The sequence below is a fragment of the Nicotiana tabacum genome, chromosome 24, assembly GCF_000715075.1.
Source record: "Nicotiana tabacum cultivar K326 chromosome 24, ASM71507v2, whole genome shotgun sequence".
Lineage (NCBI taxonomy): Eukaryota > Viridiplantae > Streptophyta > Magnoliopsida > Solanales > Solanaceae > Nicotiana > Nicotiana tabacum.
The window spans coordinates 95,231,918-95,376,096 of NC_134103.1; the positions used below are offsets into that span (position 1 = coordinate 95,231,918).

The window sequence follows — 144,179 nt, forward strand, 5'->3', positions numbered from 1 at the left end:
TACGTGTCATAAACTCTCTCTAACTTAAGTTCTTGGGACAAACTTTATAAAAATAATGCACCAATATTTGATATAAAACGATAAGAAATTTTATCATTTCATGACCTTTGTTATTTTAAATAACAATCAAGTGAAATATAACCCACAATATAAACTTTTAAAGCATTTACATCAATCCAAGATTTTGGATAAAATTAGATACTTATTATATCTACAATTAGATATCCTAATTACATCAAAATATGACCTAAGATATTGATCAACATCCATATATGCCTCCTAAGTTGGCTACAAGCCTCCAACAACTCAAATCTCCAAATAGTTTTACATGCTAGACCATTCAACTTCATTCTTATGTTTTAATACCCATTCAAAGTCATTAATGATACTATATTAATTGTCCATTGCCACCAAGCTACTATTCGTCGTCTTCCATAATCAACACTTGCAAAATATACAATTCGGGTGATTACTTAGTTGATCACTTCTATCTTTTGCTACCAAATAATTCCATAGGTTCATCGCCAAGATTACTATTTATCTTCTCTCTTATTTTCTCAAAAGTACTATTCATGCCATGAACTAGAGTTTTATAATCCAATTCTTCAACCATTAAAACTTGTAACAAATGCTTCAAATACTTCTAACTACTCATAATAAACGAGTTTGAAGCATTGAAATTACCTCTAGTAGCTCAACCTTGAAAAATCACAACTTTGGTAATTTTAGTGTTCTTGAGGATTTGATGATGAAATCTAGCATTTGGATGCAAGAATGATGTTAGAACTCATGTATATTGAGTAAGAATCAACCCAAAACAACATTAACAACTTACCTTGGTTGATTGGACTTGATTTGAGCTTAAAATTGCCCCTTCACCTCAACAACCCTAACCCTCAATACTCAAAATACTCTCTCCCCCGACTTGGTATTTATAGACCCAGATTTATGGGTTTCGGACGCGGCCCCGGATGCTTCGCATTCGCAGACTCCTCTGCCAACCTTAGGTAATTTGGTCATAACCTCTTGTAGGAATGTCAAAATAACAAATGGTTTAAAGCTTTAAAAACTAGATTCAAAGATCTTTCATTTGATAGGTTTTCCAATCATATAACGCCTTATATATATGTAGATATGCTCGTCCAAAATTTGGTCTTGTGCGTACTCATTTGGAACTTTAGTCTATCATGTAATTTCTGAAGAAATACAACATGAAGTTGAACCCGGAGAAATGCGCATTCGGAGTCGGGTCCGGAAATTCCTTGGATTCATGGTGTCCAACCGGGGGATCGAGATCAAGGTCATAGAAGACATCACCGTGATGGACAATGTCAAGGTCATCCAAAGTCAAATCGGGTGCATAGCCGCCCTGGGTCAGTTCATTTCAAAGTCCTCCGATACGAACCATCGATTCTTCTCGTTATTGAAGAAGAAGAATAACTTCTCGTGGACCCTAGAGTGCTAGCAAGCTTTGGAAGAACTCAAACAGTACCTTTCGAGTCCACCTTTGCTTCATAGCGGTATCCGAGATAGCAATAAGTGGAGTCCTAGTCCGGGAAGAAGAAGGTACATAATTTCCTACATATTATGTTAGTAGGACTCTAGGCTAGGCCGAAACGAGGTATCCTCACCTAGAGAAATTGGCTCTCGCTTTGCTAAGCACCTCCAGGAAGTGAAGGATTTATTTTCAATGCCACCCCATATGTGTTGAGGAACATAATGCACAAACCTGAGCTTTCGGGATGATTGGCCAAATGGGCCGTGAAAATTAGTGGGTACGATATTGAATATCAACCTCGAACCGCTGTCAAATCTCAAATTTTGGCAGACTTTGAGGCCGACTTCACGCCGGCCTTAATACCCGAAGTCGAAAAGGAATTGTTGTTAACCTCAGGGACCTCCTTGAGGATCTGGACCTTGTTTACGGATGGTGCCTCGAACGCAAAGGGGTCTAGACTCGACATCGTATTGAAATCGCCCACGGGTAACGTAGTTAGGCAATCTATTAGAACTGTGAAATTGACTAACAATGAAGCCGAGAATGAGGCCATGATTGCAGGTCTCGAATTGGCTAAAAGTCTGGGGGCCGAAGTGATCAAAGCTAAATGTGATTACCTCCTTGAGGTGGATCAAGTCAATAGGACATTCAAAGTGAAAGAGGGAAGAATGCGAAGATACTTGGATAAACGACAGGTAACACTACATCGATTCAAGGAATGGACCATACAACACGTGCCCCGGGATCAAAATAGCGAAGCCGATGCTCTGGCTAACTTGGGGTCATCGGTTGATGATGATGAATTCAGCTCGGGAACGGTCATACAACTCATGAAATCGGTAGTGGAAGAAGGTCTCGCCAAGATAAACTCGACAATCTTAACCTGGGACTCGAGAAACAAGTATATAGATTACTTGAAGACCGGGAAGCTACCCTCGGATACTAAAGAATCAAGAGCTCTGCGCACGAAGGCGGCCAGGTTCAGCATGTTCGAAGATAACGCCATGTTCAGAAGAACATTCGATGCCCCACTCATCATATATATGGGACCGGGAGACACCAATTATGTTTTGAGGGAAGTTCACAAAGTTACGCGTGGAAACCATTCAGGGGCCGAATCATTGGTTCGTAAGATAATCAGAGCCGTCTATTACTGGATCGACATGGAGAAAGATGTGAAGGAGTTCGTGCAAAAATGCGATGAATGCCAGAGGAACGCACCAATGATCCATCAGCCCGGGGTTCGATCTTGTCACCTTGGTCATTCATGACATGGGAAATGGACATCGTCGGTCCCCTGCAATGGGCATCCGGTAAGGCACAATTTTTATTATTCATGACTGACTATTTTTTTGAATGGGTTGAAGCTCACACATTTGAGAAAATCAGAGAAAAAGAAGTTATTTATTTTATTTGGGACCACATAATATGTCGGTTCGGGATACCGACCGAGATCGTGTGTGACAACAGGAAGCAGTTCACTGGCAGAAAGGTAAGAAAAATTTTCGAAGACAATAAAATCAAAAGGATCTTGTCAACACCCTATCACCCTAGTGGGAACTGGCAGACGGAGTCTACAAACAAGACAATACTCCAAAACCTTAAGAAAAGGTTGACTGATGCCAAGGAAAATGGAAGGAAATTTTGCCCGAAGTCCTGTGGGTATATCGTACGATCGCAAAGTCTAGTATCGGGGCCACCCCATTTTTGTTGGTCTACGATGCTGAGGCATTAATACTAGTTGAGGTAGGAGAACCAAGATTCAGGTTCCGATATATGACTGAAGAGTCGAACGGTGAGGCGATAAGCACGAGCCTGTAACTATTGGATGAGATCCGCGAGGCCGCCCTCGTCCGGTTGACCGCCCAAAAATAGTAGATCGTGCTAGATTAGAATCGAAGACTGGTTTTGAATCGGAGTTGATGGTCACATCAATAGTATTCGAGCCCTCTTGACGATCGACCTCAAATATTGGGGGTCATCACCCTCGGGTCATGATTTCTAGCAAGAAAGGAAACTCTGTGCTCGATCAGTCTAGGCTTCATTGTAAGGACCAAACGGTCAAATGAACCATACTCGTGTAGGTCACACCGGCCATAATACGAGATTTTATACAATCTTGTACGTTACGCACATAAATGAAAGAAAGTTTCTACCTTGCTAACAAACATTTTTTGCTTCTTAAAACTATCGAGCCTAAGGGCCACCCCTATCCGAGCCCAAAGGGCTACCCCCACTCGGGGACTGTCGTTCTTGATAAGTTCGGAGGGCTCAGGTTATCGAAACCCAGAGGCGCAAGACCTATTAGGCAGTGCCCAAACCTAAAAGGCTACGACCACCCTAAAAGTAGCTTGGAGACGTCCGGAGCACGTAATCAAAACATAAGGCCTTCAAAATTCCAAACCGGTTCAAAGGTTACCCTCGAAAAAATTATAGTCTAAAAACATAAAAGCTTCTGGTCATTCCAAGACCCCAAAAGTGTAAGTCCCCATAAAATTTCACCTAATACCTAGGGATTCATGGGTTGAACAATACATTGGGGAGTTGAAGAAAATTTTTGGCAGAGTAGGGCATTTCTACGGTCCATTCTGCTATCGCAGAATTGATCTGCAGACTGCAGATCCGCCGCAGAGTGAAGCAGTGAATTAGGCAAATTTTGGATGATATTTTGTGATCAATTATGCGGCCGCACATTCGTCGTAGATCAAGCATTAGAAATTTTGGAAGGAGGTTCTGCGTTCCCTTCTGCAACCGCAGAATTAGTCTACGGACTACAGACATGTCACATACCGGCACGAAATGCTCAGTTCTGGAGAGACATTATGCGGTCCATTTTGCGGACCGCAAAAGTGTTATGTGGTTACATATGCGACCGCAGATCTGCATCAGGGCTTTATTAGTTGCTAATTTTGTAACTCAACCCTATTACGATATATAGTCATTGGAGACCATTTGTAAGGTAAATTTCCATACCCTAGTCTTCAATTTTGAGTTTGGGGTAGAAGATGGATAATAGGGAGTGTGATTCTTAGGTATGGGGTGTTATCTATGCATGCATGTGCCAACAAAGTTGTAGGAAGGTTGTTGAGCTAAAAGGGATAGATATTGGGTTGGGGAATGAAGGAATCCACCATAGGAGGACCTTGAAACGTTAATACACACCTAGTGTTTGATAAAATACTCAAATGAGCTGGAACCATGAACTCCTTCCTAATTTGCGTTCAATTTTGCTATATTTCTAAATAGATCGAAGTGGCTAAGATTTTCAGAACATTGTAGTAATTTAAGGAGCTCGAGGCAAGGTATGTTGGCTAAACTCCTCTTTTAGAATCGAACCCCACAATGTCCTTGTAAGTCCCGAGTAGTTCATTATAAAATTGGCTATTCCGAATAAATTTATGTTGAAAAATATATGTTCAATATGTATCCCAAATGCTTTTATCATGTTTTGTTATCATTTGAGAATGTGTTCAAAGTTTGGGTTGTGCATTAAAAATGTTTCGACTTCAAGTCAAGTTCAAACGAAGGCTATTATGCCAAATTTTGTGAAAAATCCCTATGTGCCTAAGACTCTTAATTGCTCAGATATGTACTAAAAACCTTGATTTGAAACTCCTTGTTGTTGATAATGATGATGATCATTGAAAGTGAAAAATGTGAGCATGAAATACTAAATACTGTTGACGTGCCAAGAATGATTTTATAATTGTGGCCACTAGTGCCAATGAAATGAAAAGATGTGAAAGAAGTATAAAATGAGATGATTGGAATAAAAGGATGATGTCGATCCACACATCATTGTAGTGAGACGATCTAGCCGATCGGGTCATGATCGGACACCATGTTGCACACATGGTGGTGATTGTGCTGGAAATTATAATTGAAATTATGATTGTGGTTTATGTCTCGGATGAGACAGCCTAGCCGATCGGGTCGTGATCGGATTCCGTGCTAAAAGTATGGTGGTATCGTGAACGGTGGCATATTGGTACTAAAGATCTCCCAACTTAAAATATGAAAATTTATTTGAACACTGTCTTGGTCCTAACTTGAGGTTTGATGTTGTTTGAGGCTCCAACTGATATTATGATTGTTCTTGCTTGTATTATTAATTGTTCTATTGATGGGATGTTTTGTAATTAATATTAGTTGTATTCCATATGTAATAATGTCCCTTTTGCCTGGGGCGCTGCATCTTCAATGGATGGAGGTGGTTCCACAGCAGGAGACAATGATCAGTGATAGCGGTACACCCTCTTCCCAGCTGACTTGGTGAGCCTCACTTCATTTCAGGCTCTTGTATCTTTTGTTCCTTGTGTATTGTGTTTGAGATATAGCCGGGACCTTGTTGCCTGCACTATCATAGTACTCGTTTGTATCTATTAGAGGCTCCGTAGACATAGTGTGGGTTGTATATTACTGTTGGGGAAGTCAAACAAGTTATGTTGTGTTTGAATTACTTGTTTCATTTTAGACCATGAAAATGTGTGTAATTTGAGACTTTAAAATGAAGTAACTAATGGTAATAAATTGGTGTTATTCATATGATCCTCCTCATTGTCTACTTAATGAAATAGATCTTCTCTTTATTAATGAGCGAGCTTGGGTAGAAGGTATTGTACATGCTTGCTCGGCCGGGTTATCTCGGTTGAGCGCCGGTCGAGCTCCCAGAGGTTGGGGCGTGACAAACTTGGTATCATAGCCTAAGGTTTTAAAGTGTCCTAGGATGTCTCGGAGCCATGTCTAGTAGAGTCCTTCTTATCGGTGTGTTGTCGACCATATCTATAATTAGGAGGCTACTTGGGCATTTAGGAATAATACCCTTCTTTGATGTTCTAGATCGTGTGATAGAGCTGATTGTAAGATTGTTCCTCCTCTAACTCATGCATTGCTCTAATTTTAAGTACATGGTGCCTAGGAAGAAAGCAAGAACTAGTCAAGGAGCCAATGCCACCCCAGGAGTGGCAGTTGATTCTTTACTTGATGATGCGGGTGAGCACTCGAGGGGTGAGAATATTCCCCCGACTACTACACTGCCTGATTATACTACTCCTGATCAGACTGCGCCAGTTCCTGCACCTACTAAGAGTGCAACGATCACTCTGACTGATATTCCAGTTCCACCTCCATCCCCAACTTCCGGTCCCGATGTTTCTGAGGGGGATCTTAGGGGAGCCATATAGATGGTGGCTTAGATAGTGGATTCTCAGTCTCAGAGATCAAACGTTGCGCCTACTTCTTCCAGTCAGCCAGGGAAATCTGCTAGTTCCAAGGTGAACACGTTTCTTCAGATAGAGCCTCCAGTGTTCACGGGTACTAATCCCGAGGAGGACCCCCCAAGACTTTATTGATGAGATACACAAGACCCTTCGGGTTATGCGTGCTACTGAGACGGAAGCAGTGGAGTTGGCTTTCTACCACCTGAAAGATGTGGCATATTCTTAGTTTGAATTATGGGAGGACTCCATTGAGGAGGGGAGCCCTCCGGCGAGGTGGAGTAAGTTCGATGATGCCTTCATTGATCATTTCTTGCCTGTCGAGACTAATGCAGCCCGTGCCGCTGAGTTTGAGAGCTTAAGGCAAGATAGCCTGAGTGTGTGGGAGTACCATATGAGATTTGCGCACCTCTACAAGTATGTTATATACATGTTGCCCACTATGGAGACTAGAGTGCGCCGATTTATACAGAGCCTTCGCCTCTTGGTTATCAATGTTGCCGCTACAACTGCCTTAAATTATGATATGAACTATGGGGAAGATGGTGGCATTTGCTTAAGCTACAAAGAACTGAAAGTTGAAGAATAGAATGGAGCAAGTTGGTAGCAGTAAGGCCCGGTCCGCGGGCAACTCTGGTGATTCATTTGGTGGTGGTGGTGGTGGTGGTAGGTCGGCATTCAGGGGAGGGTCATCAGGGACATCCTAGTCTTTTGCTCAGTCTTCAGTAAGTGCACCGCCATCAGGGCCCAGTCAGCAACAGTGGAGTCGTTTTAGGTCCGGTCAGGGCAACAAGGGATCCTACCAGCAGGGTCGGCCTGGTGGGAGATTCCAGCAGCAGCGGAGGCCCCCATGCCCTAGGTATGGAAAGATGCACTTGGGAATCTACTACATGGACCTACCCATATGCTAAGGGTATAGATTGAGGGGTCACATTCAGAGGGATTGTCGTTCACCCCGCCAGGGTGTGGAACGGCACAGCCAGCCAGTATTGCAGCTACTGCATCCACAACACCTCCTCTAGCACCCGCAGGGCGTGGTGCAGCAAGGGGTAGTACACAGAGTTTGAGAGGACCCAGCCGTTTCTATGCTATGAAGGGTCTCCAGAGTTCAGAGGTTTCTCCAGATGTTGTCACAGGTAAATTGATTGTCCAATATCATGATATGTATTCTCTTATTGATCCTAGTTCTGCTTTGTCCTATGTCACTCCTTATGTTGCTATGGAATTTAGGATAGAACCAGAACGGCTTCATGAGATGTTCTCTGTATCTACTCCGGTTGGTAAGTCTATTATGGCCGCGCTAGTTTATAGGGATTATGTTATCACAGTGCGTGGTCGGGACACCATGGCCGTTCTCATTGAATTGGGGATGGTTGATTTTGATGTAATAATGGGAATTGACTGGCTTTATTCATGTTTCGCTAAGCTTGATTATCGAACCAGAACCGTTATGTTTGAATTTCCAAAAGATTCAATGATTGAATGGAAGAGGGATGATGTGGTGCCGAAGGGTAGGTTTATTTCTTACCTTAAGGCCACAAAGATGATCAGCAAGGGGTGCATTTACCATTTATTTCGGGTTACGACACCAATGTTGAGGCACTTACACTTGAGTTCGTTCTAGTTGCGAATGAATTTCCGGAGGTCTTTCCTGATGAGCTCCTTGGGATTCCACCAGATAGGGAGATTGATTTTGGGATTGATGTGATGCCGGCACGCAACCTATACTTATTCCATCCTACAGAATGGCACTGGCATAATTGAATGAGCTAAAGGAACAATTGAAGGATTTGCTATAGAAGGGTTTCATCCGACCGAGTGTGTCACCTTGGGGCACACCAGTTCTCTTTGTAAGAAAGAAAGATGGGTAACTAAGGATGTGTATTGACTATCGGCAGCTCAACAAGGTCACAATAAAAAATAAGTAACCACTACCAAGGATAAACGACTTGTTTGACCAATTGCAGGGTGCTAAGTACTTCTCCAAGATTGATTTAAGATCCGGGTATCGCCAATTGAAGATCAAGGAGCAGGATATTTTGAAAGTAGCTTTGAGGACCCGGTATGGGCACTTTGAATTCCTGGTTATGTCTTTTGGGCTAACAAATGCCCCGTTAGCTTTCATGGATCTTATGAATCGAGTCTTCAAGCCTTTTCTTGACTCCTTCGTGATAGTGTTTATTGATGATATCCTTGTATATTCACGAAGTCGAGAGAACCATGTCGATCATCTCAAGGCAGTTCTACAGACTCTATATCAGCACAAGTTGTATGCGAAGTTTTTGAAATATGAATTTTGGCTTGAATTTGTCACGTTCTTGGGTCATGTTGTCTCCAGAGAAGGAATTAAGGTTGATCCTCAAAAGGTTGCAACTGTGAAGAATTGTCCTAGACCTATAACTCCAACAGAGATTCACAGTTTTTTGGGCTTAGTCGGGGTATTACAGGAAATTTGTGGAGGGGTTCTCTACTCTTGCCTCCCCGTTGACTAAATTGACGCAGAAGGCGGTTAAGTTCCAATGGTCAGATTCTTATGAAAGGAGCTTCCAAGAGTTGAAATCGAGAATGACTACGTCACCGGTGTTGACCCTATCAGAAGGCACTGATGGGTTTATGGTATATTATGATGCTTCAAGGATCAGACTTGGGTGTGTATTAATGCAACATGGTAAGGTAATAGCTTATGCTTCTAGGCAACTGAAGAATCATGAAAAGAACTATTCAACACATAACTTAGAACTTGCAGCGGTGGTATCTGCATTGAAGCTTTGGTGTTATTACTTGTATGGGGTCCATGTGGATATATTCACGGACCATAAGAGACTTCAATACAGTTTCAAATAGAAGGAATTGAATCTGAGGTAGGGAAGATGGCTTGAGTTACTCAAAGATTATGACATCGATATTCTATATCATTCGGGGAAGGCTAATATTGTGGCCGATGCTCTTAGGCGGAAATATATGGGCAGTTTGGATCACTTAGAGGCATATCAAAGGCAGTTGGCCAAGGAGGTTCATCAGTTGGCTAGTTTGCGAGTTCGTCTTACAGACTCTAGTGAACAAGGAGTGATTATGCAGAATAGGGCTGAATCATCGTTTGTGGTGGAGGTCAAGGGGAAGAAATAGAACGATCCATTGTGGGTAAAATTGAAGGAGGGGATTCATAAACATAATACCATGTCCATTTCTCTTGGCATAGATGATGGTACACTAAGGTACCAAGGGCGACTGTGTGTTCTAAATGTAGATGGTCTCCGGGAAAGAATCATGATCGAAGCTCACACTTCTAGGTATTCCATGCACCCAGGCTCTACAGATATGTACCATGACCTTAAGGAAATCTACCGGTGGAATGATATGAAACGGGATGTAGCGGAATCATGGCAAGATGTCAAAATTATCAACAAGTAAAGGCCGAACACCAAAGGCCCGATGGGTTGGCACAAAACATAGATATTCCAATGTGGGAGTGGGAGATGATCAATATGGACTTTGTGGTAGAACTACCTCATACGCCTTGCAAGTTCGACTCAATTTGGGTGATTGTGGATCGACTCATGAAATCATCTCACTTCTTACCTATTAAGGCTACCGACACTTCAGAATAATATGCTCAGTTGTATATTAAGGAAATAGTCAGGTTGCATGGCACTCCAATTTCTATTATCTCAAATTAAGGGTCACAGTTCACTGCTAATGTTTGGAAGAAATTTCAGCAAGGTTTGGGTACTCAGGTGAATCTTAATACAACCTTTCATCCGCAGACTAACGGGCAGGCAGAGCAGACTATTCAGACGCTTGAGGATATGTTGTGCGCTTGTGTTATAGTCTTCAAGGGTAGCTGGGATGATCATTTTCCATTCGTAGAATTTTCTTACAACAATAGTTATCATGCTAGCATTCAAATGACACCGTTCGAGACTTTATACGGTAGGAGATGTAGATCCCCTATTTGATGGTTCGATATTGGGGAAGCAAATTTGATAGGGCCAGACCTCATGCATCAAGCTATGGAGAAGGTTAAGATTATTACAGAACGGTTGAAAATCGCTCAGAGTCATCATAAGTCTTATTCAGATGTGCGTCGCAGGGATTTGGAGTTCAAGGAGGATGATTGGGTATTCTTGAAGGTTTCTCCATGAAGGGTATAATGTGGTTTGGTAAGAAAGGGAAATTAAGTCCGAGGTATGTCGGACCGTACATAATTATTCAAAGGATTGGTCAGGTGGCTTACAGGCTAGAACTACCTCCAAAGTTGTCCTTAGTGCACCCGGTGTTTCACGTATCCATTTTGAAGAAGGTGGTTGGAGATCCGTCGCTTGTTGTTCTAGTTGAGACTATTGAGGTTAATGAGGAATTGACTTATGAATAAATTCCAGTTGCCATTGTTGATAGACAAGTTCGAAAGTTGAGAAATAGATAAATTGCCTCCGTGAAAGTACTATGGCAAAACCAACAGGTTAAAGAGGTCACCTAGGAGGCCGAGGAAGAAATGAAGAAGAAATACCCTCATTTGTTTGAATAACTATGTAATCGATTCTATAAAATTGTTCTCTATGAATTATGTATCATTTGTACAGTTTATGCTAAGGGTGTTCCTTTCTGATAATATATTACTCATGAGGTCATGGTTGGTGCTAATTTCATGTCATGTTGTGTCGTTGGGTTATGTATATATTGTTAAGATTAGTTTCTAGGATTCTCTTACAGGTGGATAGGCCCAATTACAGGGGGAACTCTAGCGAATCTTTGGAAATTTAGGGAGTTAGTAAAAAAAATTAGAATTGCTAGTGTGTGAAATAGCAGATGAGTCACGTTAGATGCTAATGGTGGACTTTGACCCTCATTCGAGGACGAATGATCTTAAGTGGGGTAGGATGTAAGGTCCCATAAAATTTCACCTAATACCCGGGGATTCGTGGGTTAAAATATGTGTTAGGGAGTTGAAGAAAACTTTTGGCAGAGCAGGGCGTTACTGCGGTCCGTTCTGCGATCGTAGAACTGATCTGCGGACCGCAGATCTGCCGCAGAGTGAAGTAGAGAATTAGGCAAATTTTGGATGATATTTTGCGATCAATTATGTGGTCGCACATTTGTCGCAGATCAAGCATGAGAAATTTCGGAAGGAGGTTCTGCGGTCCCCTCTGCAATCGCAGAATTGGTCTGCGAATCGTAGACATGTCGCATACCGGCACAGAAATGCCCAGTTCCGGAGGGCCATTATGCGGTCCATTTTGCAGACCGCAGAAGTGTTATGCGGTCACATATGCGACCACAGATCTACATCACAGCTTTTTTTTTCTAATTTTGTAACCCGACCATATTTCGATATATAACCATTGAAGATCATTTGTAAGGTAAAATTCGGATACTTTGAGAGTGGGGAAGTGCTCCAGAGTAAGAGGGGGTTCTTAAACTAATTGTTTACCAATATTTGCTCAAGTCTTGAAGAATTCACAAGAAAAGGTCACAAGGTCTTCATCCAAGAGGTAAGGTTTCGTACCCTAATCTTCAATTTTGAGTTTGGGGTAGAAGATGGATAATGGGGAGTGTGATTATTAGGTATGGGGTGTTATCTATGCATGCATGTACCAACAAAGTTGTAGGAAGGTTTTTGAGCTAAAAAGGGTAGATATTTGGTTGGGGAATGAAGGAATCCACCATAGGAGGACCTTGAAACCTTAATGCACACCTAATGTTTGATAAAATGCTCAAATGAGCTAGAACCATGAACTCCTTCCTAATTTGTGTTCAATTTTGCTATATTTTTAAATAGATCAAAGTGGCTAAGATTTTGGGAACATTGTAGTAATTTAAGGAGCTCGAGGCAAGGTATGTTGGCTAAACTCCTCTTTTTGAATCGAATCCCATAACGTTCTTGTAAGTCCCGAGTGGTTCATTATAAAATTGGCTATTCTAAATAAGTTTGTGTTGAAAGATATATGTTCAATATGTATCCCAAATTATTTTATCATGTTATGTTATCATTTGAGAATGTGTTCAAAGTTTGGGTTGTGCATTAAAAAAATTTCGACTTCAAGTCAAGTTCAAACGAAGGCTATTATGCCAAATTTTGTGAAAAATCTCTATGTGCCTAAGACTCTTAATTGCTCACATGTGTACTAAAAACCTTGATTTGAAACTCCTTGTTGTTGATGATGATGATGATTGAAAGTGAAAAATGTGAGCATGAAATATTTTATACGGTCGATGTGCCAAGAATGATTTTATAATTATGGCCACTAGTGCCAATGAAATGAAAAGATGTGAAGGAAGTATGAAACGAGATGAATGGTAGAAAAGGATGATGTCGATCCACACATCATTATGGTGAGACGGCCTAGCCGATCGGGTCGTGATCGGACACCATGCCGCACACATGGTGGTGATTGTGCTGGAAATTATAATTGAAATTGTGATTGTGGTTGATGTATCGGATGAGACGACCTAGCCGATCGGGTCATGATCGGACTCCATGCTAAAAGTACGGTGGTATTGTGAACGGTGGCATATTGGTACTAAATATGAAAATTTATTTGAACATTGTCTTGGTCCTAACTTGAGGTTTGATGTTGTTTGAGGCTTCCACTAATATTACGTTTGTTCTTGCTTGCATTATTAATCGTTCTATTGAGAGGGTGTTTTGTCATCCATACTAGTACTATTCCATATGTACTAACATCCCTTTTGCCGGAGGCGCTGCATCTTTAATGGATACAGGTGGTTCCAAAGAAGGAGACATTGATCAGTGATAGCGGTACACCCTCTTCCCAACTGACTTGGTGAGCCTCACTTCATTTCGGGGCCATGTATCTTTTGTTCCTTGTGTATTGTGTTTGAGGTATAGTCGGGGCCTTATTGCCGGCACTATCATAATACTCTTTTATATCTTTTAGAGGCTCCGTAGACATGTGTGGGTTGTATATTAGTGTTGAGGAAGTCAAACAAGTTATGTTGTATTTGAATTACTTGTTCCACTTCAGACCATGAATGTGTGTAATTTGAAACTTTAAAATAAAGTAACTAATGGTAATGAATTGGTATTGTATACATGATATCCTTATTGTCTAATTAACAAAAATAAGTATTCTCTTTATTCATAAGTGAGTTTGGATATAAACTGTCTAACATGCTTGCTTGACCAGTCGCGCTCCCCGAGTTCGGGGCGTGACAAAGTTTCAAACATAACTTACATCGAGAACAAGTCTTGTTTTATTTCATGCTAAGGCATTTGAAATCTTTGCAATTATAAAAAGGATGTTGAAGGTAATAGACTTGAAAATTGCCAAAAGGGAAAAAACCTTATATATACATTCTAAATGTCTTTACAAAGGCCAATGAAAAGGGCCTCAACAAAATAAACGTACGAAAAGCAAAAACAAAGAGAAACATTCCTAAGGCACCTATGCATGATCTCCACCAGAACCCGCCTCGTCACCAGAGCCGTCGGGGTCTTCTCCATCTTCGAGTTCATCGGAGCTCTCGGAGCCTTCTTCAACCTCGGGTTCAGCAAGCTTCTTGGCCTCGACCTCGAGCCTTTTGGCCTCTTCGACCTCGGCTGACAGGTCGAAACCTCGGGCATGGACCTCTTCGAGAATCTCCCTTCGAGACAACCGCTTCACGTATTCAATAGTGACTTTTAGGTGGGCCTCGGCTACCTCATTATCAGCCCTATACTGGGCCACCATCTCTTCAGCATCAGCCCTAGTTGCTTCCGACTCGGACCTCATTATTCCGAGCTCCTTGCCAAGGGCATCCCGTTCAGCAATGGCCAAGACCAATTAAGTTTGGAGGTCCTCGTTTTCGTCGAGCCTATGCATCGGCTTTCTCTTTTGCCACTCGGAGTTGAACCTCTACCGATGCCATCTGCTCCCGGGCGGTCTCCTTCTTTGAAGCCAGCTGGTCCATATTTCCTTCTCCTTCTGAGCCGTATCCAACTCGTCCCGGAGACTCTTGACGACACCTTTGTGTTGCTTGCTGGGAAGCTTATACATCTCTCTCTCTTCTCGGCGAGCTCCCTGGTCTCAGCCTCGAGCTGGTTAACCTCAGCCCGGTACCGAAGAAAGCTTTCGTGATGGAGTACTGAGGCTTCCAAAAAGATGAAGGAAATAAGACATGAGAAATATCAAGAACTCTCCTTTGGCTTACGGGCCAATATTCTCTTTGGTTTCTTCTTCTCCGAGCCCGGGGAGTCTGGAGCCTTCCTTTTCTTCTTTTCTCCTGCTGCATCCCCGAAGCGGAGGGGTCAAAGAACAGATCCTCGTCCCCTACTGCAGGCCTAAGCTCAATGGTTTTAAGCAAACCCGCAAAAGGAAAAATGAAGAAAAGAGGGTAAATACAATGCGAATGGGAGAGCCATGTGTTACTTATTAGAAGAAGGGTCTTACTGTGAGAACGGGCCTCCCGGCGGCCCCTCGAGAGTTTGCGCCATAAGCGTTCGGAATAAGGCATCTGTGAACAAATTCCCTTGATCCTCTCCTTGAGTCGAGGGATCGCATTTGGGACTCGAGCGGTGGTTTCACCACCACAAATACCAGTGAGAAAATAGGAGATGAAACTAAAATGGTGTTCAAGGGGGAACTATACTTACGAGATGTGTTTCACTTCTCAAGGAACGACATAAGTTCAGGGGGAACCAAGTCTTTGGTCTTCACCCGAACAAAATGCCCCTTCTAGCCCTGGTCCTGGTCCTCATCAATACTCGAGAATAAGGCTTTGCTAGCCCGACGTGTGAGCTTTATTAGTCCCCTTCGGAAGATTCGGGGACTATATAGGCGGAGAAGGTGATCGATGGTGAACTGGCGGGACTCGATCTTGTTCACGAAATAACGAAAGAGGATCACGATCCTCCACAGTGACAGGTGGATTTGATCGAGGCATACTTCATACCTCTTGCAGAAATCCAAGATAACCGGCTCCACCGGGCCCAACGTGAAGGGATACGTGTAAACACTTAGATAACCCTCCACGTGGGTAGTGATAGCGTCTGCATGCCTGGGGACTACTACGTCATTACCCGCCCAGTTGCAGTCCTCTCAGACCGCGGGGAGGACGTCTTCGGTAATGGAGCATAAATATCTTGATACTACTTCACACCGGCCATGCACCGACGAGGGCTTATCAACCTTAAAGTCATCGGAAACCGAACAACCCCCGGGAATGAACATTTTCAAGGGAGGCTTGGCGGCCGGTTCATCGGTAGCCGCGTCAGGAGCGGACCTCTCGAGGATGACCATATCGGTAGTGGTCTCATCGATTTCAATGGTTGGTTGTGAAGAAGAAGAAGCGACCTTTTGGGGAACAGAGTTGGAAGTTTTAGCCATTGTTATCTGGAAAAAGTTTAAAAAATATGAAGAGAGGTTGAAAGGTGAAAGGTCAAGTGCGCTGATTTGGGTAGAAAATAAGTAAAAACATTCAACTTACTAAGAAGTTTTGAAGAACGGAGGTGAAAATATTAGAGTGTGAAGAAGGGTAGTGATATCCTGAAAACTCGAAGGTAGAAGCTTTATCAAAAGGTAAAAAATGAACGAAGCAGGAAAGTATTTATAGGGATGACTTGTCGATGGCTGACGCGTGTTAGAAGTCATAATGACACGAATGACGGAACGTTTCAGATTCTTTGTCCTTTCTGTCACGGCGTATTGAAGAAGGAATCGAAGTGCATATGTCGTTTCTCGTCGTTTTCGTAAACTTACTCTATGATAAACGAGGAGACTATTTGTATATGGGTGAAATCGAGCCCTTTGGATGCCTTGGTTCCCGATGAAGTAAATGGAGCGGAGATGTTACTGTAATGAACAGGAATCGAGGCAAGGATCTCCACGAGTCGGGGTCCGGGCAAAAACACCTGCCCTCGGAAGAATCGGGGCCACGTCCCCCAAGTCCGATTCGAACCCCAAAACTTCGGAGAGTATTACCAGATAATCGAGCACGATAAACAAAGGGTCGTGATATCCGTGCCCAGCTGGATGTTACGGCGTGAATCTTGACACGTATCGGCAAGAAATCAGTGATTAGTAAAACAGAAGATTTTTACCTCTTTTGGAATTGTGCTTAAGGTAAAACTCTCCTACTATATAAAGGGGAGTCTAACTATTCATTATGCATCATTGTAACACGCATATCAAGGCAATATACTCTTATTTTCTCTGTTATTCAAAGTTCTTACTTTTGTTCATCAGTTCTTCATTACCGTGAGCCCAGGATCGAAGGCATGCATTTCATTAAAGTTGTTATCGAGTCCGAGATCACTCCCCTTGGATTGACAATTTATTACGTCCTTTATTTGTTTAATCTAACGCAATTTATCATTTGTATTGATTTAATCCGCATATCCTTATAATCACATATAAATTTAATTGTTATCCGGTAAACTATATATATGTGCGCGCACAATTGTTATCCGGTAAACTATATATATGTGCGCGCACGCGCACGGATAATTGTCTAATTATAACTTCAATGATTCTTTCGTAACAATAAGTAGAGGGAATAAATAAAGAGAGTAGACTGTGTGAAATTGTGTCGAACAAATTTTCTTTGTTCATTTCTGTTTGAAAAGAGCTTAATGTTTTCACGTAAATGTTAAAAGAGATCGACCTTCCTTCCCTTTTCCTGCTAGTATCATTTTTGTTTTACATACACTAGAAGATCTCAATCAGGAGGAAAAGATTCTAAATTAAAGCAAGACCTTGTTATATTTATCAAAAAATGAATTAGTATATAATATCATCATACTATATTACAAGCGGGAACACCTCTAAGTAAGAAGTCAAAATACAAAAATGTCCTTATAAGTTTGTTCGACACTATTGTCCTTCTATTAAACATTACTATTATACTATTTTTGGACAAGAATGTAAAAATATTTTCTAATAAATGACAATAACTACAATAATCTTACTAATAACGTGAATTTTGAAGGAAGTGAAGAGCCTGCTGTTCAATTTCATCATTTATGTAGGTCCACTGAATCAAAAGCTGTGAAACATCATTGTTGTTGGTTCATTAAATTAGGAGCAATATGAAGAGTCAGAATTTTCTCTACCACACATATATTTCACCAAGAAGCTGCGATCAGTCTATCCGGTTCCCTCGGAGAATTGAGAAACTTCATACAAATAATTTGCTTACAAGTTCATATATAATATTGGGATTAAAGGGTACATGGCAAACAAGACTTTTCATTTATCTAAGGTGATTTGTAGGGAGAAACAATGGAATTGCTATGCTGCAGTTGCAGACCCAGCTTCCTGGTGGTGAACCGAACGTGTGCCGCTCCTCTTTACTAACACTCAGCTTGTGGCAAATGTCAAACCGGCACTCTACCACAAGAATGGCAATGCGGTTGGACTCATAAAGACAATTTAGGATTAGTTGTGTATCACTTCTTGGTTGGATTTTTGTCTATAAGTTATGAACTTGAACTTTCTCTGTGACTCAATCGGACAAGCATTGAGACAAAATATCTTGATGTATATTGTCATTCTAAAGTATCACTAATATATCATGTTTATATGTTATTTGTTCATCGAGGTGCCAGAGTGGACAACCGTTAGGTTTGAGGGTGTTTTTGCCTACTTTGGTAACGGGTGGGAGGGGTTTGGACGAAAAGTATAACGGAGGATAAATATAAACTATTTACAATAGTACAGGGATAAATCCGACTCTTTCCCCATCTTTTTATTAGGAGGACGACCGAGATTCCAAAATTAGATCTCTGAGTGCGAACTTTATTTTTTTCTTAAATAAGTAACTTATTTGTCTTTTGATTTATCCCTCTAGACTCTAGAGTATTCACATCTACTAAGGCACAGAAGCATGCTGAGAAGAAGCTAGCTTCGTAGAGTCGGCTCAGGAGAAGAAGAGAGTTAGATGTAGCCAAGAAGTCCTAATGGGTGGAAGAAACTTAAGGAATTACTTTAGGATTTATCTACGTCTGATTAAATTATTTTAAAGAAGTTTGGAGTAAAAAAGTTTAATTGATTGGAAAAGTCTTGATCAATGAAGATATCTATTTTAGCAACTACTTAGAGGCCTTCATGTAGGAATACTATTGTTTAGAGCTGAAGACTTCAAATGCTTGCATTTCAAATTGATTATATCTTTCTTATACCATGGAAAATGTTTTTCTCAAGGTATTTACCTACGTTTTTAACTATATATGATTTGTATTCACATTAGTGCACAAGAATTTCTTTTTAAAATAATTTTATATTTGGGAAAAAATTCATCGATATGTACACAAGGAATGTGGAAGATGGAAGTATGTTTGTCAAACGTTATATTTGAATAATTGAATTGTATATGATTCCGTTAAAACAAGGAGAATCGTAAACGGTTTACCAAAAACAACTGATTCATGTCGCAACTGTCATTAATCGACAATATATTTATCTTTTTTCTGAATATATTCCTGATTATATTTAATGTCTTCTCCTTAAATATCACTGCAAGAAATTAGGGCATTTGTAATGACTTTTAGTAGCGACCACTTCAGGTGCTACAAAAGGTACATTTTTAGGAGCGACCAAAAAATGACGCCACAAAAAGTGGAAGCTTTAGTGGCGACCCATATAGTCGTTACAAAAAGTAAGATATTAGTGGAGACTTTGAATAGGTCGCCCGTAATGTATGATAAGTTTTTATTTTTGTAAGTTATGGCTGTATCAAAATTTAATTGTTAGTTAACTTACTGTTTTTTCGCCATCTTGCATTGATTGAGGGGAGTTTTTTGGTCGTCAAACAGTGGAACGTCACACCCAATGCATCGCTGAAGTGGTAAAATCTCTACCTTTTTTTATTTTCAACAGACTTCCGTTGTATGAATAACGTCCTGTTTAATTTTAAAATTTTACATGAGCAGTGCAATTTCTGACCTTAATTTTCTATTTTCACAAGTTAATTTATCAGTACGTGTAGTCCATCTCGAGTTAAGTTTTTATAATTATTTTGTAACTTGGCTTTTCATTTTCTTCCGAACACTTGATCTTCATATGAGTAATAAAATTATCACGTTCGATAATTTTTATTATCGTATAGTCCGTGTCCCAACTATTGATTCGGAGAAAGATTGATTTTATTTTATTTTTCAGCATATATATCATCAAAAAGATCCTAACATATATATGCTATAGCTGGTGAGAAGCTCATAAGATACACCATATAGGAGAACACGATAGATTTATATGCCTGAATATGGGGGTTCACTTTGTACTCTTCATCAAGTAGTTTCACCTTGAAATTACTATACTATAGTTGGTAAAGCACCTATTAGAAGAAGAAACAGAGAGAACATAGTGCAAATTGGGAATTTGGGATAGACTTGGACTAGGAAACATGAATCAATTTATACCAGCAACTCGGGAACTATTTCAAATGCTAATATTGCCAAACTAGACTTCCATCAGAGTGCACTATGATATGGCATTTATGAGGTTTGTTCTTTTCAGAAAATATGATTAGTGAATAAATAGTAAAGAAAGTTCTAATTTGTTATATGTAGCTTGGGCACTACATATGAAAGAAAGTAATTTAGTTATCATCGTTAACGTGATTTTTTTGAAACATATTGACATGATTATATCATTTCATTTTTATGGTATCTAAATGTGCCTACTAACAGATCTCCTTGAATTTCTTTTGTATGTAGCAACCAATTTGTCTAATGTGTACGTAAAAGATAATAATGTGCCTTCTTATGGAATAATACAAAAGAGCGGCACTTGGAAACGACCAATTTTATTCTCTTTTGATTTTGTATAGGATTATTTTCGCTCCCTCCTTTGGCTGCATTCTAGGACATGAGAGTTTCTTGCTGCATTCTGAGGACATATAATTTTCTAGAGGAAATGATGCTAGCCAAGAGGAGCTCGAATACATTTTATTTTTGCTCCTTTTTTTTTTGGGACATTTCATGTATATGCATAGATTCTATGTTTTGAATTTTTAATAAGTTCCTTTATCATTTTATTTGAGAAATGCTCTGAATGGTGTCTCTTATGATACGTTTCTGTAATATTAATAGAAATATTGTTGCAGCTTAATTGTTTTTAGAAAAATAAAATCTGTTGAAAAAATAAGTTTTAGTAGCGACCAAACTTTGTAACAAAATCTATTAGTTTTTGTAGCGACAATTCTCGCTACTAAATCACATACTATAGTGGCGATAAGAGCTGCCACTGAAGGTATATTAGTTGTTGTGGCGACTATAGTCGCTACTACAAGTCTTATTCAGTGGCGACCTAATACACAACTATCTTGTGGTTGCAGAATCTTTTACCTATTGTGGCGACTGAACTCGCCGCGAATGAGTGTTTTTTGTGGCGACCTTCAGCCGTCGTCACAAATAACATTTAGTAAAAGGTTGTACATGAAGCAACCCAAAAGTCGCTATTAATTGGTTTTAGCCGCTATCAAGGGACCTGCTGTTAGCTAGCTTTGATGATAGAAGCTGATATGCTATTCGCGAGAAAGGCTACATTATCAAAGGTCAATCTTGCAAAGTAGTTGAAATTTCTACCTCAAACGCTAACGAACATGGTCATGTTAAATATTACTTTGTTGGCATTGACATTTTATACAAGAGTGGGTTGCTCTGATGAGCATCTTCCACTTCCAACCAAGAGGTTTCGAGTCACCCCAAGAACAAGGTGGGGAGTTCTTGGAGGGAGGGAGCCGAGGGTCTATCGGAAACAGCCTCTTTACCCTAGGGTAGGGGTAAGGTCTGCGCACACACTACCCTCCCCAAACCCCACTAGTGAGATTATACTTGGTTGTTGTTGTTGTTGATGTTGTTGGCATTGACATTTTCACTGCATAAAGCTAATTAAAGAAGTTATTCCATGTTTTCATAATTGTGGCGTTCCTCATGTTAAAGATATTTTTTCATCTTCTTAAAACTTGCAAGCTTGCAACACTCAAACTTGCCTCTTCAAGTTATATCATTAAAGAAGTGTAAATTCGATCGAACAAAGTAAATACAAGTCAACACATTGTGCTATTTTGTCTGGATTTCTAAACAGATCCATGTATCGAAATTACCATAAGGCATCGGAAAACTTATGTGGAACAATTACTTCCTTTATTGAATTAGCTTAATATGACCAATATTCATTATTTTTAAGAACTTCGTACACTTCTTTGTTGATTTTTATTATATAACTTGAAGTAACTTTTTTAAACTCATTGATAAAGGTACATGTGCAATGCGCGTGTCCAGAAACTAGTGATAACAAAAAATGAATGCATGTACTAATCAAATGCTATCAATTACAATGTGTATAAACTATAAACAATAATTATACATGCTAGATGGGATCTTAGACATACTAACTAAAACCCAACACCCTTTTGTGTTTATTGTTTACCCCACCGAAGCAACTTTATCCATTTTCTTTGTTTGCTCTCCTTCATTTGAGAAAATCATGATTTATAGGATAAAGAAATTAAGAACATGTGTAGAGGAAGCAAGACAAAAAATAACATACTACTGTCAGCAAGCACTGATCTTGGTAGATTGTAATAAGTATGACCAAGATTTTACATCATCAACTGTCTTACCAAACGAAAGATTAATTTTTCTTTTGATCTTATTTTAATTATTATTCTAAATCATTATTCTTGTTGTCTTGTCAAGGTTGTTGTTCTTGTAAATTATTGAAGTGGTTGTTATTTCTCTCTTATTCTTATTCTCCTTCTTAATAGAATATAAACTCAACTTGGAAATGTTAATGTGTATGATGAATTAACCTACAAAAATAACGATCGAGTAAGAATCAAGAAGAAATTGAAGCAATTAACAGGAGCAAAAATATTATGTCATCGCTAGCTTAATTAGAGGGGGGAAATCATTAAAGAGGGAAACAATTTTCAAAAGTTCATGTATATATATAGTGAAAGAAATGTAAAAGAGTGCAGAAAAATGATTATATTTGAGTTCGAACTCGTTTTAAAATTCACTTGTGAATGTCTCTGTCTTTGTCTGAAAATAAAAAAGAACGTTCTTCCATACAATGTTATAGAAGCACAATTTTATAGTATTCAACTTTATAACAGGACATGGTGCTACTTTTCCTCCTCTTCTTCTTTTTTGACGTTTTTGGAGTAAAAAATTTGCAAGATTTTATTCACGCTCATATTCACACCGATCACATTAACTGATCATAGTTAAGTGATTAATAGAGATAAGAGTATGCATTAACTAATCATAATTAACTAAGAGATGTATGTCAAATCTACTTATTATAAATCTTTAGGGTTAGTATAAAGTGTAAATACTAGGTGTTTATTATTATTATTATTTTCCCCTTAAAATATCCTCAACTTTCAAAAATCATGAAAGAGATTAATAAATGCAGTCACGAGTATAACTATCTTCTACAAGATTCAGTCATGTGGTGTCTTTTCTTTCTTTTTTGGCTTGCTTTTCTAGCTTCCTTTCTTGTACCAATTTTCACTACAAGCATCTTGCTAGAGAACTTTCTCACATTTCAATGTTAACTAAGTCAAAATAACAATTTAAACAAAACCGAAGTTTATAGCTAAAAGGTGGTAACGTTATCCATTATATCTTTGCCCACTTTTTATGGAGAGATCCGTTTGAAACACATGTTTCATACTTTAGTTTTCTTGAGAGAATAGCAAGGCAACTATACTATTAGACTTATTTATGCCTTTTATTCTACCATCGAATCTACCTTTTCCATTAAACCAAAAAGCAATAAAAAAAACAAAAATATCAAAATTAAGGGAAACAAGTTTTAAAAGGAAGTAATATTTGTGTGTGTAAGAGAGAGACTACAATAAACTCGAGTGTGGAGAAATTATGAGAATTGAGATATTAGTCCTAATATTGGGTTGACAAAAAAGGAGTACTCCTTAATACAAGTGAGTTTGAAGTTTAATCAATGAACCTTAGACCCCGTTTGACTTAGCTAATTAAGAATAGCCGATACGCATAAAAAAGACTAATACTGCAAGTAAAAGGTGAAAAAATAGCGAGTATTTATCTATAAAGAATGAATGTGAGTCATACACATTGGCAATAAAATAATCCTTAACTATATTATTAGTGTAGTTAACTAGTCGTGATATATACGCGGACAAAATTATCCCGAGATTATACCTGGAATTATAATTTCTGGACTAATTTATAGGTGAGATAAGTTAGAAAATGACATATGTATAGCCGCTGTAAAAATAATAGTCGAAAAAATGTATAAAATTTGTATATTATATATATATATATATATATATATATATATATATATATATATATATATTGTATGTTATATACAAAAATTATACAAGTTTTATATACTTTTTTGACTATTATATGTAAATAATTTTTGACGCGGGCTAAAAGTAATAATACTTTCAAATTTGATGGAATAAGAAAGAATATCCTTCATTAATTCTGAGTTTAAATTTATATTAGTATTTAGTTGACGACATAAATTTATTCCATCCAAACGCAATATTAATTTAATCTCGTATCTTTCCCCACATTACTCCACTTTATCCCTGAGTACCGACCCTTGAAAATTCACAGAGTTAGTTGATTTCATGTTTGCCAGATGTGAGGATATTACTATGTTAGAACTGAAAAACCACATTAAATTGCCCAATGTTTTTGTCCAAGCTGGTTATCAACTGCCATGCCCTGTCCTGTCTTATCCTCCCCATAGTAATAATATTATCCTCTAATCAGAAATCACTACAAAACAACACAAAAATATGGGACCACTTTGGTGCATTCGAGTAAAAAGAAAATAGAGCAAAAGGCATCTTTACGCAGTAAATTTTTACCGTTGTAGCCAATACGTGTCTTCTAACAACAAAATCCTGTCTTTTTCTATCCTTTGGATTCTCTACTTCATTCACACCCCTTCTCTCTGTTCTTCCGCCCCTTCTCTGCTCACTATTTTCTAAGGCTGAAAAATATCTTACCCTCTTTGTAACTTCACAAAATTCTTGTAAAAGATTGTTCTTTTGCTCTTAAAAATCTCAGCTTTGTATAATTTGAGCTTCATTCTTTAATGGGTTTTGCTAAAATCTAGCATTAAAGTCAACTCATGCAGAATTTTCCAGAAACATTCTTATAAACTTCATCTTGTTGTTCTCCCCTTAATCCTCACTCTGGTCTGTCAGTTTTCTACTTTCTTACATTGTCACTATTTCTTAGGCCAAAACAATATCCCCCTTCTTTGTAACTTCACAGAATTTTCTCTTAAAAACCTCAGCTTTGTACAATTTGACCTTCATCCTTTAATGGGTGTTGCTAAATTCTAGCAATGAAGTCAATTCCTGCATATAGCAACATTCTTGTATGGTTCATACTATTCTTCTGTTTTTGCAGTAGTAATAAGTCAGCATTTGCTATCACTGAGTTTGACTTTGGAACATTAACACTGAGTAATTTGAAGCTTCTTGGAGATGCACATTTGGGTGACAACAACAGTGTTCAGTTAACACGTGATCTTGCCGTGCCAAATTCCGGCGCCGGAAAAGCTTTATATTCAAAACCAGTAAGACTCCGGCAGCCGGGGCTTGATTTTCCGGCGAGTTTCTCTACATTCTTTTCATTTTCAGTGACTAATTTGAACCCATCTTCTATTGGTGGTGGTCTTGCTTTTGTACTCACGCCTAATGATGAGTCAGTAGGTGATGCTGGTGGGTATATGGGAATCTTGGATTCTAAAGGCACACAAAGTGGTACAATTTTAGTTGAATTTGACACCCTTATGGATGTTGAGTTTAAAGATATTAATGGAAATCATGTTGGTTTGGATCTGAATTCAATGGTTTCAACTCAAGTTGGTGATTTAGATTCTATTGGTGTTGATCTCAAGAGTGGTGATATAGTCAATTCTTGGATTGAATATTCTGGTTCTACTGGAGAGTTGAATGTGTTTGTATCATACTCTAATTTAAAGCCAAAAGAACCATTTCTATCTGTTGTTTTGAATATTGCTGAGTATGTAAATGATTTCATGTTTGTTGGGTTTTCTGGTTCAACTCAAGGGAGTACTGAGATTCATAGTATTGAGTGGTGGAGTTTTAGTTCATCATTTGATGCAAGTCCTAAGTCGGCGGCCGCGGCTGTGCCACCTCCGCCAACGGCTAGTTTGATGAATCCCACGGCGGATTCCGTCACGTCGCGGCCGCCTTCTATGGCTCCTTCAGAGTCTAATAGTAGTGCAAGTATAATGCAAGATAAGAGCAGTGGGAAATGTCATAGCAATTTTTGTAAACAAGGTCCTGGAGCTATTGTTGGTGTGGTGACTGCTAGTGCATTTTTTCTTGCATTTGCTACATTGGTACTTATATGGTTATACACCAAAAAGTTCAAGAAAGTGAAAAATTCTGAATTTTTGGCATCTGATGTTATCAAAATGCCTAAGGAGTTTAGCTACAAAGAGCTTAAATTGGCTACAAAAGGCTTTGATTCGATGAGGATTATAGGCCATGGCGCATTTGGGACAGTTTACAAGGGCATTTTATCGGACAATGGTGGCATTGTGGCAGTCAAGAGATGTAGTCATAACGGACAAGGGAAAGCGGAGTTCTTATCTGAATTATCTATAATTGGAACACTTAGGCACAGAAATCTTGTTAAACTTCAAGGATGGTGCCATGAGAAAGGTGAAATTTTATTAGTGTATGATCTTATGCCTAATGGGAGTCTTGATAAGGCATTATTTGAATCAAGAATGATTCTACCTTGGCTACATAGGAGGAAAATTTTGCTAGGTGTTGCTTCAGCCTTGACATATTTACATCAAGAATGTGAAAATCAGGTGATTCATAGGGATATAAAGAGTAGTAACATTATGTTAGATGAAGGGTTCAATGCAAGATTAGGTGATTTTGGATTAGCAAGACAAGTTGAACATGATAAGTCCCCCGATGCAACGGTAGCAGCCGGGACAATGGGCTACTTGGCTCCTGAATACTTGTTAACCGGAAGAGCAACCGAGAAAACTGATGTTTTTAGCTATGGAGCAGTGGTTCTTGAAGTGGCAAGTGGAAGGAGGCCAATTGAGAGGGAAACAACAAGAGTTGAGAAAGTTGGAGTGAATAGTAACTTGGTTGAATGGGTTTGGGGGTTGTATAGAGAAGGGAATTTGCTAATGGCAGCTGATTCAAGACTTTGTGGTGAGTTTGATGAAGCAGAGATGAGAAGGGTTCTAATGGTTGGGTTAGCTTGTTCACATCCTGACCCTATGGTTAGACCAACAATGAGAAGTGTGGTCCAAATGCTAGTTGGTGAAACTGAAGTTCCCATTGTCCCAAGAACTAAGCCTTCTATGAGTTTCAGCACATCACATCTCCTAATGACTTTGCAAGATAGTGTTTCTGATTTGAATGGTATGATCACACTTTCAACTTCATCATCTGAAAACAGTTTCACTGGTGTTGGCAATGGCATGGACTTGGTCTAATTCATGTCAAGAAAGGAGCATCAACTTTTAGTTAAACTTTTTTGTTTTGTTCATAAATTGATCATTAATTTAATTCCTACTATATTTGTACCAAATAAGCTTAAAATATGATGTATCTTTTTCCTTTTGCTTTCATATACTGTAGTCCATTGAGTGTAAGATACAGGAATTTAGTGAAAAAGATAATATGAAGTCCTTTTCTTGGTTTTGGTTGGGTGGATTGTTTTTGTGGTGAGGTGAGAAGTTGCTTTCTTAAGTTATCTTTTAGTCAAAAAGCCTACATGATAAGCTTGAGTAGAGGTTTGGTAAAGCATGAGTGTAGTATAATGACAATCAACAAAAGAAAGGCATATTTATTGGTAGATATTGTACTTCTTTAATACATAAACGGATCTTTAAGTTGTCATCAACGACTAGGTAGACACTTTCACTCAGCCCACTATCTTAAAGTGTTTATCTGATCGTTAAGGATAACTTAAAGAAACCGTTTATGTATTTCGCCATTAAAATTTCCTTATTAAATCTATATTTTTTTCGTGAAGCAGGATTGAATAAAATCTTCACTTATATTAAAGGTGTCTCCATCACTGCTGCTTAGGTAGGTGTGTGCATGGACCATGCTCGCTAGGTTGAGTTTTGTTTCTTTCATTTTCATTAAATGTTCAAAGGGACATTCCATTCCAGCCATCCCTTTCTTGGACATTTCTTCTCATTCTATAATAATGTCTTTTGTGTTTCGCAATTGTTCGTGTGGATTGCATTGAAATGGGCACCACTCACTCGTTCTAAGGAGAGAGAGAAGGAGATCATCCGTATTCTTTTTTCTTACAATGTCTTCATTGCTAACCACATTTCAAAGCCTTGGAGGGATTTGTTACATGCATAATGCATTGTAAGCAGTAGGCTAGCCCATTGAAATTTTTAATTTTTTATCGCTATAAAGGCGGAAACAAGATTTACACTAAGGGATTTAACATATAAAAGACAATTAATTTTAAACGTACGATATAATTTTCCGGCAAATAGTATTCATATGAACATTTTTCTAACCATCTAGCTCCGCTCTTGCCTATGATATGTCACAAAGGATAAAAAAAATGAAGGGGAATGGAGAGAGCATGTAGATTGCCTATGTCCAATAAGGAGAGTTTATTCTTAATTGGACAGTGCCGACGTTTGGTTACACTCAATTGTTGTGAGAGATGTTTGGCTAGGTCTTGTAAAAATAAAATAAAATAAAAACTCAGTTTTTATATTGTTGAGACTTGAGACATACGTCTGACAGAAACCAAAATAGTTAAAAGTATTAGTATTATAAAACATCAACATAATTACGAATTAAAGAACCACACTCTAGTAGAATGAGCATCTAAACATTACAACAACAACAATAGCAAATTAAAATACTTGAGCCTTGGAAATGAACAATACCATTGTGTTAGTGTCTCGTGTTAGTGTCCAACGACAAACCTCGGAGATACAAAGATTAATTAACTTAATGTCAGTATAATTTGTCATTAAAGTCGATACTCGTCTTAACCCAATTTTTTTTTTTTCATTACTGCAAAAATTCCTCTTCACTGATTAAATGCCGACCAAATTAGATGATAAAATCCCACATGCACACAAGTTCCACTGAGAATCTTGCTGGTGAAAAAAAAGAAGTTAGATTCTATTATTCACCAAATGCGACATGAATATGTGAATGGACTCACATGAAAGATGATATTTTTGGAGAGTCATGGGGAAGGTATTAATTTCATTTCGACTTACCAATAAAGGTTGTTGTAGAGTGATAATTAGTATTATTTCATTCTTAATTAGAGGTTTCGGGTTCGAGACTTGAGTATAGAATCGCTTTTGTCAAGGAGCGATTACTCCCAATGTGGATTTTTCGGCGTGAATTCAAATTTAGTTGAACCCCAATACAAATACCAGACACCAGATGAAATCAAATGGATGAAAAAATTTCATTTCGACCTCATTTTACCGGAGAGAGAGAGAGTTATAACTTACTATAACACTACAGGTTCGACCCATTACGATTATAAAAAACATAATTTGACATGATTTAGGACTTATTTGGCTAAACGTTGAAAGTCTACTTATTATGAGCATTTTTTGTCAAAAAACATTTAGAGAAGTATACTCCGAAAGAATAGTAGTTTATATTTAAGTAATTCATTTGGACATCGCTTAATTTTGTCAATATAAGAAAAACAGTTTAAGATTTTTTTAGTGTCAACTTACAAAAAAACTGACAGTAACGACTTTATCAAGGAGAAGTAGTAGGCCGAAGAAGTATTGTGAAGATGTGATTAGACATGACATGACCTTTGATAAAAAGGTAAAGAGGTTGATGATTAGGATAGTAGGTTAGTGAGTAGTCAATCATATTTCTCTTTCAAATATGTATATCTCTTTCTTACCTATAGTACTAGTGTTATTCTTGTATTTTTTAGTCTTAGATCTCTATTATTGCTTGTTGTTCATTTGCTTTGATTGTTTTATTTTTCTACTTGGTGTTACTGCTTCTCTCTTCGTAGTTCTTTGTCACTACTGTTGATTATACTTTTCTTGAGCCGATTATCTATTAGAAACATCATCTCTATCTTCACAGGGTAAGGGTAAGATGTGCATACACACTAATCCGAGAGAGTATGCAAGTCAAGACTGAATCAAAAGTGTGTAAGTCAAAACGAAAATAAAAAAAACTTTTGGGGCCAATCAAAGGAAAAACAGAAAAAGCGATGACCTTTTAGCAAAACAATTCACCTACTGCAATTTTAACAGTAAGAATTCTGTTTTGCTACCTTGTCGAACTCTCTAGAAGCCATGGATTACGAAGGAGATCCTCCTCCGTCTTTTGATCCCATGGTACGCTCTTCTATTTCACTCCTTATGTTTCTCAATTCATCCCCCCCCCCCTTTTTAATATATTTCTTCGATAAGAAATGATCTTTTTCTGTGTTTTAGTGGGAGAAGGGTTTATAGATTGATTATTACATTTTTACGGGGATTTTGAGATGATTATCAGAATTTGGTGTCTTTTTTTGTTCACAAGATGTGTTATGAACGCAAATTGCGAATTCAGCTAGTAGCCCAGTACTAGGAAAATGGAAGGTTTTGGAATACAAAATGCAGAGAATGATATCATAGATTTGAGTTTGGCCTAGCTAGTGTTCTGCTACTTTTTTTCGTCTGGTAAATTGCAGGTGCTGGAACAAAAATCTGTGTGATTTTTTCCCATATACCTAAACCAAACCTGTAGATAGTTAGCCAGGATTTGAAGTTTATGGGTTCTGAATTTAACTTGGAACTCATAGCTTATCTTTTGTTACTGGGTTCACAATTGAATATTTAGACTTATTTAATAAATTTCTAATATAAATACAGTGTCTAAGCAAAGGTTACTGGGTTTAACCGAACCTGCACCTAATAGGCTCACTCAAAGGCGCATTCAAGATTTAAACTTTATGGATTTAGATTCGCAATTCTACGACATCTCATCTAATTTAATGGGTTCAAAATTTATTATTTATACATATTTAATAATTTTTTTAAACAAAAATACAGGGTATGATCAAAAGCTAAGGGTTCAGTTGAACCCATAGCTTCTACCCTAGATACGCCTCCGATCGCTCCTCCCTGTGTACGGGTAGGAAAAAGTTAGGTGATTTAGTTTGCCCCTGAATCTGCAACACTTGCTCACCCACCATGGAACTTTAAAAGCTAATTTCTGTTTAGTCTAAAACCTGTCCCGCTGCACTCTTGTTCTTCCTTATCCATGCAGAAGACCGAAGCGCTCGACTTTCCATTTGTTTTTCAACAATTTTCATAATTATGTTCAATCAGTAATGTTCATCGTTTAGCCTAGACGTTGTTCTCCACCATTCTGGGCATAGTAGAACTTTTTTCCCCTTTTAATGATATGAAAGGAAGCCTTGACGTAACTAATAAAGTTGCTGCCATGTGACCAGGAGGTCACCGGTTCGAGCCGTAAAAACAGCCTCTTGCAGAAATGCAGGTAAGGCTGCGTATAATAAACTCTTGTGGTTCGGCCCTTCCCCAGACCCCGCGCATAGCGGTAGCTTAGTGCACCGGGCTGCCTTTTTTCCCTTTTAATGATATGTACCCATTACTTTGCACTGAATTTTTCAGTGGGAGTTCAACATATATCGTTACTTGCTATCTGTCATACATATTTTTGCTTAGTAGAACCTTTTTTCCCTTCAGTGTACTCTGTATTTTGCACTGAACTATGAAGTGTGAGTTTGACACGAATTAACACTTGTTAATCTATGTATTCTGCAGAAAAATATGACCAAAGATGTTGAAGTTCAAGGATTCAACCCAGGATTGATGGTCTTAATTGTTGTTGGCGGGCTCTTACTGGCGTTCCTTGTTGGGAACTATTTACTTTACATGTATGCACAGAAAACACTTCCTCCAAAGAAAAAGAAGCCAGTTTCCAAGAAGAAACTAAAGAGGGAGAGACTGAAGCAAGGTGTTTCAGCACCTGGTGAATAGATATCTTGGACACACCTGTATTCCCCTTGTTCCTTTTGATAGAAGATGTTCCTAGTCAGTAGATGGTTGTACTTTATAGTTTTACCAATTTCCCACCATCATAGATAGAACTTAACCAAAAGATTCTGCTATTTTTATAGTGACTACCCATTTCCCTAATCTCTTCTAGAGAGAACTATTGCTCTTCTTACCTTGCTGTTATGTCCAAATTTCTGGCTAGGTTAATGCTTAGCGTTGCTTTCATGGTTTTGTGAAATTCCTTTAGCCCTTGAAAGATAACAGTTGCATTGAAATAAATGCTCACTGCTTAAAAGAAAATTCTGCCTCTCTGCCCTTCCAGAGTAGGGGTAAGGCTGACTACATATTACCCTCCCAAGACCTTACTTGTTGGAATTTACTGTATTTGTTATTGTTGTAGCTTAAAAGAAAATTCTGTTGCTGGACTAAAACAAAAAAGACATTTCCTTATTCAAACAGCCTAAAAGAAGCAAACAACAATAGCTTATGGAGATGGTGTCCGAAGCATTTGCATACTGTTCCCATTTTGTATTTCTTTTAAGTATAAGATGGTGTTATAAGATGGTGTCCGAGCTAACTTGCTTGCATCCATTTCAAATCATTTCTACAATACAAGAACAGATTCATCAACAACAATTTCTTGTATGATTAATCCTATAATTTCATACAAATTGCAAATCCATCTCTTTTATGTGTATACAATACATTGTATAATATCACCTACATAGTCTCAAGTTTTACATGTCAACTTTCCATCAATTAAGTAAAAATGCTCCAGTACAATATCAGAGAACACTGAAACAGCTAAAACCAAATAGGAAATTGTATGGAGTCAATGGCACAGTAGTTGCTATCAGCGACCCATGCTCTGCTCCCCAGGGGGAAGCATAACGAGGACTGGTTTGGTATTGAACCCAGGATGAGGGAGCCTACGACGAAGTTCACGACCTTCCTGGCAAAGAGCACAAGGGTGGCAGAAGATATGAGTTGCAAAGTCACAAGTTGACTCACATTGTTCGCGTCGTTCCTCATCCTCAACAAAGCCCCCATAGCACCCACATGATCTGGTGACTGCCTCACAGTTACCCTGCAAAGGAAATAAATCTCAGAACGTGTTTTCAAGCATATTTTGTAGACCAACAAACGACAACAATATCCTACTACTACTATTGCCACCACTATAAGGTAATTGAAAGAAGAGCAAGAGCGCTCCTCTGGTACCACCTGTTAAAAATGAAATGATACACATCTTGCCTAGCCTAAAGTTTAGATGATCTTAAATGGAGTGGCATGGTCAGTCAGGACTCAGGAGTCATATAGTCCAACCTCACTTGCTTGGGATTGAGGCGTAGTAGTAGTTGTTGCACTGGAGCTTAAGGCATGAAGTTAATCATGACAAGGGCATTAAAGTGAAAATTTTACAAGCTTTTATCCAAACCTACTAGTAGGGGTGGCAAACGGGCGGGTCGGGTCGGATATGGGACGGGTCGAAAACGGATATATTATCTGACCCGACCCATATTTAATACGGATAAAAAACAGGTTAACCGGCGGATAATACGGGTAACCATATTATCCATGGCTTCATGGATATGATCACTTTTGGGAGAATTTCTAGTCTCCCAAACTTGAGGAACCCCCAATTTGAGGTTTTACAATGGAAGATCTAGAGTCTTTCGTTGATGTTTTAGGATCCTTGTAATTAGGTTAAGGCTTAATTCACTTCTATTCCACCTTTTGTAACTATGGATGATTGCACTACCTTTGGTGCAGTTAATATATATACAACAAATGTTACCTTCTCAAAAAAAAAAAAAAATTAAGCCCATTAGTTATCCATTGGTTATTCATTTTCTAAATGGATAATATGATTCTTATCCATATTTGACCCGTTTTTAAAAAGTTCATTATCCAACCCATTTTTTAGGCGATAATATGGGTGGTTAACTGTTTTCTTTTAATCATTTTGCCACCCCTACCTACTAGTGTCAAATGGGGCCCAAGACAAAGCAAATTAACACCTAGTTGCTTGACAAAGATGAAACAATAACATATTGCCTTGTAGTGTAGATTAGAACATCTAATCCCAGAAACAAATAAGTCACAGTAAATAAGAATAAAAAGAGCACTAGCAGAATAGTTCTTTTTCAAACATCTATCTTCATGTGAAGAATGTAGAAAGGTAAGTTCACCATCCCAAGCCTCATAGAGAGGAGAGAGACATCCTTATAAACTCTTTGAAACATACAGAACCAACTGCCAATTCTTAGGTCACATCTCCAAGAACTTGACACGAATGACATAGATAAAGTATGTGGAAAGATTGTGAACCACCTAAACCTTTAAATTCAACCACAAAAATCCCAATCATCAACAACTTTCAGTAAGCACTAAATAATGTATGAAAAGGCACACACAAATGACCAGAACTTGATGTTTGCAGGGGTTTAACAGGGAAAGAAAAACTATGTAAACTAGCATAAGACAAGGGGCTTGAACAAGAAATAAAGAGCAAATTTGACATGCTTGGACGAGATTATGACAAATCAGTTAACATCGTCAGAATCGAAATTAGAAGAAGAGTGAAATATAAAGTAAAGCTGCTACACCCAAATTAATCAACAAATCCTTCATTTATATGAACCAAAGTGCTGCTATATAAAACAAGCACTGATGAAGCACTTTATAGGAAGAAAAAGAAAAGCTAAGAGACAGCCAACCTCCAGATTAAACTTCTGCCGGAGAGCAGTACGGCTGGGATATGAAAACCAGGGTGCCATGCAGTTCCAGCCGAAAAAAGACTGTCCAATCAGGTATAGACCAGTGTAAGGCAAGCAGTGATTGGAAAAACTTCCAGGAGCAGACCCAATTCTCTCGGCATTGCTCCCATAGAGCACACATGGTGCCAGAGTTCCTAACAGACCTGTGCAGTGCCACGGTTGGCATTGTTAGTACAACAAAGAGATGACAAGAAAGCAAGGAGAAGAAACTCATAACATTTTTTAACTCTTTTTGGAAGTAGGAGAGGGTAAGGTCTGAAGTATCAACACAGAAATCCGTACGCGATATACCACTAAGAGGGAAGAACTTGAACCATAGTACTTGATTCAGTCAAGCACAGGGAAAATACACAAGAAAGGGATGTGAACTAATTCCATAGGAACGAGCAATATTTCAAGAATAATTTATGAACATCAACTCTCTGACGTAGTAGTTTGACTCTGTTATCGACACATATAACCATTCCCATAAGTTTGCACAACTGATGTAGAACTTGCAGTTGTAGCAAATTAATATAACATTTTGAGTTCTATTAGACTAATTGGAAACACAAATTAAAAGACTTGAGTGCCTGATACTGCCTCCTTAACATTGTCATCCTTTCATTCAATTGAGTCATCAGAAGAAGCAACAAAACCTTTAGACTAGGAAGTGTGTATGATTAAATTCTAAGTCTTTCAATATATAAAGAAAATATAACTTCCCTCCCACAATCATCACCTCTATCAATTACATTTCTCTAGCTATTCCTTTCACTGGAAAACTTGGAAGAGTATCCTTTCAAATTTACTTGACAAGATCTTTTAGTAAAAACCCTTCTTAGTCATCAATAAGTTAATTTCAGAGAAACTCTGCACCTTCCATTGGTTGCAATTAAAAACCATTGAATATGTAATGCTTAATCAAATCTTCTCACTCAGTTCAGTCAGCTCACAAATAATAATATATGAATTGTTATGTGGTAAATAAAAGATAAAAAATAATAATATAGAAATTGTTTTGCGATGAATAATAACACATGAATGCTATGCACGGATTACCTACTTAAGGATATTTTTGTCTTAGGATTCTTACCCATGATTGACTGATTGCCAATACACATTGTTGTTCCGCACTATATCATGCATAAAATATTATAAACCGCCAATCTGTTGATTTATTGGTTACAAGGATATTCTTTTTTTTCCCTTATGTGGTCAACCAAACACCGCATTAATTATGCGGGGATTAATTTGAGTTTTCCTAACACCAGATTAAAACAAATATTTATTGGTATTTACAATTTACTATCAAACAAAATCAGTTCAAGTTCACTTTGGTTTTCCATTTTTTCTAGGTTTGATTAATTTGAATTTTCATTCTTCTTAAACACCCTAAACATAACAAAATCAATCCTTTCATATAAAGAGACATCAAAGCAACAAACTTTTACAAATTTCATAAGGGAAAGAAAACTAATACAGAATGAAAACTCACAAACTTCAAGATCGCTGCTGACGAATTCATCATTCTTCCCAAAACAAGAACAAAGACCGGATTCCCATTGGGCCCTACGCATAATGGGCTCCCCCACCACCGCCCCGTGGCCCATAGGTAACCCATTAGCCGTCCATCCCATCGGAACAGCAGCTGAAACCGTCGGTTTAACCGGCTCCGCCGCAACCGGAGGAGCTGGGGTTGAAGAATTGAGCTTGGTCGACTTCAATTCATTGTTTGTCATCTCAGATTTTTGCCTGGGTAAAAATGGGCTTGATTCTTCCATATTATTGGCCATTGGAACAGAAAATATTCAGAAAAAAATGAATACTCAGAATTGATTTGAATATTGCAATGTTCAAGAATTGGCAAGAGGGACGAATGAAGTAGAGGGATCTAAGAGATGTCAACCTCAAAGATCTCTCCACTGTATGTGTGTTTTACGGATTACAGAAACCGTGTGGAATGCGTAAATAGGAACATTACTTTTCTCTCTCTCTCTCTCTCTCTCTCTCTCTCTCTCTCTCTCTCTCTCTCTCTCTCTCTCTCTCTCTCTCTCTCTCTTCTTTTTTTTTTTTATCTTTCTTTTTCTTCTTTTTTTTTTTATCTTTCTTTTTCTTCTTTTTTTAGGCGAGGATGACCGTAAATAGTGGAGGAAAGTGAGAAGAGTAAAAGGGTCGTTATGTTACTAATTAGGGAAACTTGCGCTTTTAATCCTTGAATTTTGACAGATTCTGATTTAGTCCTTGTAATATTTGAATATTTAACTTTCAATTATTTGAAATCTGCGCTTTTAATCTTCCTTCTTGTGAATCTTCATAAATTTGACGAACCATTAATCTTTGCATTATTTGATTAACTTACGAGTCATTTTCTTTCTTATGAACTCCTTGAGTTAGAGTGTCCATTTGGAAATAGTCAGCAATCATTTATTGATATGGGTTGATTTTTCTAATACTTGAAGATGTTACACATAATTTTTCTTCGAGTCTTAGAAAAATTAACCCATAGGTTCATGGAATAGGATAGTCCAAAATAAATGCTGAATGACAAAGATTTTATTGAATAATAATGAATATAATTGCACTAAACAAAGTCCCACAATGATCACTTATACAATTTTCATAGATATATTATAAGGTTAAAAAAATCCCAAGCTAATGCATTTGATATTTAGTTAAATTCCTCTCCAGATGCTGGACAACATTTTCTCTAAGTATCTCATAAAAGCAAAATAATTACTATTTTTTATACGTTCCTTTGCTTCATCCAAATTCCAAACTAAAGAATCACCTCTTCTAGATTGCTCATCCAAATTTCAAAAGAACACCCCAAAATCATCAAATTTCTAAGAAATTCATCAATGAATTTTCTTCCCCTACAAAAAGCCAAATACTAAATCAGAAATTTAATAACAAAGAACAACTACACCTCAATCCCTAATAAATTAGGAGAATTTAAATAAAGAAAAAAAAAAGCACATGAGAACAAGGATAGATCTATATTTAAGACAGTAGGCGCATCTACGTACTATTTTTTACTTGAATTCTACGTGTACATGTTCAAAACAATTTCGAACTATATTTTAGTACCAACTTCAAATTTAGGACGTAGTAATATTAATCATCCTCTTAAAATCATAGATCTGCCTTTACATGAATTTACGATACATTAAATAGTTCATATGTAGGAAGATTTTATGCATAAATTACCTTTTCTCTAGTCTTACTAGCTCTCAAGCCTTTGAATTTGCGATGTTGTAACATGCTTTGATGATTAAAATTATGTTTTCCCCTTGATCCAGTTGGTGGAGGGATGTAAGTATGAGTTTCTGGACCTCTATAATCAATATCATAAATACCCGAATCCATGTTTAATAAATCCATTTTTCCTGTAAAAGGAATACCATTTCCATTAGTAATAAATGGGCAAGGAAATAAGCTCCACAACCTAAACCGGCGAAAAACAAATAGAATTTGCTATAAAAGCTGGCTAACAGGACTATTCCTGCGTATGAAAAGTTGAAAACATAGTAATGGAAATAGCCATAATAGGATTCATTTTGGCTACCACAATTAGTAAATAAAAATAATAATTATATCATTAAACAATAGATTGAAATTTCTTTGGAAGACAAACCTGAAGAAGAACAAGGTGCAACCAGAAGGAGGAAGAGGAAGAAAATGGCAGTTAAGCTAGTGATCTTCAGCTCCATTGCAAAGAGGATATCAAGAATATATGAACTAATAAATGTCCTTTTTAATGATAAAAGAGTGAATTTATTTTGTGCTAAGGATCAAGAAACTAGGGAATTATAACAAGCATGGAGTAGAGGGGAGTGGGAATACATAGTTAAGGAATTTCACAATGTTTGGCAATTGAAAATGTCGCCATCCAACACAGCAATTAGTTACAAGGTCCTGATGTAGATGTGTTGGGTTGAAATATTTATGTAGTGAAAAGGAAAAAAACCATAATATTCATTTTTCTTTCATTTTAGGTTTTTTACTTACTTTAATTAGTTTAATCATGTAAATATAATATACGACGAGTTTAACCCATATCCACAAACAGCTTAAAAAATTTCTACACCAGGCTATCTAACAGGAATTGCGAGGATTGGAGAGCCCTCCACCCCCTCCCAACAAAAAAGATCCCTAATAAGACTTATTAATCTAATACTTGAATTCAAGCTCCAACATCGAAGTAAGCCTATTGATTGTTTAGAATTAGCTAAAATGTACCTGTCTATACCTAAATGTATTATACCATTCAACTTGTTATACGCACTCTCCTATGATGAGATTGTAGGAAGCTCTATTAAGAAATGTTATCTCCTTTTCTGTTCTCGCCTGCACTCAACAACGATAACAACAACAACAACAACAACAAGCCCAGGGACAATTTTCTATAAGTGATTTTATATATCTTGATTAAAAGAATTCATTTATACCATATGGTGAATAAAAACTAAACTAGTAGAATAACCAATTTAAATATTTTATTTTATCTGAAAGAAAGGTGTGGGAACTGGAGAGGAAGGAATGGACACTGGACAATCCCATGTGTGTATTATTGTTAATGTCATAGAAGGACATCCCATTTAGCAGACCCCTTGGCTGTCACCTTCACAACTGAAAAACACATCCTCCTTGTATTTTTCTTTCTTGCCCCTTGCCTGCTAATTTTCTGTTTTCCCTCTTCGATTTGATAAATTCTGCAATAGGATAAACACTACACATTATGGGGACTTGTGTTGTACGTTTATTATGACAAAAGTTAAATTTTTTATGAATTTGATGTATTTGGACTTCAGTTGAAAAATATGGGGCAGCTTGTCTACTTTCTTTTCTTTAGCAGAGGATTTGGCAATTGGCACCCTTCACTATGCACAATCTTTATAGCATATTGTGGTAGGAAAATGTGGAATTTATAACTTTTACTTTGTCTACTTTAATTATTTAACTTCTAATAGTTCGACTTCATTATGCGACTGTGATATTTTTCAATTGAATTACCACGTTATATTATTCGAACAATTTGTTATTTGTTGGATACTGACTGAGACAAAAGCTCTTTTTCTTTTTTTAAATCGAAAGTTAATATCGATTACCACACCAATTACATCCGTTACTTTTCAATGCATAATTGGACGAATTACACATGTACAATAAAAAGAAAATTGGTTTTTTATCCGTGTGCGATATCGGTATTGGAGCCCGACTATATCCGATTTGCACCGCGTAAGACCTCATTCGGAGAGAAACGCTCCCTATCAAAGATTTTTCCATACCAAGACTCGAATCCGAGAACTCTGGTTAAGGGAAGAGTAACCCCACATCCTTTGATGGTACAATAAAATATGAAAGGTCTTGATTTACTTATGTTATTTGTTTCTCCCAAAAGCCATTTTCTTCACCGCTAAGGCTTGGTACAAAGTGTCAATTAGTAAGAGACACAAGAAGCCATTTTATTCACCTTTATAGCATTAATAATTTTCTCCTCCTCGACAAGTGAGGATCCAACTGAGTAACCTTGTGCGGCCTTGTAGAAAGTAAAAATCAAACCACCGCCAAGGATTAACAAGTTAACGCCCTTGTTCAAAAGGTTATCTATAATGCCAATCTTAGTTGAAAGTTCGAACCGCCAACAATGCCATCAAATGGCTTCTTTGAATTTACTACGACTTGGCAAAGATAGTGAAGTTCCTTTTTCATAAGGAATCCAGCAACTGCTGGTTTCACGTATCGACCAACACCTACTGTGGAAGCGTGTGATCTGTTTGCATTCCCAAAAGCATCATTTACATACAAATCTGCAACAGAGGCTTAGCTTTTTTGCAAAATCGGATTCATTCGACGTCTCTTCTATATGGAATCTCAACTTCTCCAACAACACAATACCTCTAATAGGTTACAACTACCTTGCTTTATATTTTGATAATCTAACAAAATTACTGTCAAGAACCAGATAAGGAACCAGTTACATATCCTCAAGACCTTAAGATCGAAAGGTTCCAGCTTGGAATATGCTTCAACTCTCCAGAGTCAGAGAAACAATAGAGGGAACAGATAACTATCGTTACTCGAAGAAACAGTACAAGTCAACTACCACACCTGTAAAGTTACTGCCTGCACACGCTACAGTGCAGAAACAATACAACAGTCAACTTTATGGGGAGTGTCTTTTACCTACCTTGCTTACATCATCCCAAGTGATGTCACAAGTGCATTATTAACATCAAGGAAGGTAAAACAAAGGAGTTGTTCACTTAGAGAATTCATTCAAGCACTCTTACGGTCATTCATCATCAAGCAATCAATTCTCAAGTGCATCAAGAACAAAGAACAACACCACTACAGACCAATTCCCCACATCAAGTCATTGTATGTCCTTAGTTGAGTTGTAACTTTGAAATAGTTCTTAAATTGTAATTCCTATTTAGCTTGTTTAGAAGCATTGTGTAGGAAATCTTTGTAAACCTTAAACCTTTGTGTTTGAGTCTTGGCTAGAGTTAGTCGAGTTGTAAAGTCTTTATAATAGAGTTATTACAAAGTGGCTTGTAATAGAGTATTACAAGTTAGTGAGGGATTAAGAAGTTAATTCCTAGGTTGCATAGGTTGTATTCTAAAAGTTGCTTAGTAGTGAAGTTGAAATCCTACAATGGTAGGTCGTAGTTTTTAATCCCGTTGAGCTGGAAGTTTTCCACGTAAAATTCCTCTTGTCATCTACTTACTGTTGTATGCGTGTGTTCCAGCGGAACCAATAGAGAACCTGGTTCTCTATGGAGTTTGGTGGACCCTTATATTCTATCAATTGGTATCAAAGCGGGTTCTTTCTATCAGGTTAACACCTAAAAAGGGTCCTCATGGTTGCTCCTCCAAACTTCGAAGAAGGCCAGTCTACTTACAGACCACCTAGGTTCAATAGACAGTATTACGGATGGTGGAAAACTAGGATGTACGACTTCATCATGGCTGAAGATTCTGGCCTATGGGATGTCATATGTGACGGACCCTTTGTCCCTACCAAGAACCTAGGCGACCCAACTGTAGCCATTCACAAGACAAGGAAGGAATTCAATGATGCTGATCGAAAGGCGGTAGAGAAGAATTTTCATGCAAAGAAAATTCTTGTTTGTGGCATTAGTCCTGACGAATACAACAGGACATCAGCATGTCAGTCAGCCAAGGAAATTTGGGAAGCCCTTCAGACTGCTCATGAAGGAACAACACATGTGAAGCAATCCAAGATCGACATGTTCACAACTGAATACGAGCTTTTCAGGATGAAAGACGATGGTTCCATCCAAGATATGCATACTCGGTTCACCTCTATCATCAATGAGTTTCACTCTCTTGGTGAAATTATTTCAAGAAACAAGCTTGTCAGAAAAATCCTTAGTGTGCTACCCAGTTCTTGGGAAAGCAAAGTGAACGTTATTACAGAGGCGAAGGACTTGCAGGAGCGAACCATTGATGAGCTTGTTGGCAATCTGAAAACATATGAAATGAAGAAGAAGAAGAAGAAGAAGAAGAAGAAGAAGAAGAAGAAGAAGAAGAAGAAGAAGAAGAAGAAGAAGAAGAAGAAGAAGAAGAAGAAGAAGAAGAAGAAGAAGAAGAAGAAGAAGGACAATAAGAAGAGAGACTGAGAGGGAGAAGAACCTGGTCCTCAAGACGGACATCAATGTTTCAAGTGGTGAGGATGGTCATATGGCTTACTTGACAAGAAGATTCCAAAAGATGGTTGGCAGGAGTTGAGGCATTCCAAAAAGAGAAAGTTCTAGCAAGCCAAAAACTTATGACCTATGTCATAAATGCGGCAAGCCAGGACACTTCATCAAGGGATTGCCCTCTCCTAAAGCAAGATCAGTACAAAAATAACTTTGACAAAGTAGCCAAGAGGAACCCGGTTCCTGATAAACACTTCAATAGAAAGAATGCCACTGATAATGTTGTAAAACAAGCTCTTGCTGCATGGGAAACACTTCCAGCGAATGTGAAGAATAAAATAATCATGGTGATAGTTCAATGATGGCAATAGAAAGTGAAGCAACTGAGTATGATTCAATCTTTGCCTTGATGGCTCAATCTGACAATGATGATGAAGATGACGACGATGATGAGGTAAATTTTCGGGATGTTCACAAAAATCTGAAATCTTATTCTCCTAAAAAACTCATGTCATTGGCAAATGTCTTAATTGATGCTTATCACAATCTTATAAATGATAAAGATATTTTAGCTGTGGAGTTAGGAGAAGCAGAACATATCAGAGATGACCTTGTAATCGTTGTAGTTGATTTAAAGGAAACAATTGAGAACCTAAAGAAAGAGAAGGATGCCTTAGATAAAAAAATTACAAATATAGAACATGAAAGAGATGATCTAATGGTGATTGTGGTAGACCTAAAAGAAATCATTGAGTGTGTAAAAAGGGGAAAATAAGTCTTATCTGAGAAAGTTACAAACCTTGAGCATGAGAGAGATGACCTATTAGTAGTAATCGTGGATTTGAAGGAAACGGTTGGGGAACTTAAAATGGAGAGTAGGCCTGAAAATTCTAAAAATGGAAAGGAAGTTGCAAGCGAGGCACACATTAAGCTTGAAAGTGAGTTAAATTCAGTGAAGTCTAGCATGTGTGCTGAGCTTGAGAAAAACAAATAATTTCAGGAAGAACTAGGCAAAGTGAAGAGTGATATTGAAAAGTCACTCAATTGGACCTGGTCCTCTGATGCTATCACTGCCATGTACACCAACAATATGGGAAATAGGCAGGGGATTGGGTTTCAAAGGGAAAAGATTCCCTACAACCCTCATAGAAAGTACATTACTGTATCTGACGATTGTCTTTGTACTCACTGCGATAACAATGGGCACTTTAAAGAAAACTGTAAGGCCAGATTTCAGTCACAGTAGAAAAATAAATCTTTTGCTGAAAAAATAACTACTGGTAGAGAACCTGGTCCCTCTTATAAAAAACGCATGATGCTTGCATGGGCCAAAAGATCTCTCATTCATCCATTTCCTCATTATAAGGGACCCAAGCTAGTTTGGGTTCCTAAGTCTAACTCCTGATTTCTTGTGCAAGGAACAGTGAAAGGAAGTAGCCTACAATGGTACATGGATAGCGGCTGCTCAAAGCATATGACTGGAAGTACAAATGATTTTCTTTCACTTAAGGCTCTGCAAGGAGGGAGTGTATCATTTGAAAATGAAAAGAAATGATACATTCTGGGAGTTGGAAGGATTGGGAAGTCTCTCTCGCACTCGATCGAAAATGTGTACTATGTGAAGGATACATTCTAGGAGTTGGAAAGATTTAAAAAAAATTCAGCTACCTTTACTTTTAATTTTTAATTCCAACTTTCTTTTACTTTTCATTTTTTTAAAATTTCCACATTCTTTTACTTTTATTTTTTTAAATTTTCCACTTTCTTTTACTTTTTATTAAACAATTTCCATCTACTTTTACTTTTACTTTTTAATTCTATATTTCTACTTTTCCTTTTTTTTTTATTCCCATCTGAAATTTTAAAAAAGTATATTTAAATTTTTTTTAATTTTTTAATTTATTTTATTTTAAAATAAAGATAAAAATAAAAATAAAAATAATATTAATAGTAATAATTGACCTTTTAAATTATTCTTCTTTTTTACCCTATATATAAAAATGTAGCAAAGATAAAGTGTAACAAAGCTAAAAATATATATTAAATTTCTGAAAATATTTACATAGTAGAAGGTGATAAAAATTCAAATATAGTCAAAAATTAGGTGCTCACAGTTGCAAAAAGATACAAAAATATCTATGTTGCTAATGTTGAGTCTCTGCAGAATGGTGATCTCAGTTGTTTAAGTGTTGTAGATGATGATGCTAAACTATGGCACATGAGGCTGGGTCATGCAAGCTTCTCATTGCTAAATAAATTGGTTAGGAAGGACCTGGTTCGTGGTTTGCCTAAGTCAAGCTTCAAGGATCACAAAGTGTGTGACGCATGAGTAAAAGGCAAGCAAGTCAGATCCTCATTCAAGCCCAAAAAGGAAGTCAGCACCTCAAGGCCACTTGATCTCCTTCACATGGTTCTATATGGACCTATGAGGGTACCAAGCAAAGGAGGAAAGAAGTACATCTTTGTGATAGGTGATGACTATTCCAAATTCACCTGGACTCTATTTCTCAGGACCAAGGATGAAGCCTTTGAAGTGTTCGTTGCTTTTATTAAGAAGATCCAAGTGAAGATGGGTAATAAGGTGGCCAGCATCAGGTCTGATCATGGGACAGAGTTTGACAATGCCAAATTTGATGAGTTCTGTACCGAAAATGGTATCACTCACAATTTGTCAGCACCAAAAACACCTCAATAAAATGGTGTTGTGGAGAGGAAGAATAGAACTCTTGAAGACATGGCAAGAACAATATTGATTGACAGTGGGATTGCAAAGAATTCCTGGGCAGAAGCTGTCAACACTGCCTGCTATTTGGTGAACAGGTGCATGATCAGGTCCCTTCTGAACAAAATTCCATATGAACTGATGAATGGAAGGAAGCCCAAGCTGACACATCTAAGGACTTTTAAGTGTAAATGTTTTGTTCACAACAATGAAAATGAAGCTCTTGGAAAATTCGATTCCAAAAGTGATGAAGGAATTTTTCTGGGATACTCATCGCAAAGCAAAGCTTACAAAGTGTACAAAAAAAAGACTCAATGTGTTGAGGAAAGTATATATGTGATCTTTGATGAATCTTACCTCTCCTGTGAGAAAGACAGACATGTTGATCAAGATGGAGAACCCTTATCCGTCCCTGGTGAAGTCACTGACATGGCAAATGGAAACACTGACATGATGAGTTAGGTCAATGATTCAAATGACAATGGCGCAGATGAATCTCCAGCTGATATAGAGGAACCCGGTTCCTCAATCACAACAACTGAAGCTGAAAATAGAGTTGTTGATGCAGTCCAAGGTACTCCACTTGCTGAAGTAAGAAGCGCCCAAGAACCTCAGCCAGACATACCTGGGCTCTCTACCAATGAGATTCAGGTACCAAATTGGAAGCACAAAATCTCACATCCTCTTGACAACATAATCACCCCTCTAGACTTAGGAGTTCAAACCAGATCAAAAGTAAGAAACTCACTTGCCTTTTCAGCCTTTCTTTCTCAAATAGAGCCCAAAAACATCAAAGAAGCGTTGAAATATGCAGACTGGATCACAGCCATGCAAGAGGAGATGCATCAATTTGAAAGAAACAAGGTATGTCACCTGGTTCCTCGACCTGCAGATCAAACTATCATAGGAACTAGGTGGGTATTCAGGAACAAACTTGATGAGTTCAGAAATACAACAAGAAACAAGGCAAGGCTTGTAGTTCAAGGCTACAATCAGGAAGAAGGGATCGATTATGATGAAACATTTGCTCCAGTTGCTCGAATAGAAGCCATTAGAATTCTTATTTCCTTTGCATCTCATATGGAGTTCACATTGTTCCAAATGGATGTTAAAAGTGCATTTCTAAATGGCTATCTGAAAGAAGAAGTCTATGTCAAGCAACCTCCTGGATTTGAGTGTCATGAGCATCCTGAGCATATGTATAAGCTAGACAAGGCATTATATGGACTAAATCAGGCTCCCCGGGCTTGGTATGAAAGGTTGTCAAAATTCCTTCTAGAAAATGGATTTACAAGAGGGAAAATTGACAACACTCTTTTTCTGAAGAAACGAGGGAGGGACCTGCTCATTGTTCAGGTATACGTTGATGATATCATCTTTGGAGCCACAACTGACTCTCTTTGTGAAGAATTTGCAAAACTCATGGGGAGTGAGTTCGAGATGAGTATGATGGGAGAATTAAATTTCTTCCTAGGACTTCAAGTGAAGCAATCTCAGAAGGGAACATTGATAAGTCAGCAGAAGTACATCAAGGAATTACTGAAAAGGTTTGACATGGAAGCATCAAAAGTCATTGACACCCTTATTGCCACAGCTACCCGTCTAGACATGGATGAACCTGGTTCCTCTGTAAATCAGACCATGTATAGAGGGATCATAGGGTCACTCCTGTATCTTACTGCAAGCAAACCAGACATCGTTTTCAGCGTAGGTCTTTGTGCAAGATTTCAATCAAATCCAAAAGAATCTCATCTGAAGGCTGCCAAGAGAATATTGAGATATCTCAAGGGAACGCAAGACCTGGTTCTCTACTATCCCTCAGGTGACAACTTTGAACTTTTTGGGTATGCTGACATTGATTATGCAGGATATCTGGTGGAGAGGAAAAGCACGTCTGGAATGGCACATTTCCTAGGTTCTTTCCTAATCTCATGGGGTACGCGGAAACAGAACTGAGTGGCACTCTCAACTGCAGAAGCAGAATATGTAGCAGTTGCCTCTTGCTGTGCTCAATTACTATGGATCAAGCAGCAGTTAGAAGACTTTGGAGTGCTCTCAGATTGTGTGCCTCTCTTATGTGATAACACAAGTGCACTCAATATGGCAACAAATCCAGTTCAACATAAGAGGACCAAGCACATTGATGTACGTCATCATTTTCTCAGAGACAAGGTTGAAAAGGGGCTTATATGCATGAAGTTCTGCAGCACTGAAGATCAAATTGCAGATATTTTTACCAAATCCCTGAGCAGAGAACACTTTGAGAAAAATCGCCTAGCACTGGGGTTGATAAAAACTAATGGAGAACCTAGTCCCTCGATGATTGGCTATGAAAGAAATGTTCAAGTAAATTTAGCTAAAAAGTATTTTCTGGCAAAGTCTAACTCACCTCTATACCGTTACAGGTAGACACACATGATGATTACAGAGCAAATAGGCAGTTTATGCAGTACGCGCTAGTAAAAAGGGCAAAGCTTACAGATACAAGATTAGTGAGGGAACCTGGTTCTCCTGACAACAGGCTAGTAGTTTCTCTGTTCTCTCATGCACAATTTTGAACGGTTAAAACAAGTGCCACGTCATCAGTATGTCAGTTATTTTTTCTTTGTGTCATTTGAACCCAAGCGTCTCACCCATTGAGAACCAACCCGACTCCCAAAATTGTCGCTCTTTCTTAACCGGTCCCTCATCCATCATAAATTCATCTATCAATGTCACAACTCCTCCCATCAAATTTCAAAACCCCATTCTTCTGCCTCTCTTTAAACTACCAAATCCCTTCTCTTCTTCTCACCATGGCTGAAAATCAAACAACCTCGAGTGTTCTAGGTGACATCCACATTGAGTCCTCACATATTGGAACACCGATATTAGACTCCTCACCCCACACCACTGCTAACCAAAACCCTAGGACATAGTCACCCCCACATTACGTCTCCTCTCCTACCCACTCGAGTTCTGGTTCTCATAGGAATCGCAAAATCTCGACTCCCAAAAGATTTGTAGCCCAGAGCCCTTCTCCTACTTTGCCAGAAAAAGGGGATGAACAGAGTACTGCTGACAAAAAAGAAAATTAGGAAATTTCAAGCCCGCCTATGAAAAAAGGGTCAAAGGTATGTGAGCACCTAATTTTTGCCCTAATATAAAATTACTCCTAAAAAATCAAAAAAAATAGCTTTAAATTATTTTTCTATATTTTTACTTAGTTTGCTTTGTACGTATTCAAATTTGATGCATTTTTAAGTTGCATTTTAAATCCTAAAGAAAATACAAAAATATTTTAATTTTTACATTTTTTAGATTTTAAATGCATAATCAATTGCATTTGCAAAACACTAAAATACCAAAAAATACATTAGTAACTCTACATGCATTTTTAGGTTAGTTAATTAATTAGGTCATTAGTCAATTAATGAGTGAAATATATAAATAGTTTAGCCACATAAATTAGTTAATTAAAATTTGAGTCCATAGTGGCTAATTTTGCAAAACGTCTAATAAAGAAAGATGAGAAGGAAAGAAAGGGTTGTTGGTGCACATCTTTTAGAATTGGGCCAAGCAAATTCGGTGGCCCAGTTTCTCCACAAGCTTGCCCTAAATTCCCCCTTAATTATCCAATTTTTTCTCATTTTTGGAAAAAAGGGGACAGACAAATGAAAAGAGAAAAGGGACAGAACCCCATCCCCTTAAAAAAAAAAAACTAGCATCCTTCTTCATCTCCTTCTTCACTCAACAGCCGCTAGCCTCATCTCCCTCAAGTCCTCGCCACTCTCTCTAATGGCTATCACAGCCAACTCAGTTTCAAAATTTTGAATCCAAATTTGAAAAAGACACAAAAACAAAACAAAAATCAAAAAAAGAAAACAACGAAAAAGAAGAGTTACATAGGAAATTAAGAAGCTTCTCTTCTCAGATTTCAGTTCATAATCCTGGAATCTCTAAGTTGATTGAGCTATTAGAGCTGTTTTGGAGCCGTGGACTGCTGTCGTTGCTATTGTTGTTTTACTGAGCTTTAGCATTCTCTTATCTCGCTTTCATTTGGTTTTTAAGAATTGGTTTTGTGAAACCAGGTATTCACTTGAGAACCCGTCTTTGTATTGGTAAACAGGAATTAATTCCTCTGTTTTCTCCATGAAATTTTAACTCATTGTTGCCTTTACATGATTGAATCCTTTTCTGAGTAGTTTGTCTATTAGAAGATTTAAACTTGTTTAACTTCATGGCGATTTGTTTCTGTTTTGCTTGGGGCCACGAATGTTGAAAAGAGAAGATTCTGTTGTTTTAATTTATGCTCCTTTAAATTTCATTGATAGCTTATGTTATTCTTCTACATGTTAAAACATGTTCATGAACCTGACTAATGTTAAGTTGGGTTGGCTATTTGTATAATATGAGATTTCCAATTGAATGTCACTTTAGCTTGGAAATCTGAATTTCGGTTAACTTGCATCTTGCGAACATAATTAGGATGGCCGTTTGTAATTTCGTTTGAGTTACACTGTTCGTATCATGAATTGAAAGGGAAGTTAGGGAATAATCGACCTTCTAGGCCCAATGATTTTTTGTAGCCCACTTGTATGTTTACGAACCAGAACTGAAATCAAATTATGATGTCCACAAAGTAGTTATTAATTTACAATTATCATACATTAATCTCACAATGTAGGAAACCATCTTTGAACATCGTAGCTTGCTTTAGGCGAGATTAATAAATCATCGTGGCCATGGGTACGGTTCCCGTGGCATGGTCACGATACGTAAATCCTCCAATTCGGGTGTGAATTTCATGTGACCCGACCACAACTTCGAATAATAATAAAATAAACATGTCATAAATCGCGGGTGCATTTCATGTGGCGCGGTTCACAACGTGTACCAAAATGACAAGTGTACGACATCGTGACTTGTTCAAGAAATAATTCCATAAATAGTAAAAGCAGTTAAAAGTTAAAAAATGCACAATAGGTTTTCAAACATGTAATAAATCGGATAATTAGGCCAAGTATTAATTATTAAGCGCCCGTGCTAAAACCACGAAACTCGGGAGTGCCTCATACCTTCTCCCGGGTTAACAGAATTCCTTACCCTGTCTTCTGTGTTCGCGGACCATAAATAGAGTCAAATTTCCTTGATTTGGGATTTTAAAATAAACCGGTGACTTGGGACACCATAAATTATTCCAAGTGGCGACTCTAAAATAAATAAATAATTCTATTTCGATTAATGTCACTTAATTTGGAAAAACTCCCTTATCCCATATCCTCTTCGGGAAAAAGGAGGTGTGACAGCTCTGGCGACTCTGCAAGGGACTAAGAACCCAGAATCTCTGGTTCAGGGTTCAGAATTCGAGCTTAGAATAACTGTTATACTTGGTTTTTGTCTATTATCTGATTTTTACGTGTTTGAGCCTAATGTGCTAAATACCGCTTTTTACCGCTTTGATATTGTTTGAACTGTATATAAACTGCTACGAAACCCTCATTCTCTCTAAGTCTTCTAAATCTTCTGGGGAGCGTGCGCTTCGCGTGGCTTCTTTTCTGTTAGAGTCATATCCTAATTTTAGAACGAGGTTCGGACAAGTTGCAAAGCCGGTGAAGTTTCTGTATTCCCGGTACGCTGCCCCCTCGGCTCGAGTTGTCCGCTTGGGTAAGCCAGGTCTAGAACAATACACCCAAGATTTAAAACTTAGAATAACACAGCCTCATGTCGGATCCCTAGTAGGTACGTTTTCTTGCATCACGTGCATTTGACTTAGGGGACTCAACACAGGGGTTGGGTCTGTCTAGGATAGGTGCACCCGAAAATCAAAAGACCATCCTAATGCATTCTTTACGTGCTACTTGTGCATTAATTTGCTTGGCTTGTGTGTTGACCGGCTTCTAGAGTAAGGAAGGAAAATTAAGAAAAAAAGAAAAAGAAAAACCAAGAGTGAGGTAGGATAGAAAACTGGCCGGTTTTGATAATCCCGATATTCAAAAATCCCGTTACTCTGCCAAAGTTTCAAAAAAACAAAAAGAAAAAAAATCATTTCAAAACAAATCATATCTTTCTGTGCATCAAGATGGACCGAACTACGCGGGTTTGATTCTCATCGGATGTGAGATACGTAGGCAACCCTCATCGGGTCCGGCCCCATTTTTGCAAAAAATAACCAGAAAATTTGAAAATGCGTCATTTTGTCATAAATAAATTTAGGGGATGTCACTTTCTGTCCAAATAGCCAGAAACGTCCCGACGGGACGCAGGAAGTTTGTTTTACCAGAATAGCCACCTATGGCTTTTTTCCTAATTTTAGCCACTTAGCAAGCACAACTTTAAAATCTTCATTTCTGAAGGGCTGAAGGGCCGTTATTTGCAAAGGTGGCCTTGAGTTGTTTGAGTTTTATTTTGCACAAATAATCTTTCTTTTGGGGTCAAAAATAAAAATAAAAATAAAAAATCACTTGTTTTTAACCAGTCGCCTTAAATAAAATGTGCAGGATGAGCACTGTTGAAAATATACCTTTTCGAGTCGTAGACGAGATTCCACTAGGACTCCATATGTGGTGCAACGACCTGGGGGAGGTCAGCAAGCGTTCTGTGATAAAGGCTTTAGGTGGGCTCACTGGTCTTCTGGAAATTAAACCAAGGGTTGATATAATCGAAGCTTTGATACCATTTTGGGACCCGACACACAATGTTTTCCACTTCTCTGATTTCAAGTTGACCCCTATACTAGAGGAGATAGCAGGTTATGCTGGTTTCGAAGGGAAGTTAAGGTATCAATATCCAGTAGCACCAAGAACTGTAACCCCTCATAAGTTTTTGGACCTCCTCAATATTAGCCGGCAGGTTAAAGATGAAAATTTAGCCGGAGGATTCTGCACATTCCGTTTCTTATACAGCCGGTATGGGGACCCCTACGGATTTGAGGCTCCAGACACTGGTTTGAATCATCAGGGAAATAAAGACTAATGGGAAGCACGCAGGGGTTTGGCCTTTGTGGTGGCATTTTTAGGCACTCTGATATGCCCAAGGAGTGACAGACATATAGAATTGGGGCTCGCAGGACTGGCCGACGTTATGGTCAAAAAGGCCAATAGCACTATCATACCGATGATTCTCGCAGAAATTTACCGAGCTTTAACCGTTTGTCGAGCCGGGACAAAGTTTTTTGAGGGTTGCAACTTGCTTTTACAAATGTGGTTGGTAGAACATCTTTGTCATCGCCCATGTTACATGAACTACGGTCTGACCGGGCTCAATTGCATCGAAGAATATGAAAACTGAGTAAACGGTCATGAGTTGTCGGAAGGTACTGAGGCATGGTTCACGTATTTGGGTTCTTTAAACTCAAATCGAATTGAGTGGACTTTCGGTTGGCTCCCGGTCGATGAAGTTATTTACATGTCCGCCGGAGTGTGCTTTCTTTTATTAATGGGTCTTCGGAGTATTCAGCCATATGCCCCGCATCGGGTCCTTATGCCAATTTGGCAGATACCAAACAGTCCCCTATGACGAAGATTTGAGTCCATAGGTTATTGAACTATGCCCAAAAGCCACATTTTCCAAAGAAAGGGTTCGTCAGATTTGGCACCAATGTAGGTTCTTGGAACCACAGACTCAAGTACGAGATTTGTCCATGGGTGAAGTAGGATCCAACTATGCCATATGGTATGGTAAAAGAAGTCGGGTCGATCAAGAGCCAGAACAGCCCGCCAAAAGGCCCCATGTCCAACAATTCACCGATGGAGCACGAGAGCAATGGGTTTGGTTAGCTAAAGAAAAGAAATACCAGACTACTATAAACAAACTAGAAGAACAAATTGAAAAAATCAAATTTGATAGTAGTTTGCAGGCAGCCGAAGATGAAGGGGAAAAGAAGAGGTTCGCTAGGGAAAATGAAGCCCTTCGAGCCCAAATCCAGAGAATGAAAATAGCCGCCGAGACACCGGTAAGAAGTGAGAGAGATGAGAAAATTATAACCAACCTAAGGCGGAAAGTGCATGATTATGGTTTTGACTTGACAAAGGCCGAAAAGGACTTGTTAAATGCTCAAGCAAAGTTGGCCAAAAGTGCAGAAGAACATGCTAGATTAGCCCACCAGTTGAAGCAGAAATATGACAAAGAAGTAGCAATTTTACAGAAAAAGCTGGTTGCCCTGGAAAATGAAATGGTCAAGCAAATAAAGGATTTCAAGACAGAAAGAGAGCATTGCTATGCATTGATTTACCAACTACAAGAAAGCCTGCAACAGTTACAAGACCAAAACAACACAGATACACAAGTGTTAGAAGCTCGGGCCCAGTAGATTGGACGTTTGCTTCAAGAAAAGGGTGTCATCAGAATGAGGATTAAAGAGATAGCTGATTATGTTGTAATGAAATGCCATGAATGTGAAGACATGACCAAGTCTATGTTTTTTGCTTCTGTAATGACATTCGTTCGACAGGTGATGGTTGACCTAGACCACCTTCAAGAAGATATTGCCCGTAGGCCCGTGCGGAGACCGGCTGATGTCCCGCAAGCCCCCGAAGTACCAGTGGAGGCTCTTATGTATTTTTTATTTATTTTTTTTAGTTAGTTTTTGAGTCTGTATTTTACTTTCCTCAAGTTTTGTTCATCCTTGTCAAGGTTGCTTATTGCTTTATTTCGAGTCTGTAGATTTTTCTTTTGTAGTCATCACTACTTTTAAGTCCTTGTAATAGAAAATCCAAAAGATGTCTTTTATTAATGAAATATTGAAAAAAAAAATCATTTCTCATTTATTTTCTTGAACTACGTAATTATCTGATTCATGCGGCGTCATAATACGTAGGCAATCCCCATAGGATTCGATCATAGTCTTAAAAGAAAATAGAGAAAAGAAAACAAACAAAAAAAAAGAGAGGAAAATAAAAAAGGAGAGAAGAAAGAAAAGAGGGGCCAAACAAAAGAAAAAAAGAATGAGAATTAAAAGAGCGAAACACAGCAAAAGGAGAGAGGAAAAAATCAGGATTCAAAATTTGGGAAAAGAGCCGGGATGAAGCACATAAGCCGTCGCAAAGCATTTAGAAACGTTTAACTGCTCAGGTGCATTGCATCCCCAATATGCGATTCCCTATCTGTTAAATACTTCAAAACTGACCAAGTTATTGTGTGTGCATAATTAGACAGGTTCTATTTAGGTGGTTAGTTTGTTGGCATCCTAGCAAGTCACCCCTATAATACCAGATCAAAGCGCAAGGCAGTCATGACTAGAAAAGAGTCGGACACGGGTGTTGTTGACCCGCCGAGGGAGATTGTAGAATCAGAATCTGAATTGAAAGAGGAGGTCCACAGGTTGAAGCATCAAATGGCTGAAATGTATCAAGCCTGGATCAGGGGGCATCCTCCACCTTCATTTCCCGCTAACTACACAGAAAATCCCGTTTTCATCCCACCATTGGCACAAGCCCAGAATCCCACTACCGTTGATCTTTCCCCTCAGCATGCACCGGGTTTTACCCCTTTCCACCACTACCCGGGCACCTCGTCCTAAACTTTCCATGCTCCACCAGCCAAAACAACCGCATACCCAACTCCGACATCTGCTCCTGTTTTCGTAGCCCCTCCGTGAGCTACCCTCCACCGATCACCGCGTTCCAAGTTCCAGATACCCAGTATTATGCTCCGGAACCAACTTTCAAAGTCACGAATCCTTATTCCTACACCCCTCACTTTGAACCTCCTGTTGAAACTGAGAAACCATCCCGGAACGTGGAGCAGGATGAGATATTCAGGAAAGTGAAGAGTCTAGAACAATATTTGAAGAACATGCAAGGGATAGGAAGCCAAGTAAGTGTGGCTTACAAGGATTTATGCTTATTCCCTGATGTCCAACTGCCCGCTGGGTTCAAGATGCCCAAATTTGACCTGTACGATAGACATGGAGATCCCGTGGCCCATTTGAGAGGCTTTTGCAGCAAGATGAGAGGCGCCGGTGGGAAAGACAAATTATTAATGGCGTATTTCAGTCAGAGTCTGAGTGGGGCGGCTTTGGAATGGTACACCCGCCAAGACACTAGCAAGTGGTACACATGGGATGACTTGGCTCAGGCCTTTGCTCGGCACTTTCAGTACAATATAGACATTATCCCGGATCGCCTATCTTTGACCAAGGTAGAGAAGAAGCCCAGTGAGAGCTTTAGGGAGTATAGTTTTAGATGGAGAGAACAAGTTGCACGGGTCAATCCTCTAATGGAAGAAGATGAGATGGTCGAGTACTTTCTTCAAGCCTTAGAGCCTACTTATTTTGGCCATTTGATCTCAGCCATAGGTAAGTCCTTCAACGATGTGGTAAAGATGGGAGGAATGGTGGAAGAAGGACTCAAGTCAAGCAAGATCATGAGCTACTCCTCCATAAAAGCAACCACACAAGCAATTCAAAGTGGCACCGGAAGCCTGTTAGGCAAAAAGAAGGAAGATGATGTCGCTATGTTTGTCTCTGGATCAGGGCGTGGCCCAAGGGGTTCGCCTCACCAGTACACCCAACCTCGACCCCAACCTCAAGCCTACACCCAAGCTCCATATAATCCATCCCAACATTATTTCCCACCACAAGACCCTCAATATTCAGTCAGACCACCCCAATACCATGTTCACCATGCACAGTCATATGCACAACCCCCTCCTTACCCGCAATGGCGTGCTCCAACTCCACAAAATCCTTATCCACCCCCACAACCATACTAAAACCCTACTGGTCCAAGCTTTCGATCGAGGCCGGATTATAGAAAAGAGAGGCAGCAGTGGAAAGAAACCTTCACCCCTCTTGGAGAGTCGTATACCAGTTTGTTTCAAAGGTTGAGGCAGTTGGACGTTTTGAGGCCGATTGAGCCAAAGACACCAAATCCACCTCCAAGGAACCTTGATTATTCCCTCAGATGCGCATATTGTTCTGATGCCCCAGGGCACGACACAAAGAAGTGTTGGCATTTGAAGAGGGCGATCCAAGAGCTTATTGATACAAATCAAATTGTGGTCCAGAGCCCGGAGGCGCCAAACATCAACCAAAATCCTTTGACGGCTCATGCATAGACACATATGATTGAGATAGTTCATAAGGATGGGGAGCCCAATAATTCTTCCAAGTCTGGCATGATGATCCGGGCTAGCGAAAGTAATCCATTTAAAGCTCCAGATTTTGCAAAAGCAATGCCCTTGACAGTTGAAGGGGTGTCGGAAAAGCTAAGCACACTCGACGTGAAGCCATCTATATTGGTTGTGAAAGGGCCTAGTTGGACCCATCAAAGATCAAAGCCATCCAAGAATTACCACCGCCAAAGAACAAAACCGAGGTAATGAGCCTTCTCAGAAGGTTAAACTACATCAGCAGGTTTATTTCTCAACTCACGACAACTTGTGAGCCTATCTTTAAGTTGATAAAGAAGAATGCTGTGGTTAAGTGGACTGATGAGTGTCAGGAAGCATTTGATAAGATCAAGAGTTACCTGTCAAACCCACCTGTGCTGGTCCCGCCAGAACCTGAGAGACCTTTAATCCTTTATTTGACGGTCGTGGATAATTCTTTTGGTTGTGTGTTGGGTCAACACGACATCACGGGCAAGAAAGAGCGAGCCATTTATTATCTCAGCAAGAAGTTCACTCCTTATGAGGTTAAGTATACTCTTCTTGAAAGGACATGTTGCGCCCTGACTTGGGTGGCACAAAAGTTGAAGCATTATCTGTCATCCTACACTACTTACCTCATTTCTCACATGGATCCTCAAAAGTATATCTTTCAGAAGCCTATGCCCATAGGAAGATTGGCAAAGTGACAGATTTTACTCACAGAGTTTGACATAATCTATGTGACTCGGACCGCGATAAAAGCCCAAGCCCTGGCCAATCACTTGGCCGAGAATCCGGTGGATGAAGAATATGAGCCACTGAAGACTTATTTTCCTGATGAAGAAGTGATGTATGTTGACGAGGCTGATCATGATGAAAAGCCAGGTTGGAAACTCTTCTTTGATGGAGCTGCTAACATGAAGGGTGTCGGAATAGGGGCTGTACTCATTTCTGAAACAAGGCATCACTACCCCGTAACAGCTCAGCTTCGATTTTATTGCACTAACAACATGGCTGAATACGAGGCATGCATTCTGGGTTTGAGGCTAGCTATAGACATGGGAGTTCAAGAAATATTAGTTTTGGGAGATTCAGATTTGTTGGTTCACCAGATTCAGGGAGAATGGGAGACTCGGGATTTGAAGCTCATACCGTATCGACAATGTTTGCATGATCTTTGTCAACAATTCAGGTCGGTAGAATTCAGGCATATTCCCAGGATTCATAATGAGATTGCCGATGCCTTGGCTACTCTGGCGTCAATGTTACACCATCCGAATAAGACTTATGTCGACCCTCTGCATATCCAAATCCGTGATCAGCATGCCTATTGCAATGTGATTGAGGAGGAACCTTATGGTGAGCCTTGGTTCCATGATGTCAAGGAATACATCAAATCGGGGGTATATCCGGTACATGCCACAGGTGATCAAAAGAGAACCATTCGACGTCTGGCTAGTGGATTTTTCTTAAGTGGGGGAATATTGTACAAGAGAACTCCAGATCTAGGATTACTAAGGTGCCTAGATGCTAAACAAGCTTCGACTATCATGGCCGAAGTGCATTCCGGAGTTTGCGGGCCGCATATAAGTGGGTATGTCTTGGCAAAGAAAATTCTTCGAGCAGGTTATTATTGGCTCACCATGGAACGAGATTGCATCAGCTTCGTTTGCAAATGTCATCAATGCCAGGTGCATGGTGATTGATTCATTCCCCGCCATCTGAGTTGCACACAATGTCTGCACCTTGGCCCTTGGTTGTTTGGGGGCATGGATGTCATTGGACCAATTGAGCCGGCAGCATCAAACGGGCATAGGTTTATTCTGGTGGCCATTGATTACTTTACCAAGTGGGTCGAAGCTGTAACTTTCAAGTCCGTGACCAAGAAGGCGGTGGTAGATTTTGTTCATTCAAACATCATTTGCCGGTTCGGAATTCCCAAGGTAATCATCACAGATAATGCTGCTAACCTCAACAGTCATTTGATGAAAGAGGTATGCCAACAGTTCAAGATTATACATCGAAACTCCACTCTGTATCGTCCTAAGGCAAACGGAGCTGTTGAGGCTGCTAACAAGAACATAAAGAAGATACTTCGTAAGATGGTGCAAGGTTCCAGGCAATGGCATGAAAAGTTACCTTTTGCTTTACTGGGTTATCGCACTACTGTTCGCACTTCAATAGGTGCAACTCCCTATTTGCTGGTATATGGAACCGAGGCAGTTATACCTACGGAAGTTGAGATTCCATCCTTGCGGATCGTTGCCGAAGCCGAAATTGATGATGATGAGTGGGTCAAGACCCGGCTAGAGCAATTGAGTTTGATTGATGAAAAACGATTGGCAGCAGTATGTCACGGTCAATTGTATCAGAAAAGAATGGCAAGAGCATACAACAAGAAGGTGCATCCCCAAAAATTTGAGGTGGGTCAGCTGGTGTTGAAACGCATCCTTCCACATCAGGCCGAAGCTAAAGACAAGTTCGCCCCAATCTGGCAGGGGCCGTTCATTGTGACAAAGGTGTTGCCCAATGATGCTTTGTATTTAACAGACATAGAAGGTAAATATGTGGATATGGCGATCAATTCTGATGCAGTCAAGAGATATTATGTATGATTTCTTTGCTTATCTTCAATCGCATTTTGTACTAGGCATGTTCAAAGTTGGAATGATGAAGGCATTTTATTCTGCTATCCCAAACACTTTTATCATTTGTTACCCTTTTTTTGAGCCTTATTTATTTTCTTTCATACCCCTCTTTTGGAATCAGAAGTAGAGTTAGAAATATAAAAGAAAAGAAAAGAAAAAAAAAAGAAAAAAAAAGAAGGAAAAGATTAAAAGCAAAAAAAAAAGAGAAAAGAAAGGAGAAAAATAAAAATAAAAGCAAAAACAAAATAACTTTTACTAGTTGGAACTACGTTAGACTTGATTTCTTTTAAGGATACGTAGGCAGCCTTACTCTGAGGTTCAGTCCCATCAAATAAAAAATTCAAAATTCCCCAGATTCAAAAAAGAACTGGGGCGGAAGTTTTAGTTTTGCAATAGGTCTGATTCCAAAAGTTGTAATTTTGAACCCTTTCATCTTAAGTCATGTTGAGCCTTATACCACCTTTTCTTTCTAACCCTTTCCAAAAGCCTATACTACGGTCCAAAGAAAGACCTTCCGATCAATCTTTGAGGATGGCAAGTCAAGTGAGATAGAGGTATGATTTCCATCATGGGTAACACTTTGTTCATTGGGTACAAGGAAAATAAATAAAATGAGAGAGTCTTATTGGTGAAAACCCTCACGGGCACCGTAAGGCGATGGTGAGCTGAGGAAAAATTTAAAATAAGAGAGTCTTGTTGGTAAAAACCCTCACGGGCACCGTAAGACGGCGGTGAGTTGAGAGATGAATAAATGAGAGAGGCTTGTTAGTGAAAACCCTTCGGGGCACTACAAGTCGAAAGAGGTTGGTGATTTTACAGAAAAGTTGGATTGTTGAAAGCCCGATTTTTTGAAGTATGAAGACATGACATGAACAGAAATGTGATTACTTGGATGGATTAGGCTGATCAATCCGAAATGCATGTCATGATCATTAGAGCCAGTTGATTCATTCAGATAAGTCTCTTTTCCATTTTTCTTCAAATAGTCATCTCAGTTTTTTCCTTTTTATTCCTAATTCTCGAAGTCACTTCGCTTCGTATCTTTTGGGTCTATTTTTCTAAGTCTCTGTCAAATCAGTGTTTGTTAAGCAAGCAAGAAAGGACTTCAAAGCTCATTACCAGCTTTTTATTTATACCAAGTGAAATTCGGCCAGGCACATCATAAGTGACATGATTTAGAATGAGGAATGCGGTGGTAAATGAAGTTCAGTGGTCAAGTGGTTCGTGAATTTGTAGGAAATGCAAAGGTTCAACAGTTGTCAGAATGAAAGTGCCATACGACGAGTTGAGTGTAAGAGATTCAAGTCATTCAAAGGTTTTGTGGTCGAGGTCCGATCAAAAGGTCAAACAATTCTTTGTAGCCCGAAGCAGCTAATCAAAACGAAGCGGGGTAGTGACAGAAGCAGACACTTTCAGCAAGGATGCCACAAACTAACCACCATATTTTCAAACTGACAAAATTTTCTTTGTTTTAAGCAGGGGAAAGAAATCTTGTTTGCTTTGCTAGGAATCCCCCATGAGGAAAGCATGTTCTAGATAAGTTCAGTTTTAACTGTTCAGGACTCTCCTGGATAATGGGATTTAATTTCAAGTTTTCAGGACCCTCCTGGATAATGGGATCTAGTTTTAAATTTTCAGGACCCTCCTGGATAATGGGATTCAACTAACACTCAAGAATGTTCCTGGCATAAACTGGGGCAGAAAAGTTTCTCTGTTTTGTCTGTGTTGTCATGATTGCAGGCGCCCACCTGGAAAACGAGGAAATTTATTTCAAGTTTTGAGTCAGCATCAGGCGCCCACCTGGAGAACGAGAGAATTTATTTTAAGTTCAAGTCAGTCACAGGCGCCCACCTGGAGAACGAGGGAATTCATTTTAGCTTTAAGTCAAAATCAGGCGCCCACCTGGAGAACGGGGGAATTTATTTCAAGTTTTAAGTCATCAGGCGCCCACCTGGAGAATGAGGGAATTTATTTCAAGTTTTAAGTCATCAGGCGCCCACCTGGAAAATGAGGGAATTTATTTCAAGTTTTGAGTCAGCATCAGGCGCCCACCTGGAGAATGGGGGAATTTATTTCAAGTTTTAAGTCATCAGGCGCCCACCTGAAGAACGAGGGAATTCATTTCAGTTTTAAGTCATCAGGCGCCCACCTGGAGAACGAGGGAATTTATTTCAAGTTTTAAGTCATCAAGCGCCCACCTGGAGAACGAGCGAATTCATTTTAGCTTTAAGCCATCAGGCGCCCACCTGGAGAACGAGGGAATTCATTTTAGCTTTAAGTCAAAATCAGGCGCCCACCTGGAGAATGAGGGAATTCATTTCAGTTTTAAGTCATCAGGCACCCACCTAGAGAACGAGGGAATTCATTTTAGCTTTAAGTCATCAGGCGCCCACCTAGAGAACGAGGGAATTCATTTTAGCTTTAAGTCAAAATCAGGCGCCCACCTGGAGAACGAGAGAATTTATTTCAAGTTTTAAGTCATCAGGCGCCCACCTGGAGAACGAGGGAATTCATTTCAGTTTTAAGTCAAAATCAGGCGCCTACTGGGAGAACGAGGGAATTTATTTCAAATTTTAAGTCATCAGGCGCCCACCTGGAGAACGCGGGAATTCATTTCAGTTTTAAGTCATCAGGCGCCCACTTGGAGAACGAGGGAATTCGTTTCAAATTTCAAGTCATTTCAGAATTCAATTCAAGTTAGAAGTAGCAGAAGCTCGCCTCAAGAATGCGAGCTGACAGTCCGAGATGACCAAAGGAAGAAGTCTCAATCCAGAATAAAAGAAAAAAAAGAGAAGTGAATCCAAAATGCAGAAGCCGATGAAGGATGTGAACTGCTCAAGACATGGTTGAAGTCACAAGCTTTGCATGTCCCGTCTTGATCCGAAAAGGTGAAGAAGAAAGAACTAGCACCTGCAACTAGCAAACATCAAGGTTCAAATCAAAAGTCTGCATGAAGAACCATTCAAGACTCAAGATCAAGCTTTCAGAAGACTCATAGATAAGAATCTTGTAACTCGTAGCTGATAGGCTTAGTTAGTTTCTTTTTCATTTTGACTTTGGTGTAGTAGGGAGCTCAACAAGAAAGAGCAGCAGCAGCAGCAGTGAGATCACAACTTCTCGGTAGTCCCAGCTACCTAAACTTCCAGAACTACACTGACCTGATTCCTTTATAGCCAAGGATATGTAGGCAACCTCCGAAGCAAGGTTCGGTCAAACTTTTCAAAAATGCTTCCCATTGAGTATCCAAATGGGCAAAAATTGCTCGTAATTGCTCACTTTATCTTTGCCCAAAAACTCTTCATGTTTCCGAGCAAAGAAGGGCAGCTGTGAGCACCTAAATTTTGCCCTAATATAAAATTATTCCTAAAAAATCCAAAAAATAGCTTTAAATTATTTTTTTATATTTTTACTTAGTTTGCTTTATACGTATTCATATTTGATGCATTTTTAAGTTGAATTTTAAATCCTAAAGAAAATACAAAAATATTTTAATTTTTACATTTTTTAGATTTTAAATGCATAATCAATTGCATTTGTAAAACACTAAAATACCAAAAAATACATTAGTAACTCTACATGTATTTTTAGGCTAGTTAATTAATTAGGTCATTAGTCAATTAATGAGTAAAATATATAAATAGTTTAGCCACACAAATTAGTTAATTAAAATTTGAGCCCATAGTGGCTAATTTTGCAAAATGTCTAATAAAGAAAGATGAGAAGGAAAGAAAGGGTTGTTGGTGCACATCTTTTAGAATTGGGCCAAGCAAATTCGGTGGCCCGGCTTCTCCACAAGCTTGCCCTAAATTCCCCCTTAATTATCCAATTCTTTTCTCATTTTTGGAAAAAGGGGACAGACAACTGAAAAGAGAACAGGGATAGAACCCCATCCCCTTAAAAAAAAAACCTAGCATCCTTCTTCCTCTCCTTCTTCACTCAACAGCCGCTAGCCTCATCTCCCTCAAGTCCTCGCCACTCTCTCTAATGGCTGTCACAGCCAACTCAGTTTCAAAATTTTGAATCCAAATTTGAAAAAGACACAAAAACAAAAAAAAATCGAAAAAAGAAAACAACGAAAAAGAAGAGTTACATAGGAAATTAAGAAGCTTCTCTTCTCAGATTTCAATTCATAATCCTGGAATCTCTAAGTTGATTGAGCTATTAGAGCTATTTTGGAGCCGTGGACTGCTGTCGTTGCTATTGCTCTTTTACTGAGCTTTAGCGTTCTCTTATCTCGCTTTCATTTGGTTTTTAAGAATTGGTTTTGTGCAACCAGGTATTCACTTGAGAACCCGTCTTTGTATTGGTAAACAGGAATTAATTCCTCTGTTTTCTCCATGAATTTTTAACTCATTATTGCCTTTACATGATTGAATCCTTTTCTGAGTAGTTTGTCTATTAGAAGATTTAAACTTGTTTAACTTCATAGCGATTTGTTTCTATTTTGCTTGGGGCCACGAATGTTGAAAAGAGAAGATTCTGTTGTTTTAATTTATGCTCCTTTAAATTTCGTTGATAGCTTATGTTATTCTTCTACATGTTAAAACATGTTCATGAACCTGACTAATGTTAAGTTGGGTTGGCTATTTGTATAATATGAGATTTCCAATTGAATGTCACTTTAGCTTGGAAATCTGAATTTCGGTTAACTTGCATCTTGCGAACATAATTAGGATGGCCGTTTGTAATTTCGTTTGAGTTACACTGTTTGTATCATGAATTGAAAGGGAAGTTAGGGAATAATCGACCTTCTAGGCCCAATGATTTTTTGTAGCCCACTTGTTTGTTTACAAACCAGAACTGAAATCAAATTATGATGTCCACAAAGTAGTTATTAATTTACAATTATCATACATTAATCTCACAATGTAGGAAACCATCTTTGAACATCGTAGCTTGCTTTAGGCGCGATTAATAAATCATCGTGGCCATGGGTACGGTTCCCGTGGCATGGTCATGATACGTAAATCCTCCAATTCGGGTGTGCATTTCATGTGACCCGGCCACAACTTCGAATAATAATAAAATAAACATGTCGTAAATCGCGGGTGCATTTCATGTGGCGTGGTTCACAACGTGTACCAAAATGACAAGTGTACGACATCGTGACTTGTTCAAGAAATAATTCCATAAATACTAAAAGCAGTTAAAAGTTAAAAAATGTACAATAGGTTTTCAAACATGTAATAAATCAGATAATTAGGCTAAGTATTAATTATTAAGCGACCGTGCTAAAATCACGGAACTCGGGAGTGCCTCATACCTTCTCCCGGGTTAACAGAATTCCTTACCCGGTCTTCTGTGTTCGCGGACCATAAATAGAGTCAAATTTCCTCGATTTGGAATTTTAAAATAAACCGGTGACTTGGGACACCATAAATTATTCCAAGTGGCGACTCTGAAATAAATAAATAATTCCATTTCGATTAATGTCACTTAATTTGGAAAAACTCCCTTATCCCATATCCTCTTCGGGAAAAAGGAGGTGTGACAAGGTAGATCCAACTGATAGTTCCGAGAAGTTTGACTCAACAAAGACTGCTCCTAATCTTATGTCCACAGGTAACACTCCTTCCTCTACCGAGTTTTCCATGGATGTACAAGAAAAGGAGGCAATAGAGAACATGTTGTCCATAGCTCATGAAGGGGTTGTTATAGAAGGATGTGATGATGGTTTTGGGACTCAGGGGGAAGAGTCTAAGACGGTGAAAGATGGTAGAGAGCTTGTGCCTGTTGAACAATCAAGATAGGATAATACTACTGGGATACCAAACGAGGGACCTGATTCCTCCTAGGAGGATCTAACTCAGGGGTCCTCTTAAGAGCCCCAGGTCAGTGTTGACCCTGCTCCCTCTCCTTATTTTGATGTTGAGCCTTTGTGTGTGGTTATGACTGGGGAAAGATCCGTGTCCAGAGAAGAAAAGGGTGATAGTGAAGAAGATTCTGATGATATGCCAATTGCTAGCTTGACTAGGCGTAGACCAATGGTTGCTCAGGAGTCTACTTCTAAGCGACCTACTACAAGGTTGCAAAGGAAGGAGGCTCTTGAGTCTGCGCTTAAGAACAACCAAGCTAAGTCAAGGAGAAGAAAATTAGTGAAAGATGGGAAAGTTGTGAGCGAGAAGATAGTGCCAGTTGTGAATGTGGATGATGAAGTAGAAGAGGAACCTGGTTCCTTGACTAGAAAGAGCTTACAGAAGCATGGTCTCCCCAAGCCTAAAAGGGGATCTTCTGTGTTTGCTAAAAGTTTGAACAAGTCTGATGATGTTGTTGCTAGTGAAAATGTGGTGAAAGAATCTGGCGATAAATTGGTAGAAGAGTCTGCTGCTAGGATGATGGAAGAATTGGGTAAAAAGTCTATGAAGTCTGATGAAAAAGGAAAGAATATTTGCAAGTCTGCTAAGAGAAAAGCTGATACGGATGAGGAACCTGGTTCCTCAAAGAAAGCCAGAGTGGGTAATCCAAGGAGTGCTGGGAAAGATAGGTTAAGAAGTCAAAAGGTGCTATGGAGCCGCACATTTGCCCCTGATATCTTGGAGGAGGCTAGTATGAGACAGCTGGTTGAGATATGTGAGTTCCAACAATGGACACATTTGTTCACAAATGATGCTCCAATGGTGTATGAAGAGGAAGCTCAAAGTTTCTATGCTGACCTTTTTAAAGTTGAAGATGATCACATCTGTGTGTTGGTGAATGGAGTTGATATAGTAATGGACTCTACCGTGTTGGGGTCCATTCTTGGTGTACATGCTGAAGGTTTGTCTAGTGTTCATGGATCATGTTCTTAAAACTTCAGAAATACCATATTAAAGGACATAGCCATTTAGCGGGGAGAACGGGTTTAGAAGAAGGCCCTCCTTCCTGTATACCAACTGCTGTTTGAGATGGTGAACAAGGTACTGCTGCCTCAAGCTGAGAGAAGGTCTATCGCCTCTCGTGCAGACCTGTTCCTTATGGAAGCACTTGACAACTTCACTACCATCAATCTGCCTGGGATTATGATAGAGCACATGAACAAAGTGACAAACTTTAAAGATGGTAATCATGGGCTGCCGGATGGGTTCCTTCTCACCAAGGTCTTTAAGCACTTCAAAGTTCCTCTGGGACAAGCTAAAGTGGTCACAAAGAAGCAAACTTTCTCCAAAGCTACTCTTGAAGAATGTGAGTGTATCGAGAAAATTGGAGGGGTTGGAAGCACTTCTACCATATCTCAGTTGATCAATGCTCAGAATAGTGCTACCTCGGAGATAAGGAAATTGAAAGCAAGGAATGCTATCCTTGAAACTCAGCTAAGTCAGCTGCAGTAGGCACCTAGTTCCAGTAGTTCTCAAGGAGAAGAGGTTACTTGTCTAACAAAAGAGAATGTTGGGCTCAAGAAACAAGTGGAGGACCTGAAAGAGAGACTGCTCAATGAGCAAATGTCAGCAAATGCTCGAATGGATTTAGTCCTCCAAGCCCTTTCTAAGCCATTTCCTTCCAGTGCTCCCTAAACAGCGTCCCTTCAGTGTCCAGTCTTTAGTGATCAGTCTATTCCTTAGTGTCAGTTTTTTTATGATGATGTTTGTGGTGTATTTTTTTTTGTTCAAAACTGTGGATGGTGGTAGTAACATAAACTCTGCTCCTGTTGAAAAATCCAAATTAATGCTAATGCAAGCTTTTTCCTTTTTGCTAACTATGCCTTGTCTTTATGCTCTGTTTTTAGTCATGTTGTGTGCACACAAGTGGCATGAGTTAACTCAAGCTAGACTTCTTTTTGCTATATACTTGTTTATCTTCTTTTTATGATGCCAAAAAGGGGGAAGATCAATGTGCATAATTGATTAATAAGCACTGATTAAGGGGGAATACAGACTCAGGGGGAAACTTAAGGATTTTCTGGTTCACTGTCTGGTTCTATACGTTTTTTTTCTTGGATGTTCAATTATAAATTTGTCGTCATCAAAAAGGGGGAAATTGGTAGGTTACAACTACCTTGCTTTATGTTTTGATGATCTAACAAAATTACTGTCAAGAACCAGATAAGGAACCAGTTACATATCCTCAAGACCTTAAGATCGAAAGGTTTCAGCTTGGAATATGCTTCAACTCTCCAGAGTCAGAGGAGCAATAGAGGGAACAGATAACTATCGTTACCCGAGGAAATAGTACAAGTCAACTGCCACACCTATAAAGTTGCTGCATGCACATGCTACAGTGCAGAAACAGTACAACAGTCAACTTTATGGAGAGTGTCTTTTACCTACCTTACTTACATCATCCCAAGTGATGTCACAAGTGCATTATTAACATCAAGGAAGGTAAAACAAAGGAGTTGTTCACTTAGAGAATTCATTCAAGCACTCTTACAGTCATTCATCATCAAGCAATCAATTCTCAAATGCATCAAGAATAAAGAACAACACCACTACAGACTAGTTCCCCACATCAAGTCATTGTATGTCCTTAGTTGAGTTGTAACTTTGTAATAGTTCTTAAATTGTAATTCCTATTTAGCTTGTTTAGAAGCATTGTGTAGGAAATCTTTATAAACCTTAAACCTTTGTATTTGAGTCTTGGCTAGAGTTAGTCGACTTGTAAAGTCTTTGTAATAGAGTTATTACAAAGTGGCTTATAATAGAGTATTACAAGTTAGTGAGGGATTAAGAGGTTAATTCCTAGGTTGCATAGATTGTAATCTAAAAGTTGTTCAGTAGTGAAGTTGAAATCCTACAAGGGCAGGTCGTGGTTTTTAATCCCGTTGAGCTGAGAATTTTTCACGTAAAATTTCTCTTGTCATCTACTTACTGTTGTATGCGTGTGTTCCAGTGGAACCGATAGAGAACCTAATTCTCTATAGAGTTTGGTAGACCCTTATATTCTATCAACCTCCTTGTGGTATTTCACCAACCATAATCTCAACTTGATGACAAATGCAATCATTTGCCATTTTCACTTCAACTCTCAATAGCTCAGACAGTATTGGCTCAATTGGCTTCAAGCTGTACCTTGGACTGATAGCTATTGGACGACGGCGATTAGAGGCAAGAATAACATGAGAGTCGCATTTCATCAAATACTTAATGGTAGGAACAACGGCTCGGATTCTGATATCATCAAATTTTTCATCCAATGGAACGTCGAGATCAACTCTAACGAATACTCTCTTCCCCTTCAGATCTTCTTCTTTTAGAGATCCCACACATTTTTTTCACCACTACTTCTGGATTAGGATGAAGAATCTGAAATAATACAAGTGGATCATACAGGATATACATGCTCAACGATCATATAGATATCAACAGTAGACGGCTAAGTAAATGAAAATGAAAAAACTCAAAAAAAAAATAATGTGATCCCATGAGTAAGGTCTGAGGAGGACGGGGTGTACGCAGAACTTACCCCTACCTTGTGTGAGGTAGAGATGCGATTTCGATAGACCCTCGAATAGCGTTTTAAAAACAGAAAAAAGTATGATAGAAATACTGAAGAAACAAAAAGTATTGAAGCAAAAATAATAAAAATAACTGAAGTAAAATAAAATTTAAGAATAAGATAATAATAATAATAATAATAATAATAATAAGGTGCAGAAGAGGATAGAGGCAATGGGATTGGGGAACACGTTATAGGGTTTCCCGAAACAATGGCAATTCAAACACACAAAGACAAATTATATATTTCTAGAAATAATAGCCGATAAAATAAAATAATATATATATTATACATTTTTAGCTAGCAAATGCAATTAGTTTCAATGTATCGGTCAATTTTATATTTTGCCCTTTTAACAAATATTACTAAGAGTTTTGGTAACAATAGCTTCTAGCTATGTTTATATTTGAAATTTGACTATCAATAACGATAAAAAAAGGGAAAATAATTTCTTGAAACAGAATTTTTTTTAGCTTTGCTAAACTGTCCAATTTTAAATTTATCTGTTTTGCAGCATGCTACATGCTCATATGTACGCAGAGACCTTATGTTTAATGAAGGTTTCGATTAACTTGTGGTTAATTTTCCTTTGCATAATCGTTGGTCCTATATGAAAAGTTCCTTTTCAGATTGAAAAGAAAAAGTGAGGCCCTCATAATTGTTTCCAAACACAAGTATTTCTTTTCAGATCATACTCAACTTTGAATGGGCTAAACAAAGAGTGGGTGCAGAAAGCACTAAAGGTGCTAGAAGGCAGGTTCTTCACTCTAATAACAGAAGGGGTAGGATAGCAGTAGAGGTAGAAGAGAAGAAACTTTCAATTTAGATAACACATATTCCAAAAAGATATTTTTATAATTAAAAATAATTCAACTTAAAACTTTTTATTTTACCTTTAGTGAGAAGATTTTATAACCACATAAATGTCATGACCCTACAAAGCTTTTAAAAACATAAGTTTCAAAAGTATTCCTCTTTTCTTTTACTCCGTGTCGAGTCAAACTACCTCGTATGAATTGAAAACCAAAAAAATATGGCATATATAGTAGATGAAGGGGAATGGGAGGATGTTTCCTGGCAGCTCTTATTGCATTCTCATACTCAAACTTGAAAACATTAGGAATATGATTAGGAATATGAGAAGTATCCTTAACATAAAAATACCTCTCAAAAGCACTCTCTTCAATTGCAAAAAAATAATCCATTTCAGCAAATTACTAACAAACCAAAATCAACCCCCACCAACACCATGCACTGCTCCAGTGCAACCGTACGTATGGTATCCAGAGGCGGAGATAGGATTTGAACCTTATGGGTTCGAGATAAGTTACTGGGTTCTAAATTAATATTTTGTACATATTTATTGAATTTTTTAATACAAATATATGGTTCGAACAAAAACGACCAAGTTCGGCTGAACCCGCAAACATTATTGTGACTCCGCCCCTAATGGTCCGCGAGTATTAGAGTCAAAACCGCTTAAAGGCCAAACCAAAAAGCACAAAGAACCCAATTTTCTAGTAGTATAAGTTACGAGGAGGTTTTAGGCCTGCAAGGTCTTTTACAATGTTAAATTTAAGAAAATGTCTTTTTTAGATCTTTTACGTGTAAAAGAAAGATCTCTTATGTGTAAAAATAAATCTCTCATGTATAAAAAAAGAGATGATGTCATAAAACTAAATACAAATTTATAATGAGCCACAAAACCAATTGATCCGGTTAGTAGAGTAAAATACACAGCAAAAAAAACATCGTACTGTTAATGACTTGATGGCCAGCCCTGAGAATTAGACATTGCGAGCAGAACACATGTTTTGGCCCATTCCCTCTGTTTTGGGCCGGGCCTGTTGGGAACACACTCTGTGAATATGAATGTATTCGACTGTTATTGCAGAGTATTGTTAAAGATGAAGATTAAAATGTTAATTTAATTTTTGTATTATGTTATTGGTATTGAAATAAAATTTTAATCGTTCTTGCTAAAACTACTTAATGCAATTTACATTGTAAGTGATTCTTATTTCTACTTTTTCTTAGACGAACAATTAGTAAAATACATGTATGTGTAACAAGAAATAACAAGTATCCAACAATCTGAAGGTACTTATCGTTTGGTTGGCTTGCTAATTGTGTGAGAATTATAATGCATCATTTGTTTATAGAAGAGATTAAAATATAATTATTATATAAAAGTATTATTATTATTATTATTAATTAAGAAAAAAAACTAGCCACTGCAAGTGCTTGAGAATGAGTTCACGCTTTTCTTGTTACAGTATATACCAAAATAACCGTTAAACCTACTAATACTTAAGATATTAATGTATAAATATTTCTTATTATTTTTAGGATAGCTTTCTCATATATAATGACTTTAGGGGTGAATGCTTTTATATTTGTTGAATAATTTTTAATATAAAAAATTTATATTAAAAGAATTAAGTACTTTCAAATTTTATTTTCATATTTTACTTAAATAAAATAAAAAGATTTAATTATTGCATGTAATAATAATTTTTTGAGATTATTTATTTACTTATAATATTAACTATTAAGTAAATCTATTCGTGTTCTTATTCGTAATTTGATAATTAAAAACACTTTTTGAAAAACTTGGCCAAACACAAATTATTGTTCAAAAGTGCTTTTGAGAGTGATTAGCCAAACACAAATTGTTTCTCTTCAAAAGTACTTTTTTTAAAAGCACTTTTAAAAAAATATTTCTCAAAATAAATTAATTTTTCCCGCTAAAAGGCTATAAGTTTAGTTGGGGGATTCGAAAAAATGCCACGTTATTTGTGATGTACTGATAGTGATAATCATCTAAGAAAGGAAAAAAAAAAAACAGAATAGCCAACTCAGACAAAATTATTACTCCAACTACTTTAATACGAACTTCCAAAAGAAAAAAGAAAGAGTGAATATGAACTGACAAGTTTCAATTTGTATTATCTGTTTAACAAATCAGATTAGGCTCCCCCTTTAAATTGCATACAACGTTATTTTGTCTATATATAATCAGAGTCTTTTGAGCAAAAGAAAATTTGTGAGACAAAAACTACTGAAAAGAAAAGAAAAAAGAAAACGCATTACGAAAAGTGCACCCAAGATGCAGTATTATCCCTAGCTGGAGCAATTTCCCCCCCAAAAAACAAAAATAACCCAAACGAGTTAGCTGCTAAAATTCATCGTTAAATTGAGTGCAAGGAAATTTATTCTTTCGGAAAATCAGGACATTTCGGTACTTGGAGGGCGCGAAATAGAACAATTGTAGAACCCTATTTTTTCTCGTTTAATTCAAACTGCCCCCAACTCGTTAAAGAAAGTTATCATCTTCTATTTACAGAATCCCCATTCGAAAAGCTTCGTTGGGTAATCAAAATAATGGCAGATGAAGGTTTGATTTCTTACAAAAGAGACCCTATCAAGTCCTCAGGCATGTCCTCTCCTTCTTCTTTTTTTCTTTCTATTTTGCTCATTTTGTTGTGCTTGTTTTTCCTACATTATTTCCTCTTCAAGAAAGGATTATTTTTTCTTGATCAAAAGAAGAAAAGATGTATCCTTTTGGAGTTTTGTTTTAGTAGTCTCAAATGTAAAGACCTAATTTTTTTTTACTTGTGTGGCTAGTTGTTGGAATCACAAAGAGAATAAGCTCGGTTGCGTTATTGTTTTTCTTTTCTTTATTAGCTCAAGAAAAGTTAAGCAATTAGTTGAATTATGAAATGAATTATTTTGTCCTATTTTATTTTGTTCATTTCTCCTGATTGTTAAAGTTTTAATAGTAGATTTATTGTTGCCTTGGAACAGAAAATGTATTGTGACAAGTAAGAGTTAATGTTATTCTAATATGATAACAGTGAGAAAATTTACAGCCAGCTTTGATTTTGCTCGTGTTTATGTGCTGAAAGGCTGTCTTATTTATGTTATTTTTCTTTTTCTCTGCTTGATTAAGTGTCCATGTGGTTTTTCAGTTGGCAATGCTGCAGCACAGAAGAGACGGCAACATGCTGTTTCAGTGGGGAAGGAAAGAAGAGAAGCGTTCATGCGGACAAAGCGTCTATGTAGAGTGGGAGTTAGTGGTGATTCTGATGATGCCTCTCTTGATGATGGTGATATGATGATTGAAGAAGAGCAATCAATTTTGGAGGCTCGGACTTCGTCAGCTGTGGATGAATTAAAGCTTGCTGTTGCTTACCAGTATGTAGAATACTTTTTGTTTTGCTGTGGATGAAAAGTTTTGGCTGTGGCCAGTGGGTTCTTTGTTTCATTTTGTTGTCTATCTTAAGTTTCGATTATCTCGTAATGACTCGGTTCTCTCACCTATCAACTCTATCACAACATCCATGTATACAAGTTCTCTTTTCCTTTTATCGTTCTCACTAGTTAGAAGTGAGAGTTAACAATTATGTTGGGGCTTGGGCCATCATCTTAACAGTATAATTCTAATGATTAGTCCGAATATTGGCTTGGACTCAGAACATAATAAACCCTTAGGTTTTTTATTGATCAATATAATACCTCTTAAGGTTTTTGTTAATCCTCGAGCTAAGCTTATAGCCTGTTTGGCCAAAAATTGAGGTATTTGGCCAAGATTTTGGAAGGAAAAAAGTTCTTTTGAGGAGAAGCAGAAGCAGTTTTGGAGAAGCAGAAAAAAGTAGCTTCTCTCCAAAAGCACTTTTTTTAAAAGCACTTTTGAGAAAAATACACTTAGAAGCATTTTTTTAAAGTTTGGCCAAACACTAATTGCTGCTCAGAAGTGCTTTTCAAATTAATTAGCCAAACACAAACTGCTTCTCACCAAAAGTACTTTTGAGAAAAGCACTTCTCAAAATAAGCTGATTTTTGCAGCTTGACCAAACGGGCTATAAGCCTTAATTTCAACTAGTCGTTGTCACCCTATTTTGCTTCTATCATATTCTGTCATATGCTAAGTCTGCATGGATTTTACGAGATTGTAGGTCTTTTAAATTAACTTCCCTCTATGTGATTTTTAGGTTTAACCCATCCTCTTTTAACACCTTCAATCATCATGATATTGCACCTGCAGACTGGTACATTTGGAGGTCTATGTAGGATATGACCAAACCATCTCAGACAACATTCTTTCATTTTATCCTTGTTGTGTGCTATCCGTAACTTATATTGGATGTGATTGTTTCTACTCCGATTAATCTTGTATAATTGCACATCCAAATCTTATCATCTATAATCTTATGACATTCATCTTGTAAATATGTTGGGCATCGAGACCTATAACATAAGGCCCAGCATTGTATAACATAAGGCCCAACATTCATATAACTTTTTTGGTGTATTTATTTTAGCAATTTCATAGGAATAAGTGTGAATAACAGACAAATTCCTAAAATTTGTACCAAAATATAAGTTATTAAGTATTATAAAGAAATAAATCCATATAGAATGGAGTGGATGTAGAGGATTCATATAATTGCCCGAACTTATTTTGGGATAGTGGCATAATTTTTGTTGTTATAGTAGTATTTTAATATATTGATTGCATGGTCCTTTCAAAGCTTGCCTTGCCATTGATCTTTGAAACTCGCCCTAGCCAGTGGAGGGGCCATTATGAATGATTTCTGCTGTATTTTTTGCCGGTGATTCGCCACAAAGCATTATATTGGCAGTCGATCATGCCATATGTTTTTCCTTAAAATTACTGATTATGTCAAGTCTTACTATTTCTAGGGGTAAAGGGGAAACACAGAAAAGGGTGAATGCTCTTCGTGAGCTGAGACGCCTTCTTTCTAAGTCGGAATTCCCTCCTGTTGAAGTTGCACTACAGGCTGGCGCTATACCTCTTCTTATTCAGTGTCTTTCATTTGGCTCTCCAGATGAACAGGTAAAGGATTTTATTAAGATCGTTTACGGACTGTCAATATAAGGAGTTTTGAGCTCTTCTTCTTGACCTTTGATATGAAACCTAGCATACTGGTATTAGAGTAACCTATGGACTTTTGGCTTTGTTGGGGAGGCGCTTTGCGCTTGATGGAAGATTTACTTTTTTAAATTAAATTCTTGTGATTCTTGTTGTCTTGATTCCACACAGTAATACAGCTTCTCGTAACTAGTTATACACATGTTACTGAATCGTTGTACAAAAAATGCCTATGGAAATTTCTCTATCTCATGCTCGGTAACCAAAGCGATTTATAGCGGCTTTCATTTTTCCTTTTCAAAAGTAAATGGAAAAATTTTCAATGACTTGAGACCTATATTCTGACAATTTCTTTCCTGGGTCATTGTCTTGCTGTAGTTGCTTGAGGCTGCTTGGTGCCTTACTAATATTGCTGCTGGAAAACCTGACGAAACCAAAGCTTTATTGCCTGCATTACCATTGCTAGTTGCTCATCTAGGAGGTTGGTGGAAGCCTCTCTCTCTTCAGCATGATTTTCAAGTATACTTTTCAATTGTACTATGGAATTACCATATCCAGCATCAAGTTTGTGTACATAAGATACAGAAAGTATTAACAATGTTACGTGTGAGTTGCTTAGTTGTTTGAGGGGAAGGAGGGGTCTTCTTCTTTCTAAAACACTTGCAACTACCATCTCTACTTTGTTTCGGATCTTAAAGTCTGCTCCTTATTAAGGAAATAAACATGTGACAGCTCATAAGTTCCTGCCATTTTTATCTCTTTTAACTCAGCTCTATATGAGCAAGTCTATTTCCTATTTTATTGTTCTTTTGATGTCAAGTGGGCAATATTATCATGAATCTTGGATATATGCTCATCAAGAAAATATTTTCTTCATTATTTAGAATAACTAAGTTTACAATATTTTCGTCCTTTAGTTATACTGTTCGTTTGAACATAAGTCTACTCCTTTTAGTGGCACTACCTTGAAGGCAAATCAGCTTATTTTGAAAAGTGTTTTTCTCAAAAGTGCTTTTTTAAAAAAGTACTTTTCAAAAAAGTACTTTTGGTGAGAAGCAATTTGTATTTTTGCTAATTAACTTGAAAAGCACTTTTGAGCAGTAATTAGTGTTTGACTAAGCTTTTAAAAAGTGCTTCTAAGTGTATTTTTCTCAAAAGTACTTTTCAAAAAAGTGCTTTTGGAAAGAAATTGTACTTTTTTCTGCTTCTCAAAAACTGCTTCTGTTTCTATTCAAAAATATTTTTTTTCCTTCTAAAAGTTTAGTAAAATATCTTTAACTTTGGAAAAAAGCACTTTTGGCAAAAAAAAAAAGCACTTTTGACCAAAAGAAGGTTGGCCAAACAGGCTAATAGTGGCACTACCTTGAAAGCATGTTGTTTAATTTAAAAATATTGTCTTAGGATGGCCTCTAGTTCTTTGGTTTAATGGTAAGAGCATAGCTTGTGATGTCTGGGTTAGGTGCACGTCACGGGTTAGAACCCGACCACAGACAAAAGCTTGATATTTAAGTGTAGAAGGGTTGGAGGGCAGGCCCATTATCCATCGAGTTTCCAATCGTGGGCGGCACTTGGGGATTTCTCGGTTATAAAAAGAATGGTGTATTAGGATTAATTTGTTTTTCTAAAAAGCCGAGGAGAAGCAAAAGAAGAGGACATGGGGTTTTGGGAATGTTCGGTTTGATTTTCCCCTTTCAATTTTGGGGTTTAAATAATGTTTACTTTATATACGGTCTAAATTAGGAAAGCACGTATAATAAAATCTTCTTATTTTGTAAATAATACTATCTATCTAATCTTAGCTATCTGAAGATTTTGACAAATCCTTGCCACAATTACAAAGATTGTTCTATAATTTTTACAAATAACTTGTTTTAGAAGATGCAGTCAATTTTATTGCCGTGAAATTTTGTAAGAATTCTAGTTGGTCAACTGTATTGATGGCTCATTGCAGATATCTTGGACTCATTCTTTTGCCAACAACCTATTTCTATATCTTTCATAAAAATGGGATTTCAAACAATATTGTAGTGAAGCTTAATTGTATCTGTCTTCCTTTAAATTTTAGTTCCTGAAGGAAACTACTCTTATGATGTTTGCTCACATGTGGTTAAGGCCATGGCTCGATACTGTATCCATGCTTGGTCTTGTCTTTACATCGTTGGCTTTTACTTTTCAAGTGGCTTGATGATCTCCAATTAAAATACAATTCCTGAGGCAAGTTGTCTATCTGTGGGAGAGTTTGCCTAGCCTGCAGTAGAATACCCATCAAATTATACATGTCCGTTGTTTTCATAAAATAGTCCTTGTCACAGAGATTCCTTGATATACCTTAGAATGCAGATTAATGCATTCTCATGACTGTTATAAGAAGTCGACAGAGTGGCTAACCATGCTAACGGCGAATGAGATGTCAAGTTGTATGATGTTGAGGTAGTAGATGCTGTGAACAAGTCTCCAATATAGACCGAGATCATTTAAAGACTCCCCTTTAGGAACAAATTGAAGATTCGGATCCAAATGATGACGAAAACAATACGGAATTGAACAATTACAATAAGGAAAGCAATAAAAGATAGAAGTGAGACCAATAAAACGGAAAGAACAGATTTACCTCTTAATTAGAATCAATATTAAACCAAGACTATAGGTCACCCTCAAGTGGAATTAGAATCTGCTAGTCTTATTAAAAGCCAAAAGCTCAATAAAGCAACAAGAGACCTAGGGCTAGAAGCGAGAAGTGAGAACCCAGATGCTCATTAAAAATTTAAGAATCACATTGCACATTTAAGCTATAGTGCTCGGACTCGGGTGGGGGTATCCGATCCGGGTGTGGATTTAGAGGTCGGATCCTTCATTATCTAAATTTTAAGATTTGGGGGTGCGCATCCAAATACGGATACTGGTGTGAGGATTTGGCTAAAAATAATTCAAAATTCTAAAGATAGATCTATAAAATATCCTAAATTATGAGATCTTCTGTGGAAAACTTACTTGTAAGTTGTGGAGTGTAGCAATAATTCAATCTTTCATTTTGAAAATTTGTCAAGTTGTAGGCACTAGCAGGTAGCAACTAGAGTTCAATGCTTTATTTTTTACTTTTCCTCAAATTTGTCCATGGATTGTAGTCAAAGTACCCGATCTCGATTGACCACACCCAGTACGAATCCCACACCCTTACTAGTACCAGTGTCGTGTCGACACGGGTGCGGCAGCTAAAATGAAGAGTCCGCGCAACATAGCATTTAAGTAAATAAAATTGTTATAAATGCAAATACATTCCTAAACATGCTCTTATCTCAATATAAAAGGAAAAATGACGCATAACCCTTAGGTGAAACAATTATAATAAAGAACAAACTTTTATGTTTCCAATTCTATAAGTCCTAAAACAATAAGAAAATCACAATTGCAACGTCATCATATTCCTCATCAATGATAGTTAAGAACTTAAGATCATCTTTGTCTTCATTCTTATATTCCTCGTCTTCTTCTTCTTCTTCCCCTTCGAAATCTTTGTTTACTAGTAACTCCATTATCTTTCCTTTCTTTGTTCCCACAACTTCTTAATTAGTGTTATGAGATATATATCATTTCTTTGCTTTCTAAACTTCAATTGCGTTTCTCTTAGCATAACCCCAGATTGAGTTTGACTTTAACCAATTTGCAGCAAATCTTGAATGCTTTACTTTCTTGACGTTTGGAGTTTTTAGTTTTTCATCATTTGTGTTTTAGGATATACAAAGTCCCATATTGGGTACAAGGGCATCCTAACAGATCTATAAAACTCTTGAACCACTCCACTCTTGCTTTTATGTTTTGGGTTGGATATTTAGATTCTTTCAGTAGGTAGTAGGGCCAACTTGAACCTATCGTAAGTCAGTTCTCACACTAGTAAGTCCATATTGAAGTCCTTGTGTGAACTTTAGAATTGGGTTATACATGTTAGTGTGTTGAGTTGTATAAAGTCCCACATGGGGTATTCAAGGACATCCAAAGGAATTTATAAAGGTCTTAGGCCACTCCAACATCGCTAAGGTTTTTTGGTTAGATGCTCAGATTTTTTTCCGCTGTTTTTTCTACGTAGTTAGATTTTTGTTTACCATCCAGTTACTTTTTTATTTAATCTTATTTTTTTATTGTAATTTATTAGTTGAGATATTATCTTGTTAAGATACATTTGATTAATTATTTACTTTTTTGTTTTATTTAATATGTAGAAAAGAGTTCCTTGCATGTAGCGGAGCAGTGTGCATGGGCATTGGGAAATGTTGCCGGTGAAGGTGAACAGCTGAGGAATGTTCTCCTATTACAAGGAGCCTTACCAGCTCTTGCAAGGATGATGCTGCCTAACAAGAGGTCCACTGTGAGAACAGCTGCTTGGGCATTATCAAACCTAATCAAGGTTCTAGAATGAAGTTTCTCTCCTTATCGTGCAGAATTGTGTATTGTCTGATTAACAAAAAAATATCTGATGGCTGTCTGTACCATCGGCAAAATTCATCTTTAGGTGATAACTAAAAGCAAATTGGCTTGCTTTATGCTAATACCTCTATTTGGCAATCTGCTAAAGAATTGGTTTACTGTTACTTTTTTCACTTTTGATTGTTTGTTCTGATTTTTTTTTTTTTTTTTTTTTGAAATATAAGATCATTTTTTCTGTGTAGGGACCAGATCCTAGAGCTGCGACAGAGTTGATAAAAATTGATGGGGTACTTGACGGAATTATTCGACATTTAAAGAAAGGGTAAGCGTAAGCTATTTCTAGGTCATCACACTGACATTGTTCTTAAGTCTTTTATGACAGTTTATGGACATCATCCTTCATCTGGCAGTTAGTGTTAGTGAAGCCAGCATTTTTGAGTGCGTACTTCATGCCACGTAATTGGTTTATATATATATATATATATATATATATATATATAAAAGATTAGACCTTTTAACTAGGAATAGCTGGTGGTACATGTCAAAAGGATGTTTCATAAGTTGCACATTGCACATTTGTTAAACTACAAGAGCTTTGAACAACTTCTGATTTTAAATAAGAGTGTGAAGTCTTCATAAAGCAAGACAAGAAATCAAATTTAATTTCTCATGCTTAGCTTGAGATGTATGGGTGATGCGTGAATGCTTTTTCATACACACATCATTTGCATTGTGAATTAATTTCATGACTTTCATGGTTTCTACTAGGAGAGAGAATTCCATCGTATCTAATTTAGGCAAACACTTTTGCTTCATATCTTATTCTTTCTGGCTTCAACTATCTAACTAAATATGACTACAACAACAACAACAACATACCCAGTATTATCCCACATCGTGGGGTCTGGGGAGGGTAGTGTGTACGCAGACCTTACCCTTACCTTGTGAGGATAGAGAGGTTGTTTCCAATAGACCCTCGGCTCAGGAAAGTATAAGCACCACATTAATGAAATTATAGACAAGAAGAGACATTACCAAAAAGCCATATAAAAGCAGAATAAAAACAAGATAGTAGGGTGATCAACAATGAAAGAAAACAACGGTTAGTTATAAAAACCTACTACTAACAAAAATCGAGACTACGTGCCAATCTTACTGTTATGAACACTCTAAACTACTTACTTTACTACCCTAATCCTCGACCTCCATACCTTCCTATCAAGGGTCATGTCCACCTAAGTCGCGCCCAATGTTTTGGATAGCGTGCGGCGACAAATAGCGACGAGGGCCCGCTTCACTGAGGCGAGAGGCGCGCAGCGAAGCGCTCGCCTTTTTGATGTGAAGCGACAATTTATACAAAAACATAAAATATTATATACATATAACTAAAAACTCAATAACAATAATATATTAATAAGAAGAAGAAAAACAGAGCAAAGTAGATTCATAAACTAAAGTCTAAAAGTCTAAAACAAGCAACATCTATTCTTCTTTAAGATTTTCAAATTCTAGAACTTCATGAATGTTAGCATTATATTGGCTATCATCTTCTTCATCCTAGGAGTCTTCATCAATTAGGGACCGGCTTGAACTTGCTACTCCTTTTCCCTTGTAATTTGAACTTGAAGAACTCCCTCTAAGACCATAGATATTCTCCTCAACTCCAGCCGCCATAGAAACAGTACCCCAATCAAGATCATCTCCTACATACACTTGTTCATCTTCATGATTTTGAGGGGCTCCAATTAACCATTCATTTGCCTCGTCAATGTTATCCAACAAAATTGGATCAATGGTATCGCGAGCTTCATAACGTCGCCTCTAATGTTCTATTGTATTTAATATACATTAGATCATTGAGACGCGATAACTCAAGCTTATTCCTTTTCTTGGATTGAATCTGCGCATAAATTGTTTAGATTAATTAATAGATACTAATAATAATACAATATAGAATATATTAATATAATAAATCTGCTTCTTACATGCTCAAATACGCTCCAATTTCTCTCGCATCCAAATGCACTACAAGTTAGGCTTAGTACTTTGATGGCAAACTTTTGCAAGTTTGGAGTTTGATGTCCAAATTGCATCCACCATTCAACTATATAAAAATATTTTAAAAGTTAATAAGTATAAATCAAATAGATTAAATTAAAGTTATAAGGATATCTATATTAAAGTTAGTTACCTGGCGACCTTATGTCTCTGGCTCTAATGGCCGCCTGTAAACCAAATAGGCCCTCTGCTTGTGAGTACCTACCAAACTCCTCCCCTATTTGATCTACTGTCGCTGAATTGGGGATCAACTTCTCAAGACATTCATGGTATCCAATCCACACCTCTGAATCCAAAGTTTCATCTCTAGTGTTCTTGTAAAATAATCCCTGGTTCAGAAGATGGCCTGCTGCATGCAAAGGTCGATGGAGTTGATTCGACCACCTGCTATCAATAATTTAAAAAACTCTCATATTTCCTAACATCTCCTTCAAATGACGTTGCAATTGTCTCTTTGGCTCTATTCATAGCTTCATAAAGATAGCCCATTGGTGGTTTTCTCTCCCCATCCACCATACGAAGCACCCTAATCAAAGGATGATGGGAAAATAAGAACTTTGGCAGTTTCTTTCCCCGCAGCTTCCTTTGCATATCACTTATCTTTCCATTCATTTGAAAGAACTAGCTTTCTCAAGTTTTTCTTTTGCAAGTAAAAACTATGCAAAGTTAAGAAAGCCGTTGCAAATCTAGTCTTGGCCGGTCTCACCAAATTTCTTTCATTTGTGAATTTCCTCATCAAATTCAACAACGGCCTCTGACTGATGTAAGAATATACCTTGACGGCCTTAGTGAAAAACTGTAAAAATAACAATAATAATTTTATAGTTAATACTTAATACTTAATAGGATAGGACATAATAAGTATAAATAAAGTTAAAGCTTTAAAGATAACTATATTAAAGTTACCTGAAGCATATGGGTTTTCCTTGAGTATGTCACCAAACATTAAGTTGATACAATGGGCAGCACATGGAGTCCAATAAATGCGTGGATACATAGCTTCCATCATCTTACCCGCACTAACATTTTCACTAACATTATTGGTAACAATTTGTACAACATTTTCCTGTACATTTTACTTCCATCCGTAGAAGAGTTGCTAGCATCGTAAGATTCAAGAAAAACACTCCCTCTTGGAGAGTTCACCAACACATTTATGATCATTTTTTCATTTCGTGCTGTCCATTTATCCATCATAATGGAACATCCAAACTTGTTCCATTCCACTTTATGCTCCTCAATAATGTAGTCTATCTTTTTCACCTCTTTTTTAAGATGAGTTACTCTAACTTCATGATAGCTAGGAGGCTTCATTTCTGGGACATATTGTCCTACGGCCTCAATGAATTTATCAAAAGTTTTGTAGTTAACACAGTTGAAAGGAAGCCCTGCATCATACATCTATGCTGCAAAGGCACTTACGGCGCGATCCCTCAAAATCTTCGTGGCTTCTAAACCTGAACAAGAATCACCTTTTCCCTTTTCTTGTTTTTTTGCCGAGAAATAAAGATTGAGAGGACCTTTTGTCACCGTACGTGCCGTCGTGGATGACCCACTAGAACTATTTGAATATATCTTATTGAGTTTTGGGGGGCGGAGGTCCCATTTCACCATCTTCATCCATTTCATCATCTTCATCCATTTCACCATCTTCATCCATTTCATCATCTTCATCCATTTCATCATCTTCATCAATTAGATTCACCGATACTTCCTAATTCATTTGAGTTCTTGTCACATTTTTCTTATCAACAAACGCTTTTACTTCCTCCCTAACCTCGGGCGGACAAAGGGGACATTGTACTACATTTTTAAATCCACCTATCAAATGTTGCTTGTGACGAGTTATTCCACCATGATATATTTTTTCACAAAACACACATTTAATTGCGGATCTTGATGAGCCTTGTATAGCATAATTCCAAGCTATATCATTTCGTTTATTACTATCGGATGACGCCATAGAAAAAACATTATCAAGTCAATATGCAATTAATTCTACTCTATAAGACTATAAGTTAATAATTGAAAAAATAGGGCAAACAAAACAGAATGAGCTACTGCCTCTGCAGTTTGCTCTGCCTCTGTTATTTTTGCTCGAAACAAAGCCTCTGTTATTTTTGCTCGAAACAAAGCCTCTGTTATTTTGCCAAAACAGAGCCAAAAAAAAATTAAGAGAAGAAGAAAGAGGAAGGGAAAAGCCTATGTATTTTGCTCGAAAAATAGAGCACAAAAACAGACCTCTGTTTCTGTTCTTCTCGACAAAAAACAGAGGAGAAAAATAGAAAGAAGAAAGAAGTTAGAAGAAAGAAAGGAAACTCAGAGAAGCATACCTGGTCTTTCAATGGCAGAAACTTGATGAAGAAGACGATGGCACTTGGCAGAAACCTCAAGCTTTCAGATGAAGAAGACGATGGCACAGTAATTGCGAGCCCTAATCGCGAGTTCGCGACCTTTTTTCAGATGAAGCTCTGTTGTTTTGTTCGAAGTTGAAGAAGCTCTGTTGTCAAGCCCTAATCGCGACCCTTTTGTTAAGTCTTTGCCCTTTTTTTTTTTTTTTTTTTTAAAAAGCGATGCTACAGTCGCTTCTCGCGACACTGTCGCCTCGCTACACAGGCAGAGGCGAGCGCTATTTTGAAACGCAACGCAACAGAGGGAAAGTAGCGACACTGCCTCGCCTCACCTCACGCTATTAGCGCTGAGGCGAGCGCTATTTATAACACTGGTCGCGCCTCCCGCATCTTATCCTCAATAGGGGCCACACCCACCTTGTCGCGAATAACCTCATTTATGATCCTATCTAATCTGGTGTACCCGCGCATCCATCGCAACATCCTCATCTCTACTACCTTCATCATCTGGACATGGCGATCTTGACTGGCCAACACTCCGCCCCATACAACATCGTTGATCTGACCACCACTCTGTAAAGCTTATCCTTAAGTTTCAGTGGCACCTTCTTGTCACATAAAACACCGGAAGCGAGTCTTCATTTCATCCATCCCGCCCCAATACGATGTGTGACATTTTCATCAATCTCCCCATCCCCTGAATAATAGACCTAAGGTGCTTAAAACTCCCTCTCCTAGGGATGGCCTGCGAGTCCAGCCTCACCTCCCCTTCCCCTCCTTGAGTCTCGCCACTGAACTTACACTCCAAATATTTTATCTTGGTCTTGCTCAACTTGAAACCTTTAGATTCCAGGGTCTGCCTCCATACCTCTAATTGCGCGTTCACATCGTCTCGCGTCTTGTCAATGAATACAATATCATCTGCAAATAGCATGCACCACGACACCTCCCCTTGGATGTGACGCGTCAGTACGTCCATCACCAGAGCAAACAAAAAAGGGCAGAGTGCGACCCCTAATGCAACCCCATCATAACCGGAAAATGGTCCGAGTCCCCACCCACCGTCCGCACACGGATCTTTACTCAATCATACATGTCCTTAATCGCCCTAATGTAGGCCACAGGTACACCTCTAGCCTCCAAACATCTCCACAGAACCTCCCTCAGGACTTTATCGTAAGCCTTTTCTAAGTCGATGAACACCATATGCAAGTCCCTCTTCCTTTCTCTATACTGTTCCATCAATCTCCTAACAAGGTGAATGACTTACGTAGTCGAACGCGCCGGCATGAACCCAAATTGGTTCTCGGAAATAGGCACACTCCTCCTCACCCTCAGCTCCACCACCCTCTTCCAAACTTTCATAGTATGACTAAGCAGCTTGATACCCCGATAGTTATTGCAGTTTTGTATATCACCTATGTTCTTGTACAAAGGAACCATCGTGTTCCACCTCCACTTTTCTGGAAACAGCCTCTCTACCTTCATAAGGTAGGGGTAAGGTCTGCGTACACACTACCCTCCCCCAGTGTTTTGGATAGCGTGCGGCGACAAATAGCGACGAGGGCCTGCTTCACTGAGGCGAGAGGCGCGCAGCGAAGCGCTCGCCTTTTTGATGTGAAGCGACAATTTATACAAAAACATAAAATATTATATACATATAACTAAAAACTCAATAACAATAATATATTAATAAGAAGAAGAAAAACAGAGCAAAAAAAAAAGGCTACTGCCTCTGGAAAACAGCAAAGAAAGAAGAAGAAAAATGAAGAAACTAACAGCAAAGAAAGAAGAAGAAAAACAGAGCAAAAAAAAAGGCTACTGCCTCTGGAAATCAGCAAAGAAAGAAGAAGAAAAATGAAGAAAGAAAGAAGAAAGAGCCGATCATTGAATGATTGAAGAAAGAAGAAAGAAGAAGAAAAAGAAAAAAGAAGAAGAAGTCGCTGCTGAAATAGAGGAAGAAGAAAGTAGAAGAAAAAAGGAGAAGAAGAAGAAAAGAAAAGAAAGTAACATACCTGGTGATGATATCATCGATGATGGAAGAAGAAGAAGAAGATCGAAGGTCGCTGAAGGAGAAGAAGAAGGTCGCTGCTCGTCGCTGAAGGAGAAAAGTGAAACCCAAGCCCTAATTTTGTGTTTTAATATTAATGCTGCCTTTTCTTCCGTTTTATTCAAAAAGCGACGCCTCGCAGCGCCTCTCGCTACACTTGCAGAGGCGCTCGCCTTTTCTTCCTCGCAACGCAACAGACCAAAATAGCGATGCTGTCTCGCCTCGCGTCGCTACACGCTATTAGCGCTGTAGCGCTCGCTATTTACAACACTGCCCTGACCACACTCTTCCAAAACTCCACTGGGATTTCATCCGACCCGGTCGCTTTACCCCTGCTCATCTTACGCATAGCCCCTCAATTTTATCAACTCTAAATCGCAAGTCACAACGACTCCCGGAGAGTTCCAAATCACCCAGTACAATACTCTTGTCCCCTTCCTCGTTCAAGAGACTATGGAAGTAGGTCTGCCATCTTCGACGGATAATCCCCTCATCCAACAAAACTCTTCCTTTTTCGTCATTGATGCACTTCACTTGGTCCAAGTTACGCGCCTTGGCTAACCTGAACAACCTATTATCCCCACCTCGGCCCTCGAGTTCCTCGTACAAACGACTAAAAGTTGCAGTCTTGGCTGCCGTAACTGCTAGCTTTGCCTCTTTCTTAGCCAACTTATAATGCTCCCTATTCGCCCTCTTCTCCTCCTCGTCTACACTTTCCACTAGCTTCAGAAACGCTGCTTTCTTGGTTTTCATTTTTCCTTGCACCTCTCCATTCCACCACCAGTCTCCCTTGTGACCACCAGAGTAACCCTTGTGAACAGAAGTAGAAAACATATTTGTCTTACATAAATGGTTGTGATTGTATTTTACCGAGGAAAGTCTCATCTAAAGGTGAGAAAAATCTCTAAATTGAATGAGTTCTTTCTTTTAAAATTCCCTTTTCTATTACAAATGGTATATGCGGTAGTTTTGGTAGAAGATTCATCTGTGTTATTATATTTAGTCAAACTACTTATTGAGTACATGCACTGCATGTATAGCCCGTGTTAATCATCAAATTTTTATCCAAAGAGAATAAAATTTATTGCATACATATAAACACTTGTTTAAGTTTATAAACAAAAACTTACTACTACTTTGAAGTTATAAAATGTAATCAACATTTATGATATTTCAGTGGCACTGAACTTGCAAAGATGAGCAATTAGATTAAGTCAGTTACATATTATATGATGATATCTACTGAACTTGAAAGGAGAAGGACAATCTACTGAACTTGAAAGGAGAAGGACAATCTACTGAACTTGAAAGGAGAAGGACACGTTTAGATTAAGTAGATATTCAAATTATGCTATATCTTTCTGCAATGTTTTTTCTAATTAATTTGCTGGGCACATCCAGAGATGATGAGTTGGCCACTGAAGTAGCATGGGTTGTTGTGTATCTCACTGCCCTTTCAAATGTTGCAACTACAATCCTGGCAAAGAGTGATCTCGTACAAGTACTGGTAGAAAGATTGGCCGTGTCAAGTAGTCTGCAACTGCTTATCCCGGTAACATGCATAACAATATAACAGCTTTAGTTGATTTATGTTATCGGAATGGTTCTTATCATTTGTATTCGTTGAGCTTTGAGAACAATCTTGGATGGAACTTATCAAAAAGTAAAACAAAAAAAGAACAATCACTAATTGAATAAGAAGAGATCTGACTTCATTCTTGGCATTCAAATTGAAAGGATGGATGTTCTGGAAATCTAAAGCTATTTGGTGAACAGAAAATATCTGTGATCACATTCAAAATAGTTTGGTTTTTTTCTTCCCCATTTCAATTCTGTTTTCTTTATTCTGAACTTGGATTCTAATTGAGTTTTCTGTAGCTCCTACTGGATGCTCTTTTGCTGCAAGCTTAATATTTTGCTTAGGAAATTGGAGGATAAGATAGTAAGGTATATTATTTGTGTCATGACATGCAGGAAGAAATTCCGGAAAGTGGTTGCACTAGTTTCCGATGTTGATGCATGAAACTTTAAATTTTAGGACTCACATGTATTAAGTTGTTAACTCTTCAAGCTATTTCCTGGAAGCCTGATTGGCTAATTTTATTGAATAGTATTTCTTCTCTCTTAGTTTGTACTATTTGATTAGTGAATACTAAAATTCTGAATTATTTTATATGTGACCTTAGGGGGCAACTGCACTAGTTTTATATTATGATCATGTCAATTTTCTCTTATCAAAAGAGGCTAACTGGAATCAAATTATGGTGACAGGCTCAACAATTAAAAAAAAAATTATGGTCACAGGCTCACAGAATCATGAGAAGGCTCACAAAATTATGCATTACATGTTGTATTATGCATACTCATCGTTGTCATGATCAATAGCTTTTCTAGCATGAACAAGAACCACACCTGCTCTTGTTAGTTCATGATTAAACATATGATTTTGCTCTAAGAATAGTTGATGCAGAAAAAGTCTTATAACTAGAATAGATCCTGTAATGCTTTTTATGGCATTTTGGAGCTGGGATGGTAAATAATTTAAATTTCTTTACTTGTCAAAAAAATCATTAGATTTCTTTGTCTAATTTCCCTTTATTGCAAGTTCTGCTGATGGAAGACTGCATCTTTTTGAGCATGATATGTGATTGTTCATCAATGTATGTACGTCATGGTAGTTGTATATATTATCGCATCAATGTTGGGTCTTTCAACTATGGTTTAATCAGGTGTTGCGGAGCTTGGGGAATCTTGTGGCCGGTGATACGCATATTACTAATGTTGTTCTTGTTGCAGGACATGAGATAACAGGCTAGTTTTGAACTTTTCCCTCCCTTTTCTTGGTCATATAAAGTATATAATTATAAGCAAATTGACTTCAAAAACTCTGACATCTTCATTATTTCCAGGCAATGCCGTCCAAGCACTAGTGAAATGCTTAAAAGGTGAACACCGCATCTTGAAGAAGGTATGCTACTGGTACTTAATTTTTATATTTTTATGTTTAGAGATTGTTATACTGTTTATTCGAAGTTCTGGAACTTTCCAGGAAGCTGCTTGGGTGCTATCTAACATAGCTGCTGGTTCAGTTGAGCATAAGCGGCTGATATATTCAAGTGAAGCTATGGCACTTCTTTTACATCTTCTTTCAACAGCTGCATTTGACATAAAAAAGGAGGTAGCATATGTCCTGGGTAACATCTGTGTCGCCCCTGCTGAAGGTTCTGGAAGACCAAACGTGATTCTGGACCACTTGGTGAATCTTGTTCGTGGAGGATGCCTGACTGGTTTTCTGGATTTGGTTAGATCTGCTGATGTTGAGGCAGCAAGATTGGGACTGCAATTCATTGAGCTGGTAAGCAGAATAATGTTGGTTGTTGATCAATCTTCTATTTGTTTCTTTCCCTGAACGGAGGATGCAGGTTACGTTTTATTTGCGCCAAGAGAATCTTAATGAAAGCAGTAAAAAGGAGTTATCTCTTTCTCTCTCTCTCCCTCCCCTATATTTATATTTACTTGGATAGAATTCACTGCTGATAATTATACATTCAACTGTTGAGAGATTGTACTTTTGTCGCTCCAGTGTCAGATAATTAGATTATAATGATGTTGCAATGAGCAAGGAGGATAACTTATTCTTTCCGAACATCCATGATGCCATCAAGTTAACGTCTAACTAGTTTTCTGCGTTGTTGCTTGACTTGAGCAACTTGCCATCTTGTGTTGTTCCAACCAGGGCCCAAGCCAGAGTATAGTTTACGGGTTCGGCTGAACCCAATAGCTTTGGTCTAAACCCTGTATTTGTCTTAAGAAATTCATCGAATATGTACAAATTATCAATTTAGAACCCAATAACTTAAAATGACTAGAATCCTGAATCCATAAGCTTCAAATGTTGGCTCCGCCTTTGGTTTCAACTATATGCTGACATAGATACTTGATGGATGATTATGCGTTTTAATTTTTAATTATATAATCAGAGCCTATTATTTCTTGGGGTAACTTCAGGGACTTCTCTTTGAGACAGGTCTTGAGAGGAATGCCGAACGGAGAGGGGCCAAAGCTTGTTGAAAGGGAAGATGGTATCGAGGCCATGGAAAGATACCAATTTCATGAAAACGAAGAACTCAGGAGCATGGCAAACGAGTTGGTTGATAAATACTTCGGAGAAGAATATGGACTTGATGATTAGGAACATGTTCATGTGCCAACTGATGTGGTTCACTAACTACTATGAAGCTTGTGGCTCACCAAGGTGTGCTGTTTCTATGTGTTTCCAATGTTATTCTATTTAGAAAAAGTATGTTAATGTGGTAGGGAATATCATAGTAGTTGTATTGAATTGAAAGAGTGTGGGGGTGTGCATGTGCAAGCTCCCAATGTTGTATGTTTGCTAACACCAAAATGCCAGTAGATGTGTTAAAGATTCAATATGTTTTTCTCCTCTTTGTTCTTTTTGTTGTATTCTTCCTCCCAAGTCTCAACTGAGACATTTTAAGTTCCTTTTTTTACTTTTGTCATTCAATCCAAACCAGAAACCAAAATTGAACAATCACTTCTGTCCCATATAGGTGATGTTTCCTAGTTTTAACAAATAATGGGACATTCGTTTTCCAATTTTCTTTTCAACATCTTAAAAATTCTCAAAAACTCATTGGATTAAAATATATTGGTCTTAATATAATTGAGGATAAGAAAAATATCTCATTGTCTTCCTAAATCTCAATTGCGTTTATACTTTTGGACTACAGATAATATATACTGTTCATGTTAACTTTGTGTTCAGTTGTCCATTTTCAGCAATCTCAGTTACCAGTAGATATAAGATTTCTTAAGTGTATGTGTTCGTTTTTGCTCTTTTTTCTTGAACAGAACAGAAAACAAAATTATGTAGTTATACCGATAGACTGAATGAGCTTTAGGCCTCAAATAATTATTTGGTGGAAAAAGCAACTCAGCTGCTGGTTTTGATTATCTTTTGTATCATTCTTTCTTTGATTTCAAGGCATGAATCTCTCGAGCAAAGCTCTTCCCAATTATGAAATAAAAGTAGAAATAATTAACCCTCTTAGAAGTCAACTATGCATATTCCGTACTGGCTTCATAGAGGAATCCGAGAAAATCTTTTGACTATTATTTACCCGAAAAACGGATAGAGTTGAATTTGTATGTAATTCTAAGGATATGTGGTATAACTTAATACAAATCGTAAGGATAAATAGAAATATCAAATATGGATTGCAAATAATGCAAAGTAAACAAGGTTGTAAAGAAGATAATTTTTAGGACTAAACAAGTTGAATCAATTTATGAAGCTTAAAAGAATAACTCTTCAATATATGAGAATATGGTGCTTGAATTACAATGTAAGCCAAAAAACTTGGTCCTTACAGAAATAATAACCATCCCTTTTATAGTAGAGGGATCTTACTTTAGATATAATTAAAAATACATAGTGGGAGACCCATGATAAATCAACTTATCCATAATTCCTGCCAGGATTCTCTCCTCTAGTGAGATTGCAATGGCTCTTGTCTATGAGCTCGATATTGACTCGAGTTTTGGGTCTTGACTCGAGCTCTCAATCTTGACTCGAGCTCTCGATCTTGACTTGAGCTCGATTCTGACTCGGATCCTTGAGTTGATTCGGGGTCAGTGTTGGTCGGTTTCTGAATCATAAGCTCGATAACTTTACTTTGCATCATAGTTCGACTTGGATTCGAGCTTGATAATGATATCGAACTCGACATTGATCGGTCCCTCGGGCTCGAAGCTTGTTTGTACCATCTTCGTAACCCATCTCGAAGTCTTACTTCGATCCATTATGTTTTGACTTCGATCAATCGTACGAAGGCCGAAATCTATTTCGATCATACACAAATAGTCCCCTCGTTTCTCGGGAAGGATGTGGTGAGAAACGATATGATTTTTCAACGGCTCGATCGGATTATAAGCTGACGTTTACATTGGGCTCAATCATGACGTACATGATAGTTGTCTCGTCAATTTAGTCTTTTAAGGCATTTAATGCATGTCAGACGGTGGTCGGCCACCGCTGATACTGAACCGCCATTGCTTTAATCTATAAATAACCCTTCCTTTTATCATTTACCACTTTTACACCTTCAATCTTCCAAATTTCCCAAATTCTTTTTCGTATTTTCTAAGTTTATTCGCAAATCTGTGATTCTTTTTTGCAAAATTCTTCTTCTAAACCACCAAATCTTTGTCACCTTCTTTAAATCCAAAATGGTGAAGACATCAAAAACCGTCCCCCAAAAAGAAAAAGCTTCTTCTTCCCAATCCGCCACCGACAAAACACCGGTGGATCCACGTCCTGAGGAGTGTGTCCCGGCGGCGTGCGTTCTTACCTACGATTTCAAACTCGATAAAGGTTCGCCGGTTCCTGGCCGATGTGAGCCCATATCGAGATATATTTGTTCGATAACCCGGGAGTACATCGAGCGGGTAAAAAAAGATTGTAACCGGGAGAACAAAGAAGTGGTAGTGTCATCTCCTAAAGAGGATATTACCACTCACGTGAGAGGGTTTTTAAGCGTGTATACTTACCCTTTCATGTTAGGTCCCCTCGACCCTATTATCATAGATTTTTGTCGTAAATACCTAATAACCCTAGGCCAGATACATCCTTCCTTTTGGCGGATCGTTATTTTGATCCGATATTTTGTGAGTAAAATCGAGGGGATGCCTTTCACCCTCGTTCATCTTGCCTGATTATACCGTCCTCGCCTTTTCGAGGAGGGTTAATAAAACTCCAACGTTGAGCTACCAAGGCTCTGTTCTCGAGTATAGACGAGGATAGGGATCGAGGCTGGATGGGCAGGTTCGTTCGAGTAAGGACTTCAGACCTGATTCCGACCGAAAAGATGCCTTTTCCCGAGGAGTGAAACATAGAAGCGTAAGTGTAATTCTGCTGTTATCTCCTACTATTTTGTCCTTTCATTTCCTTTCTCACCAATATTCCCCTTTTGTGATGCAGCGGTTCCCTGGATTCCTGGCGCAATGCCCGATCTCAAGAACTGGGTACGTGATATGGTTTCGACATCCTCATACGCCGAGCGCTCATGGCGTGACTTGTCAAAGGGCCAATGGAAGGCCAAAAATCACGGTAAGCACCTTTCTCATATCTTTTGGTAATTCGAATAAGATGCTTTTCACACACTTTAATAAAATTTTCCGTATGTAGGTGTGTGCAAAGATGCGGGTTTGAGGCCCTCATCCGTCGAGGAAGAGGCTTCGTCCTCTGTCCCAAAGCCGGTGAAAGATAATAAGAGGAAAAGAGCCCCCGTCCTCGGAAGATCAAAAACCGAAGAAGAGGACGGCTCGTAAGCCGAACAAGAATATCATTCCTTTGACCGTAGAATCAGTTATGCGTCTGAGGGATAAAGAAGAAGAAGAAGAGAATGATGGGTCTGCGCTGGCGGCCCGAACGAAGAAGATCACCGACGTTCCACAGGCAGCTGGATCGATGGTGGTTCATAAGGCTCCGCCTCGAACTGAGGATATATCGGAGAAAGATTCGGACAGAGTCCCCGAGTTGTTGGAGATCGAAGATGCTTCCCATCGAAGCCAACAGATGGGGGATATGTCTGAAGGGGCTCTTCCCGAATCTTTTCGAACCGAAGAGAATGCCCCAGGTGATTCACTTGGGGCAGTAGCAATCGAAGACTCGCCCACCTTCCCTGCTTTTTCCGCAGGGGCGATTCGGGAAGCCCAAGCTTTCGGGGCTCTCGAATTAGATATGCCTCATGATGGAAAGGATCCTTTTCGTGACCTGTTTATCGGTGTCGAGGACACTACCGGTACAAGTGACGCATCGGATCTTTTTCACGGAGTGCAACAAGCTTTGAATCAGGTAAGCCTTAAATTATATGGCGTTACCTTTAAGTTTGCTTTTCGTTTCTAACTTCATTTCTTCTTTCTTTGTAGGCCACAGCAGTTCATCGAGAATCATGTTCTCGGTCCCGAACCGAGCTGCGTCGATACGAGGCCGAGCTTCAACGGGTTACGGAGGAGAGAAACTCCCTAAAACTCCTCTTAGGCCAAATGGGAGAGGAAATAAAAGACCTCTGAGCTTAATTGGCCAAGGCTTACCAAGATCAGATCGATCTGCCCGAGCAAGTAATAATACTTTTAAAAGCATATGGGCTCGATACCGGAACGATGGCTAATTTTTCGGTCTCACAGCTGCAGCAGAAAATTAAGATGATCGAAAAACTCCGTGAAGAAGTCGATGTGATAAAAGCGGAGTCTTTGAAGTGGAAAGAAGGAATGGACCGCTTTGCTGCAGAGAAAGAAACTGCTTGAGCCCAATTGTCATCGGCCGAAAACCAACTTCAAAAAATGAAGGAGAAAAGCTCGGTCCAAGCAAGAAGAATAGAGGAGCTCGAGGCTTGGTTGGCCTCTAAACTTGCCAAGGCCGAATCTGACGCCGAAAAGGCAAAGGCCGATGCGGATGCACTCATGGCCGTCTATCGGGCCGATGCTGAAGCTGCCCAGGTCCAAGCAAGAGAGGCAGCCGATACCTACGATACTCGAGCACATTGGGTCGCTGAACTTGCTAAGTGCCGATCTCGGAGGGAGACCCTTGAGGAGATCCATGCTCGAGGTTTCGACCTCGCTGAAGAGATTAAAAGGGCCAAAGAACTCGAAGCTGATGCTGAAGCCTTGGTTTCCGCTGACGATGATGATGATAATGATGATGATGATGGGAGTAAGAGCGGGTCCGAGAACGGGGGGGATGGGGGGGAGCCCGATAGAGAAGAGACCGCTCCTGGGGATAACCAAGAAGCTTAGTCCTTAATTTTTATGTTGTAATCAATCATGTAAAGAATCTTATATATATATATATATATATATATATATAAAAATATCCCTTTTGCCGACTTGCTTCTGTTCTATTTCTTGTCTTGTGAAGATTTTATTCACGCCTTATGAATATTTTCACAAGGATTTAGGCAACTTGATCAAATTTTGACTTCGTAGCCTTTATAACCGAGTGAGCGCTTACTCAAACTTGAAATAAGGTAGCTCATAGGCTTAGTAGTTGAGTTGAATGATTGTTTGAACATAGGCTTACTCAAACTTGAAGTGATGTAGCCCTTAGGCTTATTAGTTGAGTGAGTGATTCGAACTCGAAGTAATATAGCCCGTAGGCATAATGATCGAGTGCTTGCTTGCTTGAACTCGAAATAAAATAGCCAGTAGGCTTAGTAGTCGAGTGAATGATTCGAACTTGAAGTAATGCAGCCCGTAGGCATAATGGTCGAGTGAGTGCTTGCTCGAACTCGAAATAAAAGTAGCCCGTAGGCTTAGTAGTCGAGTGAATGATTTGAACTCGAAGTAATGTAGCCCGTAGGCATGATGGTCGAGTGAGTGCTTGCTCGAACTCGAAATAAAAGTAGCCCGTAGGCTTAGTAGTCGAGTGAATGATTCGAACTCGAAGTAATGTAGCTCGTATGCGTAATGGTTGAGTGAGTGCTTGCTCGAACTCAAAATAAAAGTAGCCCATAGGCTTAGTAATCAAGTGATTGATTCGAACTCGAAGTAATGTAGCCCGTAGGCGTAATGGTCGAGTGAGTGCTTGCTCGAACTCGAAAAAGTAGCCCGTAGGCTTAGTAGTCGAGTGAATGATTCGAACTCGAAGTAATGTAGCCCGTTGGTGTAATGGTCGAGTGAGTGCTTGCTCGAACTCGAAAGTGGTCCGTAGGCTTAGTAGTCGAGTGAATGATTCAAACTCGAAATAATGTGTCCCGTAGGCATAATGGTTGAGTGAGTGCTTGCTCGAACTCAAAATAAAAGTAGCCCATAGGCTTAGTAATCAAGTGATTGATTCGAACTCGAAGTAATGTAGCCCGTAGGCGTAATGGTCGAGTGAGTGCTTGCTCGAACTCGAAAAAGTAGCCCGTAGGCTTAGTAGTCGAGTGAATGATTCGAACTCGAAGTAATGTAGCCCGTTGGTGTAATGGTCGAGTGAGTGCTTGCTCGAACTCGAAAGTGGTCCGTAGGCTTAGTAGTCGAGTGAATGATTCAAACTCGAAATAATGTGTCCCGTAGGCGTAATAGTCGAGTGAGCGCTTGCTCAAACTCAATCCTGTTTGCATAATAAATCTCGAAATAGAGGAATTTTTCTTAGATATAAGATATCGGTATAGAAGAGAACTTTCCTTGCAAGTCATTATACATGTGTTCATGTTTTGTGTCAGGGCTCGGGTTAATTACATGAGCATGGTTCGTTTTGACAATTTGGCTCTTACAACTTTTCCTATTGGAACCCTGTTGTTACGAAATAACTTTCTTGCATCAGAACTTGATATATTTGAGGGATAATGCCCCCCCAGTATTCGAGGTCGATTGTAAAGAGGCCTCGAATACTGTCGAATTATTTCTAAGTTTAGCACGATCACTGGTTGCCTCATTAAAAACCTTGCCGAAAAACCCATTTCGGATAAAACCGGTCTAAGGGAAAAAGAGTGCAACACGTGCTTTCAGACCTAGGGCTTCGTATTGAAGGATCCATCCTAGCTCCTGATCGAACTCCTGCAGGGGTTAGTTTCGAAATGTAAACGAATATGGGAGGGTCGTACCTTAGCAGTAGTATCGTTTTAGATGCGACACATTCCAATTGCTTGATAGTTGTTTGCCATTTATAATGTCGAGCTTGTATGATCCTTTTCCGACGTTTTCGAGAACCTGATACGGTCCTTCCCAGTTCGGTCCTAGTTTTCCTTCGTTTGGATTTCGGGTACTGAGGGTGACTTTCCTTAGCACTGAGTCCCCGAGTTTAAAATGGCGAAGCTTGGTTTTTTGATTATAGTATCTTTCAATTCACTGCTTTTGGGCGGCCAATTGGACGAGAGCAGCTTCTCATTTTTCATCCGATAATTCGAGGCTAGTGTTCATAGCTTCGTTATTTGACTCTTGTTGTATACCGAAACCTGGCACTGGGTTCCCCGACTTCGAATGGAATCAAGGCTTCGGAGCCATATACTAAGGAGAACAGAGTCTCCCCCGTACTTGATTTTGATGTTGTTCGATATGCCCAAAGAACTTCGGGTAGGATTTCTCTCCATTTTCCCTTAGTGTCGTTCAGCCTCTTCTTTAGGTTTTGAATGATAGTTTTGTTTGTTGATTCAGCCTGTCCGTTCCCACTGGGGTGATACGGTGTTGATAATATCCTCTTTATTTTGTGGTCTTCGAGGAATTTCGTCACTTTGCTGCCGACAATCTGTTTCCTATTGTCACACACTATTTCGACGGGAATCCCGAATCGACATACGATATGATCCTAAATAAAGTCTATAATCTCTTTCTCTCTTACTTTCACGAAAGCCTGTGCTTCAACCCATTTAGAGAAATAGTCAGTCATAAATAAAATGAATTTAGCTTTACCTAGGGTCGATGGCAGAGGGCCGACGATATCCATTCCCCATTTCATGAATGGCCATGGGGATAGGACTGAGTGAAGTTGCTCTCCGGGCTGATGGATCATTGGTGCAAACCTTTGACATTTGTCATATTTTCGAACAAAGTCCTTTGCATCTTTGCCCATATCGATCCAATAATACCCTGCCATGATTATTTTTCGGACTAATGAATCGGCACCGGAGCGATTCCCACAAGTGCCCTCGTGCACCTCACGTAGGATGTAATCGGTGTCTCCTGGACCCAAGCATACTGCTAATGGTCCATCGAATATCCTTCGATATAGCGTTCCATCTGCGGTTAATGTGAATCGAGCAGTTTTGGTTCGTAGGGCCCTCGAATATTTAGGGTCTGATGGGAGCTTTCCATTCTTTAAGTATTCAATATATTTATTCCTCCAATCGCAGGTTAAGCTTGTAAAATTTATCTCGGCATGACCTTCTTCGATCACGGATCTTGAGAGTTAAACGACAGTCCCCGAGCTTATCTCGCCTTCCTCGACCGATGATCCCAAATTTGCAAGTGCATCAGTCTCACTGTTTTACTCTCGTGGAACATGCTGTAAAGTCCATTCTTTGAAATGGTGCAAAGTGACCTGCAGTTTGTCCAAATACCTTTGCATTCTATCTTCTCGAACTTCGAAGGTTTTGTTTACTTGATTTACCACCAGCAAAGAGTCACACTTGGCTTCGATGACTTTTGCTCCCAAGCTTTTAGCTAGCTCGAGACTTGCAATCATGGCCTCATACTCGGCCTCGTTGTTAGTCAGCCTAGTAGTTTTGATAGATTGCCTAATAGTGTTACCCGTGGGTGGCTTTAAAACGATGCCTAGCTCGGACCTCTTCACGTTCGAAGCCTCATCCGTAAAAAGGGTCCATACCCCCGATGACATACCCGATTTCGGGTACGAGCATCGGCGTGAAATCGGCCATGAAGTCCGCTAATATTTGAGACTTGATGGCCGTACGGGGTTGATATTCGATATCGTACCCACTGAGTTCGATGGCCCATTTGGCCAATCGGCCTGATAGTTCGGGCTTGTGCAAAATATTACGAAGCGGGTAAGTGGTTAATACACATATGGGGTGACATTGAAAGTACGGTCTTAACTTTCTAGAGGCGCTTATTAGTGCAAGTGCCACTTTTTCTAGGTGCGGATATCTAGTTTCTGCTTCTCCTAAGGTTCGACTTATATAATAAACGGGAAATTACGTACCTTGCTCTTCTCGAACTAGGATACCTCTTACCGCAATTTCCGATACTGCCAAGTACAAGTAATGTTTATCGTCTATTTTTGGAGTATGAAGCAGTGATGGGCTCGATAGATATCGTTTTAATTCCTCTAATGCATGTTGGCATTCTGGGGTCCAAGCGAAATCGTTCTTCTTTTTGAGTAGAGAGAAAAATTTGTGACTTCGATCTGACGACCTCGAAATGAATCGGCCTAAGGCTGCAATCCGTCCCGTTAGCCTCTGTACGGCTTTCACGCTGTCCACGATGATGATGTCTTCGATGGCCTTGATTTTATCGGGGTTAATCTCAATCCCCCGATTTGGCACCATGAAGCCGAGGCACTTGCCCGAACCGACCCCGAAAGCACATTTCTCGGGGTTGAGCTTCATGTTGCATTTCCTTAAAATCTCGAATATTTCCTGCAAATGGGTCAAATGGTCCTCTGCGTGCAAGGACTTAACTAGCATGTCATCAATATAAACTTCCATTGATTTACCTATTTATTCCTCGAACATTTTATTTACTATGTAAGTATCTCCCGCATTTTTTAGCCCGAAAGGCATCACATTATAACAATATGTTCCATATTTGGTGACAAATGAAGTCTTTTCCTGGCCTTCCGGGTTCATTTGGATTTGATTATACCCGGAATAGGCATCGAGAAAAGTAAGAATCTCGTGGCCGGCCGTGGCATCGATCATGCGATCGATGTTGGGCAGCGGAAAGGAATCTTTGGGGCATGCTTTGTTCACATCCTTATAATCTATACACATTCTATGTTTGTTCCCTTTTTTAGGCACTACAACTACATTGGCTAGCCATTCAGGATATTTCACTTCCCGAATGGACCCTAGTTTGAGAAGTATGGTTACCTCGTCCTTTATGAATGCGTGCTTTACCTCGGACTGAGGTCTTCTCTTTTGCTTTACCGGTCTGAACCTAGGGTCCAAGCTCAGCCGATGTGTCGTTATATCCGGTGGGATTCCTGTTATATCTAAATGGACCAAGCAAAACAATCCATGTTATCGATAAGAATTGAATAAGTCTGTTCCTGAGTTCGGGGGTTAATCCCGTTCCCAGGTAGACCTTTCGTTCGGGCAAACGCTTGATTAATATGACTTGTTCCAATTCTTCGATCGTTGATTGGGTGGCGTCAGAATCACCGGGAAGCACGAAGGATCGAGGAATCCTATGATCATCATCTTCATCGATCTTCTGATTTTCTTGTTAGGTTAAAGCTGGTGTATGTGATTGTTATTTGGCACTTTGTTCCCCTTTTGAGCTCGATCCCTTTATTGGCGAAGGCGAGGATATTGGATTCGCTTCCTCGACGGCAAACATTTCTCTTGCGGCCGGTTGCTCCCCGTACACTGTTATGACCCCCCTCGATGTTGGGAATTTGAGAACCTGGTGTAGGGTCGAGGGTACAACTCTTATGTTGTGGATCCATGGCCTTCCAAAAAGGGCATTGTACCTCATGGCGCCTTCGATTATGTGGAATTTCATTTCCTGGATGGTCCCAACCACGTTTATCGTCAGAATTATCTCGCCTTTGGTAGTTTCACATGCCATATTGAATCCGTTTAGGACCAGGGTCGCGGGTACGATCTGGTCCTGTAGACCGAGTTATTGTACGACCTTCAACCTAATGATGTTGTCGAGCTCCCTGGATCAATTAACACACGCTTAACTTTATTTTTATTCATAAGTACAGATATTACCAGTGCATCGTTATGAGGTTGTATGACTCCTTCTGCATCTTCATCATTGAAAGACAAAGTTCCTATGGGTGCGTAATCCTGAGTTCGAGATTGCTTTTCTCTCAAAATTGATGTCTTAGTACGTTTAAGCACCGTCCCTTGAGGAGTATCGACATCGTCAATGATTATGTGAATGACGTGCTGTGGTTCTTCTTGTTCGTTCTGCCTGCCGAAATCCCTATTTTTGAAATGGTTCTTCGCCCTGTCGCTTAAAAATTCTCGAAGGTGCCCTTTATTGAATAACCAGGCTACCTCCTCTCTTAGTTGCCTACAATCTTCCGTTCTGTGGCTATGGGTGCCATGATATTCGCACACTTGATTAGGATTTCTCTGGGCAGGATCGGTCTGCATGGGTCGAGGCCATTTAGTATCTTTGATGCGTTCGATAGCCGACACGATGGCGGATGCATCAATGCTGAAGTTATACTCCGATAACCGAGGCGCTTCCTTAGATCCGGTGGGCCTGTCAAACCCACTTCTGTTCATCGGTCCCTTTGACCTCGATCACTTCTTTTGTTTATTTGTCCGGGGTTACGTTTCGATTCATTGATTCTGTGGTTTTCGTTATACGGTCGATATCGATCCCTGATCGGACCTTGTTCTCGATTGATATCCCTTCGAGCAGCGGGTTCAGTCCCCAACTAATCGTCTTCGACTCTAATTTTTAATTGGTACCGATTGTGCATGTTGGCCCAAGTGATAGCTAGGTACTCGATCAGGTTATGCTTTAGTCGCCGTGATGCAGTCAAACTTTGTTCATTCAAACCTTAAGTGAAAGCTTGAACATTCCAATCGTCTGTGACTGGTGGCAGGTCCATTCGTTCCATTTATAAACGAGATACGAATTCCCTTAGCATCTCGTTATCCTTTTGTCTTACCTTGAAAAGGTCTGATTTCCTCGTTGCGACCTTTATGGCCCCGGTGTATGCCTTTACGAAAGAATCTGCTAACATGGCAAATGAATTGATCGAATTCGGTGGTAGGTTGTGATATCAAATCATTGCTCCCTTCGAGAGGGTCTCTCCAAACTTTTTTAGCAACACAGATTCGATTTTATCGTCCTCCAAATCATTACCCTTGATGGCGCACGTGTAAGAGGTGACGTGTTCGTTGGGATCGGTCATTCCGTTATATTTGGGAATTTCGAGCATACGGAATATTTTGGGGATTGGTTTTGGGGCCGCGCTCGAGGGGAAAGACTTTTGCACGAATTTCGTGGAATCCAACCCTTTTATCATTGGTGGAGCCCTCGGGATTTGGCCAACCCTGGAATTATATGTTTTTACTTTTTTATCGTTGGCTTCGACTCGCTTTGTGAGCTCCTCGAGTATTTTAGCGATTTCGGGAGTAGTCCCCGATTCTTGCTCATTTGACCTCACTATGGCTGGCTCCGTTCCGTGAGAAATTTCTCGGGGTGGACTGGGCTCCGGCCTACTTCGTAGCTGGGTTTGGCTCTGTAACTGAGCTATCACTACCTGTTGGGCTTGTAACATTTCAAAAATCATACGCAAGCTGACGCCGTTTTCCTCAATGTTATAGGTGTTTCGAGCTACAGACCGAGTGCCACCATGAATGCTATTTTCAGGTTCAGAATGTATGTTTGCCTCAATGGCCACATGTGAATTGATATCTATCGGCACTCCGATCCGAGCTCCAACGACGTTGAAAAGTAATCTTTCGGTACTGGGTGTCAAGTTGTTGTTCTCTTCTTGAAGACCAGTTTCGTTGTCGATAGGTAAGGCCATTTGATTGGTAGTTAGTTGTTGCTAATCCGAAATCCGAGATACTTTCGGAAACAAGCGCAGAACGGTGTGTTTTTGCAGATTCGTATCAAATAACCACTGTTATCCTTAGCCCCACGGTGGGCGCCAAACTGTTTACCCGAAAAACAGATAGAGTTGAATTTGTACATAGTTTTAAGGATATGTGGTATAGCTTAATACAAATCGTAAGGATAAATAGAAATATCAAATATGGATTGCAAAGAATGCAAAGTAAACAAGGTTGTAAAGACGATGATGTTTAGGACTAAACAAGTTGAATCAATTTATGAAGCTTAAAAGAATAACTCTTCAATATAGGAGAATATGGTGCTTGAATTACAACGTAAGCCAAAAAACTTGGTCCTTACAGAAATAATAACCACCCCCTTTATAGTAGAGGGATCTTACTTTAGATATAATTAAAAATACATAGTGGAAGACCCATGATAAATCAATTTTTTCATAATTCCTGCTAGGATTCTCTCCTCTAGTGGGATTTCAACGACTCTTGTCTATGAGCTCGATATTGACTCGAGTTTTCGGTCTTTACTCGAGCTCTCGATCTTGACTTGAGCTCGATTCTGACTCGGATCCTTGAATTGATTCGGGGTCAGTGTTGGTCGGTCTCTAAATCATAAGCTCGATAACTTTACTTTACATCATAGTTCGACTTGGATTCGAGCTTGATAATGACATTGAGCTCGAAATTGATCGGTCCCTCGGGATCGAAGCTTGTTTGTACCATCTTCGGAACCCATATCGAAGTCTTACTTCGATCTATTATGCTTTGACCTCGATCAATCGTACGAAGGCCGAAATCTATTTCGACCGTATACAACTACTACTACAAAGTACAAACACATGGGTTTAACGAGAGTGATTAATCTTAGTAGCATCTTTAGTGGGAAAAAAATGATTCAATGCCCGTAAAAAGAATAAATAAAATATCTGATTTACGGGGTTTTACATTATGGAATGAAGGGTTTTCTTGGTAGAGGATTCGGGACATGGTATTTTTCTGAGCCGAGGGTCTATTGGAAACAACCTCTCTACCTTAATAAGGTAGGAGTAGGGCTGTCAAATTTGGCTCAAGCCCAAATGACTCGCCCAACTCGCTCATTTGACATTCTTAGGTAGGAGTAAGGTTTGCGTACACACCACTTTTTCTAGACCCCACGTGTGAGATTATACTAACACTCTGTTTGGATCATTGTTACCCATCGTTTTATAATGTATCGTATTGTATTGTATGATATTGTATCGTTTTATGAATACAACGCTTGAATAGATTGTATTGTTTGCTGTTGTGTTAAATAACATTTTGCTGTTTGGTTTGACTGTATCATACTGTACAATAATTGATAAGTTTACTAAAATACCCTCAACTGTTTTAAATATTATCAAGAATTACATATAAAGTAATTAGAGGGAATTAAAAATCAATATTATATAGCTAATTGGAGATGAAGTAATTAGAATTGGAGTTAAAAATCAAAGTGGAAGAAAGAACAAAACAAAAAGAAGCAAAACCTATACCTGATTTTGGAGTTGGAAGTGGCAGAAGGAAAAAAGGAAGGATGACGTAGGTTATATTTGAGGAGATTTGGATTAAAATAAAAAAAAAGTAAAGGATAAAATAGAATATAAAGTAATAAGTTTGGGCATAATTGGAAAGAAAAATAGGAAATAATCCTACTACATCAAATCGATTGTTTAAAAAAATGGGACTTTTTATTGTTCCGGAATAATGGATTTAACAATACAAAACAACCAATTTTAACTAAACAATCAAAACAAACATTATTTTGGAATAATAATACAAAACGATACAACGGACAACAACCATCCAAACAAGCCGTAAGTTTATTGTTGTTGTTGGATTCAAAACATTGTAAGTGGCAGTACTATCTGCAAGAAGAAGAAAGAAAGTGATTATATAAATATGAACTGGCGTGAGATTTATTTATGAGGATATGAGGTGGCATTCGAAGAACGTTTAGCAATTTAACAGATCAAAGGGGTCGGTTTAGAATTTCAGACATTAGTTTCAACAGTTCAATTCTTTGGATTGCGACAGCTCACAAGGATATATTATCTAATTTTCCAAGCCTGCTAAACTTTAAATTTACATTACCTTTTAAGAGTTTTTTTTCCTAAAAATAGCAGCCCGGTGCACAAGGAATTCCACGTTTATATAGAGTCCAAGAAATGGCTGCATCCCAAGAGATGCGATGTAGATAGCCTAATATAATGCAAGTACTAATAACTGCTTCCAGGACTTGAACCCCCGTTTATGCAGGGTCCGGGGAAGGGCCGCACCTCAAGGGATGCGACCTACTGCTTTCACGGCCAGGGAAGGGCCGCACCCCAAGGGATGTGACCTAGTGCTTTCACTGCCAGGGAACAGCTGCTCTCCAAAGGGCGTGATGTAAACTACTGCTTTCACGGTTCGAACGCATGACCTATAGGTCATATAGGGACAACATGACCTATATGGGGAAGCCTCAATTCAGTAGCATCACCTATAGAACCAAGAAGTTGGGAATGTATGTGTGGTAGGTAACTGATTTGTCCCAACATATTTCTATTCAGGACAAGCATTATCGAGTTTGGACAGCCAAGTACTACAACATTAACAACTAAGTATACTCGCAAAGGATAATTAAATGATTGAAGAAATTTAGATTAAGGATGATTTAGAAGTTCAGAATATTTCTGCTTGACTTCATAAGTAGAGTTACATGATGTATATATACATCTTGTCAAGAGTTTCTTCAAGCTAATATTTAGCTATCGTATCTTTATCTACCAGTGATTATATTAATCACAACTACATGTATATGCTATCTTATATCTCCAAGAAATTATCTTCCACAATATAAAGCTAGGAGGATAGTTATGCATAAACACTACATATAATACATGACGGCTAGGACTAGAGTTCAAAGGAGTCCTAGGTTACACACAATACCAAATTATACGGTTGTCTAACATTCCCCTGCAAGCTAGAGTTTGGTAGCTGCACAACTCCTAGCTTGGTCCGTAAAGTCCGAAATTGAGTCTTGGACAGTGGCTTCGTGAAGATGTCCTCTATCTGGTGGTGTAAAGATGGAATGAACTTGGTGACCATAGCTCCTCGAACAACCTTTTCTCGCACAAAATGATAGTCAATTTCAATATGTTTGGTGTGAGCATGGAGTACTAGATTAAGCACTCAAATTGTCTGTAAACAAGATTGGTGGGCGAGGTAAAGAGATGCCAATATTCTTCAAAACATAGGTAACCCATGTGACTTCTGCAGCCAGAGAAGCCAACGACCTATATTCCGCCTCAGCACTAGATTTTGCGACTGTATGTTTCTTCCTTGATGCCCATGAAATGCAGTTTGTGCCAAGAAATACACACATGCTGGTCGTAGATCGCCTTGTAAGGGGACACCCAGCCCAATCAGCGTCAGAAAATCCCACAAGATGATGTGAAGAGTTAGATGTGATGCGCAATCCAAGTTGTGATGTCCCGACAATGTAACACAGTATTCTTTTAACCCCAGACCAATGATTTTGAGTCAGATGTTGCATGAATTTACATAAGAGATTCGCAGCATATGATATCTCTGGACGTGTGAGAATTAACTATTGCAAGGCACCTAGAACACTTCGAAACTCAGTTGATGTATAGGGAAAAATACGACATGACATGTGGCCACTTAAAGGAAGGACACGTAGAACACAAGATGGAGATGGCCACCGAACATAGCTATTCCGCTTGTCACCGGAAGGAATAACGATCATAAAATGAGTATTAAATATTTTGTGCCCGGTAACATTTAATACGGAATATTTTTCAGCATTATAGATGACGGCCCGTTACAAGGAATTTGACATTTATGTCTAATGTTATATCTTCATCAATGGCCCTCATAATTGACATTAAAGAAGGGCATGATCCTAGAACTTCCTTCCCTAGGCATAGCTATAAATAGATAGCTCAATTATCATTGTAACGACACAGATTTTCTGGCTAACTCACGCTACATTCTATACAGCCTTTTAATATAATTTTATTCTCTCACTTTTGATCTTATCATTGTTGTGCCCGAAAACTCTGTTCCCGGACTCTTCAACTCTGTCGTTCTATCTACATTATAAGGCTAAGTATTTTATACTTCATCAGTTATTTTATTATTTTTTGGATCAAATTAATTCACTTGTCTAGAAATCACGAACAAATTCAACTGTACCATTTTTCGGATAAACAGTTTGGCGCCCACCGTGGGGCCTAGACAGCCGTGCAATTAAACTAATCCTTGCCTTTTTTACTAACGTTTTTTGATTACTTTGTCATAGCAAAAAATCATAAAAATGGAATATAACACCGTTAATGGCACACGCAATCCTGAAATTCAAGGGTAACAACTTCATTTCGAGGATTCAATCAGTGACACTCACAGTGAGGGAAATGACGCCACACCAGTACATGACAGGTAGTACCCTCGACGGGTTCGTGAGGCAACTCCTGATGATGCTGATGAGGAGCATGTAGCGGATGCAGTATGGTTCCTACAAGAGCAACAGACAGTCATTCTAGTCCACCTCACGCGGCAGGATCAAGTTATGACAAAACTAAAGCAGGCGCTATCAGGTGCTTCAAATAATGCGAACCGGCGAGAACCAATTCCTCCCGAGGTTCCCACAAACCAAATGACACGGAGAGTCAACAACAACACTCTCAGGGGTGAAGTTGGCTCCGACGGGGCCGGGGGGAGCAGATCCGGCCTCAACAATGATAACGACCCGTTCAAGGAGGAACTTTTACGGTTCATGAAGCGGTTCAAAATGCCTGAGGTGCCGAAGTATGACCGGACTTCTGATCCATAGGAACACATTACCACTTACACAACAGCAGTGAAAGGAAATGATTTGGCTCCTCACGAAATTGAGTCCGTGTTGCTGAAGAAATTTGGTGAGACTCTCGCGAGGGGAGCTTTAACGTGGTATTCACTATTGCCCGAGCATTCCATAAATTCCTTTGAGGTGCTCGCGGATTATTTCATCAAGGCTCATGCCGGTGCCAGAAAGGTACAGGCCCAAAAGGCAGACATATTCAGGATCACGCAGGGAGAATCCGAGTTATTACGAGAGTTCGTTACCGATTTCAGAAGGAAAGGATATTGCTACCGGTAGTCCCGGATGAATGGGCAGCTAAAGCGTTCACCAACGGTTTAAATCCAAAAAGTTCGGAAGCTTCCCGAAAGTTGAAGGAAAGTCTGCTCGAGTTCCAAGCGACAACTTGGGTGGATGTCTACAACCGGTACGAGTCGAAAATAAGGATCGAAGACGATCAGGTTGGCTTCCCATCATCGACCAAAGGGCGGGAGAAGAACAGAGAAAAAATGAAGAGATGGTATTGACACAGATAGACAGATTTCGAGAGGCCGGTTTTTGCCATACGAGCAGACAAAAAGTCATGGAAGGAATTTTCGAACAGCAGACAGGTTCACCATTGATAGCAGGATCGATCGTGGCCGGAACAATAGATCGCTGCAGGATAGAGAAATCTCAGGGTCTCGAGATTCTTCTTACCCAAAGTTATCAAAATATAACTTCAATGTTAGTGTCGTAGAGTTAGTTTCAGCCATGAGGAATATCAAAGAGGCATGATTCCCAAGACCTATGAAATCCGATCCCAGCCAGAGGGATCCCAATTTATGGTGTGAATACCATGGCACTAACGGCCACCAGACTGGGGACTGCCGACACCTCCGGGAAGAAGTGGCAACATTTTTAAAGAATGGTCACCTTAGAGAATTCTTGAGCGATCGAGCTAAAAACAACTATGGTCGGAACAGGGGCGATGCGGAAACCTCGAAAGTAGGAGAAGAATCTCCGCGCCAAACGATCAACATGATCTTCGGAGGGAATGAAATTAACGGGGTCACCTTTTCGGCAGCAAAGAAGACAAAAGTGTCGATAATCATAGTAAGAGGCTCCGGGACGATGATATCACGTTCACAGACGAAGATGTAGATGGATTACTACTGCCGCACAATGACGCACTGGTAATTTTTTTAAATGCGTTAGATTTTAAAATAAAACATGTTTTAGTGGATCCAGAAAGTTCAGCTAATATCATACAATGAAGAGTACTGGAGCAAGCTAAACTCATCGGAAGTATTATCCCGATAACGAAACTCCTCGCCAGATTCAACCTCGCAAGCGTAACAACCCGGGGAGAAATTTTGCAGCTCACGAGCGCTGAGGGAGTAAGGAAGACAACACTCTTTGAAGTGGTAGATGAAGACATGGGGTATAACATCATCTTGGGAAGACCGTGGTTGCACGAGATGAAAGTCGTGCCTTCAACATATCACAAATTGTTAAAATTTCTGACATCCGAGGGGATCAAACAGATATGGGGTAATCAGCCGGCAGTAAGAGAGATGAATGCAATTTTGATTTCCAGTAGAAAAGGAAAGGAACATGCGGCATAGCAATTACCAGAACCGTCAACTGCCCCCGAGCCAGAGATGATAATCCGGGGGCAGAAGAGTCGGAACAATATCAAGTACCAAGGTATTTTCAAGTACCGAAAGAGACGGACGCGACGAAGTCCACGGCAGAAGAACTGGAGCAGGTTGCATTGTTCGTAGAATTCCTAGAAAGGAAATTCCATTTAGGAACAGGACTGCACCCGGAGCACACGTCTTCTTTTATTGAATTCCTTAAAATTAACGCCGATTGTTTTGCATGGTCGCACGAAGATATGACAGGCATCCCAACGGAGATAGCCGTACACAAGTTAAGCTTGGATCCCAACATACCTCCGGTAAGGCAAAAGAAATGTCGTATTGCTGAAGCAAGGAATAAATTCGCCAAAGAGGAGGTAACTCATTTACTTAAGAGAGGAGGTAACTCATTTACTTAAGAGAGGAGGTAACTCATTTACTTAAGATTGGTTTAATCCGAGAGGTAAGATATCCGGACTGGCTAGCCAATGTAGTAGTAGTAGTACCTAAGAAAAATAATTAATTTCGCATGTGTGTAGATTATAAGGATCTTAATAAGGCGTGCCCGAAAGACTCATTCCCATTGCCAAATATCAATCAGATGATTGATGCTGCGGCCGGGCATGAGTTAATGAATTTTCTCGATGCTTATTTTGGGTACAATCAAATCAAGATGAACCGAGAATATCAGGAAAAAACTTCGTTTATAATGAGTTTTGGTATATATTATTACAATGTGATGCCCTTCGGGCTAAAAAATGCCAAAACCACTTATCAACGGCTCGTGAATAAGATGTTTGAAAAATAAATAAGAAAGACTATGGAAGTATACATAGACGATATGCTCGTTATGTCTTTGAATGCATGTGACCACTTGAAGCATTTGTAAGAAGCATTCGACATCCTGAGGGAGCATAATAAGAAACTTAACCCCGAGAAGTGTGCATTCGGGGTCAGTTCGGGTAAGTTTCTAGGATTCCTAGTATCACAAAGGGGAATTGAGGTAAATCCCGACAAAATAAAGGCCATAGAGGACATCCCGTATCAATTATCTAACGTAAAAGAAGTCCAAAGGCTCACGAGGAGATTGACAGATTTGAGCAGGTTCATTTCCCGTTCATCGGAAAAATGTCATCGCTTCTTGGCACTACTCAAAAAGAAAAATAATTTCGAGTGGGCACCGGAGTGTCAGCAAGCCTTAAGGGAGTTGAAGAAATATTTGTCAAGCCCTCCGTTGCTCTCAAAACCAAAGGAAGGTGAAATGTTGCTACTCTACCTCACAATTTCAGAAGTTGTGGTGAGTGCAGTTTTAGTCCGAGAGGACGAAGGTACGCAATCTCCCATTTAGTATGTTAGCAAGATTATAACGGGAGCAGAAATTCGCTACCCACATCTGGAAAAGCTGGCCTTAGCTCTTGTAGTTGCCGCTCGAAAGTTGAGGCCCTACTTCCAATGCCACTCGATAGCTGTGGTAACTACTTTCCCTTTGATAAATATCCTCCATAAACCCGAGATCTCGGGTTGATTGGCCAAATGGGCCGTCGAAATGAGCGAATTCGATATATAGTATAAACTGAGGACTGTAATTAAGTCGCAAGTCTTGGATGACTTCATGGCCAACTTCAGTCCGGGACTATTGCCTCTAGCAGCTAAGGAGGCAATAATGGTGTCAGAATCGACATCGGGAGTTTGGACCTTATATACATACAAAGCTTCAAACGTAAAAGGGTTCGAGCTCGGAGTTGTTTTAATCACGCCTTCGGGGGAAACCTTAAGGCAAGCCATCAGAATGATTCCTTTAACTAACAATGAAGCAGAGTACGAAGCTTTGATTGCAGGTCTCGAATTGTCCCGTGGACTTGACTCCGAAGTCATCAAAATCAAATGTGATTCGCACTTGGTGGTAAATCAGGTCTACGAAATTTTTGACACCAAAGAGGAATGCATGCAACAATAAGTGGTAAAGGTTCATGCTCTATTGGCATGATTTCGGGAGTGGTCAATAACTCATATCCCGAGGGAAGATAACACGGAGGCAGATGCATTGGCAAATTTGGGCTCATCAACAAAAATCCAAGGATTGAAATCAGGGACGATAGTACAACTGATGAACTCAGTCTTAGACACAGATGGTTACTATGAGGTGAATTAGACTAGTTTGGTTTGGGACTGGAGAAACGAAATAATCAATTATCTCGAGCATAGAAAGTTGCCCGAAGACCCCAAAGTATCAATAGCGTTACGTGCCAAAGCTGCACGTTATAGCTTCAATAAAGGCCAATTGTACAAAAAATCCTTTCAAAGCCCGTTGGCCTCGTGCTTAGGAGCATCAGAAGCTAACTATGTCATGAGAGAAGTCCATGAAAGGATATGCGGTAATCACTCAGGTGCAGATTCTTTGGTGCTGAAATTAGTTCGGACAGGATATTACTGGCCTCGTATGGAACAAGATGCCAAAGACTTCGTACGAAAAATGTGATAAGTGTCAACACTACGCACCACTAGTACATCAACCGACAGAACCCCTACATTCGGTTCTGTCCTCGTGGCCATTCATGAAATGAGGGATGGACATCGTCGGACCGCTACCACCGGCTCCTGGAAAGGTAAGATTTCTTTTAATTTTAACTGACTATTTTTCTAAATGGGTGGAAGCAGGTCCTTATCAGAAGATCAGAGAACGCGAAGTGGTCGACTTCCTGTGGAAAAATATAATTTTCAGGTTTGGAATACCAAAAGAGATTGCATGCGACAATGGGGCGCAATTTATCGGCGCAAAAGTTACAAAGTTCCTTGAAGATTTGAAGATAAAGAGAATTACCTCTTTGCCTTATCATCCGAGCATAAATGGTCAAGCGGAGTCAATAAACAAAGTGATTATTCAAAACCTCAATAAAATGTAGGAAGCAGCAAAAGGCAACTGCCCCGAAGAATTACTTGGGGTTATATGGGCCTACCGAACAACGACCAAGTCAAGTACGGGAGAGACCCATTTTTCCCTTGTATACGGTGCAGAAGCTTTGATAGCGGTGAAAGTGGGGGAACCAACCTTAAGGTATTTCAAGGTGAACGAAGGATCAATCAACGAAGCAATGCTAATCAACTTGGAGCTGCTCGAGGAACGCAGGGACTTGGCGCATGTCAGAATGGCGGCTCAAAAGTAAAGAATGAAGCAATATTATAATCGAAGAGCCAAACTCCGATATTTCAAAGTAGGAGACTTGGTCTTGACGAAGGTAACACAAAACACCGGGGAACTCAACTCGGGCAAGTTAGGCTTAGCATGGGAAGGCCCTTACCGGGTTTTAACTATCTCTGGGAAAGGATCATACGAGTTGGAGAACCAAAACGGAGACAAGTTGCCCAGCAACTGGAAAGTATGTGTTGTACTTTTTTTCCCATCGTTCAGTTTTTGTCCCAATTGGGTTTTTTTGGAAAGGTTTTTAATGAGGCAGCGACGTAAAGCATCCTGCGAAGACAACAATGATAAGACCTTTGATAACAAGGCAAACAAGCAAGTTTCCACTCGGGGACGATTAGATAATCTTTGCTTCGATAGCAAATTCCCAGAGGGAAGTTAAGTTTGCTACCGAAAAGAGGTTACCTGATCATTCACGAGCACAAACCACTAGAGGATTGTTAGGTATTCTTTCGCTGATAGCATGGGTTCCTAATGGGAAACAAGATATGTTTCCAAGTGAAGGATTACCTAGTAATTCATTGGTGGGATCTTCGAAGGTACAAGGCTTCCAGTATTCCAATTCGCATTCTTCGCATTCGAACACTGGGAGGGAATGATATGAGGTTACGGAAACACTGAATGCTAGGCAACACTAAATGCCACGTCAACCGGGGAACGAAAATGCATAACAGAATACAACATCGGGATCGGGGACTGCGCTGCCAGCCCCATAGAAACAAGTTGTACAAGATAGCCACAAGTCATGGCAATTTCTTTATAGCCACAAGTCATGAAAATTTCTTTTCTGCATAGCAAAATGCTTATGTAATTTTGAAAATAGACAGAATTAAATGAAATGAAATTTTTTTATTTTTATCTTGTTTCTAGTCTGAACGATGATTAATTTTACCATTTGAAAGTTAAATGAGTAATTCAAATGTTTATGTCGTAATGAACAGGAGACTTCCTCTTCAAGAGCACAGTAAACATAAGAGGGACCTCTCTTATAAAAATCCTCATGTTAAAGGGTTGATTTCGGAAGAATCAATACCCGAAATCCATAATGACATAGGGGAAAAATAAACCCGAAGCTGCATACGAAAAAGACGCAAAAAGAAAACTTGCACAAATACTTATTGAAACACTCATGTAAAAGGGATAATTTTCGGAACCAAAATGCTTCGAAGAAAAAACATCCGAGATTACACATAATAAAGCGCAAACAGAACAACATGCGCAGAATACTTGAGCAAGTACGAAAGTTAAAGACTTGCATGAAAATCCAAACAAAAGTAAGACTCAAACGATACTTGAGAAAAAAATATATTCTTATTTACAAAGACACAACAAAGTGTTAAAGGTACAAAATAGAAAAAGAAGGAAAAATCTAAATTGCAGCATCTTCGGAATCAGGAGGAAGAGAAGTATCTGCATCCCCGGGAGTAGTAGATGGTTCCACCGATGGCTCAACATGTTCCCCAGCTTGGTCATCGACATCATCGATTTTTGATCCTTCTTCAATTTTCGAAAACTCAAAACCGGAATCAGAAGAACCTGGAGCGTCACACTACGCCGAGAGTCTATTTAATGCAGCCAACTCAAGCTCTTGGGCCTTAGCAATTTTGGTATCAATGTCAATGATACTAGTCTTGGACTCTTCCAAGGTGTTTTCTCCTCATACTATACATCGAATAAGTTTTTTCAACAATGAGGGAAGCCGCTCGGTGCCGGACGGACCTAGCAGACTTGAGACTGACGTCGAGCTGAGCCTATTATGCTTGATAGTTTTATGTACTTCTCTTCTAGTTGGGCATGTTTCGCCACCACAACATCAAGCTCTTCACTTTTGGAGTATATGGCTGCTTCCAAATTAATCACTTTTTCAGCGGAGGCAGCCTCGCGCTCGGTTGCAACAAGAATGGCATCCTGGACTTCAGCCCATTTATCCTTGGCTTCATCAAATCTAACCCTCAGCAGGCCAACTTCTTGGCAAAGGGTTATCACTTCTTGCTCGCTTCGGCCTTGGTGGCTCTGGTTTCCAGTTCCGAGAGGCGAAGAACTGTCTGGTCCCGTTCCACCAAAAGCTGATCCCGTTCAGAAGTAAGTCCTTCCTTCTCACGAATCAGCCTTTCAAGGCCCTCAGAAGCAAGAAAATTGGCTTGCAAAACAAGAAGAGGTAAAACTCAAAATACATTCATTCAAAAGTAGGGGAAATAACAGAGAAAGAAAGAAATGTACCGTTGTGGCGTTATGCATAGCAATGTTCAACAAACACTCCCCCAAGAGTGTCTGAATATTCTCTAGTGTTTTTCTAAAGCCAAAGGCTTCAGATAGTTGGCTAACTCTACCGGCCTCGAAAGCAAGTTGCACCCGGTGGAGATCGAAAGGGTAACACTCCTCCTCCTTTTTGGATCTTCAAAAGGAGCAGCATAATTTTTGCCCTAAATTCCCATGAACAGGGAACTGTGGAGGAGGGATACCTTATTCATGGTCAGGTGCGACCGATGAAGATGATGTAGCAACCTCCGTTTTAAGAGTGGACGAAGATGGAAATGATGTAGCAGTTGCTGGTGATGGTGAAGGTGGATATGAAGCTGATGGAGTTGAAGTGTGTGAAGCAACTACATCAAATGAAGTGCTAGTTGTTTGATGCTCGCCAACCAAAGATGGCATGGACCCGGTACTCTGCCTTGCAGTACCAAGCACAACAATTGGGGCCCGAGAACAGGAGTTGGCATTATCTACCAAATCAAATACTCCCCAAAGTGCCGAGACATCATCCTCGGTTGGTATGACTGTCTCAACATGTTGAGCATCCTGTTGAGATGATGAGGATTGTCGTTTTCTATGTAAAGAAGCTCCCTTATCACTAGCTTCTTCATCATCGTCGATCATCACAGTGTCTATTACCAGCCCGAAGAAGGACCAATCACCATCACCACCGGAGATGACTCAGGAGCATCAAACTTTGCCCCCTTATTCTTTTCCCCGACCACAGAGGAACGACTTCTTTTTGGTTGCTTGTTCTCTGGCAGGGGACTCCGTGAAGAAATGTTTGCGCCCGGAGTAGGCTCGGAGACGCCTGCTCGAGTAAGTGCTCCTGAAGCAGCCTCGCCGCATCAGCAGGGTCAGCCAAAAGTCCTCCTCGGGGACATCAACTGAGCCTGTAGGTAGACTTAATTTTGTGAACAAGTCAGAAGGGTACAATCAAGTTTTTGATATACAAAAAGTGGATACAAGGTAAACTAAAGTTACCATGATTTTTGGCCTTCCACCGGTATTTAATGGACAGCTCTTTCCACAAACGGGTTTCGGGCATTGTAATGTCCAAGATCTTCTGAACCCACCGGTCCAAGCCCTCTACCACCGGTGGGATCCATCGAGTCGCTGAAACAAATGAATATTGAAGGATCAATACAAGCATTAAAGAGTATTTGGTAAAAAAAAGGTGTATTAAAGAGAACTTACGAGAGCGGTTCCAAGCAATCGGAAAGGATGAAGTCGTTGTTGGAGTAATGTCTCTGGTGGAAACTGCAACGAACCATTTCATTCACCCACGGTCGTTGTCGTCATCCATAGTAGACATCAAAGCATGATGTCCATACTTGCAAAGGTTTATAATTCCCACGCGAAAGATTTTGAGGGAATAAAGATTCATCATATGAGCTAGGTTAGCTCCTCTCTAGTTTCTAGGCACAAACGCCGAAGGCAGACGACCGTCCTCCATACTGAAGGACTAACCTATGCCAAACACACCTGGTAGCAAAGACAAAACTCCACAATCACGGAATCAAGGTCTTCGCTCAAAGAAAATGCACCCAAAGTAAAGGAATACGTGAAAAAATATGTAAACCCTTCCCTGAGAAGGGTCACTCGCTCTGATAGGTCAGGAGCAATGATGTCCAACTCATAGAAGCGGCAGTCCTCCTTCACAACAGGAATACTAGAAGGGCGAATAGAAGAAGGGTACCTACTAACAGCCCATGTGCGAGGGTTAGCAGTAGGAAGTTTCTCTTCAAAATATTTCGAAGTACTAAGCCTTCTTGGGATGATGGAACCCACCGTTAGAGGAGTAGAATCCTCGATTTTGTTCTTTCCCTTTGAAGAACTAGCATGTTTTGAAGAGGAAGCCACTGGAATAGAGGGAAGGAAAATATTTGGTTCGAAGAAGTTTCTGGTTCGAAGAAGATCATAGGAAAGTTGGGAAATAAAGATGTCAATTAAAAGTTTGAGAGATTATGAAGTACATAAGAGAGAGATGATGCGTATAACTAAAGTTTTGGCGACTAAATTCATGTCCATGATTACCTCAATAATCGGCAAAAGGCGTGCTAAATCATGGGAAGACACGTGTTCGGGGCATTAAATGCGGAGAGACATGCGTCTAATCAACTGTCAGTGGCCTTCAAAAAGAATTATAGTAATTCCCGCCAAAAGAGTGTTTCTACCAACTTCCCGGTAACATAAAGTTATGTAACCGGAAAGCAGGGGGACTGACTGTATAGAAAAAATATGACATGACATGTGGCCGCTTAAAGGAAGGACACGTGGAACACAAGATGGATATGGCCACCGAACATAGCTATTCTGCTTGTCACCGTAAGGAATAACAATCATAAAAGGAGTATTAAATGTTTGGCGCCTGGTAACATTTAATACGGAATATTTTGCAGCATTAAGGATGATCGCCCGTTACAAGGAATTTGTCATTTATGTCTAACGTTATATCTTCATTAATGGCCCTCATAATTGACGTAAAAGAAGGGCATGATCCTAAGACTTCCTTCCCCCTAGGCATAACTATAAATAGAGAGCTCAGTTATCATTGTAACTATACGAATTTTCTGGCTAACTCACACTACATTCTATACAGCCTTTTAATACAATTTTATTCTCTCGCTTTTGATCTTATAATTGTTGTGCCCGGAAACCCTGTTCTCGGACTCATCAGCTCTGTCGTTCTATATACATTCTGAGGCTAAGTATTTTATATTTCATCAGTTATTTTATTACTTTTTGGATCAAATTAATTCACTTGTCTAGAAACCACGAACAAATTCAACTGTACCATTTTTCGGGTAAACAGTTGCGTCAATGAGAGAACCAGTAGAGGTGTGAAGATCATGCTTCTGGGAGAGAGGAGTTTGTATGGCGCAAGCACATATCATATTGGTGCGTTGGAGAACTTCTAATGCATACTTTCCTCGACTGAGAAATAGTCCATCCTTGTAACATGTCACCTCAATTCTTGGGAAATAGTATAGGTCACCCAAGTCCTTCATTGCAAACCTAGACCGGAGCTTACAAATGATATCAGTGATGATAGATAAATTGATGCCAGTTATAATAATGTCATCCACGTATAAGAGAAGCAAGATGGTGTCGAGGGAAGAATGAAACACAAAGAGTGAGGAGTCGACTTTGCTGCTCAAGAAGCCGATATGCAAGAGGTAAGAACCAAAATTGTGAAACCAAGCCTTAGGAGCTTGTTTAAGCCCATAAAGAGCTTTCTTGAGTAAACAAACATGATGAGGAAATATAAGATCTTTGAAGCTTGGTGGTTGTTCCATGAGCACTGTTTCCTTGAGATCACCATGTAAGAAATCATTTTTAACATCAAGTTGTTTGATCTCCCATTTTAGAGTAGTTGCAATGGATAAAACTATACAAACTGTTGCAGCCTTCACGACTGGACTAAATGTGTCTTCAAAGTCGACTCCTTCAATTTGGTTATAGCCTTTAGCTACTAACCTCGCCTTGAAGCGTTCCACTTGACTATCCGCTTTCAGTTTCATCTTGAAATTATATTTAGATCCAACAACATTCATATGTGGTTGGCGAGGAACCAATTGCCAAGTATGATTTTTCTTAAAGCTTGCATCTCATCAGCCATTTCAACCTTCCAGTGAGATTTGAGCAACACATCCTTGATGTTCTTAGGTTTTTTGAGGTCATGTTGGAGAGATGCCATGAAGGATTGGGAGAAAGAATTATTCTGGGAGTGTGTTGGTGCGGGTGAGCATTGGATGGGTATTATCTAGGTTGGGTAATCGAGCAAATGTGTGATATTGGCGAGAATATGGGTTCTGGGCTATGTGAGTAGAGACAGGTTATATGGAATTTTCATCTAGTAAAGTTGGTGTGCATGGCGATGATTGTAAAGTATCAATAATATCAATGTCTTGGGAATTAGGTAGGTCAATAGGCAGTGGGGAATCAATTGACTTAATATTGGAGTGTGAGGCAGTGGAGTTATGTGTTTGTTATGGATTTGGGCTTACATCATTGGTCAAGGATGGTTGTTGGGAATCTGATGGTTGAACATCATTTTGTTGAGAACTAATCTCAAGATGCACATCTAATGTCTGCATGGGAGGCTCATCAGATAGTACCTCAAGATTTTTGCTACTGTTTTGTTGCTCCAAATATTCCTTGAAAGTACTGAAGTGAGCATTTTGTGATTCTGCAGGCAAATCAACACTAAGAGAGACATATGGTAAGTGCAATTCATCAAAAATAACATGTCTTGATATAAAAGCCCTTTTAGATTGAGGATGATAGAATCTATAGCCCTTATGAAGTAGACTATAACCAATAAACACACATAGAAATATTTTTGGTTGAAATTTATCTTTATTTTGCCCTTTGAGATAAGGAAATCATTTTCAACCAAACACTTTCAGAGTGTTATAGTCAGGCTCTTCTTCATATAGCTTAGAAAAGGGAGATTGTATACTTAAAGAAGAGGTAGGCATTCTATTGATTAGAAAAACTGCAGTCATAAAGGCTTCAACCCAAAGAAACATTGATAATTTTGCGGTGAAAATCAATGTGAGACCAGTTTCAACAATATGCCTATGCTTTCTTTCTTCTATCTCATTTTGCTCAGGTGTATAAGAACAAGAGATTTGTCTTCTAATACCATTTTGAGCCAATTAACTTGTGAACTCCAGGCTATTAAATTCTCCACCTCCATCACATTGAAACACTTTGATTTTCTTTAAAAACTGATTTTTTACTAATTTTTGAAATGTCATAAAATTAGAAAGAAAATTAGATTTCTTCTTTAAGGGATAAATCCAAGTGAATGTTGTATAATCGTCAACAAAAATAACATATAACTTTATTTTTTGAGATGAAGCGATGGGAGCAGGACCCCATAAATCACTATGTATTTTTGATAATGGCTCAACTTCTCTTTTATTTGACTCATGAAAAGGTAACTTACAACCTTTTTCCATTTGACAACTAGTACAAACTGAGACACTTTTATTCCAACTACTAACATCAATCAACTTATCACTATGCAAATAACTTAGAGTTCTTGAGTGCGGATATCCTAATCTTTGATACCAAATTCTGTCTGAGTTGTTGTCTGCTTTTATAACCATCAATGCCTCATGCAAGTCATCTTACAAAGTCTATAAATCATGCCTCTTATTTCCCATTTCTAGAATTGTCATGTTCTCTTGTCCTTAACAAAAACGCCATCGTCAGTAAATTCGAGAGAGCACAAATTATCCTTAACAAATTTATAGACAGAAATGAGATTCTTCTTGAGTTTAGGCACAACAAAGAGATCTTTTAAATGTAGTTTCCTCCCAATAATCTTATCTCCTATATGTGTAATCGGCATTTTATCACCATTACCTACCATAACAAGATCAGTTCCCTTAAATGGAGATGAATTCACAAGAGTACCTGAAGATTACACCATGTGATTGGTAGCACCTGAGTCCATGTAGAGATATCATGTTGATCAGTAAGAGACATAGTTGCTAGAGCCTGTGGTGCTTCTTGTTGTGCCTTATATGAATAATACCATCTATAGAAACAAGAGAGCATTGTATGGTTGTTTCTATCACAAATCGGACATGGATTATTTTTTGGGTTCTCATTTGACTGATTTGTTCCAGTTGATTGTGTTTAAAATTATCTTTGGTTAAATTCTCCTCTATTTCCTCTTCCTCTTTGATTTCCCCTTCCTCTAAAAGAATTAGCACAACTTCTTTCTTGAGTTTTCTATGCCATAAAGGCTACAACTGAATCAAAATTTTCTTGTGTCACATGTTCCTCTCCATCTTCCCTCATTCCAAACCCTCTAAGGGCAGTCACAAACTGATTAAAAGTAGGGCATGGTGCTTTACCCAACATCACAGTATGAAAGGTCTTGTATTTGCTTCCAAGACCTCTAGCAAAATTAATTACTTTGCTATCTTCGTCTAGTAGTTTTTGGATAGCCATCAGGCTATCACATATTCCTTTAAACTCCTATATATACTCATCAATGGATTTGGAACCTAGTTTTACAGTTTGAAGTTGTTGCTTCAACTGAAACTCCTTATCTTTGCTTGATTGTAGGTAGTTATCCTCAAGACAAGCCCACATCTGTTTTGCAGATGAACATCCTATGATGAGAAACATTGACTCTTCAGTCATTGTTCTAGAAAACCAACTCCTAACAAGAACGTCACGTTATTCCCATTCAGTGAACTTTGGGTTTGGATTAGTTTCTCCTTTCTCATCTTCTATACTCTCTGCTGGAGGTTCTTCTTTGATGACCTTGTCAACTTTCAATGTTTGCATAAGTTGAAGGATTTGTGTCCTCCAAATAAGGTAATTTTATGATTTTAGCTTAATGGGAAAAATTGCAATGAGGATGCTGCCATAGTTGTTTTAAGAGAAAAGAAGGAACCTTCAGGTTGTTTAGTTTTCAATGAAGCCTAAGCTCTTGATACCATGAAGAAATTTAGAATAAGGATGATTTAGAAGTTCAAATACTTCTGCTTGACTTCATACGTAGAGTTACATGATGTATATATACATCTTGTCAAGAGTTCCCTCTAGCTAATATTTAGCTATTATATCTCTATCTACCAGTGATTATATTAATCACAACTATATGTATATGCCATCTTATATCTCCTAGAAGTTATCCTTCCACAATATAAGGCTAGTAGGGTAGTTATATACAAATACTACTGTATAGGCCAAAATATGCCCTAAGGATATTTAGCATAATATGGCATTAAGGAAAGAGTTGATCGAGGTGGACCGGGAAGCAGCAAAGTCATTGGCCAAGGTGTCATCCATGAGTTGTATTCGAGATATCGACGAGAGCTGACAAGAGCCGTAATCGAGATGTCAACAAGGGCCGAAGTCGAGGCTGAATATTGATGACAGGAGCTGTAACGGCTAGTTTGTCAGGGTAGGATATTGAAAGGAAATATTCTAGTGGATATTTTCTGCACTTGTACTACTAGGGTTTCTTAGGAAAATGTCTCCTTTATATAGAGAAAAGAGACAATGATAGGGGCATGTAATATTCATTTGATAAGAATACTTTTCAGTAGAAGATTCTCTCCCACTTATAAAAATATAAAGATTGTCTTTTGATAAATATTCTTGCTCATATTATTTCACATCTTTCCACCAGATCCGAGGATTGTTCAAACAAATCTTAGATCTTTCTGTCACTCATCATTGTCAGGAGAAATATTCGTCCAATCTATCCATTATTGGGTGAATTATTCTTCTTATTTACTTAAATACCATTTATTGTCAGTTATATCTCCATTATTGCTCATACTTTAAGAATATTTTGCACTTATTTTCATCAATCATTTACGGGATCTGTCCCCACCTTCCGAACGTTTTTAAGATTTGCATCTAGAGTTATAATCCTTAACTAGATTTAACCCATCATTATATAAATTTAATAGTTTAACCGAAAGTTATACTTTTTGGTCAAACAATTTGGCACCGTCTGTGGGGATCTTCTAGCTAAGTCTTTTAGTTTTTTCTAGATCTACAATCGACACTGGTTACTAACGTAATAAAACAAAAACAAAACAAAAGCCTTTTTTTTCTCTGCATGCATGGCTCTAATATGGCAGGTAACAGAGAATAAATAACGAGAATAATAAGTGACCTCCCAACCAACCTCATGAACATTGTCGCGCCCTGTTTTCTCGTGAAAGCGGGTATCGATGTCGTGACAACTCTTTTTGGATGGGAGATAGAGTATTAAAGAAGAGAAGAGTCGCCACCTAATAATTTTTAAGGTACGTTAGGGCACCTATCATGCAGATAACTATGTTTGACTAGTCTACGCCACCAAAGATCAGGTAAGGGCTCAAATTATCCGAAAGAGAAGGTGTTAGGCACTCTTCGAGATCCACAACTGTGGGTCCCGGCCGAACTTAAGGCTATGAGAATTATAATTAGGCAAGATAAACAAATAGAGTACGGGTCAAATAAATTTATTAACACAGTGAGAAGTAAGGATTACAAGGATATAACTATTAAACCTATGTCAGATGTTAAACAAATAAAGAAGAGAAGGAGGGTCCTAAGCTTTTTAGCCTAAATGATCACCCCGTGCAACATAAATAATACTTCGCAACTCCCTTGAGGTAGGGAGTTACTCATATTATTCAGCGGGAACAGACTATCATCTTCTGCTACCCGATTACTATGTTAAAGTTGTTTACCTAAGCGCTCTAATTCAATTCTAAGTAGTGCCCACTACCCGTCCCATACCTATGGTTCAGGAGGCATTGGACCTCTATTTAGGGTGGTTCTAGATTTAACTTAGGCTGCTCAAAATGATAAAATTAGGAGACATACAAAACAAATTGGACTTCAAATGAGAGCAGTTAAAGGCTCAAGTTATCCTCCATACTTAGACAACAAATGCACGTAAAATAGGTTCTCATATTGAGCATTGGACAATTTCAGAACTGAAGCCAATTAGAAATCATTAAGCCCTATAGACATGGTTTCTATGTGACCTTGGATTCAAACGCGCATATATGACATTACTGCTTCTAGTGGCTTAGGCGAGAAAGCAGTAAACCATTTGTTGTTAACGCTGGTTTTAAATACCAGCTTTAGAAAGGTAACATTGTCCTACAGACATGATATCTAATAGTGGCATAGTTAAGCAAATGAAAATAGTTCTGGGAACCCACCCTTGACAAGGGGATAAACAATATTAAGCGAATGACAGTATCCTATAGGCAATATCTCTAACAATTGACAATCGAACCTTGATTTTATAACACTTTACCTCTATGAGCAGGTTATCTAGGTGGAGCAATAATAATAACAATAGCTAATTGATTAGTCAAAGTCCTATAGGTATGATTTCTAGGTGAAAATAGAACATAAGCCGGAGATATCCTATAGGCAGGGTATCTAATAAATATGCTATAATCATATAAATCGAAAGAAAGTTCATTGGCATTTATTTCTTGTATACTGTCTAGTAGCACATAGCAGTAGAATAAATAGAGGGTTTACACCCGTGCTTTGATGGTAGACAAATTATGTGAGTGTGTGACTTTCCTAAAGGCATGATTTCTACCAGTGGAAGTTAAATGGCATATACAGCAAGTCGTATAATAAGTAAATCACATGAATCCTATGGGCATGTTTTCTACCCTTGCATGCAAATATCAGAGTATACCCGTTCCCCAAATTCACTATCACCCCAATTGTTCATTACAGAGTTATTACAGACCCAATGATAAAAGCAATTTCAAAATATTATACAAGCTATGACAGTAGGCCACAACGGGCCCAAAAGGAAATACCCAGCATTGCTTGGGCCTTCAACAACTCTCACATAGCATACCCAAATTCCCAATAGGGAACTATATTTATCAACACAACCTAGAAGCCATAGGAGAACTCATGCCAAACCAAACAGCCATAGATTGACTAATATTACCCAGACATTGAATCACTTAAACCAACTAGTTTACATATTCAGTAGATAGTAGGAAGAGAGAGCTGAGTGTCAGATATAGATCAGGTGTCAGTAGTAAAGAGAGTGTCTAAAAGACCCCAAATCCTAGTGTGTTAGAGTTCATAAAGGTCTCAAATGTACCCCGAGCAGTGCTCACATTAGGGAGGTCAGTAGTAAGAGTCTTGGTGGCCTTGGCTTTCAGCCGACCAAGAATGATAGGTTCAGAATAGCACATGTAACAAATGAGAGGGAGTGGACAGTGGTGAAGGGACAGAAGTTGAGGAAATACAGTTATAGTTTAGAAAGCAGACATAGCAAAGTTGAGAAAACAAAACAGTTAATCAAAAAGGTCAAAAAGATTTAGAAGCAGGTGCAACACTTTGCAAAAATAACATATTGGCAGAAAACACATTGGGAGTTGGAGGAGAATCAAGTTCCCTGAGATTACAAGATCAACTAGATTATCATACTAAGGTGCATATTATCAAACAAGTCTAAGTGGGGCACTAACTTAAAAGGTTTAAAGCTTAAAGGTCCAAATTATGCTAAGGATTCATTACAATATCATAAGACAGCTATGTTAACTTATATTATGAAGTAGAAAAGTATCAAACATGGTATGTAAACACAAACTAAGATAACCATTCTAAAGGTTTCAAACAGTTACTAAGGATATAGGATTAAGCAAAACAGAGACATGATGTGAGACACATCAACAGGGGAGCAAATCATAGTTGATAGAAAAGGTCTTAAGATAGATTAGAACACATTACATATGCAAGTCTGTCATTACAGAGATTCAGAACAGAGTGGGAAAGCAAGCTCATGTCAAATAGCAAATGTAGGCATTCAGTTATTGACATAGTAGACTAATGCACTTAAGAGGGTTCAGATTATTCAAATTAGGCATAAACATGTCTCAGAACTGGCAGCATTAGGTAAAATTAAATACTAAAGAGGTTCAAAACAAATGCAAAACTAATCAAAGTTGCACACAAAAGTAGCCCAAAAAACACATTAAGCTATGAATTTTAGAGGTAAGAATGTGCGAGTCATAAACACATAAGAACGAAATTGCAAAGCCAAGTGACTTACCAGTTAAACAGACAATAAGAAAGAACAAATTCCATAATGTTTCTGAGTATCAAAAAAGAATAAGAAACCAGAATATCAATGCGTCAAAGTTCCCAAGGGCTTCAAAGGAACCCCGGGCAGTGCTCGCATCAAGAAAAGGTTGAAAAGTCAAATGTCGGTGGCCTTGGCTTTCAGCCGACCAAGAATCAAGGTATAGAACAAGAGAATGAGAGAACAATAAAGTGATAGCTCCAATTTTTAGTGAAAATCTAGCGATTAAGGTCCCTCGTAAAGGGGAATGAGGAGGAATTTATATAGTTGTAGAAATCCGGCAAACAAACAAGGCAATGCTATAAAATTAACATAAATAAGGAAATAATATCAAGCAGAATCAATTAAAGTCAGATTAGGGAAAAATTAGATAAACCCTAATTGACAAAAATCGGAGATTGGCTGGAGATCTTGGGTAATCGAACCCGTATAGCCTCACCATGATGTATATGGACGAGATATCGTCCAAATTTTGAAGGGTGAAGCTAATCTTCCTTGATTCAGAGGTTTACACTTGACAAAATAGAGCAAGTACTTATGTAACACCAAGGAGAAACACCCAGTAACGAAGGAACACTGATATGATAAATAAATAATGGGGGAATTCCATTATCAGTGGGATTAGGAAAGGGAATTAAGGGGAGGTAGCTAGGGTTCTTCAGAAGAGTGAAGGGGAGATTAAGAATTTAGGGGTAGCGGGTTGGTAGAAATGGGCTAGGGTTTTGGGTAAGGGATAATATAAAGGAACGGATAGGTTAATTATGGGTCTTTGATCATTTAAGATCAACGGCCAAGATCAAACGGGGAAGCAGGGCGGGTTATTAAGCGGGTCACAACCGGGTTGGGTACAAGGGTCGCTTGGTTTGGGCTTGCGGTTTATTGGGCTAAAGTGCTGGGCCATTTTGGTCCAAAACATTGGCTTAAATCTGGGCTACTATTTAAATATGCAAACTTTATTTTTAAAAAAATACTATTTATGCACTAAAATGATTAGAAATAATAATTTAGCTTTATAAAAATATACAAATGCTATTTTCACACAAATAACATAAATAAAAGCAATTATGGATGAGTATAGGCTATTACTGTAAAATTATGCAAATAGCTTAAAAATGCTAACGTAATTATATATAATGAAGTAAAAATATTTGAAACATATATTATAGGTGAAAAATAATAATTTTAGGTAACTAGGTCATCACAAAATAATTTGGAGTAATTAATAATTATTCAAGTAATTTAAATACAGAAAAATCAATTTACAAGCTCTAAAAATTATGGAATATTATAGAAAATGCTCGTATAGATTTGTAAGGTAAATAATGATGCAAAAAATGATATTTTAAAAGTATATATATTATTTGAGAAAATATGAGGACAAAATTGGGTATCAACAGCTGCCGCTCTTTACCGAAAATGATGAAAGAGTTGTCGGGTAAATAAAATGATGACCAATTTTGGCCGAATTGAGTAAGGAATGATATGATTTAAAAATTTGGGGCCGAACCCTGGTTCCTGAGTTGGCTACATATTCCTGGTGTTACGGAAATCAGGCTGTGTGTAGTTCTGGATCAAACGATGAGCGAAACCGATGGAGTTACTATAGGAATGGTCGTATGTTTCGGAAAGGGTTCTTTTGGGTAGGATAGTATCGGATGAATTTATGCGGAGTCATGAATGTGAATTTGAAACGTTACGGATGTATCACTGAGAAAATATCTGAACGTTCATAGAGTAAAAGGCGGGCAATTGATGATGGTTGGTTATGTTTGAAACAATTGCTGGATGTGAACATTGTGAACAGAAACCGGAGCGAAGATTGCTCCTATTTGAAGAACGGTTACTTCTTGGGTTACCTGCAAAACTTAAAACACGGCGTATGCAAATATATATGGGTTATTGCGACAATTTAAACGTGATGCAAATTCCCTTTGGACCATGAAGGTTGTCTTTGGACGGTGAGTATGACGTCCTCAGACCATGATGTCCTAGGCCATGAAGTGTATGACAAGGGATTTGCAGGCCATGAAATGATGTCCTCGGGCTATGAGGATGGTGCCTCTGGACTATGACACCTTTGAATAATGGTGTATAATTTTGAGAGATCCTCAGGCCATGGAATGGTGTCTCCCCGCTATGAGAATGATGCCTTCGGACTATGACGCCTTTAGACAAAATGGCGATGTTTCAGCCCATGAAATGCAAAGATATGATGCTTGGTCATATGCGAGGTCGAGACAAGATAAGGATTAGTCTTGTATGAGATGAGGGAAGCGCTTAGCTCTAGGTGAACAAAGAGATAGCGTAGTGGAGATAGTATTTAATCTTATGCAAGGAAAAGGCGATGCTTAGCCTTATGCGAAAAGGGGGGAATAATGCTTAGTCTTGTGCAGGGAAAGGCAATACTTGGCCTTATGTAATTAGGGAGGCAATTTTTAGCCTCATGCAAGAAGAGGAGACAATGCTTAGTCTCATGCAGGGAAAGGCAGTACTTAGCTTTATGCAATTAGGGAGGCAATGCTTAGCATCATTCAAGAAGAGGAGACAACGCTTAGTCTCATGCAGGGAAATGCAGTGCTTAGCCTTATGCAATTGGGGAGGCAATGCTTAGCCTCATGCAAGAAGAGGAGTCAGCGCTTAGTCTCATGCAAGAAAGGCAGTGCTTAGCCTTATGCAAGAATAGGAGAAAATGCTTAGTCTCATGCAAGAAGAGAAGACAATGCTTAGTCTCATGCAGGAAAGGCATTGCTTAGCCTTATACAATTAGGGAGGAAATGCTTAGCCTCGTACAAGAAGAGGAGACAATGCTTAGTCTTATGCAGGAAAGGCAGTGCTTAGCCTTATGCAATTAGGGAGGCAATGCTTAGCCTCATGCAAGAAGAAGAGAGAATGCTTAGTCTCATGCAGGAAAGGTAGTGCTAAGCCTTATGCAAGAAGAGGAGACAATGCTTAGTCTCATGCAGGAAAGGCAGTGCTTAGCCTTATGCAAGAAGAGGAGACAATGCTTAGTCTCATGGAGACAGTTCTTAGTCTCATGAAATTAGGGAAGACAATGCTTAGTCTCATGGAATTAGGGAGGCAATGCTTATCCCCATGCAAGAAGAGGAGACAATGCTTAGTCTCATGCAAAGAAGGGGGACAATTCTTAGTCTCATGCAAAGAAAGACAGTTCTTAGCCTTATGCAATTAGGGAGGTAATGCTTAGCCTCATGCATGAAGAAAATACAATGCCTAGTCTCATACAGGGAAAGGCAATGCTTAGCCTTATGCAATTAGGGAGTCAATGCTTAGCCTCATGCAAGAAGAAGAGACAATGCTTAGTCTCATGCAGGAAAAGACAGTGCTTTGCCTTATGCAATTGGGGAGGCAATACTTAGCCTCATGCAAGAAGAAGAGACAATGCTTAGTCTCATGTGAAGAAAGGCAGCGCTTAGCCTTATGCAAGAGAACGATGAGTGACGGTGATAAAGTAAAGTATTTCTTAGCTGGAGGTGTTTGCGCTAGGTAATTTGTCGTCATGAAGGTAGTGACTTGATGTATCTGCAGATAATGTTATTTTATTGTACCTGCATCCAAAGAAAAATCATGAGTTTTGTGGGGGGGAAGGTCGGTTCGTGCTTTTATCTTCTTGCTTGGCCTCTTCTCCTGTTTTGGGATCCTGTTTGAGTTACCCTGGGCAAGATCTGGCTGTCATAGAAACAAAATTTTCAAAAAATATGCAATGCATTTGATAAATATAGTTATTTGAAATGTAGTAGTATGCGACATCAAATAATTTAGATGAACCGGTGATTGTAACACATTTTAGAGACATTGCAACCTCATTGCCTTAGAATTTTGAGGGTCCCCCTCCAAATTCTGCCCCATTTTAAATGCATACTTTTGACAATACTTTTCGTTGTTCCGCATATGACGAAGTTGGCTGAACTTGCGATTTTGCCCCAGTTTCTGATCGTGGGGGAAAATGAAGATTTTATTATGATGTGACCAAACCCACAAGTCTGCCTACGTATCCCCTCTTAAATGGGAATCAGGTCAAGCGTAGTTCAGTTACATCAAGTGAAGAAATGTAAACAATCCTAACATAGTATCTCTTGACTGCGTCTGAGTTGATAGGTTTTGGCCAAATATCTCCGTCCATTTTTGCAAGTATGAGTGCTCCTCCTGTTAGTACTTAATGAACCATGTAGGGACCTTGCCAGTTGGGTGAGAACTTCTCCTTGGCTTCGTCCTGATGTGGGAAGATCCATTTTAGCACTAACTGCCCCGGTGTGTGAATTGTCTTGGTCTGACCTTTTTGTTGAAAGCTCTTGCCATTCTATTCTGGTAGAGTTGACCATGACATACCGTATTCATTCTTTTCCCATCGATGAGAGCCAGTTGTTCATATCAGCTATGTACCCATTCTGCGTCGTTGAGCTTAGATTCTTGTATGATTCTTAGAGAAGGGATTTCTATTTTGGCAGGGATAACCGCTTCCGTACCGTAGACCAGCAGGTAAGGAGTTGCCCCAGTTGATGTGCGAGCCGTGGTACGATAGTCGAGCAGAGCAAATGGCAGCTTCTCGTGCCATTGTTTGTAATTGTATACCATTTTCCTTAGTATCTTCTTGATGTTTTTGTTGGCGGCTTCTACATCTCCATTCATTTGCGGTATGTATGCTGTGGAATTCTTATGCCTGATCTTGAATGTTTCACACATGGCTTTCATTAAATCGTTGTTTAAATTGGCAGCGTTGTCAGTAATGATTGACTGAATCACTATCCTCATATTGCGTTATCTCATTACATGTCATAGTCGTAGGTTCATTGGGATAGGTAATAATAATGCTTAAAAGAAAAATGTAAAAATAATAATAAATACGAAAAGCAGTAATGCAAAAGAAAATCTTAAAAATGTCAACAAGTGCGGCTCGATGGCTTGAGCAATTATTTCAAAATAGAATACTGAAAAATGTCTCAAATGCTCAAAACTATTTTTTAAAGTAATTCATGCTAATTTGCCAGGCTACCCAGGAACTCGACGGGCCCAGGATGGTGCATCGATCCAATTCTTGAGAGCAACTCCTTTTTCAACGGTCTGAATGGTAAGGTCTTCCTCCTCCTCCTCCTCCTCCTCCTCAATTATCGCACTGTAATCCATGTCTTCATCAACTAGAAACAGCTTCCTTATGCCAGCTAAGGCTTCATCTTCCTCAGACTCCCATATCATGTCAGCTTGATGAAATGTCTGGTGCAAATGTTGTACCGGTTCTTCTAGCAGATAATAAGGACCGCGCCATGGTGGCAACCAATCCTGGCACTCTTGCCAAGTATATTCGTACCCAAGTCCGAAAGTTGTATCATGATGCTTCGGCTATATCGATTTGGTGATCCCTTGGAGGTTCTTGCCGAGACCCTTGCCAGGTTCATACCTTGTCCATAGCAGTATGATTTCTATCTTGTTGCTCCACCATTTGTTCTTTTCAATTGTGTTGACGCGCTCAATGCGATGGTATATTTCTCCACCTAACTTCTCCATATTCTCGATGGCCGGAATAGTCTGATTGGTATAAATCAGATTACTTCTGTCTCCGTGGATGATCACCTCCTGGTGGTTCCATTCAAACTTCACGGCCTGATGTAGAGTAGAGGCCACTGCCCCAGCGGCATGTATCAAGGTTCGTCCCAACAATAGATTGTATGTAGCAGAAATATCCAGCACTTGAAACTCAACATCAAACCAGGTTGGGCCCATCATTGGACATATATTGAGACTCGAACCCCCATCTATCAGGACCCGGGCGATGAATTTATCTTCAAATTGCACTATGATATGTAGTGCCCTGTTGTGACTTAGTCCTTCTGGTGGCAGCTCGTCTTCATGAAAAGTGATTTTGTGGCTTTCCAGGATCTGCCCGACCATGTTGGCCATTTCCCCACTAGTGATGTTGGTGGGTGCATAGGCTTCACTCAACACCTTCATCAGGGCATTCTTGTGTGTCTCAGAGTTTTGTAGCAATGGCAAGATAGATATCTGAGCGGGAGTTTTGTTCAAATGGTCAACCACAAAGTATTCTCTTGCTTGCACTTTTCTCCAAAGGTCGTCAGGGCCAGTTTCAATGATAGGCGGCTTAGATGCAGCTTTCTTGCTTGTTCCTCCCAAGTGCTCAGGTGTATTAACCCTGCAGTTCTGGTCATGCCTTGTGCTGTACCTGTTTCTTCCATTTTTCCTTTTCCTTTCCTTCTCGCTTCCGCAACATAATCCCATGGTATAGCATCAGACTTGTAAGATGACATGGGTGCTACCATCACAGTGATGGGTGTGGTTACCTCAACTTCAAACGGTGTTGGTGTGGTTACCTCGACTTCAAGCAGTGCTTGTGTTTGTACCACAATGGGCGTGAGGGTGACTGGAGATGTTTTAGGATCATCCTCCTCCTGAATGAGTCCAATTGACCCTTCCGGATCCCATTCCTCGTCGGTCTCTATCACATTCACTCACTCGCCTCTGTGATCCGGAAGAGGATTGTTACGAACATTGGGTGCGGCTTCTTTTGCCTATATGACCTTGGTGTCGATTAATGTCTGAATCTTGTCCTTCAGAGTGCGACATTCATCAATGGTATGTCCCTTCATGCCTGAGTGATAGGCACATGTCTTGTTTGGGTTAATCCACTGAGAAGAGTTTTCCATAGAAATGGCAGGAATGGGAGTGACATAACCAGCAACCTTCAGTCTCTCATACAGTTGGTCTATGGGTTCAGCAATTGGAGTGTATTGTCTGGGTAGTCTGCGGTCGAAGTTTGGTCAAAGTTTTTGGTAATTTTGGTGGGCGGGTGGTGGTGAGTGATAATATGCGGGTTGGGTATTATAGGCATGGTAGGTGGTGGCAAGTTGTTGGTATCTGGGGGTGAGGGGTTTGGTATGTGAGAGGAGACTTAGGACCCTGGGCCACAATTACAGCACCCACTTCTTTCTTCTTAGAGATACCTCTTGGCTGCAAAGCTTTATTTGTGGCCTGTAGTGCTTCGAAATTTGTCACCATTCCACTCTTAATTCATTCTTCTATTCTTTCTCACAGCTTGATGATGTCAAAGAACTTATTCATTTGTTCTTCTTCAAGCACTGGCCTTACCTTTGCAGCTTCAGATCTCCACCGAGTAGCATACTCGCAGAAAGTTTCTGTTGGTTTCTTCTTGAGATTTTGAATGTAGAAAACATCTAGCGCATTTTCTGTGTTGAACCTGAATCTATCTATGAAATCTGATGCCATGATCACCCAATTAACCCACTTCTTTGGGTTTAGATTGATGTACCAAGATAAAGCATCTCCTGTGAGGCTTCTCATGAACAACTTCATACGGATTCGTTCATCTTTGCCCACTCCTACAAGTTTGTCACAATATGTTCTTAGCTGTACCTTTAGATCACCAGTTCCATCGAACATTTCGAACTTGGTAGGTTTGTAACCCTCCGGCAGTTCCACATCTTGTTGAATGCATAAGTCCTCATAATTCAAACCTCCAATGCCCTTACCACCTTCGATGCTCTGAACTCTAGCAGTGAACTTCTTAAGTTCTTCGGCCATATTCTTGATGAGCAGGTCCTTCTCGGTTGATTTTGGTATATATAGGGTTTGTTATGGGGTGAAGGGTAAAGTTTTCACATATATGAGATTGCTTTGGTGAACTCCGGGAATCTGGGTATAAGGATGGTCATTGGTTGAGTTTTGGGGACCAAGAGTAGGTTGGCATTCTAAGGAGCGTGATAAGTGGTGGTTTGCGGGTATTTAGTCGGATGATGGTGGTGTTATTGAGGAGTAGGTACGAGTGGAGGGTTGTGGTTCTGAGGAGTTGCAGTGTATTGATGTGGTGTGGGAGGATTCGACGGTAGATTTTGGTTCTGTGTGTTTTGGGGTGGTGCCGGGTTTTGGGAATTTAGATTTTGTTGGTTGATATCAGGGACGTTTAGGGTGAGGGAAAGATTTGCCAAGTTTCGGACCTGCTCAAGTTCTCCTTGTAGCTCCAGGATTTTCTGTTCCAAGTGTAAGACCAATTCGTTCTGTGCCGGAATACTTCGTCCATCTGAAGTTTCAACGTTTTCTACTATAGTAGCATTGTCTTTTCTGATACCGCTCAAATCATCAACTTTTCCTTTCCCTTTACTTCTTTCTTTAAGATCACTTGGTGGAGGAGAAGGTGGAGGACCTCTGGATCTGGTGTGATATGTAGATGGTGCCAGTATTCACGAACCAACCTTGGAGAATGGGAATAATCAAAAGTAAGAAAAACAAACAAAGGTAACCAAGTCAGTAAGGATATTTGAAAGAATGCTTGCAGTATTTAAACATGTTCTATAAAATCATGCAATAATTTGCGTCCTAATTGGGGACCTCATTGTACCCGAGGTAGGCCTAAGCGACACATAAACTCGGAGAAAATTTATGCCAATATTGCATCATTTCATTAATGTGAAAACGAGCCAAACTTTTACTAAATCAATGATAATAATGAAGTTACTAATGGCGTTTAGCCTTATTACAATCAAAATCTAAACTAAGCTAGAAAATAGTAAAGAACATCATTTGCTAAATCTATTTGGTCCCTGAGGGACCTTCTCCATGCTTGGCTCTCTTGACTCCGTCAATCAGGTTCCCCAGGTAAGCCTTTTCTAGATGCCCTCCTTCATTGCCATCCGTGTTCTGACAATCTGAAAGCCTCTTCCTCATTTTTCCCTCAAACTCTATCAACCCTTGATCCAAATATTCCAATCTCTCGGTGGACTTAGTGGCGATTTCCTTCTATTCATTAATTGCCTCCATGTCCACTTTATGTTGTTCCAGATGTCTAGCTTTAGAGTCATAAACCCTTTTGCGAAGCCTTCTATACTTGACATGTGCCTCGACATCATCATCAATGATCCTATTTTCCAAATTGACCCCTGGTTTGACGTCTCCCGCTATATCATCTACCAACCATGATGGATAGAAATACACATGACCGGCATGGTACCTGTCTGGCTCGATAGTTTCTCTTTCTACAATGACCTTCTGGTTCCACATATGTTGCGCCTCGAACTTGAAAGGAATAATGTCCCCTTTGAAATATGCCTTATACTGGACCATGTTGGAAACCCAGGTATGACCTGTTTTCTTCCTGCTTGTCTCATTACCCTTATAGGAGCATAAGGATAAATGCCTCGCAACACGATCAATACCAAATGAGTAGTATCCCTCGACCTGATGATGAACTCGCTGATGGGAAACCACTCAAACATCCAATGTACCTTCTCGTCTGTCAGATTGCTGAAGAAATGTACCCAACTTACAGCACCTCCGGGTTGTGCAAACCTATCTGGGATAAATGTCATTCTCTTTGGGTGATGGTAAGCTATGTAGTCATTCAACGGTCGTCGCAGAAGCTCTTGGCAATATTCTCCCCTCTGAAAGTGTTCCAATAACCAGACTTGCAATAATAGATTACAACCTTCAAAATGTCCGAACCCCTGCTTGCACCGATCTAGAGCGTGGTACAGTTCAACTAGGATCATAGGGATGATGGTGTAGGTTTTCCCCTCGATGCCTTCCATTAAAGTTCTTGCACCCATAGCTAAACGAGTGTGAATCCTTCCCCTTTTCATTGGAAATATCAACAAACCCAAGAAGCAAATGATGAATACATAAACTCAGCGGTGCGTCCAACCTAAGGAGGTAATGAAAAGTTCCTCATGATGAAGACGATATGACTTACTGTGCCTGTAACACTCATAAAGGAATTCAAATAGGATGTATGACTTCTTCAAATAAAGCAACTCATCATTTTTTTTAAAACCTAGCATTTTTAGAAAATCGCGAGAGGTGTGATTCTTTGGCACTAATAACCCTGGACTATCCTATGGCAGCTTAGCGAAGCCTCCTATTTCTTCTAGGAGAGGAGTCATTTCTATGTCACCAAAGCGGAAACAGCTCTTTTCTCATCCTAGAATATGGTAGCGGCCTCAATCAATGCCCTATTTGGTCGGATGTCTAGCAAGGACGGCAAATTACCAAGGACCCTTCTCACATGATTCTTGTCGCAAGGCAAGAGATTTTTCCACCAATCAAGTAGCAGAGGTGGGATATTTTGGACCATGCCGAACCTGGGGACTTCGTGCTTCATTTTCTGCAAGCAAATAGAGTTAGCCCTTCCCCCTCCAAATTCGACCATTTACACAATAATGATAAACATATTGGCACATTTTCTCTAAGTAATGCACATAACATGGTAGTGTCCATTGGGATTGTGGAAATCCCGTCGGACTTTGGACAAGGCTTATCTTAGCGGGCTATTACGTTAACAACGTCATAACTCGTACTAGGTTTAACATGATGCATGTACATTTGATGGTCGAGTAAGGTTTCTAGAATGGTCTAGACTGGTACTCTCAAGTGGACAACTTGAGGGGGAAAGGCACGGGACCGTCGATTGCACCGTTGATCGACTAGTCTACCGCAAATAAGCCTTTTCGATTTAAAAAGGGTAATTCTGGAATAGCGCAGACACTCATCAAGTGCCGCTATGTTGATAATTGGCACGAATGGAGTATGATGTGGAGCATGCTTTATACAGAGATAATAACGCGTTGCCAAGTATTTGCAAGATAAATATGTAAAAGCAGCAAATACGGTAATAAGTTAAAACATGAAAAGCATAATAAAGAAGGACAAAGGAAGAAGTTAGTTCGTGGAATATATGAAAGAATGTAATAAATCAAGTAAGGGAGTAGGGATGGGAGAGGCATGATATAGCACTCAAATGAAGAGCAGTCATAGCAAATAATGGGGAAGGTATGTGCATGTTAAAAGTAATTTAAACAAATAAAGGTGGAGAAGGTAAAGGATGTGCATGTTATAACAAAGAAAATAATCCACATAAGCCAAGTTCATTATGGTAAGGGCCTAAGTGTTTCCCCAGCAAAGTCGACATGCTATCGCTCCCCGTTTTCTCATGAAAGCGGGTTTCGACATCGTGACAACTCTTTTGGATGGAAGATAGAGTGTTAAAGAAAAGAAAAGTCGCCACCTAACAATTTTTAAGGTGCGTTAGGGCATCTATCATGCAGATAACTCTGTTTGACTAGTCAACGCCACCAAAGATCGGGTAAGGGCTCAAATTACCTCAAAGAGAAGCTGTTAGGTACTCTTCGAGGTCTACAATTGTTGGTCCCGACCGAACTTAAGACTATGTGGATTATAATTAGGCAAGATAAACAAAGAGAGTACGGGTCAAATGAATTTATTAACACAATGAGAAGTAAGGATTACAAGGATATAACTATTAAACCTATATTAGATGTTAAACGAATAAAGAAGAGAAGGGGGTCCTAAGTTTTTTAGCCTAAAGGATCACCCCGTGCAACATAAATAATACTTCGCAACTCCCTTGAGGTAGGGAGTCACTCATATTATTCAGCGGGCACAAACTATCATCTCCTGCTACCCGATTACTATGTTAAAGTTGTTTACCTAAGCGCTCTAATTCAATTCCAAGTCGTGCCCACTACCCGTCCTATACCTATGGTCCAGGAGGCATTGGACCTCTATTTAGGGTGGTTCTAGACTTAACTTAGGCTGCTCAAAATGATAAAACAAGGCGATATACAAAACAAATTGGACTTCAAATAAGAGCAGTTAAAGGCTCAAGTTAGCCTCCACACTTAGACAATAAATGCACGTAAAATAGGTTCTCACATTGAGCATTGGACAATTTCAGAACTGAAGCCAATTAGAAATCATTAAGACCTATAGACATGGTTTCTATGTGACCTTGGATTCAAATGTACATATATGACATTACTGCTTCTAGTGGCTTAGACGAGGAAGCAGTAAACCATTTGCTATTAACGTTGGTTTTAAATACCAGTTTTAGAAAGGTGACATTGTCCTACAAATATGATATCTAATAGTGGCATAGTTAAGCAAATGAAAATAGTTCTAGGAACCCAGCCTTGACAAGGGGATAAACAATATTAAGCGAATGACAGTATCCTATAGGCAAGATCTCTAACAATTGACAATTGAACCTTGATTTTATAACACTTTACCTCTATGAGCAGGTTATCTAGGCGGAGCAATAACAATAACAGTAGCTAATTGATTGGTCAAGGTCCTATAGGCATGATTTCTAGGTGAAAATAGAACATAAGCCAGTGAGATCCTATAGGCAGAGCATCTAATGAATATGCTATAATCATACAAATCAAAAGAAAGTTCACTGTCATTTATTTCATGTATGTTGTCTAGTAGCATGTAGCAGTAGAATAAATAGAGGGTTTACACCCGTGCTTTGATGGTAGACAAGTTATGTGAGTGTGTGAGTTTCCTAAAGGCATGATTTCTACCAGTGGAAGTTAAATGGCATATACAGCAAGTCGGATAACAAGTAAATCACATGAATCCTATGGGCATGTTTTCTACCCTTGCATGCAAATTTCAGAGTATGCTTGTTACCCAATTTCACTATCACCCCAATTGTTCATTACAGAGTTATTACAGACCCAATGATAAACATAATTATAAAATATTATACAAGCAATGACAGTAGGCCACAGCGGGCCCAAAAGGAAATACCCAGCATTTCTTGGGCCTTCAACAACTCTCACATAGCATACCCAAATTCCCAAGAGGGAATTATATTCATTAGAACAACCCAAAAGCCATAGGAGAACTCAAGCCAAACCAAACAGCCATAGATTGACCAATATTACCCAGACATTGAATCCCTTAAACCAACTAGTTTACATATTCAGTAGACAGTAGGAAGAAAGAGCTGAGTGTCAGAGATAGCTTAGGTCTCAGTAGTAAAGAGAGTGGCTAAAAGACCCCAAATTCTAGTGTGTCAGAGTTTACAAGGGTCTCAAATGGACTCCGAGCAGTGCTCACACTAGGGAGGTCAATAGTAAGAGTCTTGGTGGCCTTGGCTTTCAGCCGGCAAAGAATTATCGGTTCAGAATAACACATGTAACAAATGAGAGGGAGTGGACAGTGGTAAAGGGATAAAAGTTGAGGAAATACACTTATAGTTTAGAAAGCAGACATAGCAAAGTTGAGAACACAGAACAGTTAATCAAAAAGGTCAAGAAGATTTAGAAGCAGGTGTAACACTTAGCAAAAATAACACATTGGCAGAAAGCACATTGGGAGTTGGAGGAGAATCAAGTTCTCTGAGATTACAAGATCAACCAGATTATCATACTAAGGTGCATATTATCAAACAAGTCTAAGTGGGGCACTAACTTAAAAGGTTTAAAGCTTAAATGCCCAAACTATGCTAAGGATTCATCACAATATCATAAGACATCCATGTTAACTTATATCATGAAGCAAAAACGAATCAAACATGGTATGGAAACACAAACTAAGATAACCATTCTAAAGGTTTCAAACAGTTACTAAGGATATAGGATTAAGCAAAACAGAGACATGCTGTTAGACACATCAACAGGGGAGCAAATAATAGTTGATAGAAAAGGTCTTAACATAGATTAGAATGCATTGCATGTGCAAGTCTGTCATTATAGAGATTCAGAACAGAGTGGGAAAGCAAGCTCATGTCAAATAGCAAACATAGGCATTCAGGTATTGACATAGTAGACTAATGCACTTAAGAGGGTTCAAATTATTCAAATTAGGCATAAACATGTCTCAGAACTGACAGCATTAGGTAAAATTAAATACTAAATGCAAAACTAATCAAAGTTGCACACAAAAGTAGCACAAAAATACATTAAGCGGTGAATTTCAGAGGTAAGAATGTGCGAGTCATAAACACATAAGAACGAAATTGCAAAGCCAAGTGACTTGCCAGTTAAACGGACAATAAGAAAGAAGAAATTCCACAATATTTCTGAGTATCAACAAAGAACAAGAACCCAGAATCTCAATGCGTAAAAGTTCCCAAGGGCTTCAAAGGAACCCCGGACAGTGCTTGCACTAAGAAAAGGTTGAAAAGTCGAATTCAAGGTATAGAACAAGGGAATGAGAGAACAATAAAGTGATAGCTCCAATTTTTAGTGAAAATCTAGCGATTAAGGTCCCTCCTAAATGGGAATGGGGATGGGTTTATATAGTTATAGAAATCCGGCAAACAAATAAGGCAATGCTATAAAATTAACATAAATAAGGAAATAATATCAAGCAGAATCAGTAAAAGTTAGATTAGGGAAAAATTAGATAAACCCTAGTTGACAGAAATTGGAGATTGGCCGGAGATCTTGTCTAATCGAACCCGTATAGCCTCGCCACGATGCATATGGACGAGATATCGTCCAGATTTTGAAGGGTGAAGCTAATCTCCCTTGATTCGGAGGTTTACACTTGACAAAATAGAGCAAGTACTTATGTAACACTATGGAGAAACACCCAGTAACGAAGGAACACTGATATGATAAGTAAATAATGGGGGAATCCCATTATCAGTGGGATTAGGAGTGGCAATTAAGGGGAGGCGGCTAGGGTTCTCCAGAAGAGTGAAGGGGAGATTGAGCATTTAGGGGCGGCGGGTTGGTAGAAATGGGCTAAGGTTTTGGGTAAGGGATAATATAAAGGAACGGGTAGGTTAATTATGGGTCGTTGATCATTTAAGATCAACAACCAAGATCAAACGGGGAAGCAGGGCGGTTTATTAAGCGGGTCGCGATCGGGTTGGGTACAAAGGTCGCCTGGTTTGGGCTTGGAGTTTATTGGGATAGGGTGTTGGGCCATTTTGGTTCGAAAAATTGGTTTAAATCTGGGCTACTATTTAAATATGCAAACTTTATTTAAAAATAAATACTATTTATGCACTAAAATGATTATAAATAATAATCTAATGTTATAAAAATATAAAAATGTTATTTGGACACAAATAACATAAATAAAAGCAATTATGGATGAGTATAGACTATTACTGCAAAATTGTGCAAATAGCTTAAAAAATGCTAATGTAATTATATATAATGAAGTAAAAATATTTGAAACATGTATTATAGGTGCAAAATAATAATTCTAGGTAACTACGTCATCACAAGATAATTTGAAGGAGTAATTAATAATTATTCAAGTAATTTAAGTACAGGAAAATCAATTTAAAAGCTCTAAAAATTATGAAAAATTATAAAAAAAATGATCGTATAGATTTGTAAGCTAAATAATGATGCAAAAAATAATGTTTTGAAAGTATATATATTATTTGAGAAAATATAAGGACAAAATTGGGTATCAACAAACATCATCCACGAAAGCTCTGAAGTAGTGGACGAGGACATAACGCCTAATGCCTCTCCTAGGCGAGGTGGATCACCCCCTCCCCACTGCAGCATCACAAAATCTCTTGGTAAGACGGCCCCCACATCTGTGGGAGAGGAGGCACCACCAGCGATAAAGAGGCCTGACTAACTGATACCCTGACTAGTGTCCTGCATAAGCTCGTTCAGGATGCAGCCGCAATAAACGCGAGAACATGTGCTTCACTACCAGTGGACGAGCAACATGATCAACCTCCTCCTACTCCTACGTCAACAGGTATCACTCACAATGTTGTTAACAATGCAGGCGTGGACGCTCTCACAACCATTCTGAAATGGATGAAGAAATGGAAAATGAGAATAAGGCACTTCGGGACCAAATGAGAGAACACCAAGAAAGGGTCGATAAAATACCGGGCGCTCCAAAGCTATTGCCGAAGAGAGATGATGGTCGGTTCGTCGAGCAGTCGTACAGTGATAGCACTGACTTACATGCCATACCAAAGACCTTTAAAATGCCACCTTATCTGAAAATATACGATGGCACAACTGACCCCAAGGATCATGTGACCCATTACGTCACCACCGTGAAAGGCAATGACCTCGCCAAGGAATAAGTATCCTCCATTCTACTAAAGAAATTCAGCGAAACCCTCACGGGAGGTGCATTAACCTAGTATTTGCAACTTCTTGTACGTTCCATCAAAACCTTTGAGGAAATGGCTGATAAGTTCGTTGCGGCCCATGTTGGGGCCAAGAAGGTCAAGGCAAGAGTAAATGACATCTTTGCTATCAAACAGTCTCTGGGAGAGGGGCCGAGGGACTTCCTCGCCCGTTTTTACCGAGTAAAAATGACCTTGCCCAATGTATCGGAAGGAATATCGGTAGCTACTTTTAAAAATGGGCTGAGTAGAAATTGTTCAAGGGAGACAAGAAAATTATTAAGTTTATGAAGTATCCCCTAACGACTTGGGAAGAAATACATAATGTGTATTATGCCAAAGTACGAACAGATGAGGACGACCTCAATGGGCCGACCTATCGACTAACCTTGATGCAAGTAGAGTCCAGAAAAGATCGAAGAAATGATATCAGAAGAGATCCTGCAGCCTCAAAACCAAATCGGGAACGACATCTCCCATATGTCAGAACTACCATTGTGTCCTCCTCCCACCATGAAGAAGGCCCACCCCGATCAAGAACAAGGACTTACCGGAATGAGAGAGGTATACCCCCTTTACTATCCGCTCACAATTTCTGCGTGTCACCTATAGAGATTGTTTACGCCTTGGAGAAGCTCGGACCAAAGGTGAAGTGGCCATAAAAAGATGAGATCAGACCCGAATACCAGAAAATCAGATGCCCTCTACGAGTTCCATCAAGAGCGAGGACACAAAACCGAAGATTGCATTGCCCTAAGATAGGAGGTCGTAAACAAGTTGTGACAGGGACACCTCAAAGAATTGTTGAGCGATCGTGGAAAGACCAACTTTGCCAGAGGATGTGAATAACATCAAGGGCTGCGAAAACTATCCTCACCAGCCCGCAACATCCACATGATCATCGGTGGCGGGGACGACGTTGCCATCAACAATGTGAAAGTTCACCACAACCCACAAGATCAAGCGGTCAAACACCCACGAACGGTATGATGAACTCGAAGAAAGTATCATCTTCGATAAGTTTGATACCAACGGTTTGGCTTTACCTCACTATGACGCTCTCCTTATTACTTTACGAATTTTAGATACTGATGTAAGACGAATTATGATAGACGATTGGAGCGGCGTGTGTATTATCCATCATCGAGTACTTGCACAAATGAAACTCGAGGACAAGATAGTGCCACGCTGCATCATACTAACAAGCTTTAATAATGCAGTTGAGCGAACATCTGGCAAGATCACACTCCCCGTCCTGGCGGGAGGCATCACTCTGGAGACCACATTCCACATCATGGATCAGGACATGACATACAACGCTATAATAGGGCGACTATGGATACATACCATGAGAGTTATCCCCTCCACCTTGTACCAAGTCATCAAATTCCCAACCCTATGGGGCATATTTAGTATACGAGGGGAGCAACACACATCCTAGGAATGCTACCGCATCGCCCTACACGGCACGGCCACCCAATAAACAAAGGATAAAGAAAAGAGGCATAACAATCAACAGGGTCGAGATCGGTATGCGATGACAGCCAGGACGTCATCAGAGACCTCGATATGGTCAAGGCCGCAGGATCGACCATAGAGGAACTCAACCCCATTCAGTTAGACAATAACGACCACAGCAAGAAAGCTTACATCGGCTGCAAACTTCAGGAACCGGGTAAGTTTCGTGAATTTTTAACTGCTAACGCAGATTTGTTTGCTTTTAGCCATACAGATATGCCAGGTATCCCAAAGGAGATCGCCACGCACAAATTAAACATCGATCCACTCTACCTCTAGTGAGGTAGGTTATGCGTAAGTTCAACTTCGCAATTAATGATGCAGTGCGCGAAGAAGTGGAAAAATTATTAGAAAATGGCTCCGTCAGAGAGTCGAAGTACCCCCAATGGGTCGCCAACATAGTCATGGTGAAAAAAAGAACGGCAAGTGGTGGATGTGCATAGATTTCACTGACCTGAACAAAGCTTGCCCCAAGGATTCATTTACATTACCTCATATCAACCAACTCATCGATGCAACGGCCGGACACGAGCTACTAAGTTTCTTGGATGCCTACTAGGGCTATAATCAGATCCTCATGGAGGAGGAGGACCAGGAAAAGACCACCTTCATCACCCACCAAGGTACGTACTGCTACAAGGTCATACCTTTCAGACTGAAAAATATGGGGGAAAATTACCAAAGGTTGGTGACGAAGATGTTCAAAGAAAAACTCAAAAAAATGATGGAAGTCTACATCGACGACATGTTGGTCAAATCCAAAAGGAAAGAAGATCACATTGACCACCTAAGAGAAGCCTTCAGCATACTCAGGCAATACGGCATAAAACTAAACCCCGAAAAATATGCATTCGGCGTGGCCTCGGGAAAATTATTGGGTTTCCTAGTGTCGCAGCGAGGTATCGAGGTCAATCCCGACCAAATAAAGGCCATCGAAGGGATACTAGAGCACTTGACCACCAAAAGGTAGGTCCATAGGTTGACCGATCGTATCACCGCCCTTTCGAGGTGTATCTCACGATCCTCCGATAGGTGCCATAAGTTCTTTGGCGTGCTAAAAGAGGAGAACGGTCTCCAATGGACCCCTGAGTGTGTCCAAGCCCTAAAGGAGTTAAAGGTGTACCTGTCCTCGTCACTGTTGCTCTCAAAACCAGAACCAGGACAACCTTTCCTCGTCTAACTCGCCGTGTACGAAGTAGCTGTGAGCGTAGTCCTGGTCCAAGAAAATAAAGGTATGCAATTCCCCATCTATTACATTAGCTAAACACTAGTCGATGCCGAGATAAGATACCCCCATCTTGAAAAACTGGCTCTGGCCTTAGTCTTAGCTTCATGAAAGCTTAGACCGTATTTCCAATACCGCATTTTACATAAACCAGAGCTATCGGGGGTACTTCGTGAATTTTTAACTGCTAACGCAGATTTGTTTGCTTTTAGCCATACAGATATGCCAGGTATCCCAAAGGAGATCGCCACGCACAAATTAAACATCGATCCACTCTACCTCTAGTGAGGTAGGTTATGCGTAAGTTCAACTTCGCAATTAATGATGCAGTGCGCGAAGAAGTGGAAAAATTATTAGAAAATGGCTCCGTCAGAGAGTCGAAGTACCCCCAATGGGTCGCCAACATAGTCATGGTGAAAAAAAGAACGGCAAGTGGTGGATGTGCATAGATTTCACTGACCTGAACAAAGCTTGCCCCAAGGATTCATTTACATTACCTCATATCAACCAACTCATCGATGCAACGGCCGGACACGAGCTACTAAGTTTCTTGGATGCCTACTAGGGCTATAATCAGATCCTCATGGAGGAGGAGGACCAGGAAAAGACCACCTTCATCACCCACCAAGGTACGTACTGCTACAAGGTCATACCTTTCAGACTGAAAAATATGGGGGAAAATTACCAAAGGTTGGTGACGAAGATGTTCAAAGAAAAACTCAAAAAAATGATGGAAGTCTACATCGACGACATGTTGGTCAAATCCAAAAGGAAAGAAGATCACATTGACCACCTAAGAGAAGCCTTCAGCATACTCAGGCAATACGGCATAAAACTAAACCCCGAAAAATATGCATTCGGCGTGGCCTCGGGAAAATTATTGGGTTTCCTAGTGTCGCAGCGAGGTATCGAGGTCAATCCCGACCAAATAAAGGCCATCGAAGGGATACTAGAGCACTTGACCACCAAAAGGTAGGTCCATAGGTTGACCGATCGTATCACCGCCCTTTCGAGGTGTATCTCACGATCCTCCGATAGGTGCCATAAGTTCTTTGGCGTGCTAAAAGAGGAGAACGGTCTCCAATGGACCCCTGAGTGTGTCCAAGCCCTAAAGGAGTTAAAGGTGTACCTGTCCTCGTCACTGTTGCTCTCAAAACCAGAACCAGGACAACCTTTCCTCGTCTAACTCGCCGTGTACGAAGTAGCTGTGAGCGTAGTCCTGGTCCAAGAAAATAAAGGTATGCAATTCCCCATCTATTACATTAGCTAAACACTAGTCGATGCCGAGATAAGATACCCCCATCTTGAAAAACTGGCTCTGGCCTTAGTCTTAGCTTCATGAAAGCTTAGACCGTATTTCCAATACCACCCCATCTCGGTCGTCACGACCTTTCCCTTAAGGAGCATTTTACATAAACCAGAGCTATCGGGCAGGTTAGCCAAATAGGCCATCGAACTGAGCGAGCATGACATTACATATCGGCTGCGAACGACGATAAAGTCACAGGTCCTCGAAGACTTTGTCGACGACTTCAGTGCAAAAATAATGCCCGAAGTCGAAAAAGAAGTCGTACACGCTTCTCCTTAAACATGATACCTCTGGGTCCTGTACACTGATGGCACGTCTAACACGTCAGGATCTGGGCTAGCACTCGTACTCGAAGTCCCAACAGGTGAAGTGATTCGCCGTCCATAAGATGCCCGGACATGAATAACAATGAGGCCGAGTATGAGGCCGTAATTGCAGGACTAAGACTAGCACTCAAATATGGGGTTAAGCGGCTAAGATTGCGCTGCGATTCTCAACTCGTGGTCAACCAAGTCACAGGGACTTTCCAAATTAAGGAGCAAAGGTTACAAAAGTACCAGACCGAAATCTGCAAGCTGCTACCCGATTTCGACGAATGTCAGCTCGAATAGATTCCCCAATCAAAGAACACCGAGGCGGACGGCCTCGCCAAGCTAGATGTAGCCACAAAAAACATTACAACCCGGAGAAAGAAAT

General features: G+C 39.3%; 4 protein-coding genes and 1 pseudogene across 4 annotated transcripts; 3 read left to right on the plus strand and 2 right to left on the minus strand.

Annotated features, from left to right (window-relative positions):
* Window positions 1-24,558: 24,558 nt before the first annotated feature.
* LOC107767366 (L-type lectin-domain containing receptor kinase VIII.1-like) lies at window positions 24,559-27,376 on the plus strand. The gene has a single exon (XM_016586380.2). It carries the CDS (start codon window positions 25,008-25,010, stop codon window positions 27,156-27,158), a length of 2,151 nt encoding a protein of 716 aa, XP_016441866.2. The 5' UTR covers window positions 24,559-25,007; the 3' UTR covers window positions 27,159-27,376.
* A 2,500-nt stretch (window positions 27,377-29,876) lies between these two features.
* On the plus strand, window positions 29,877-31,926 carry LOC107767519 (DNA-binding protein S1FA). Its single transcript, XM_016586574.2, has 2 exons — window positions 29,877-30,035; window positions 31,473-31,926. Exons 1-2 carry the CDS (start codon window positions 29,994-29,996, stop codon window positions 31,686-31,688), a joined length of 258 nt encoding a protein of 85 aa, XP_016442060.1. The 5' UTR covers window positions 29,877-29,993; the 3' UTR covers window positions 31,689-31,926.
* Window positions 31,927-32,328: 402 nt separating this feature from the next.
* On the minus strand, window positions 32,329-36,563 carry LOC107767444 (cell number regulator 8-like). Its single transcript, XM_016586484.2, has 3 exons — window positions 35,964-36,563; window positions 34,427-34,629; window positions 32,329-32,793 (listed from the first exon to the last, which is right to left on the minus strand). The coding sequence occupies exons 1-3, from the start codon at window positions 36,259-36,261 to the stop codon at window positions 32,560-32,562; spliced, it is 735 nt and encodes a 244-aa protein (XP_016441970.2). The 5' UTR covers window positions 36,262-36,563; the 3' UTR covers window positions 32,329-32,559.
* A 3,314-nt stretch (window positions 36,564-39,877) lies between these two features.
* LOC142178443 (phosphoglycerate kinase, cytosolic-like) lies at window positions 39,878-67,756 on the minus strand (annotated as a pseudogene).
* Window positions 67,757-70,900: 3,144 nt separating this feature from the next.
* LOC107832839 (importin subunit alpha-9) lies at window positions 70,901-89,207 on the plus strand. The gene is made up of 11 exons (XM_016660733.2): window positions 70,901-71,422; window positions 71,958-72,183; window positions 73,693-73,846; window positions 74,261-74,363; window positions 78,100-78,284; window positions 78,547-78,626; window positions 86,165-86,315; window positions 87,493-87,574; window positions 87,673-87,731; window positions 87,813-88,118; window positions 88,791-89,207. The coding sequence occupies exons 1-11, from the start codon at window positions 71,371-71,373 to the stop codon at window positions 88,953-88,955; spliced, it is 1,563 nt and encodes a 520-aa protein (XP_016516219.1). The 5' UTR covers window positions 70,901-71,370; the 3' UTR covers window positions 88,956-89,207.
* Window positions 89,208-144,179: the final 54,972 nt, after the last annotated feature.

Excerpts from the sequence above, each read along its gene's own strand:
- LOC107767366 (XM_016586380.2), top strand. The coding sequence starts at position 25,008 with ATGAAGTCAATTCCTGCATATAGCAACATTCTTGTATGGTTCATACTA.
- LOC107767519 (XM_016586574.2), top strand. The coding sequence starts at position 29,994 with ATGGATTACGAAGGAGATCCTCCTCCGTCTTTTGATCCCATG. Across the intron at positions 30,036-31,472 it reads CTCCGTCTTTTGATCCCATG|AAAAATATGACCAAAGATGT; the intron begins GTACGCTCTTCT and ends TGTATTCTGCAG.
- LOC107767444 (XM_016586484.2), bottom strand. The coding sequence starts at position 36,261 with ATGGCCAATAATATGGAAGAATCAAGCCCATTTTTACCCAGGCAAAAA. Across the intron at positions 34,630-35,963 it reads CAGCAGCGATCTTGAAGTTT|GTCTGTTAGGAACTCTGGCA; the intron begins GTGAGTTTTCAT and ends GGCACTGCACAG. Across the intron at positions 32,794-34,426 it reads GGCAGAAGTTTAATCTGGAG|GGTAACTGTGAGGCAGTCAC; the intron begins GTTGGCTGTCTC and ends TTTCCTTTGCAG.
- LOC107832839 (XM_016660733.2), top strand. The coding sequence starts at position 71,371 with ATGGCAGATGAAGGTTTGATTTCTTACAAAAGAGACCCTATCAAGTCC. Across the intron at positions 74,364-78,099 it reads GCTAGTTGCTCATCTAGGAG|AAAAGAGTTCCTTGCATGTA; the intron begins GTTGGTGGAAGC and ends TTTAATATGTAG. Across the intron at positions 78,285-78,546 it reads CATTATCAAACCTAATCAAG|GGACCAGATCCTAGAGCTGC; the intron begins GTTCTAGAATGA and ends TTTTCTGTGTAG.